Raw genomic sequence first — 138,329 nt, 5'->3', positions numbered from 1 at the left:
CTGATAAGACAGATTATGCTTCCTATTTTATAAACCAGAAGGACAGAAAGGGGAAGGGGGCTTTAACCCAGATCCTACAGCAGGAAACTGGATTAGTAGCAGTAACAGTAGTGATAACACTGACCTAGGTTTTGGTAAGCTCCAGATACGAGCCACTTCATACCTAATCCTCCCCAAACCATCTATTATCAGACCCACTGCTGATTAGAAAATGGAGGCACAGAGAGGTTAAGTCCAGGGTCAAGGGTCATACAGCCAGTTAAGTGGCTTTTTTAAAAAAATGTATTTTATTTATTTATTAGACAGAGAGAGACACAGTGAGAGAAGGAACACAAGCAGAGGGAATGGGAGAGGGAGAAGCAGGCTTCCCACCAAGCAGGGAGTCCGATGTAGGGCTCAATCCAAGGACCCTGGGATCACGACCTGAGATGCTTAACCACTGAGTCCTCCAGGCGCCCCAGTAAGTGGCTTTTAACAATTACACCATACACTCCCGGAAAGAACCCTAGATTGGGAATTAAAAGCCCCCTCAGCAGCCAGGGAAACTACATGGCTTAGGAATCTTATTCAGCTTCTCTGAGCCTTGGTTCCCCTCTGCACAAAAGGAGGAAGTCAGCCTAGACAATTTTTTTTTAATTCTTTTTTTTTTTTAAGATTTTATTTATTTATTTGACAGAGAGAGAGACACAGCAAGAGAGGGAACACAAGCAGGGTGGGTGGGAGAGGGAGAAGCAGCCTTCCCGCCGAGCAGGGAGCCTGACCTAGGGCTCGATCCCAGGACCCTGGGACCATAACCAGAGTGGAAGACAGCCGCTTAACTAACTGAGTCACCCAGGCGCCCCCTAGACGAGTTTTCCAGTTTGTTTCAGCTCTATGATTCTTTTTTTTTTTTTTTTTTAAGATTTTATTTATTTGACAGACAGAGATTACAAGTAGGCAGAGAGGCAGGCAGAGAGAGAGGAGGAAGCAGGCTCCCTGCCAAGCAGAGAGCCCGATGCGGGGCTCGATCCCAAGACCCTGGGATCATGACCTGAGCTGAAGGCAGTCAGCTCTATGATTCTACACCTGGAGAGAATATCAAATCCTAAGGAAACAGCAGTCTAAGATGATGCAATCTTTGTTCATTTACAGATTTCTCTGTCACCTAACCAGGCGCTTTTGTATCAAGACACTCAACACAGCTTCTCCTTTTTCGGAACAAAAAAATGAGAAAATGTGGGTCGGAGGAAGCACACTCCGGGAAAGTGAATTCCTTCACTCAAGGAGACAACAGTTAGGAGTGCTAAACACTTACCCATTTCGATCGTATTTCTTGAACACTGGGAAAGCCTCTAGAGGGTCTCCAAGCTGCGGAGGGAAAGAAAAGAGTAGCACAAACACGCACGGTGCAGTCACAGGCTCTCCCTGCAGCAAGACAGTGTGCAGAGCCACGCTGGGAGGCCTGGCCCTCGACCCAGGAGCAGCCGCCAGACAGCGCTCCATCTGCCTTGGCTCTGAAAGCACATGCAGGCAGGGTCTAGTAAGGAGGCCCAAGACAGTTAAGTCAGCTTCATTTCACAAGGTAAGGAGAGACTCTGCTAGCCTAACACGAATACTGGCCTATAGCTCACATGACCCCAAAACCGGAGGGCATGTGATCCACCTGCAAACTTCCCTTCTGTGGGGCTTGACCTCGTGATCCTAGATCAGGAGTTGCCTGCTCTACCAACTGAACCAGCCCGGTGCCCCATCCGCCCACATACTTTCTTTTTCTTTTTTCTGAAACGTTTTCTTTTTTCAGATTTTACTTATTTATTTTCAGAAGCCTGTGCACGTGTGCAGGCTCAGGGGGAGGGGCAGAGGAGGAGAGAATCTCAGATTCCATGCTGAGCGCAGAGCCCAGCACAGGGCTGGGTCTCGAGACCCTGAGATCATGACCTGAGCCAAGATCAAAAGTTGGACACTTACCTGGCTGAGCCGCCCAGGTGCCCCTTACCTGCGTACTTCTAAGAAGCCCCCAACTAACTCCACCGTGTCAAAAACCCAAAATGGCACAATCATGTCCCTGAACCACCTCTTTATAAATGTAGACTGCTTATGGGGTGGGCTAAAAAGGTAATAAAAGGGGCGCCTGGATGGCTCAGTAGGTTAAAGCCTCTGCCTTCGGCTCAGGTCATGATCCCAGGGTCCTGGGATTGAGCCCCGCATCAGGCTCCCGGCTCAGCAGGGAGTCTACTTCTCCCTCTCCTTCTGCCTGCCGTTTCCCCTGCTTATGCTCTCTGTGAAATAAATAAAATCTTTAAAAAATAAAAAAAGAGAGAAACAAAAAAATGGATATGGAATGGGAGCAGGAAGGATGGCCAGAGCCTCTTCAGTCCTGTTTGAAAGCCAAGCCTGCTCTTCGGGGGTCCGCCTGGGTGGTCCGCTTCACCACTCCTCCCTCCTGGACTCTGGCCCCTGAACCAGGCTGCTGCCCCTGCCCCCTGTGCCAGCACAGTTTTTGGTACTTCATAGTAAATAAATGTCTGAAGGAATGAATGAGAAAACTATACCATATGTTACCAGGGACGTTTCCTCTCCAAAATGCAAAATCCTAACAAAATTTTCTCCAGAGGGGCGCCCGGGTGGCTCAGTGGGTTAAAGCCTCTGCCTTCGGCTCAGATCATGGTCCCAGGGTCCTGGGCTCTCTGCTCAGCAGGAAGCCGGCTTCCCCCACTCTCTCTCTGCCTGCCTCTCGGCCTACTTGTGATCTCTCTCTGTCAAATAAATAAATAAAATCTTTAAAAAGAAATTTCTTTTTCTCCAGACCCTCTTCCACTGCTATGGAAGGAGACCCACAGAGAGAAGCAGCCACTTCTGTTTGTTTTTTTCTTTTTTTAAGTAGGCTGCCCTCCCAGGGTGGGGCCGGAACTCAAGACCCTGTGATGGAGCACCCCACGCTCCACGCTCCACCCACGGAGCCAGCCAGGCACCCCCAGCCACTTCATCTGAATTCCCATTTCCCTGCACACCTAGGCCAATCCCTGGCCCTCCCGGCAACTCTCAGGCTCGGCTCATTTTCCTCAGTCGGCCAGTAACAAAATTCTGCCACAGGGTGGCGCCAAAAGAAGTCAAATGAAAAACCAAGCTCAAGTTCTAGGAGGAAGGGACTTGGGAAGCAGGGGAGTCACCCTGTTGGCGGCGTCCACTTTGGCACAGACGGCATCCATGGCTGCTCGTTCCTCCAACCGCTTCTGCTTCTTCTCCTTCGCTTTGCTTGACTTCCTCTGCAACAGGGAAAAGCAAAGTTGGCTGGAAGGGCTGTGGCCAACCAAAGACTCTTCTTTCCCTTTGAGGAACCTTAGAGTCAGGCCCTGAGTCCACAGGCCTGTCCTCAGTGGCAGGAACTGCCAACCCTGGCTGCTGCACACTTGCTGGGATGGGGAAGACGCACATGTTTTCTCGTCGTGAGAGCTCGGGAGCCATCACCAGACTTCTCAGCTTCCGTGTCAGAAAGAGTACTGACCCTGGGGAAGCAGGGTCACTGTGAGGACCCGGTGAGAGCACATGACAGTACCTGCGTAGGGCCTGGCCCCCAGCAGGTGCCTAATAAATACGCACTCATCCACTCGCTCCTAAGGAAGGAACAACTAATTTTAGATACATTCAGGGCAGGTTTCAAGGAGGAGACGCCATCTGAGGTAGCCACTGACAGCTGTTCCTAAGGACAGGTTTATTCAAAGCCTTCTCAGTGTCTTCCAGCTTCAGAAGACAAAGATCTGGTCTGGGGGAGCCCCTCTGGGTGCCGGGTCCCCTTTTTAAGCTGAGACCAGAGCTCTCTGGCTTAAGGAGACAGAATGTTCCCCAGAAGCACTGTTCGGCCAAGGGCCCTAAGCAGCAGGCACCCTGCACACCCAATAACGACAAGGGCAGAGGGGGGCCTCAAGGGGTTCACCCGCGGAAAGAGGCCATGCTGATACATGGTCTGCAAGGCCATGGTGCAGGGCACACAGGCAGCGGGGGGCGTGGGGGAGGAGCAAAGGGAGCATGTCCTTGCACAGGGGCTCCAATGGCAAACCACCCTTAACCGCATATAGAGCAAATCCTATTTTATGGCTCCCATGGGGGGTCTCTCAGGCCTACAGATCCTGTCACCCTCCTGTAAAAAGCTAGTAACACAGGAGAAAGAGCCCATGCTCTGGAATCTGACAGACCTTACCCAGAGCCTCTTCCTGCTCTGCAGAGTGGTGTTCGGGCCCCAACCAGTCCTCCTCTGTGTCTGCTTCCCTCGTCTGCAGGAGGTGCATGAGGCTCATAAAACCTCCCTTGAGGTAGGAGGCCGGTGAGACTTACTCTGGCATCGCACACAACCAAGGAGAGTTCTCATTCTCGCTCCCTAGGAAGACCAGGGCAGCACGTGCCCCCAGAGTTGCTCACCCCCCCCCCAGCCCAAATTCCAAAGGCACCTGAAGGCACTGGCGGGATGGCTTTGCTTTTTGACGCACTTCACTTCCTCTTCTGACTCCACCTCTGTTTCCTGAGCTCATCGGAGAGAGGCTGTACTCCCTCCAAATGCACCTGAGCCCTGACGCTGGCACCGGCCAAGGGGAAGTGGAAAAGCCAGATGCTGGAAAAGTTTCTCGGGATAAATTCTACCCTCAGCTCTCTGGGAATGACACTGTCTAATTCTTATTTCCAGGGACCAGGGGGCGAGAGTCCAGACATAAAGAACTCATAGGGACTGCTCTTCTAGGGGTCAATTCATCCTACACCAGCTATTGTATGCTGCTGAGCCCCGGGCTCCCATCCCTTACCCCCTCAAGCAAGGAGCAGACAGAAGAGCACAGACTGTCTCCGTAAGGCTAGGAATGGAGGGGACAGAACCAGGCCCCCTCGACCACACACAGGCTTTAGAGCACCCATCTTTTCCTCCGGGGGTTTGAATTTCAAAACAACATCATGAAAGGCGCTCAGCTCGCAGAGTACTTCCGCAAACGTCTGCTTCGGTTCTCAGGGCAAAAACCAGCACCTCCATTCCCACGTGAGAAAACGGACGCTCAAAGGCATAGCGTTCCCCCAAGAACAAATGGCAGAGGGGGACTTATTCCCAGAGGTTGGGCCCCGGACCTAGTGTTTGTTCCACCAGCCCCGCTGTCTCCAGTGGGAAGGCCGACATCAATGTCAACAGACCCTTCCTCTCAGTCCTGCCCAGATGCAGTCCAGGCCTCCGCAGATGTTAAGGCAGCCACTCGGCAACTCACTTCTCATCACTTCAGGCTCAGCAACGGCTGACAACGCACCCTGCCAGCTCGGTGCTGCCCCAGGCCCTACCTCTGCTCTGAGGGAGGCAACGGAAACCCGAGACAGCCGACCTCCAGGAAGGAACATGAGCCCTGGCATCACTCGGGCCAGGCCAATGCTCCTCCTGCTGCCCCCGCATGACCTGTGAAAGCAAGTCCGTCTCCGGAAAAATGGGGACACGGATGCTGGCCTCACCGACTCCCTGAAAGGACAGGTCAGAAGTCACCTTAGGGTAGAGGCAACCCCCTCCCACCCTGCGCCCTAGTTCTCTCTCCACACAACACAGAGCTGAAAGATCAAAGGTGCTGGAAGGCGAGTGTGACTCCCGGGACCCAGAAAGCACTGAAACGTGGGTGCGCTCCACAGCATCTCATTTCTAAGCACAAGCAGTAAGTAATTCCTAAGCATAAGCAGCAGGAGGGCCGCCCCCAGGCCTCCAGGAGATTTACGGGCTCATTCATCCAAGGGAATGGGCCAGCCAGACAATCCTCAGTGTGAGGCTCAGGGCTGCCGTGGCCCGGGACGGCGGATGACAGAGACCCCTACGTGCCTAGCTGCCCGCGCACGGGGTATGTGGCAGGCCGTAGCAGCCCAGGGCAGACAGGCAGGGGCTCTCCCTCAAACCTAGCACACACTAGGAAAAGTGGTCTCCTGCTGTTCCAATTAGCTTTGCCCTGCCTCATGTAGGTAAAGCTATCCTGCGGGGACACAGGAAAATTCTCCTAATTAAAATGGGAAATAAGCACAGTGAACAGTAAAGCTCATTGTGGTTAAGTGTCTTTCCCAAGGGAGCTTTATATAATAAAAAGAGTGTGGGATTTTTGAGTCAAGAGACTTGGATTTGATTCTCAGCTCCTCCACTTAGAAGCTGTGTGACTTTGGGTGGGCAAGTTACTTAATCTCTTTTCATCAAGTCACTTAGTTTCTCTGGATCTCGATCTCATCAGTAAAAGGGACTAACAATGCCTTTACCTCACAGGACTGTTATGAGGACAAAATGATACAATGTACTAGATATAAAAAATAAGGACTTCTGGTTAGGAGGATCCACTAACATCACACACTCTGCTAATGCTTTAATAAACAGGTTTTATTTTAGCCTCTATAATAACAAGTTATGTGTGCCCACTTCTTTGATGAGAACTGAGGCACAGAGAGGTTAGAGAACTTTTCAGGTCACAGAGCCAGCGAACAGAATTCTCAGAGAGGTCTCTCCATGCCACCCTCTCCCTCCACTCACACCAGACGGTAACACTCCACGAGCCAGAGGTCACACCGGCTTCATTAGCCAATGCACACCCAGTCAGTGCTCAGCAAACAGCAGGTACTAAGTCCATACCTGTTGAATGGCTCAGCCAACATTCAAATCCAGGTCCGAACCCTAACATCCAAGCTTCTTCCACGACATCAACTGCACGTGTGCAGCACGCGTTCTAAAGTGTGACGCAGGTGTTTTCACCTGCAGCCGGGAAAACCCTCCCCCTGAGAGCTCTCTCGAAGCAGTATCTCCACATGCAGTCAGGACTGCCAGGTCTCACAGAGACACTCAAAACCAAAACGCGCACAGATGGGGGCAGGAGGCACCTTTCAGACAAGAGATTTGGCATCTCTTAGATTTCAGTGTCAAGCCTTCACCCCCCAAAGTATCCAGGATCCAGAAAAAAACAAAACAAAAAAAAAAAAACCCTCCTTTTTTGGGGAAGGGAGCCAGAGATCTACATTCCAATTCCTAAAAAGACAACATGTCTGTGGCAGCGAGGGTGAAGGAACTTTGAAGAGAAGGGTGACCCAGCTGAGGTCTCTTAGCCTGAGGTCGGCTGTCTAGTGGAGCAGGGCCCTCCCCCTCGATGGCACCTGCCACAAACACCGACCTTCCTGACACGGAGGTGGGGAGTCCACTGCCCCCACCCAGGAGGAAGGCGGATCATGACAGGGTTCCAGCACTGTTCCAGGGAGGAAGATTCAAGTCTCTCTTTTTTTGCAATGAGTTTTACGCCAGAAGAGACTAGGCAGGGGCCGTTCTGAGAAACACATCTGGGGAGTATGAGGAACAGGAGGAAAAGGAAGCAAGGGTCGCAGCATCGCTGAGTCTTGCTCTTTCAACTCAACCAACAAAGGAAGTGCTGAGCCAGAATGGCATGTTCTGCTTCTTGTCTGCTGCCCCGTCTGCAGTGGCTGATGCTGGGTAGACACCGAATGATCCCAGGGACACAGATTTTTTACCTCATTTCAACAAGAGCTGGGGTTTGGGACCTTTCACCAAAACCTGGGTTAAATACGCCTTGATTTTCTACACACGAACTACACTGTACCCCAAATTCCTTGCTGAAACAAGACGACATGGATTACCTGAAGTGCTTGGACATGGATCAGAACTACTGTTTTGGCCTAACAAGTTGACTTGTTCAGTCAATTATCACCCGAGAGAAAATCTAGGTTAACAACAGTAGGGACAAAGTAATGGGTTAAAAATAGCACAGATCTACTTTAGATAACTCCAATAAAGGTTGAGAATACAAGCAGAAACAACAGCCACGATTTCACGCATCCACTATCTCACTTAATCCTCTCTTCTCTGAGGGGGGCGGGTATCATCATCCAGTTTACATAGAGGAGGAAATTCAAATTCAGAAAGGCCACATCACAGGCACAGTATCACGCTGCTAGCCAGGAAGATGGGGCTGGAACGGAGGCATCTCTGGGTCCCAAGTCAGGACTCCTTAAAGGTGGTAAAAAGTCCAGGTAAAAACTATACAGTACCAGGGAGCACCGGTTCCCTTCTCAGGAGAGTGACTGATACTACTCTAACTGGAACTTAGGAAGGTGAGTTCACAGAAGTATTTGAATAATTTCTGCCCAGCCCTCTATCGGCTCATGCCAGAGAAGGGCGCACCTCCAGGCTGCCACACACAGAACAGGTGGTCACTATTCTTCTGGGTCTGGAGCCATCAGTGCCCCTCCCCACCCCCCATCAATTCCTTCCCTGCTCATCTTCTGCACAGCTTCCCCCTGCAAAGCCACCTGCAGCACTTAAGAGTACTAACGACCCAAGGAATAATCAAAACCACTCTGTTGCATCTGGGAGGACTAGAGAGCAGGCCTCCGTTGGAGGGGAAGAGGGCGTTTTAGGAGCAGGAGGATCCTGGTGGAGAGGTTTGGAAAGGGTGTAGGGAACCCCGCTTCACCGAGTATCGGGGTTGCGGGAAGCACAGCCAGTGGCTGAGGGCTGGGGAGGCCCGAGGCAGGGTCTGGCCCCTGCTCACTGTCTGTGTGACCTTGGCTGGGTGCCTCTTCTCTGGGCCTCAGTTCCCTGCAAGCCAGGGGCGGCCTAGGAGGTGGAAAGACGCGAAGCCGGTGACAGCCAGGTGATGGGTGACCCCTGGGGGCGAGGGGTATCCCAGGGTCCGCCCGGGGGTTAGGGGGTGGTCAAGAAGATAACAGGTCAGTCAGAAAGGTTGGTGGGGGGCGCGACGCGAGGGGCGGGGGACACCCAAGGGGGTGGGGCCCGGAGAAGGGGGCTCCCCAAGGGATCTCCGGGCTGCGCCGGGTGTGGGGATGCTAAGAATGTGGGAGTCGGGTCATGTGGGGGTTGGGGGTCACGTGAGGCCGGAGGGGGTCGGGGTCACGTGAGAGGGGGGTCAAGGAACAATGGGGGCGCAGGGGGACGAACGGAACGGGGAGCGCTGCCGGCCCTCGCGTCTCCTTTCCCTGCCTCACTCACCCCCATGGCGGCAGCGGCGACCCTCAGCTCCTCCTTCCCACACTTGCCGGTAGGGAGGCGGCAACGGCAGCGACGGCGTCGGCGACACCAGAGCGGCGGCGGGCCCCGCACCGCGCATGCGCCTCGCGGGCTCTCCTGCGCGCCCTGGCGGGCACCGCGCCGGCGCAGAGCGGGGGAGGGCGCGAGCGGGGGAAGCGCGCAGGTGGAGAGCCGGGGAGGCGGGCCGAGGGTCTCGCACCCGAAAGAGGCGGGAGGCGCGGGGAAGCGTCGCGCTAGGAATGACGTAGTGCCCGGGCCCGCCCCCTCGTCTCCCGGCTGTGTCTGTAGCTATGGCAACGGCCGCGCCTGGCCGGTAGAAGCGCGCGGGCTGGCGGCTGGGTGTGTGGCTTCGCTAACCCCTGCGCTCCTCGCCTCCGCGGCGGGCGGACCGCCAGCGAAGCAGCCACCCTCGCACAGGACCAAACGCGTCCTGACCTCGGACGCCCCAGCCCCTCCTGCAAACCCTCGGGCACCGGGGGAGCTCTTTGAAAACGTTCCCACCCTCTAGATCTTGAACTCTTGAAATTCCTTTTCTAACCGGAGTCCCGTTATTCATTCATCCGTCTTCTAACTATTCATTCACCCTCCGCCCGTTGGCTCTGAGTCTCAGCGAACATTTACCAGCGTCTACGCTGTGCTGAGCCCGGGGGCCACAGAGAGGAGCAGTCCAAAACTTCACTGTTTAGAGGGGAAACAGGCGTGTAACAACTATTTAATGGAGAGGGGTTGGTGCTGTGGCAATGAGACCTCAGGCGTGCAGTCCTTCCCAGCAGGCCAGTGTGACTCCTTGTATCCCAGTCCCGCGGGGAGCTGTGTGCCCTCTACACAACCCTGCGCCCTACCCTAGGATCGATCTCCAGGGTTGGAGCCAGTCTCCTGAGAGCTCCCCGGGTAAGGTCATATTTGGGAAAGTGAGACAACCGCGGCCCAAGACTTAAGCTTCACAGACTTTGTCCGGCTCTGCTCATGATCTCATCTTCAGTGCCCAGCGCAGTGGTGGCCCCCAAACGGGTACTCAAGCAATATTTATTTTATTTTTTTATTTTTATTTTTTTTAAGATTTTATTTATTTATTTGACAGACAGAGATCACAAGTAGGCAGAGAGGCAGGCAGAGAGAGAGAGAGAGAGGAGGAAGCAGGCTCCCTGCTGAGCAGAGAGCCCGATGTGGGGCTCAATCCCAGGACCCTGAGATCATGACCTGAGCCGAAGGCAGAGGCTTAACCCACTGAGCCACCCAGGCGCCCCTCAAGCAATATTTATCGGGTGCTCACCGTAGGCTAGGCACTGACCCCGCAGCGAAGAAAACAACCATAGCGAACAGAAAAGGTACTGCCTCGCAGAGCTTGTACGCTAAAAGGAGGAGGAAGATAATAAACTAAATAAGCAGGTAAAATATGTGATAAGGTAGATGATATCAGTCCTATGGAGGAAAATAAAGCAGGGAAAGGGGAAAGGAAAGGTCAGGATTTAGTGCTTTATTATTTTTTTTTTAAGATTTTATTTATTTGACAGAGATCACAAGTAGGCAGAGGCAGGCAGAGAGAGAGAAGCAGGCTCCCCGCCGAGCAGAGAGCCGGATGCGAGGCTTGATTCCAGGACCCTGGGATCATGACCTGAGCTGAAGTCAGAGACTTTAACCCACTGAGTCTCCCAGGCGCCCCAGGACTTAGTGCTTTAACTAGGATACTCAAGAAGGCAAACATGAGGTAACATTTGTATCAAGATCTGGAGGAGGGAGGGGAGCCAGTCATGGATACCTGAGGGCGTTCCAGGCTGGGGGGGAACAGCCAGTGCAAAACCCCCAAGCAGGAATATGATTGGAATGTTTGAGGAACTGCAAGAAGTTAAGTACCGTGTGGCCAGAGCAGAGCGAGCCAGTGGGAGGTAAGTAGGAGGTAAAATCTGACAGGTAGAGAGAGGATCATTTACAGCGCTTGTACATTTTGTTTTGTTTTTTAAGTAAGCTCTGCCTGCCCCCCACCAACACACATGGGGCTTGAACTCACAACCCTGAGATCAAAGTCACATGCTGTACTGACTGAGCCGGCCAGGTGCCCTAGGGCTTAGAGGTTTTGAAAGACTTTGGGATTAAAATGGGCTGGGACACCACTGGAGGGTCTGAGTGGAGGGGCCATGGAGTGGCTTTTGTGCTCATGGGACCAGCTGGCTGCTGAGTTGGGAAGAGAGTGTAAGGGGAGGGTCACAGGAGGACCTATGCAGAGGCCACTGGTCCTGTCAAGGTGAGAGCAATGAAGCTTGTAGCAGGTGGACAGCAGTGGACATGGGAGAAGCAGTCAGGGCCTGGTGTGTATTGAAGGCAGCCAGATGCCGGACTGGATCCCGGGACCCTGGGATCAAGACCTGAGCCAAAGGCAGATGCTTTACCGGCTGAGCCACTCAGACGGCCCTTTTGAGTTTTTTAGCTTGTGCGATGGGAAGGGTGGAGAGATCTCAACAGAGACACAGGCAACTTTGGAAGGAGCAAGATGAGGGCGGGTCTGGGGAAGATCAGGAACTGCGTTTTGACCATGTCAGGTTTGAGATGTCAGATTTGAGATGTCTTTTGTACGTTCTCATAGAGACTTGGAGTGATCAGGTCCAGGCAGGAGACACACATTTCCCCGCAGCCAGCGTGTGATGGTAGTTCAAGCTGGATGAGACTATGGAGAAATGTAGGTAGACTGGAATGAATGAATGTTTTAGCCTGCACCCTGTTCCTTGGTCAGAAAATCTGCTTGCTTGGAGTGCCTGGCTGACTCTCTGAGAAGCACGTGACTCTTGATCTCAGGGTCATGAGTTCCATCCCTACCTTGGATGTAGAGATTACTAAAAATAAAAGTAGAAAGAAAGATGAAAGAGAGAAAGACGGGGCCTGGGTGGCTCAGTGGGTTAAGCCTCTGCATGGGGCGCTCTGCTCGGCAGGGATCCTGCTTCCCCCTCTCTCTCTCTGCCTGCCTCTCTGTCTACTTGTGATCTCTCTCTGTCAAATAAATAAAATCTTTAAAAAGAGAGAGAGAGAAAGACAGAAGGAAGGAAGGAAAGAGGAAGAGAGAGAGGGAGGGAAGGGAGGCCTGCTTGCCACCACTCTGGAGACCAGAAGAGGGAGCTAAGGGAGGGAGGAGGGTAGAAAAGGTGGGAAGAGGGGACCTGTGAACTTGCCCTTGAAGGAGGAGGCAAGGAGATTCCAGGGGAGGGAACAGTATTTGCAGAGCCAGGGAAGCATGAAGGAGTGGGCAAGGGTGTTTACAGAGGGAGGAGGGGCAAGGTGGGAATCAGGTACAACCCCCACCCCAGAGCAGTCCCCACCCTGTTTCAACTTCCCTTGTCTCCTTACCCACTTTTGTTTCGGGGAACAGATACCTGCCATCATGACTGCCTTGTGCCCTGTCTCTTCTCTTCTCCTTCCTCTTGAGTCCACCCTCCTCCAGGCTCCTGGAATTTGCTGGACACCTGACAAAGCCTGGGAGGTGAGCCCAGCAGTCCCCTGGGGAGGTGACATCACCTGGGCCCCTGAGAGGCCTGAGAAAGTCCAATGCCCTATCCCTGCCCTACATCAGTATCCTTCCCTGCTGATTAGGGGCTTTTCTCTCCTTGGGGCTTCCCTGGTCTCCTGGGGTGGAGGACTGAGCCTGCTTTGGGGTCAGACCAGCCTGGGTTTAAAATCTCTCTCTCTCAGCTACAGAGAAGGTTTGTGACTTTAGGCAAAGTACTTCAAGAATCAGAGACTCAGTTTTCTTATTTCTAGAGTGAGACTACCTACAGCAATCATTTTCCTCCCAATCTCATCTTCCAGGCAGGTTGGGAGAATCTCAGGAGCTTAAATGAGATGGGATGTGGGAAGGCACCGGGCATGGCCTGAGGCAGGAAAGGAATTCCCTCCCAAGGTACAAAAGTTCATCTCCCCACCCCATTCCACCCCTTCCTGCCTCCCCTCCCTGACAAACCTCTGCCCCTTTAGACCAGGATGTCTACGCTGCCTCATAAACCACTCCCGGGCAGCAACTCCCACCCCCACCCCCACCCCGCCTCCTCTCACACCCCTGGGTACAGGGCCACTGTCTGCTCCTCTCTCCCAGGCCCGGTACCCCTCCCTCCTGCTTCCTGGACCCTTCTTCCAACAGCTCCTCCCAGGACAGCCCCTCCCCCAAACACTGTGCTTTGCCCTCCCCTTGCCCCACAGCCCTTAACTGCTCCCCACTAGTCTTTCATCCGTTTGCCCAGTGGAGGCCTGGAGGCTGCTTAGCTTCTGGGGAACAGGCCTGGGAGACGACACCACAGCACAGCTGGGGCGAGGCCGACTTTATATCGTGCCATCCCCCAGCAGAGGGGAGTCCCAGGATTTCCCAAAAAGAATCTGAATGTGCCCCCACCCACCCCTTCCCACCCCCTGGGGAGCTGAACCTCCTCCTCCATGGCCTCCTCCCTTCAGGGTCCCTCCCTTCCCTCATCCTTTCCCTCCTGAAGCCCCTTCAGATGCTGCCCGCGGTTTGCCAATGGACACGCCTCCGTCCTTACCTTTCCGGACCTCCTTGCAGGATCTGACCTGTTCCTCACGCTTTCCTCCAAACACCGTTCTTTCCTTGGTCTTTGTGATACCCCGCAGGCCCCTGTTTCTAAAATGCACACCTGATCAGGCCAGTGAGGCATTCTGAGGTCCCAGCCTCTGTTAGGATTTCGGGGTGGGGGTGGGGGGTGCTGCATGCTTGGCCCCTGCACACCTGCCCGGGGGTCCCCCTCTCCTTGCCAAGACTCTGGCCTGGCTGTTCCCTTCACCAGAAACCCTCTTCGGTCCTCACCCCTAGGGTCCCAGCCTGGATACCAGAACCCTTTTCTCACTCTCACTGACATAGCCTGGGCCCGCTTTCTTGGGGGTTTCCCCATGCCTGTTCTCCTTCTCACAGCACCGAGGCCCCTCACTGTCACCAGCTCCCCCATAAGACCGTGGGCTTCCTGTAACTGGGGGCTGTGCCTCCCTCTTCCACCACTGTCATGGTTGCCAACACCATTCAAGGAATAAACTTCAACTCACTCTCTGAGATACAGATTTCCCTGGGTGTCTTGTGTTTTTTGTTTTCTCCTCTCCCTCTGGGTGTCCCGTATTTTTGTACACTAAATTTGGCAACCCTAACTGCCGTACCCCTGGTGCCCAGCTCAGCGTCTGACGTGGCTTTCGTGCTCGGTAAATGTTAGCTGAAGGAATCATGGTGGCAGTGATGGTGGGGGCACGGGTGTTGTGGGGCACAAAGGAAAGGCAGCAGGCTCCCTAGAGGTGACACCTGAGTCCTGGCCGATGGCGCCAGGAGGTCATGGCCTCAACCAGCCCCTCTCAGAGGTGCCTCCTATAATGGGCTTGAATAGTGCCCCAGAAGATATGTTTTTTTTAAAGATTTTATTTATTGGGGCGCCTGGGTGGCTCAGTGGGTTAAGCTGCTGCCTTCGGCTCAGGTCATGATCTCAGGGTCCTGGGATCGAGTCCCACGTCCGGCTCTCTGCTCAGCGGGGAGCCTGCTTCCCTCTCTCTCTCTCTGCCTGCCTCTCTGTCTGCTTGTGATCTCTCTCTGTCAAATAAATAAAAATTAAAAAAAAAAGATTTTATTTATTAGAGAGAGAGGACACGAGAAGGGGGAGGGGCAGAGGGAGAAGCCGGCTCCCCACTGAGCAGGGAGTCCAATGCATGGCTCTATCCCAGGACCCTGGGATCATGACCTGAGCCAAAGGCAGATGCTCAACGACTGAGCCACCCAGGCTCCCAAATGGTAGGTACCTTATATGAGAAAAGAGAGAGAGATTGAGGTTTGAGACACACGCAGGGAAGGTGGCCGTATGAGGACAGACAGGCAGAGACTGTAGGGATGCAGCTAGCAGCCGAGGAAAGAGAGGATTTCCAGGAGCCTTCATGGGACGGATGCTCCCTGAGAGGCTCTAAAAGGAATCAACCCTCCCAACACCTTGTCTTTGGACTTCTGGCCTCCAGAGCTGTGAGAAGTTGACTTGGTATTGTTCTAAGCCACCCAGTGTGGGGTACTTGGCTAGGATGGTCCTGGGAAACTAATATGCTCTTTGGGCTCCATCTTTCCTGAGCTCCCTCTGTCAGACTTTTCATGACTCTTGTCCCCAGAATCCTCTACGGGACCAGAGCTCTTGTCCTGCCCATGACAGCCCGCTAGCAAAATGGCCCCAGTGACCCTTACCTCCTGGCCTTTGTGCCCTTAACCAGTTCCCTCCCACATTAACTCGGGCTGACTTCTGTAATAATAAAATACTGTAGAAGTGATGGGTGGGGTTTCCAAGATCTGGAGACCAAACTTCTGCCTGAGGCGCTGGGATTGGTCCCTTGGGGGCAGAAGGGGTGGGGGGCGGAGAGCGGATGGGGTGGGAAGCCAGAAGCACAAGCAGCACCATGGAGAAGTCCCTATGGGGGAGAACTGAGGTTTTGCACCAACAGCTGACCCCAACTTGCTAACCAAGTGAGTGAGCACATTGGAAGAGGGTCGTCCCACACCAGCCAAGAGTTCAGATGACTGAAGCCCCAGCCAACATCTCCCACGGGAGACCCCACAGCAGAATTGCCCAACTTCACTGCAGAGATTCTGACCCACAGAAGTGGCCGTCTTCATGTTCACATGGCATTCTCCCTATATGGCTTTCTGCGTCCAGATGTCCCCTTCTTACAAGGACATCAGTCATATTGAACCAAGACTCACCCTAATGACCACACTTTAATTTGGTTGCCTCTGTAAAGACCCTGTCTCCAAATAAGGTCGCATTCTGAGGTCCTAGGGATTAGGACTTCCACACATGAATTTTGGGGAAGGACAATTCAGCCTCTAACAACACCCCAGGACCCTGTATTTAGGATCAAGGTCTTTCTACCCCTAATTCACTCTGTTTCCTTCTCTCTGCCTCACCCCCTCCCATTTTGTGCTCAGGACAGACATTACTAATCCCTCTTGGCCCTGTTTCTGCTGAGGCAAAGTGTGGACACAGAGTCCCCTCATCAGCCATCACCAGGCAGCCTGCCCACCAATGCAGACTTGGCGGAGGAGGAGACAATGGCCAGTAAACTCATGTTGAATGAATGACTGGATACCTCTAACTATAAGAGTTCATAAGCCACTGCTTGTCTGCCTGTTCTGGGTTATCTGTCCCTGCAGGCTCACCATTGGGCCCCACGAGCCTGCTTTCCATCAGGAGCCATAGCTCTCTTTTGTGGTTCTCATCTTAGGAAAGATGGGTACCTGGGAGCCATGACTTCAGGTCCAGAGTCCATGTCTGCCGGGAAAGAAACTCCGCTCCCCCCCTTCCTTTTGTTTGGAGATCAGCCAGAGTACCAACACAATTGGTCTAATCTAGCCATTGGAATCCTTTGCCAGGGACTGGTTTAAGAATGAACCTGCTCGGGGTGCCTGGGTGGTTCAGTGGGTTAAAGCCTCTGCCTTCGGCTCAGGTCGTGATCCCAGGGTCCTGGGATCAAGCCCCGCTTCCAGCTTCCTGCTCAGTGGGGAGCCTGCTTCCTCCTCTCTCTCTCTCTACCTGCCTACTTGTGATCTCTGTCCGTCAAATAAATAAATTAAAATCTTAAAAAAAAAATGGACCTGCTCAGGGATCCTTGGAAAAGGTTTTTCTCCCTGATAAAGAAAGAGGCCAAGGAGGAAACCCTGGTCCTGTGACCCTCCCCTCCTACTCTGGAAACTGTCCTCCCAGGGTGTGATGCCCGGAGCAACTGCAGCTGCCTAGTGATCATGAGGGGAACCTGATGCATGGAAGAGGCAGAGCTGAGGGATGGAAGCCCTGGGGCTTGGTGACCATGAAGCTCTGTTAGTGGTAACCACTGACCTCCACACCACCAGGAAAAGGCTATTTCCCCTTTACAAGAGAAACCGGCAAATGCATCTTAACTGAAAGGATGTGGACACGGGGATATGAAAACAGGCCTCTGTCATCTGCTGGCTTGAGGTCAGTTCCAGCTCTGGCACTTTCAAGTTGTGTGATCTAAGGCAGGACATCTTTGGAAGCCTCAGGTTCTCACCTATAAAATGAAGATTTCTAGGGGCACCTGGGTGGCTCAGTCAGTTGGGAGTCTGCTTTGGCTCAGGTCATGATCCCAGGGTCTAGGGATGGAGCCCCACATTGGGGGTCCTTGCTTAGTGGGGGGCCTGCTTCTTTCTCTCCCTCTGAAACTTCCCCTGTTGGGCTCTCTTTCTGTCAAATAAAATCTTAAAAAAAAAAAAAGATTCCTAGAATACCTACCTCGTGGGGCTACTGTGGAGGTGCTATGGTGGAGGACATTAAAAAAAACCAGGTAAGGCATTTTGCACACAGTGGTTGATGCTTATAAACATTCATTTGTTTATTTGCCAATTTATTCAACCAATAGTTATCAGACCCTCTACTATGCACTTGTATTAATCTAGGATCTGGGCACGTGGCTGTGAACAAATAATTGGTCATCAAATAAGTTGGCTGTTACATGATTATACGAAGTTGGCTCTTGGGGCACCTGGGTGGCTCAGTTGGTGAAGCAACAGCCTTCGGCTCAGGTCATGATCCCAAGGTCAGGTGATCGAGCCCCACATTGGGCTCCCTGCTCAGTGGGGAGCCTACTTCTCCCTCTGCCTCTGCCTCTCCCCCTGCTTGTGTGCTCCTGCCCTCTCTCTGTCAAATATATAAATAAAATCTTAAAAAAAAAAAAAAAAAGAGGGATGCCTGAGTGGCTCAGTTGGTGGGGCGGCTGCCTTCGGCTCAGGTCATGGTCCCAGCATCCTGGGATCGAGTCCCACATCGGGATCCTTGTTTAGCGGGAAGCCTGCTTCTCCCTCTGCCTCTGCCTGCCACTCTGTCTGCCTGTGCTCACTCTCTCCGACAAAAAAAAAAAAAAAAAAAAAAAAAAAGAAGAAGAAGAAGAAGTTGGATCTTGCTCCTACTGTTTTGTAAGTCTTTGCCTTACCTAAGGAGCTCCCAACATGGCAGTGTGAATCCGGGGAGATTTGGCAGAAGTGATTTCCCAGAACCTCTGGAATGAGAGGGGCTGGGGCAGTCAGAAGGGCTTCCCTTTGCTCAAAGTGAGAATTGGCCAACAAGGAAAAGGAGAGCAGTGTTCCAGGTATGAGGAATGACACATATGAAGACTCCAAAGGAATTGCAGGTTGTTGGGGTGCCTGGGTGGCTCAGTGGGTTAAGCCTCTGCCTTCGGCTCGGGTCATGGTCTCCGGGTCTTGGGATCGAGCCCCGCATCGGGCTCTCTGCTCAGCAGGGAGCCTGCTTCCCCGTCTCTCTCTGCCTGCCTCTCTGCCTACTTGTGATCTCTCTGTCTGTCAAATAAATAAATAAAATCTTAAAAAAAAAAAAAGCATAATTCCAGTGGGATGGTGTTGACAGATGTGCTGCTTCAGAGGCTATGGTTGCAAGTGACAGAAAACTGAAATCAACAAGGCTCCATCAAGGGAATGTATTGGCTCATATGACTAAAACTTCAGGGGATCAGTGGCTTCAGGTGAGTTGATCCGGCAGCTCAACGATGCCACTGAGAAATCAGTTTTCCCCCCCACTCTCTTCATGGTGACATCCACAGTGTTGGCTTTCCTTGATGATCAAAGATGCCAGCCAGCACTCCTGGCTCAGCTCCCTGGCCTTCGTTCCATATTTGCAACGTGCTAATTGGGTAGCTAGTACTCTTTCTCAACCAATCATGCTGTCCAGGGCCTTGGGAAAGGCTGACATTGGGGTTCAATGGCACCATACGGATCCTCAGAAGAGAAAGGCAAAGTGCGAATGGATGTCAGCAGGTCAGACTTTCCGTTTTTTAAGGTTTTATTTGTAAGTAATCTCTATTCCCAACGTGGGACTCGAACTTAAAACCCTGAGATCAAGAGTTGCAGGCTCCACCGACTGAGCCAGCCAGGCACCCCAGGAGGTCAGATTTTGAAGGAGATAGGTCATGATCAGGAGCTAGAACTTCAGCCAAGGGTAACAAGAAGTGGGGGACTGACTTGATCAGATTGGATTTGAGAAAGATCACCTTGGCTGATGAATAAAGAATAGATTAGAAGGGAGCAGGAGAGGAGGCAAGGAGGCCAGCTGGGAGGCTGGCTCAGTGATGGGATGTGGGGACAGCAGAGGGGGAGGGGATTGACAGAAATTGGAGACTGATGGACTTGGAAGTGAAGCAGAGAGAGGTGTGCAGGGCAATGTTTCTGTCTCTACTTTGGGTAAGGATGGGAAGGGGAAGTGGGAGGGGGACAGGAATGCAAATGGTTGGTCAAAAGGCTGAGGTCTGTTTTGGACAGGATGAGCACGAGGTCCCTGAGATAACCGCCGACAGATATCCAGAAGGCAGTCGGTTGGATATGGCGGTCCAGAGCCTGGGAAGAGGGTCTGAGCTAGAGGTGGAGGCTGGAAAGTCCACAGCCTGGGAGTTAAGGATGTGGACTGGATCTGAAGCATCAATGGTGAACATCAGGAGGTAGGCAGGAGGGGAGACTGGGGCGGTGGGGGAGCAGGGGACTCACATCTGGAGTGGGACGGCCCCTCTCTGTCCAGTCCTGCTCAGACAAGGAGGGAGACCGTGCCTGCCAAAAGTCCTTTGCATTTAGAGAAAACAGCCACTGGTGACCTTGGCAAGAAAATTCTCTGCGGAGTGGCAGAGGGTGAATCCGCACTGCAGTGGGTTGGGGAGTGAGTGGGAGGTGAAGACAAGGATAAAGGGTGTGAACAACTCTTTTAAGACGCCCAGCTTGAGAGAGAGAGAGAGAAGGAGAAGGCAGCAGTAGCTTAGCTGAAAGGGACAGCCGGTGGATGGTGAACATGAGACCGAGGGGTGCGTGTGTGTTGGTGTGCTGGTGTGTGTGTGGGGGGTTACCTGCGGGCCCATCAGTGGAGGGGAGACCCAGGAGCCTGGGAGTGAGTTGGCCTTGAAGAGAGAAGATGCAGGTATATCTGGGAGAGGAAAGAGCTGAAGCTCTGGGTATTCGGGCAGGCTTTGGAGGGGGCTCCTTCCAGTGGCCTCAATTCGTTCTGGAAGTGGGAGGCGAGGTCGTGTGCTAAGAGCCATGCAGCAGATGGGGCAGTCGGGGAGGAGTGAGAGGGGGCAGGAAGGGTGCTGGCTGCCGGGTCAGGAGCCCTGCACGTGCCCGGTGGGAGCCGACTTGCTCTCGAGAGCCAGCGGTCCCAAGGGAGGGGCCGGGCGTAGGGCATGCAAATAGGTGGGCTGGACCAGCATTTCCAGGGCAGATGGGGCACCTTGGGGCACCAGGTGGGGCTCAGCAGATGGTGAGCAGACCTGCTTGGCTGGATCAGAAACAGGCTAGAGGGGCGCCTGGGTGGTTCAGTGGGTTAAAGCCTCTGCCTTCGGCTCAGGTCATGATCCCACGGTCCTGGGATCGAGCCCCACATCAGGCTTTCTGCTCGGCAGGGAGCCTGCTTCCCTTCCTCTCTCTCTCGTTGCCTACTTGTGATCTTTGCCTACTTGTGATCTTTGTAAAAAAAAAACAAAAACAAACAAACAAAAAAACCCCCACAGGCTAGAAGGCCCTTGAGTCCTGGGCTGAGAGAGAAGTTCCAACTTTGCCTGGAAGGCAAATGGGACCCATGGAAGGTTATTGAGCAGGAGTGGGCCATGATACAATCAGTACTGAAGAATCTGTATGCAGAGGGGTGCCTGGCTACCTCATTTGGAAGAAGATGGGACTCTTGATCTCGGGATTGTGGGTTCCAGCCCTCTAGATTGGGCATAGGGATTACTTAAAAAAAAAAAAAAGAATCCGGGGGCACTGGCTGGCTCAGTTGCTAGAGCGTGTGACTCTTGACCTTGGGGATGTGGGTTTGAGCAGTTAAGAATCCCACTCTTGATTTCGGCTCGGGTCATGATCTTGGGGTTGTGAGATCGGGCCCCGTGTTGGGCTCCGTTCTGGGTATGGAGCCTACTCAGGATTCTCTCTCTCCCTGTACTTCCCACCCCACCCCACTCACTCTAAAATAAATAAATAAATAAAAAAATAAATAAAAATGAATTTAAAATCTTAAAAATAAAATCCGTATCCAGCTGTGTGTGCATGATGAATTAGAGAGATCGGACTGAAGGCGGGAACGTGAAGTGGTTGGTGGATGGTTCTGAAGGGTGTCAGGTGTCAGAGGTCACAGAGGAAGAGTTTTTAGCGCTAGAGGTCAGACCCAGGAACCCTGGGGGGGCAATGGCCTTCAGGCAGTCCACAGAGCATGGGCCCCTTCAGAGAGCAGAGAGGGGATTTCCAGTCCTGCTTGTGGGTGCTCCAGAGGACCCTTAATTTCAAGGGAAACCAGCACTGATAGAGTTCTAATTACAGTCCATCCGAGATGATGTGGGACCTCCCAATAATATGGTATCAGCATTATCGTTCTCTGAGAGAGGGACACACTGAGGCTCAGAGAGGCCAAGTGTCTCCCCTCAGGCCACACAGCAAGCAAGAAGCAGAGCCAGGACTCACCCCAGATCTGCAGTCAGTAGCCCACACTGCTCCTGCACTTTCCCTGTTCCTTTTTTTTTTTTTTTTAAGATTTTATTTATTCATTTGAAACAGAGATTCAGAGACAGAGAGAGAGAGAGAGCATGAGCGGGGAGGGGGGGCAGGCAGAGGGAGAGGGAGAAGCAGACCAATGTGGAACTTGGTCCCAGGACCCCAGGATCATGACCTGAGCCCAAGGCAGACGCTTCACCATCTGAGCCCCCAGCTGCCCCACTTTCCCTGTTCTTGTCTCCTCTGCCATTTCTCTAAGGGTTCCTGCCCCACCTGACTGTGTTCTGGGAGATTCTGGTGGCCCTGGGCCAAGGAGCCTTGCTGGGGATTGGATCTAAAGCTCAGTAACTCTAAATGGCCCAGCGTGAGGGTAGGGAGACCTAGATCCCATACACTTAGCCCAAGAGAATGGGCCCCTTGGGGCACCAGGCTCAGTCTCCCTGGGAGGTCATTTGTGGCCAGGCTATGGCAGGACCCCTCGGTCCGCGCTGTCACCGCCAGAGGGCGCCGGCTGTCATCCAGGTGAGGGCAAGGGGAGGCCCCTTTCCTGGCTTCCGGAGAAAGGGAGCTGGCTCCTGGGTCTGGAAGCACTCCCCCCCCCCCCCCCCCCCACCCCACCCCTGGCAGGGTCCAGGGAGCTCCTGTCGCCTTCTGTGTCTTCTTCTGTGTCTCTCGGAATGAAGGTCTTGCTGACCCTTCCTCCCCAGTTCCTGCTTTGCCCAGGGAGTCAGATTTCCTCAGCGTGGGTGTCAGGAAGCCTGGGGTCTCCTTGCTGACCTCCTGTCTCCTGCTCTGCCCTCCCCCAGCACCACTCCAGATGGTTCGAGGGCCTCACCTCCCTCCTCTTGCGGCCAAAGCGCAGAGGCAGTGCCAAGCACCGGATCGTCACCTCTGTCACCTTCTCTCAGCTCTTCACAGCCCCGGGAGAGAGTGTGGGCTAGTGCGGGGGACCCTGAGCTGGACCCAGACAAGGGGAGGACAGCGCCCTGGGCCCCAGGGGGCTTGGAGAGCCGGAGGAATGGGATTCCTATCTGGGCAGGATTGAGGGGTGGGCGTCCTGGGGGGAGCTCCCCCCCCCCCCGCTGCTTTCATGCAGGAGGCCGTCCTTTCCATTTCCCCAACTCCATCTCCCCGCCCCAGGCCTCCAGTCCAGGGAGGCACCTCCCCAGGTCCCCCCAGCGGCCCAGCCAGGTTTCACCTTAGATTCGGCCAACCTCCCTCCCCCACCCCAGGGCCCGCCCGCCTGCCTTCCTCCTTCCCCGAGCTTAGCCCCTTGGCTGTGGCTACCGAGGGCCTGGCTGGGGTCCCAGGCACCACACCACAGCGGCCAGCCTTGCTGGGCCAGAGCTCGGGACAGTCCCAGTCTGTCTGGCAGGGCTGCGGGTTCAGGATTGGCTGGAGCTGCCCCCGCCTTTGGGAGGAGGGAGACGCGAGGGGAGGCCCGGTAGCTCTCTCAAGGTCACCCTGCTTTTCTCTCCCAGCATCCCTGTTCAACATTTGTCCCTCCTGTCTCACCTTGCCGAGAGAGGAGGCAAGATGCCCCACGGGCAGAGGACAGAGGAGCCCAGGGAAGAGGACGCTTGGGGGGGTGGGCTTCTGGCACTTATTCCTTCTGCAAATATTGAGTGCCTACTGTATGCGAGGCGCTGAGGACACAGGGAACACAGTGGACACAATCCCTGCCCACAGCCCAGCAGGGAGACAGACAGGAAATAAACAATCACACAAATAATGTAAACTCATGTCCCTTAGCAGTGCAGCAGAAGCCCCAAGCTGGGATTCGGTCTGGCTTCCCTGGGGATCTCAGGGGTGAGGGGTCTTATCTGGCCTAGGAGAGGAAGGCAGGCCTCAGACAGGGTGGGTGGCTTTTTGGAGGCCCGTGGGGTGCGGTGGGCATGCTCCCCCCCCCACCCCGCCCAGGGCTGAGCAAAGCCTCAGTTTCCTCCACCGGGAAATGCAGGAAATAAAGGTGCCCCGATCACGGGTTTGCTGCAAGGCGATGGGCTGCGTCCTGGCCTACAGCCCTCAAAAAGAAGGCACTGTCATCCTCCCCGAAGAAGGGTGAGTGGGAGCTCACCAGTGAAGATGGCGGGGAGGTGATTCCCAGAGACCAGCGGCTCTCACAAAGCTCAGAGGTGGCCTCAGGGAGGTGAGGGACCCCAGTTCCAGGACCGCGCTACCGAGCTTTGCTGGCCCCTCCGCCGCCTAAGGCTGGAGGAGAGGAGGGGCTGGTCCCTGGGCTGCCTCTCCGTCTCTCCCCTCCCACACCCCCATGTTCCTGGCCACGTGGCACCTCTGCGCCCTGGGCCTGGGCTGGGGGAAGATGATTCCTGACCTGGATGCTGGGGGAGCCAGGAAAAAGTGGGTGGGATTTGGGGTTCCCCTGAGATCAGGTCTTATGGAGGAGCGGCTCCCCCCGCCCCTCATCCCACAGCCCCCCGGGCGGCAGGGAGGGGGTGCTGTCTCTTTAAGAGCCTTCAGGCTGCTGGGAGCAGATGGCCAGGCCGGCCGGGGCCCCTTGTCCTTTGTGTGGCTTTGCACAAAAGAGGGGGCCAGCTGGGGAGGGGGCAGAGGCAGCAGGTGGGAGGGTGGGGCCTTGCCCCTCCCCCTCTTAACTCCCTGCCATTGCCCCTGGGAGGGGGCTGTTCCTTAGGAATAAGCCTCCTCTCTGGACGCCTTGGCCCCCACAGTTGCCCCCAAACTCCTCGGATACCTCTCCCTTGTCCTGTCCCACCTCCTGGGCAGAAGCTTCATTGCACCAGGGCCTAGGGACTACCCCCACCCCCACCAACTCCAGGGAATAAGCCTCCCCTCCTTGCCCCTAACCTCCAGAGCAGAATCTTTCTGGGGCCCTGAGCTCCAGGCTCTAGGGAGAAGTGGGAGCAGAAAGAGATTTTTAAGGGGGGCCAGGGTGGAGGGGAGGGTGGGGGGAGAGGGGGACTTGAGATGGGGGGATGCCAGTGACTGGGGGTACCTGGGGTAGCCCTAGAGGAGGAATGAGGCCAAAATAAGTATGATGCTGAGGCCTGGGGGTGAGGTCTGGGCCCTGTACCCTAGCTAGTTATTAGCCCAGAAGGAAGGCAAAGGTGGGAGGACAGGGGTCCAACTGAGGCCCTGCCTAACTGGAGGCCCCGGCGTGGGCAAGACGGAAGACTCCATCATATGGAAGAGGGCTGCCACAGGAAGGGCTGCTGGCCAGCCAGGAGGGGGTTGGAGGTGCAGGGCACCAGGAGGTGGCACCTTGCCACTCAGGAGGGGTCAGGCTGGGAGCCTCTTTTCATCTTGGAGCAGACCCCCTGAGGTCAGACCTGCCCTTGGCCCATTTATTCTCCTTTGTCCAGACCTCCTTCCCCACCCTGGGGCTTGGTGCCCAATCCATGATTTAAGAGGAGGAAAAAGGCTCCCTAGGTCTGGACCGAGGTGTGGCGGGCTACGTGGCCGCGGGCTGGGTGGCCCCATGTGGCCCGACAGCGCCGCAGCCGGGTGGGGTGGTGCTTGACTTGCCTGGACGCCTCCCGGGAGCCCCCAGGACCAGGCGGCCCCAGCCGGGTCGTGGCCCGACCGCAGGACCCCGGCCGGCTGGCCGCATGCAGCGGGTGGGGGCGGGGATCCCTGGCTGGGCCCCGGGTTGCTTCTAAATTTAGGAATCTGATTACAGAGTGGCCGAGAAAGGGAAGGGAGAGGAGGGTGCTAGCGCAGGATCGGCTCGGTCTGGGCACAGCGGGGTGTGCCCGGTGGAGGTGTGTCTAGGAATCTAGGGCTCCGGGTGGGAGGGGCGACAGGCGGGGGCTTCGGCCTGTGTGAGCTGCAGCACGTGCCCTGGGCGGCAGGGACCGGCACCGGCGCAGCTCGCAGGCTCCGAGCCGCCGCCGGTGTGTGCGCTGGCTCTTTGTGTGCCTGGCAGGGTGGCTGGGTCTGGCTTTGAAAGTCTCTGCCCACCCCCTCCCCCATCTCCGTCTGTGCCGCTCTACCCGCTTCCCGGTCTGTCACTCTGCCCGCGCTGGTCCTGGGGGAGGGGGATGCTGCTCCCAGCTGGGGTGACAGTGAACCCAGTGGGGAGGAGACCCGGCTCCTCCCACTCCCTGCGGTCCAGACCTTCCCCTACACCTCCCACTCCCCAGTCCTCGGCCCCTTATGCCACTGTTTTGGGGTGCATTCTGCAGCAGTTAAAGGGAACTGAGGTGACCCCTGGGAACCCACAGATGCACCAGAAGCTAGGCTTGGGCCCAGTAGCTCTTGGAGGAATTCATTCCTCGCCTGTCCGGCCTCCCATCCGCTCTGGCCCCCAAGGGCGCAAGAGGGAGGGGGTCCCCCCTTGCGGAAGGGGGGGCGGGGAGTTCCTTGGCAGGAAGGGAAATGGAAGGAAAAGCTGGGCTCCACCCGGGCGGGCGGGCAGGCGGCCTCAGGGCCCCGGGGGCAGGCGGCAGTAACCCGAGCCCACTGGTGTGCGGGGCTGGTGTGCGCGTGGGTGGAGCTGACCCCCGGCTACTCCTGGGGAGCAGTCGGGGTCTCCCCCCAGGGGCAAGTCCGGGAGCCCCGGGGCCCCGCGGAGGGAAGCGCTCTCCACCCCGGCCCTGACCCCACCCACTGGAGGTCTAGCCCCGGCCCCCAGGCCCCGCCCCCCGGGCCCTCCCTCCCACCCCAGGGCCAGATGTTCAGCTGGCGGAGGCATCGGCTGGGGGAGGGGTGCTGAGGCCGCAGCCGGCACTACTTCCCTGCCAGCAGCTTCATTGTGTGCGCGAGGAGCGAGCGGCGGCGGAGAGCGGGCGGGCGAGCAGCAGCCCGAGCGCGGCGGGGAGAGCGAGCGCGCCGGGGAGGGTGCGAGGCGGCGCCCGCGGCTGCGCTCCGCCCGCCTCCCGGCAAGTCTGCCCAGCGCGGCGCGCCGTGCGCGCCGTCCCGCCGCCGCCGCCGCCACCGCCGGGACCCCGCCGCCTGCCGTCGCAGGCAGGGGTCTGGTCGGGACAGGGGTCCCCACCCGGGGACGGGGGCATCCCGGTGCAGCCGAGAGGCGTGCAGCCCGCGGGGGGCGCCACTTGCGCCGCAGCGCCCGCCCGCTCAACTGCGTGGGCGTGAGGGCGTTGGGGCCCCGGGGCGCCCCGAAGGCAGGGTGCCCCGACTTCTCCGGGGAAGCCCCAATCCCGTGGAGCGTCCGGAGCGAGCGCGCCCCAGCCGCACCGGACCTTGCGCTCATCCCCCGCGTACCCCACTTCTGCACAAACTTTTCTGACGCCCTCGCCCGTGGGGGTCGCGGAGAGCGCGGAGCTGTCCGCAGGGCTCCCGCCCCGCCGGACCCCGGCCACGCTGACCTACTGCCTCTCGTAGCCTCAGTGGCGACCTCTCCAGGCCGGGCCGGGCACGGCACTCGAGGCGAGCGCGGCAACCACCGCGGCTCTCCGAAGGCTCCCGCGCCCCCCGGGGCAGCTGGGCGGGGTAATGCCCTCGGTGATGGAGAAGCCGAGCGCGGGCTCCGGGATCCTGTCCCGCAGCCGGGCCAAGACGGCGCCCAACGGCGGACAGCCCCACTCGGAGGATGACAGCAGCGAGGAGGAGCACTCGCACGGTGAGCCCGGCGGCCTAGGGTTAAAGGTGCACCGGCACCGGGGACGCGAGTGGGGCGGGGGGAGAGTTGCCGACCACGGGCGTTTGCGACTCGTGGCTCCTGCCTCCTAGGACTGGAGCCTCTGGCTGGCTTCTTCCCCAAGCCCCGGGGTCTGCCGGCACGGGGAGTCTGGAGGCTGGGCCCCTAGCTGCTGAGGAGGCGGCCCTGCCCACCCCCGCCCTGCCCGCCCTGCCCGCCCTGCCCTGCCCTCCGTCTCTAAAGGACTCAGGCGGGCCTCCTTGGCGCAGTTTGGGCCCCTCATACCTTGCCACCTTACGGGGGACTGAGGTCTGGCTGGGGCAGGGGCTGGAAGGACACTTCCACACCGAGCTGTGAGGCTCATGTGAGGAGGAGCCTTGGCTTCCTGCACGGCTATGGTCCAGGTCTAGGGGCAGCAGACCCCCCTCCCCACCTCTCCACCCCCCGCCAGAACAAAGGGCTCTGCTTGGCCTGGGCTCTAAACTGGCCCCTTGTCCCCGCCACCACCCCGCCCCCCCCACCCCCTCCACTATGGGCTATGACTAGGCAGGGTCTCTCATCTTCCAGTTTCTTCTGTGACTGAGGGTAACTGAGGGGAAAGATCAGGGAAAAGTGAGCCTTTTAGAAGGTGAGGGCCCTGGGTGGTCAGGAAGGAGAGCCCCGGGCCAGCGCCCCCCACCCCCTCCCCACCACATCCTCCTGTCCTCCCCGCCTCCCTCCCTGGAGTCCTGACTGCCTCCCCCTGGCTCCACAGACAGCATGATCCGCGTTGGAACCAATTACCAGGCCGTAATTCCGGAGTGCAAGCCTGGTGAGTGGCAGGACAGGCTGCGAAGGGAGGGGAGCGGAGGGCCCATGGCTTGGCCCTGAGCCCCACCTGGGGGAGCCCTTGGCTGGTGCCCACTGGGAGGACAGGCAGGCAGGCAGGCGGGCGGGCGGGGGTAGCCCGTGGCATGGGCTTAGCTTTCCTGCTCTGCCTTCCTGTCTGGGTCTCTGCCCCTTCTTCCCTTCTGGGCCTCACCTCACAGGCCCCACTTCTCTGCCACCCTCTGGCCACGGGTCCAGACCAGCGCTGCTAGGCTGAGCCGAAGGTCTTCCCCTTTCTGGTCTTGTGTTTCAGAGAGCCCAGCCCGCTACAGTAACAAGGAGCTGAAGGGGATGTTGGTGTGGTCGCCCAACCACTGTGTGTCAGATGCCAAGCGTGAGTGGGCAGGATCCCAGTTCGGTCACATCCTTGGGAGCTGGGGGTTTGGGGTCATGCCAGTCAATGACTGGGCTGGAGGCTTAGGTATGTGGGTTCAGCCCCTGCCCTGGGGCTCAGGCTCGGGGGCCTAGCCCCTGGGGGCCTCCCTCCATCTGGGCAAGCAGGCTTGGGTCGGGAGTGGTAACCCCTTCTCCAATACCGGGCCCCTCCCATCCCTGCAGTTGACAAGTACATTGCGATGGCCAAGGAGAAGCATGGCTACAACATTGAGCAGGTGAGCCCTGGCCCTGTAGGTATCCAGGGTGGGGATGGGACAGTGCTGGGGGCAGCTGAGCTGAGTTGTTCCCTCTCCCGGGCCAGGCACTGGGCATGCTCTTGTGGCATAAGCACGATGTGGAGAAGTCGCTGGCTGACTTGGCCAACTTCACCCCGTTCCCTGACGAGTGGACCGTGGAGGACAAGGTGCTGTTTGAACAGGCCTTTGGCTTCCATGGCAAATGCTTCCAGCGGATCCAGCAGATGGTAAAGCCCCTTCACCCAAGCCAAGTGTTCCTTAGCCCTTCTGGTTCTGATGAGCCTGCCCCGGGTGGGCGGCACAGGGTCTGGGGTGGGCCCCAGCCTCTGGCATTGCCCTTCCAGCTCCCTGACAAGCTGATCCCCAGCCTGGTGAAGTATTACTACTCGTGGAAGAAGACCCGCAGCCGGACCAGCGTGATGGACAGACAGGCTCGGCGGCTGGGGGGCCGAAAGGACAAAGAAGACAGGTGGGGGTCTTGGGGGCCCCGGGGGAGCGCACCCTGACCTCTGGGGAGGGGGTGGTCCTGGCCTCTGCCTCACTCCCTTCCGGGCCCCTGTGTCAACAGTGATGAGCTTGAAGAGGGCCGGGGAGCCGTTAGTGAGGGAGAGCCGGATGCTGGAGACCCTAAGAGAGAGGTGAGGTCTGGGCCTGCCTACCCGCCTGCCCTGTCCCTGGGCTCCACACCACCCACCCCTCTCCTTTCCCTGGCAGCCTCTGCCCTCTCGGCCCCTGAATACTCGGCCAGGCCCCGGGAAGAAGGAGGCCCAGGGATCTCAGTACCGTCACCACCCGCTGCGAACCCGACGCCGCCCACCCAAGGGCATGTACCTGAGCCCCGAGGGCCTCACGGCTGTGTCAGGAAGCCCAGACCTTGCCAACCTCACTCTTAGAGGCCTTGACTCACAGCTCATCTCCCTCAAGCGCCAGGTGGGGGCCTAAGAGAGGAAGGGGCCGTGTGGAGGGGGTGGCGGGCAGCCCAGGGAGCTACAATTTTGGGGACAGCTGGGGTATAAGGGGTGAAGTCCAGATGCCCCGACTGCCTCTGCCCCATCCTCTAGGCTTTTGGGTAACTGGGTCTTCTTTTCTGGGCCTTTTGAAGAAACCCCTTTGGTCTGTAAGAGGGGGACAAACTGCATGGGGTGGGAGGGGTGAGCTGGGTGGTGGGTGGGTGGCCATGAGCCATGTTGGCGCAGTCCAGCCGTGGCCAGAGTTGGTCTTGGTGGCCTCTCTGGCAGGAGAGCTTGATGGGTCATTGCTCGGTCTTCTCAGGTACAAAGCATGAAGCAGACCAACAGCAGCCTCCGCCAAGCGCTGGAGGGGGGCATCGATCCACTGCGCCCCCCGGAGGTGAGGGGGCTTCAGGCCTGGGTACAGCAGGGGCTACTCCCGCGCTGCCCAGGGGAGCCGAAAGGGGAGCTCTGGGGGGGGCAGGGCCCTCTGTTTGCATAGTTTTGAGTCCAAAGGATAAATCCTCTGCTCTCCAGGCCAACACCAAGTTCAACTCTCGCTGGACCACCGATGAGCAGCTTTTGGCCGTACAAGGTGGGTTAGACTGGTGGGGGGGGGCGTTATGGAGAGCCCCAGGAATCTTTCCCCACCCTCCAAGGAGCTGGGGCAGAAGGGAAGGGAAGGTTCAGGGAAGGAAATATTTCTAACGGGGTGTTCACACTTGGCTGCCCTCTCGACCCTTGTAGCCATCCGGAGGTACGGCAAAGACTTCGGGGCTATTGCAGAGGTCATTGGAAACAAGACCCTGACCCAGGTGAAGACCTTCTTCGTGAGCTATCGGCGCCGCTTCAACCTGGAGGAGGTGCTGCAAGAATGGGAGGCCGAGCAGGATGGGGCCCCCGGAGCCCCAGTCCCAATGGAGGAGGCTAGGAGAGGGGCCCCCTTGCCGGCCCCAGCCCTCGAGGAAGACGATGAGGTGAGGGGCTGAGAGGAGAGAGGGTTGGAGCCGGCTGCGGTCTTAGGTGGGGGCGAGGCTGTGCTGGAGCCTGGTCTCCCTTCTCTCACCTCTCAGGTGCAGATCACCTCCGTCTCAACGTCTGTGCCCCGATCGCTGCCCACCGTGCCGCCTCCGCCGCCGCCGCCTCCCGCCTCGCTGTCCCAGCCACCGCCGCTGCTGAGGCCGCCTCTGCCCACGGCGCCCACCCTGCTCCGCCAGCCGCCCCCACTCCAGCAGGGCCGGTTCCTCCAGCCCCGCCTGGCCCCCAACCAGCCCCCACCACCTCTCATCCGCCCTGCTCTGGCTGCCTCCCGCCACGGTGCCCGGCCCGGCCCTCAGCCCCCACCCACCCTGATTGGAGCCCCCCTGGAGCCTCCAGCACCCTCACTCTGAGCCCTGAGGCCCTCTACCCACCAGAGGCTCCAGAACCCTGTTGCTGGCCATCCTTGGACACCTCTGGCTTCACTGAGGACGGAAGGGACTCGAGCTCTTGGGCAGGTCTTTCGAAGTCCCAGAGCTGCCAGTGGGCACAGTCTGGACCTGTGGGCTCTGCAGGATTCTGGCAGCGGAGTCTCTCGGCGCCCACCCCAGCCAGGGGCTGGGGCTCAGGGGCCTTCTGAGCTGGCCTGAGTGTCCTTGCTCTTCCTGGCTGGGGCTGGAATGGCTGCCTCCTAGTCTGCTGGGGCTTGGCCTTTGGGTCTGGCCCTTTGTGTAGAGGGGGTAGTGATCTTAGCTTGGGGGATGGGGGAGAGGACAGCCTTGGCTGTTCTTCCTCTTTCCTTTCTTTTAGCAATAAAGTCCGGGTGAGGTGGGGAGGGGGCTGGAGGGGGGAGGTGGGCAGAGAGCTTCCTTCGGGGCCTGAGTGTGGCAGACCTGGATGGGCAGCTCTCCTGTCTTCTGGAGTCTGCCGAGAAGTGCTGAGCTCTGAGGGTGCCCACTGGACCCGCGGCCTGAAAGCTTAGAGACAGGAGGGCTGGGAACATATGCAGACATGGGTTTATTTTTCAATGTTTTTAAAAAATAAATAAAATCTTCCACGTTCACAAGTGCTCTCTCTTCCTTCTGTGTGGAGGGCCCTGGGCTTTGCTTCCTGTCTGTGCCCTGAGGATGGGAGGGAGCAGCCACCCAGCACTGGCCTCCCCCAGGCCCCAGACAGGAATCCATTCTCTCCTGCAAGGCTGGCGGGCTGAGCCACATCTTGCCCAGGGGGACTGGGTCCCTGCCCGGCTGGGAGAAGAAACAGGAGGAGGCAGCTCAGATTCCAAACATTCTCTTTATTACGTGTTTGATCCAGAGGAGAAACTAAGTGCGGGTGTGGGAGGGTGGGTGGGGAGGGGCCACCTTGCCTGGGAGCCCCTCCATGGGCCACCACCCCCTCTGGGAGCCAAGCCATGCCCTCCCGGCCCCTCAGAGCACCCGGGCTGTTCCACTGGGCAGGAGGGGTGGGGAGGGAGGAGGAGAGAAAGGGAGGGAGGGACGGAAGGAGGGGGAGCCCTTGGTCGGAGCCTGAGCCCAGAGCCTGGAGCCCGGAGCCCGCAGCTGGGGCTTGGGGCAGGAGGGCTGAGGTTGGCTATGCCCCTTCCTGGGACCCTAAGGGCTTGACCTGCCACGGAGCCTGGGCTGGGAGGGGGGCGGTGGGTGATGAAAAGGAGTGGAGTCATCATAAATCAAAAAAAAAAATAAAAATAAAAATAAAATAAAAAATAAAACCCATCACAAAAAAATGTACAACTCAGGTGAGGGCAGGGGCAGCCTCTGTGCAGGACCCCCCTCCCCCAGTTTCTCAGGAACAGAAACAGCAGAGAAATAAATTAAGGGTTGCAGCGGCCGCCACCAGCCAAGCGCCCATAACCAGCCACTCCCACGCTGGCCGAGGAGGTTAGCAAGCTGGGAGTCACTAGGCGGATCTGTCCCCCCACCCCCGGGGGAGGGCAGAGGCTCCCGGCCCCCCCGCTGCCCTATCCAGCCTCCCACCAGGCGGCCGTGGAGGCCCTGGGCAGTGTCTCCTGAGAGGAGGGGCGACAGTGTCAGGAAGAAAAGGCAAGGCCGGGAGATGAGTGGTGAGGGGAGTCACTGCTAGGGAACTAGCTGGTGCCCAGATTAATGCCAATGAAGGGGGCAGGGGAGAGGAATGGCGAGGGGCTGTGCTTTCAGACAAAGGCTCTCCCATAACGGAGTGCCCAGCATCCCTGTTCCGGAGACTAGCAGCCCAGGCGGCCCCCTGGGGGCCGAGGAGCCTATCTGCCCTGCAGTCCCCTCCCCTCTCCCAGCGGCGGGGGGGTTGTCAGCCCCCCGCCTTCTGCCCAGGAGGGGTGGGAGAAGATGGCACAGACTTTTGAGGAGGGGAACAAAAGTCCCCACAGCAGCTTGTGGAAGGAAATGCCCAGCTCTGGGGAAGGAGGGGAGGAGGGTACAGTGTGTGGGGGGGCCGGAGCCCCGAGCCTCGCCTGCCAGCCCAGGGCAGCCGCCAGCACCCCCCCCCGACCCCCCCACCCCAGGGCTGCGCAGCGCCCCGCCCCTGGCCCCTGGCCCGGCCATCGAGGCCTCCAGCCCTGGGGCCTGAGGTCAGGGGAAGGCCACCTCTGGTGGTTTGCTCGGAGGGGAAGGGGAGAAGGAGAGGGGAGAAGCCCAAAGTGGGCCTGGCGGAGGGCCTGACCGGGAACTCCACCACTCTTGCCTGAGTGTCCCAGCCCTGAGCCGCCCTCCCGGGAAACCCCACAGATCCAGTCTCGACTGTCCCAATGGGGCAGGGAGGAAAGGTGGCCGCTGGGATTTTTTTTTTTTTCTTTTTTCTTTTTGGTAATAAAAAATTTCTTGGTTTAGGCGAAATACTCTGTGCAACCGCAGTACCGAGGGGGAGCCCTGCCCCCCCCACCCCTCCCTCCCCTTCCTTTGCCTCCTGTGGGGGAGAGGGGGGAAGGGGGACTTTCCGGGCAGGGGTCAATGTTGGGGGGAAAGGACCGTCTCCTGTCCCCCCCAAACATGGAAGAAAAAAACCAAGAAGGGCGGGAGGGGAGAAGTGCCAGCAGGGGGAGACGCGGCAATCCGCGTCCGCAGTCTGGCCCGGGTGGGTGGGAGCCGGGCCCCAGCAGCTCCGTCCGGCCGGCCCGCCTCCGGCGCCCCCCGCTCCCGGCAGCCCGTTAAAGCTTGAGCTCGTTGGCTATTTTGGAGGCAATGTTTTTGAAGGCCATGGAGGTGCCCGATATCCGCTTGAATCGGACCCCGTTGAGCGAGAGCCGCGGCAGTTTGCACACCTCCATCTCCCACTGCACGAAGTTCTCGTGGCCCGGCGCCCCGTGCATGCACAGCAGCATGTACTTCTCGTGCAGCTCGCTCTGGCAGCTGTTCGCGTCCAGCACCTTGCGGATCTCCCGCATCATCTCGTTGGGCTCCATGGAGCTGGTGGTCTTCATACTCCACGTGAAGCGCAGAGAGCGCGGCTTGGCCTCCCGGAACTCCTCCTTGTCCTTGTCATTGCCTCCGCCGCCCACCACGTGAGGTCTGCAGAGAGGCCAGAGGCCGGGGGTAAGGGCATGGCCCGGGGCACCCCACCCACGGGAGAGCCACCCTGGCAGCCGGCCCCCCCACGGAGACCAGAGAGGAGAGCGGGAGGGTGGCCCGGAGGCGACAGTGCCGTGGGAGGGAGCATCAGACCTGGTGGCGGGGGGAAGCAGAGGGAGGGCGAGAGGGGTGGGCAGTTCTGTGACCTCCGTCTCTCAGCGAAGGCAGAGAAGGGGAGAAGCCAGGCCCTGGCCGGGGAGGGGAGGGGAGGGGAGGGCGACAGTTCCATGCTTTTCTCTGATGAGCGGGGGGTCAGGGAGGAAGGGAGAGCACGTGCTCAACAGCCCTGAGCGGTTCACAGACGGGACAGAAAGCAGCGGCTGAGGTACGGAAAGGAGAGCGGGTCGATGGGCAGGAATCTGTAGCCCCAACCGCCCAGCCTAGGGCTCCTGCTTCCAAAGGCACCGGAGCTGAGAAGGGCCCACACCTACTGCAGCTGGGGCACGGGGCTTCTCTGAGGAAAGGGAGGCCCCGAGACGGTGGGGACAGGGCAGAGCCACCAGAGGAGCTGGGGGGCAGAGGAGGAGGAGAGGTGCGGGAGGCTCGTGGCAAGCCCGGTGGCCTGGGCGGGGCTGCTGCTGGCTCCAGCCCTCTCACCTGAGCGTCTCCACTCGGTCTTTGCTTTCAGGTTCATTCAGGTTCCTCAAAAAACAGAGCGAGGGAGAGTTTAGTGCTGGGACCTCTCGCTCCTTCCACCGCCGCAGACCCAGGTGAGGGTGGGTCTGGCGAGGGGCCACCGGTCGGTGAGCGGAACCCTAGCTCTGAGGCCACTTGCCCGCCACCTGGCAGGCCACCACGGCCCTGCAGCACCTCACATCGGCAGCCAGACTGTCCCTTTGCAGCAGGGCCTGTCCCTCCCCACGCTCCCAGAGATGTGTGCCGGGGAGGCGGAGCCTCTGGTCCTGGGGAGGAGGGGGTGCGGGTATGCAGGCGTGCTTGGAGCACACAGCACACAGCCATGGCATGAGGCCGCTTCCTCGCCAGCCCATGGCCAGGGCCTCGTGGATGGGTCTTCTTCGACACCAGTACCCGGGGGCCCTAGGGCCTCCGTCCTCTCGAGGGGGAGGGGCTGGGCTGGGGGGTGCGTGGTGTGTGTGGGGGTCAGAAGGAAGCCTCTCTCAGGAGGCTCAAAGGGCTGAGGGCTGGAACCGTGAGCAAGCCTGGGGGCGGGTGCCTGGAGATGGGGTGGGGGAGAAGAGACCCGAGGCCGTCCGTGGACAAGCCCGCCTCCCCCATTCTTTTAGAACTCCCCCTGCCTGCCAGGCTGCCAGGCCATCTGCTTGTACGGAAGGGAGGACAGAGGGCAGGGCAGGGCCAGCACCTTGGGAGGGTGGGTGGGGAAGAGGTCTGGCCCCGCTGAGCGGCTTCTCCAGCTCCTGGCTGGAAGATGGGTGCCGGGAGCCGGGAAATTGGGGGCTGCAGAGGAGGGCAGGGACGTGAGGATGAGAGAGAGCAGCAGCAGCACATGGAAAAGGAACACGAAGACACAACAGACACACGAATGCACACAAGCGCGCTGCGAGCAGGGAGCCCGGGCTGTGCAGGGGAAGGAGCCTGCTGCTCTCCCCAGCCCCACCTGGTCCCTGCCCTGTGGGTGGAGGCGCCCGGCGGGGCAGGCCCCCACCAGGGCCCGTGAGTCAACAGCCAGCCATGCAGGGAAGAGCTGGGTGGGGAGCAGTGGGTGGGAAGGGGAAAGCCTAGGGACCCTGGCTTGGCCATTAGACAGTTGGGTCACCGACGTGTCTGCCAGGGGTCCTAGCCCCAGCACAGAGCTGGGGCTGACAGCCTTGGGGAAACAGTGCTCCCAACCCGGCCCTTGGTCTTCAGCTTGGTATTCGGCCCACCCAGGCTTCCAGAGAGGGTGAGGAAAAGGCCAGAGGTGGCAGAGCCAGGTTCTGGCCTAAGAAGGGAGATGCCTGAGCTGGGGTGAGGGGGATCTCCCACTGTTTTGCCAGGGCTAGGAGGTAGACGGCCCCAGCCCTAGAACATCCCGGCCCCTGGCTCTCTGGAGGCCACAGTCCCTATCCAGAGAACATGCGCCCAGAGAAGCGGCGTGGCTTGACTCGTCCAGATCCTGAGGGAGGCAGGAGGTGTGCTGGGTGGGGGCGGGGCCGGCCTGGTTCTGCAGGAGCTGCCAGAAGGGGGTGCTGTGCCCACTCCTGAAGCAAAGGCTCCTGAGGGCCTGGAAGCATCAGACTGAAAAGCCTTGGGACCCCGGCGTCCCTGTAGCACCTCCAAAGTCCTGCTGTCCCTAGGACAGGGGCGAGCTCACACGGCCCTGAAGTGTTCAGGGGACCAGAGAAGGGAAAGACCCAAAGACCCAGAAGGAGAGCCCGTCCCAGATGCACTTGCAACCCTCCTGGAGCTCCTTCACAGAGCATGCACAGACGGGGGAAGGGCCAGGGAAGGAACCCAGTGCTACGACCAAAACCCAAACCTGGGGTGGGGGCGAGGAGACAATCTTAAAGGGAGAATTCCCTGAGAAGGTCCCCTGTGACTCAGGACAGGCACCTCATTTTCAAAGTCACCTGCCCTGAGTGGCCGCCCAGTCAGAGGCAGTCTTCATCCCTTTAAGATGGCAGAGAGAGGGCCACACAGACGTGGTTAGCAGATGGAGGCGGGAGCAAGAGCCAGAAAAGGGGAGTTAATGACGGAGGCAGGACACAGGACACAGACACACACACACACACACACACAGCGGGCTGAACGCCTACCTTCTGGCAAACCTGAAAGACAGATTTCTAAAAAAACAAACAAAAAAAGACAAAATAAAAAAAGAAATAAAAAAAAAAAACCAACAAGACAGTATGTGGATAAGCAGGTGGGGAGTGGGCTTTACAGGTTCGAGGGTCACCCCACGTGGAAGAGCCGCTCAGCGAGACTAGAGTCCTAGACGCCCCGCCCCGCAGCCCTGCGCTCTGGGACCGGAGAGGCCATGGCTCTGGCTCTCGGCGACCCCGTCGGAGCGAAGAGCAGCGGGAAGGGCGGTGAGCCTGCTGCTGCTTCCCGAGCTCCGCCGAGGTGGGGACACAGGGAGCACCCTCCAGGCGCGATGGCTTGGGTGCATCCTAAGAATCAAAGCTGTCTCTTCGGGGTGGCTGGGGCCCAGGTGTGAGAAACCTCATGAAGAGAAGCCCCACCCTGCTCGCCACCTCGGAAAGCGTCAACCCACGGCGCTGCGAGGGAAGAAGCCAGCCTGGCCCCCAGCGGCTACTTCATTTATGACAGGCCTTCATCCTGGTGGAGCCCTGGGGAGGAGGACGCGGCTGACGCCGAGGGAGCGACCGCAGCTGGACCTAACCAACCGGGTCGGGGGAAAGGAGGTCAGAGGGGGCGAGCCAGAGGACCAGGAAAAACTCTCCTTGCCGGCCCAGCCTGGCTCAGGCCTCATGACTTTGCAGCTGCGTCACCAAATATAAGTTTCCATGGGAACCCAGGAGAGAAGAGGGGGGGCTTTTATTTTAGCATCTGAGTTCACACTCTCCTAGAGAGGAGGCGGCATTGGCCATCTGCTCTCGGGGCCAGAGAACGAGGGCTGTGTACAGGAGCTAGGGAGAGCCTGGGAGGGACAGACAGGTCTCGGATCGTGAGATGCTGACAAGCACCCAATTCCTTAGGCTTCCCAAGGCCTCTTCCAACCCCAAGACCCAAGCCTCGTGTCGGCAGTCCCCACCCCCACTCCCAGGCAGGTAGGAGGGCCTGGCCTTATTCTCTCTGCCACCCTAAGCGCCTCCCCACCCCCACTCACCTGCGTACAAACTTGGAAGTGAATTTGCTGAAGATGCTCCCCGAGGCCCCCCGCCGGCCCTGGCTATTGCCAGAGGGAGAGGCTGGGGTCACACCGTAGGGCAAATTCTGCTGGTCCCGCACCTGCCGGAGCTGTCCAGCGTGGAAGGTGCTTCGACTGGACACACCCCGGGGGAAATTAGTTCGGTCTGGGGCTCCACCACTGCTGCTGATGTTGTGGGCGGAGGGGGAGGCGACAGGGACACGCTGGGGGGCTGTGCTGTGGGAAAAGAGGTGGGGGCGGAAGAGAGGTGTCAGGGCACAAGCACGCCATTACCACCGAGCACCTGCAGCGCCCCGGGCTGGGAAAGGGGAAGGGGATGCTAGGGCAGAGGCAGCCATCACGGAGGACACAGAAGGAAAGGGGTGTGACCACCGAGGACACCGGCAAGGAGGACATCTAGGCGGAGGTGGAAGGAGATGGTTTGGGGGAGGGAGGGAGGCAACGGAGGATACGTGTGTGGAGAGCAGTACAGGCCGGAGAGAAGTGGCTCCTTGGGAGCTAGGCACACTGGAACCTCAAGGGGACAATGCTGACCAACCCTCAAGGATTGAGTCCCTTTGGTGCGGACTGTCCCTGGGGTCCTAAGGAAGTCCAGGAAGGCTCAGAACAAAAAGGCTTCCTTCTGGAGCCTCGGGACGGCTTCTTGCATATCTGTTCTGAGAGGGAGAACTGGAGGAAAAGAGGGGCATTAAGCTATTTTTTTGTTCTACTTCCTGACTGTAGGGGACAGAGCCATTTCTTGTGGCTAAGATGCCAAGAGCAGAGCAGCACCCTGGGGCCGGGCTGGGGGCGGGGGGGGGCGGGATTTGTGGGGCGCAGGGGGTGGGGCAGGCTGAGGGCACCCGCCGCGCCAGCTGCCCCAGCACACTTGCCTGGGCCGCGGCACCTCACAGTTACTGTCCGTGGGGGGCAGCCCAGTGGCCTTGTTGGGGTGCACGGAGGCCGACATGGATTTCTGGTGCTGGCGGGGCCGGGCCGCAGAGACCGCGGCGGAAGCAGAAGCCGTGGAGGCCCGGGACCCTGGCATGGTTAGGCTAGGAGACAAAAGCAGCGAAGAGGCCTGGGTTAGGGGTGGGTGGGAGGGGGGCAGGAGGTTAAGGTTAGGAAGCAAGGGCAGGGCAGAACCGTTGGGGGTGAGGGGTGGGGAGCGAGCTCCGGCAGGTGCAAGTCAGGTCAGGTCAGGTCCGGGGAGCAGCAATGGGACTCCAGTCAGAGCGGAGGAAGGCTGGGCTGGGAAGTGGAGGGCGGGTGAGGAAAGTGAGGCAGGCCAAAACCTGGGGGAGGAAACCAAAAGTGCAGGAAAGCCGACAGGAGGTACTGCCTCCGGGTTGCGCTGGTCTCCTAGGAATTCTAAGAACAAGGATGTTTTGCCGACAGAAAGAGCAGGGTGTTGCTAAGGGGAATTTTCATTAAGCTCAGAAAAGGAGGAGCCAGGAAGGCAACACACCAAGAGATGCTGGTGGTCAAGGCTAAGGGGGGGATCTGTTTGGCTAGGCCCAGCCAGGGTCACCCTCAACACGTACACCCTTCAGGTGGGCAGCTCGGGGTTCTGCTCTGAGCTGGGGACCCCCAAGCAAAGCCTCAGGCGCTGACGCTGAGAGGAACACGGCTGCCATGCCCCTGGCTGCAGTCAGGAACCAAGAAGGCAGGGGCGCCCCGCGGGCTCAGTCAGAAAGGGTGTGACTCTTGACCTCGGGTCGTGAGTTTGAGCCCCACACTGGGTGTGGACATTGCGTAGGTAAGTAAGTAAACAACAACAACAACAACAACAAAAAGAAAGAAAGAAAGAAAGAAAGAAAGAAAGAAAGAAAGAAATTAAGAAAAGAAAAGAAAAGAAAAGAAAAGAAAAGAAAAGAAAAGAAAAGAAAAGATAAGATGAGAAAGAGCCACAAAGTAGCCGAGATGACCATGGAGTCTCCCTTGGTCTGCCCACTGCAAGAAGCAGTCCCAGGAACACAGAGGAGAGGACACGGTGGCAGGGGTGGGGGGTGGGGGGAAGAGCAGGGGGAGGTGCTGGTGTGTGGACAAGCTGGACTGGACAGAGCCAGGACGGAACTCCAGAGAGCAGGGAGGGGAGGGCAGGGCTGCCGACGGACGTCACTGCTGTGAGAGAGGGCTCAGGGGCAGCGCGGTGGGCAGGGCCTGGGCCGGCTCACCTGTCTTTGCCGTTCTGGATGGAGGCCTGCCCAAGGCTGGCCCTCTCCAAAAGCGGGGAATTCCTGCTTCGATTTGTGCTGGTGGAGAGGACGCTGTTCTGTGGGAATAAAGGGCAGAGCTGTATCACAGAAAACCAAAGTGCTCTTCTGTTCACAGAACTGGCTTCCCCTCCGCCTTCCAGCAGGAACAGACGGGTAGAGAAAATAAAGGATTCTGCTTTTCCTCTTGGGGGTAGGCTTTCCGCAGTAAGCAAAAGTGGCCTGGGAGGTAAGACCTGGTGGGTGGCCAGAGGGAGCTGCTGGGAGAGGGCAGACCCCACCGCAGGAAGGGAGTGGGGAAGGGAGCAGGGCTGGGTGGTGGCGGGCCCCGAGGGACGCTCACCGTGGAAGGGGTGGGGGTGGTCTTCTTCCTCTCCAGGCCGGGCAGGGGGCTGGCAGGCACTTTGGCTGTGCTGCTGGCCTTCCGCCCTGACTCCCGGTCTTCCTCAGGCCGCTTGTTCTCTGCGTTGTTGCTCTGCGTCTTCTTAGAGTAGGAATTAGACGTGGGAATGGCAGGACCAGCTGCTGGGCCAGAGGGGCGATGGGAACAGGTAAGGGCGAGGGGCCCACCGAGGGCCGCACATACGCACGCGCGGCGCTCTCTTAGTCTTGCCAGCAACTCGGCAAACCCCAGGTCCCAGAGGGCGAGGGAAGTTACGTGGCTCGGCCTAAGGCTAACAAGTGGCTGAACTGGGATTGAAATTCAGCGGCGTCACCCCAGCCCCCAGAACCTGTGCGCTTTCAGGAGAGGGGGGAGTCCCCACCTGCAAGTCCTCCGAAGCACTCACCCTGGTCACTGAAGCGCCGCTGCTTGGGGTTGGCCGAGACACTACGCTGTACCTTGTGGGAGGGGGAAGGGGCACTGCTGTTGGTCAGATCGGCCGAAGGCCGGGGCTTCAAGGTGATGGCGTCGCCCTCCAACTGCAAGCAGAGGCAAAGGGGCGCAGAAGTCATCGGAGATGCGTATAGACGGACCCAAGGACACACCACCCTGCCTGACACAAAGCCATCCCACACTCACATGAGATAGGCCCCTGCAGGACCCAGGTGTACCTGAACACTCCAGGAGACACGTACGCCCTGACACAGATCCTGACAGAGCCTAAGACCTCCCCTGCCCAACACCGGACCCCCCACCCCCATAGAGAGATAAGCCTGTGTGAAAGTGTGAACACACTTTCACACTCAGAGACCACACCCTCCTGCCCCTGGCTAGATACCTCCAGAGCAGGCTAAGGTGAGAACCGAGAGCCCAACACTACCAGGCGGAGAGCAGGGAGACTGGAGTGCATGTGGGGACACGCAGATGGTGAGCGAGACCCCACTCCCACACACACCCACGGACTCACACACAGGCATGGTTACCCAGACGGGCAGAAGAGCAAAGACGAGGCCTCCAGATGAAGAGACAGGAGGATGGACATACATGCACACAGATACACAAAGCCAGACAGAAGCACTAGGCAGAAGCAACACAAAGACTCAAGATTCCTATAAAAAAGGCACAGAGACCCACACATCCGAACACCCAGAGATGGACAGTTCCAGATGCAGAGGGACACAAACACATGGAAAAGAAAGATTTCTAAATCAACAAAGAACTGATCCTGGGGCGCCTGGGTGGCTCAGTCGGTTAAGCGTCTGCCTTTAGCTCAGATCATGATCCCCGTGTCCTGGGATCGAGTCCCATGTTGGGCTCCCTGCTCAGCGGGGAGCCTGCCTCTCCCTCTTCCTCTGCCCCTTCCTTCCCACACTCGTGCTTGCTCTCCCTCGCTCTCTCTCAAATAAAATCTTTAAAAACCCAACCATGCCAAACCAAAAAAGACAGAGAACTGATCCAGCCTTATCAACACAGACGGGGCCAGATCTACTCACCCACGCGGGAACCCAGGCCCAGGCCTAGACCCCACCAGCTTTCTTAGTCATTCTGTGACGGAAACCAGTGCAAGCAAAAGCCAGCGAGCCTTACCCACCAGTGCTGAGGCTTAAAGTTCGTCCGTAGAGAGCACACCTACTCAGAGAGGAGCTGCTGCCCTCCACGGCTGCCAGAAGCACGGGGGTGCTGGTGACAGCAGAGCTGGCCGGCAGGGGACAAAGCAGGGGACACACACCTCGGAGCTCTTGTAGCCCAGGAGCAGGTAGGTGGCCATCACCTCGTTGTACCTCTGGCCCACCAGCGAGTCCTGGATCTCCTCCCGCGTGTAACCCATGGACACCATCAATTCTGCAAGGGGGGACATACGGTTACGGCTGGTCCCAAGTCTGAGGGAGTTCAAGTTCACAGCTTGCAGAGCCTCACCTGTCCGCCGGGGGTCCTTGTAGTCAGGGAGCGGCTCCACGTAAGGCTTTAATTCATCATCTTCATGACCCACATTCATCCATCTATCTTTCATGATTTGCTGGGGAGCAAAAAAAAGGGTATGGACAGGGAGGAAGGGGACTGAGCTTGGAGGTGTCCCTGGGAACGTTCCCTGGACTTTCCAGCCAGCCGGGCTCCAGGCTGCTCACCTCTAAAGTGCCTCTCTTGCTGGGGTTGAGAATGAGAAATTTCTTAAGCAGGTTTTCACAGTCCGTGGACATGTAGAACGGAATGCGGTATTTTCCCCTCAGTACCCGCTCCCGTAGCTCCTGGGTAGGAGGCAATTTTATTTTATTATTTTTTAAGTAAGCTCTACGCCCAACGTGGAGCCTGAACTCACCACCCTGAGATCAAGAGTCGCCTGCTCTGCTGACTGAGCCAGCCAGGCGCCCCAGCAGGAGGGAAATTCAAATCACCCTAGGGCCCAGGGAAGAAAGCTAATATCCAGGCTCCTGAGAGCTGAAGACTGACCAGGCAGACATACCTGAGACACGGCAGGAGGCAGAGTCTGAACAAGGCAGCCCACTAGAGAGGCATTGGGGTCAAACACCCTGTGCCCATTAGCCTGACCAGCCCGAGGCCTGCCATCCCTGCGCCTTGGAGGAGTGAACGGACACACAATATATCCCATCCCTTGAGGAAAGAATGGAGGCCATGACACTGGGCACAGAAGGCCCCGCGTCCACTCCTACCTTTAGCAAGCCCTTCTCTGAAGCTCTGGCTTGGGGAAAATGTAGCGGCAGCAAGGGTGAGAGAGGTTAGGGGGTAAGATCAGAGGCTGAGAAGGGAAACGAGAGACAATAAAAATGATCTAAGCCCCGGGCACTCGGCTGTCTCAGTTGGCGCAGTGTGTGACTCCTGATCTCGGGGCTGTGAGTTTGAGCCCCTTGTTCGGTGTCGAGGTTACCCACAAATAAAATCTTACAAACAAACAAACAACTAAGTGTGCATTTCACTCCACCTTGAGGTTCTGTCCGTCAAAAGGCAGGGATCCGCTGACCAGTGTATACAGGATGACTCCCAGGCTCCACACATCTACCTCGGGTCCATCGTATTTTTTGCCCTGGAAGAGCTCTGGGGCAGCATACGGGGGACTGCCACAGAAGGTGTCTAGCTTGTTCCCAAAGGTGAATTCATTGCTGAAGCCGAAGTCTGCAATCTTGATGTTCATATCAGCATCCAAGAGCAGGTTTTCTGCCTGGGAGGTAAGATGGAAAATGTCAGGACCGAGCGGACCACAGTAAGCCAGGGACCCGGAAGGACCTGAGGGGGAAGGGAGCACAAACAGGAAGCCATCCTCAGTCTCAGGACTTTCTCCATCAACTCCAGGGCAGGCCCCCAGTCAGTGTGGGGAGGCTGGTCTGGAGGAGGGCAGCGAGGGCTGGAGGGACTCTGGGGGCTCCGCTGTGTCAGGCTCAGGTTAATCGCAGCCACGTCTGCCTGGACTCGGGCGGCCGAGGGCCTCCGAGGCATTCCACACTCGAGCATCTCAGGGAGAGAGCTGAGCGAGCACGCGCCCGCTGTGGGTCAGTCACCGTTCTGCCCTCGGTGAGCGGCCAGGCCGCCTGAAGGGCCAGCAGAGCCTGCCGCGCTCCCCGCGTGCCTGGCAGCCCTGGAAGGTGACATGCCCGGCGACGAGGGGGCAGCGGCCCTCTGTCTGCCCACCGGAATGAGATCTAAGGCCAGTCGTGAGGCCTGTGGCAGAAGCAGCCCAAGGGGCTTCCTCATTTTCTCCGAAAAATTAAAAGCTGGTGTTTCCTTGAACACGCAGGGCCTGATGGTTACATCCTTGCCGACCCCCGCTCCGACTCAAGAGACATGGGGGACAGGAGCGAGCCTTACCTTTAAGTCGCGGTGAACAATGAACTTCTGGTGGCAGTACTGCACAGCAGACACTATCTGAAAGGAAGGAAGGAGGGTCAGCGCAGCGGCACCCGAGGGCAGGCCACAGGGCTGGCCTGGGACCCGGGACCTAGTTCTGCGCTGCCACAGCGACAGGCAAAGCCCGAAGGACCCTCCACAGGCCACTCAAAGAGTGGCAACTCCTTCCTACATGCCGAAGCCCAAGGCACTGAGGCGCAGAGGTTGGGCGCAGAGGTCGGGCCCATACTCCGCAGTGGGAGCCGCACCCACCTGGCGGAATTTGGCTCGAGCCTCTTTTTCTTTCATCCTGCCATGGGCCACCAGGTAGTCAAACACCTCTCCTGCAAGACACAGGGTGGGGTCCAGGTCAGAGCTTACTGGGGCTGGGGGACGGGGATGGGTATGGAGGTGGGGGTTGTGTGCCCACAGGAAGGGGCAGTTCCACACCTACCTCCGCTGGCGTACTCCATGACAAGATATAGAGTTTTCTCAGTCTCGATCACTTCAAATAACTTAACTACGAAAGAAAAGGCCAAGTCACAAGTCAGAGAAGAAGCAAGGGACACACTCAGAGCCCCAACCTGAGCACAGGCAGCCTGGGACCAAAGCCCCCTCCCTTACCCCACGAGAGAAAGTTCCTCTCGCGGCAGCCACACTACTCAGAACAGCCCAGTGCGCCAGAGGCACAGCTGGATTTTGAGCTGGGCTTCCCCAGAGGCATTCGCAAAGACTCCAGAAAGCAGCATGCCCTCGGGGAGGAAGAGAGGCCGAGAAGCGGAGCTGTGCTGTGGGGGAAGGAAGGAGGGAAGGAGGACATCTTGTTCTCACCTATGTTGGGATGATTCAAAACCTTCATTATTCTTACTTCGCGGAATAGCTAGGAAAGAAAATACCAAGGGTCATGCTTGCTTAACTTGCTTCCCTTGGGTCCCCTCCAAACAGAGCCACTGCTAGGATTCTTCTCCCCAAAGAGAAAACAGGCAGAGAATAGAAAGAGGGCAGCTGTCCCGGTCACCCAGGCCTGTCCCTGGTGGCTGAGAAGTAGGGGAAGGAGAGCAGAAGCATCCGCAGGAGGAAAGCGGCGTTCCAGGGACTGGTAGCCTCGGGGTCAGCACCTGGATAGACTAGCCACGTGCCCTGTTGCAGTCTCCCCAAATCCAACCCCCAAACAGCAGACGGGTTTGGCCGGGCGCCTCTGGAGGAGGGAGTGTGAGCCCCTGTACATGAATATTCAGGGCCACGGCTGTCACTGAAGTTGTGACAAAACAGACTCCAGCGTGGTCTCTGTGTGTGTGTGGGGGGCTGGTTTCTGAAGGGGACCCCCTTCATCTTCTCGTTTATAGAAGTCAGAGGGCTCTGCACTAGTGGGCAGGCCCTTCTCTCCCAGGCCTCTGGGGCGGTGACAGAAGCCGCCGCTCCTATATATAGCCGATGCCAATTTTGATCAAACCCACCTCCGCACACTCACGCTCTCTTTGTGAAACAAAATCAGGGACTCCAAACCATGTATTTCCATAAAGAAAGATGACAGAAACGAACTCCATCCCCCCCTGCGGGGGCCAGAGGACTGGAGGTGGGGTTTTGGTTAACTTCCAGGCCTCACCATTTGCACAAAGAGCAGAACTAGTTGTTTATATTTTGTTTGGTTTGGTTTTTTTGCAGGGAGGAGAGGTCTGGAGACCTAATTCAGGATAGAGTTTATGGAATCAAATGAGCATGGTTTTTCCCCTTAATGAGATCTGAGAGCTTCTGTGAGGTGGAAAGGAAAAGGAGAAGAGACAGGTTTTCCAGTCTTTGGGAACTGGATTCTGAACCTGGCTCCCTTTTCTTGTTAGAGCCCAGGTTTCTCTTGCCTTCTATCCTGGTCCAGCAGCTGTCTTGGATGAAGAGGCAAAAAATCCTGGACACCACGTCAGGGGTGGTAAGCAGCAGTGAATTAACGCTGAAATGGGGCCAGTGGCAGTGGCCAGGGTCGCCCCCCTCCCATGCAGTACAGACCCCCCACCCCCACCCCGCCGGGGTCCTACTGGCCTGGAAGGGGCATTCTCCTGGGAGAACGGTAGAGTTTTCTGGGCTCGCTGAGAACCCTGGGGGATAGATTCTTCACTATTGTCCTCTTTACGGATCACTGCTGGGATCAAATTTAAACAGAGCGATTTGGCCAGCATCAGACTGGCCTTGGTAACAGTGTGTGTTAAAAGGCTTTTAAAATGGCTACATTTGTCTGGCATTGGTGCCTTCCAGCCGGCTGGTCAGGAAGAGGCAAGGAGAGAAAAGACATGGGAAATAAGACGGCCTGGCCGACTGTGGCAATGACCATATGACAGGCTGGCCTGCACCGGGGACCAAATGGCTCACACCAAGCTGGCTTCCATCCCGCACGGGCTGAGCCAACATGTCGAGGAGCCCTCTTTCCCTTCCTTCCGCAAAGCTCTAAGCAGGAAAGCCCTGCTGATGACAGTAGTGTTTCCTGTGAACCAAAGAACCTTGAGGGGATCCCAGGGCTAAGAGAAAACAGGAACCACTCTGGTTTTGGCTACCAGCATGTCAAGGCACCTGAACCTCCACCCTGCTAGTCCAAGAGTGCCTCTTCCCGATACCAGCCCCAGGCCCTTGTTCCAAGCTCCTAAATCCCACTGCAGCGGTCAGCATGAGCCTACGGCCTCTCCTAACTCAAATAACACAATGTGGTCGTGGAAAGAAAAATTCAGTCCTCCTCCTGATAGAACTAGGTGAATCAAGGTCAAGAAATCTGAGCCATGGTCAGGGGAGTATGAGGGCACCAGGAAATCCGACTGACTTGGATGGGGGCAGCCACCTCTTTGGGAGCCAGATGGGAGATCTCCTCCTTCCCCTAACTGCCAGAGCCCGGGATGAGGGGAGAGGGCAGAGAGTTTCCAGTTCGACATTAACCCGTCACTGGCAAGTGGTCCCATTTTGTGATCGAAGCCTCCTTGTGTCCCCACCAGTTCTTCGTAGCTTCCCAACCAGGGGTATGTGTGCCCACCTGAGCAGTTAGCTAAGACAGACCTCAGTTTCCCACTGTAAGTCAAGGAGGGAAGGAAAAGTTCAACCTCACCTAGCGAACATTACATGCAAATGACTTAGACTTTTAGCCAAGAGGAGCCTAGAAATGAGAAGGCAGATTGCGAGTACCTGTCCTTCACCTATACGGACTGTCCCAGGTTCGAAACTGTGGATTTAGTTTCTAAAACCCCTCGTCTTCTAGACTCACATCCTTAAAGTGTAGCTGGCACAAATCTGGTGGCAGGGCTCCCTGCCTCCTATCCCTGTACGTCTAGGTCTAGAGCCACTCCTCTGGGTCATTCCAGATCACCAAACCCATGTTTCTAGTAATGGCTACCAACCCAGGGCTGGCCATAGGCCAGAAGATAACAAGATGCAGGAAGTAGGTCAGATAGATAGGCCAAATGGTGGGGAAGGGCAGAAAGACTAAAGAGCCAGTGCCTGGGGCCAGGAAGCCCACCCAGAGGGGTCAAGGTGTGGATCTGATCAGAGCCCCACAGGTAGCCCCAGAGGTAGCCCCACGGAGCAGCAGGGACAGTGAAATGACCAGAAATTTTTAAATTAAGGATCCAAGGAGAGGCCCACCTGGGTTCAGTAGATCACTGACCCCTATAGAGAGGTTTAGAAAAGAAAAGAAGATGCCGTGTGCTTACCTTCTGGAGGCTGGAGGAGTTCAGTTGAGTCTTGTCAATGATCTTCACAGCTACCTGCAAAGGAGACAAAAGGCCCCGATTCCCTCTTTGAGCAGGCTGAAGCCAGGACTCAACTCTCCCTCCCTTTGCCTCCTCCCTCTCAGCACTTCCATTCAACCGGGATGGCATCTCCGCCTGGGGCAGTTGTCCCACCGCGCCCCGCGCCCCGGGAGCTCACCTCTTTCCCGGTCAGGATGTGCCGGGCCAGCTTCACCTTGGCGAAGTTGCCCTTGCCGATGGTCTTAAGAAGTCGGTAGTTGCCGATGTGGGGCTGCTCGTCAGCAGAGGCGGCTGAGTTGCGGCCCCGCAGCATGTTGGACTTACTGCTGGGCTTGGGGTCGAGGTGTCCCAGGGTGGGCTGCAGGGTGGAGACAGGCACACGTTCCCGGATCCCGCCCTCTCAGTGCCCGTACCCTTGCCCTTAGCTCTCCACAAAAAATGCCAGGGGGCTAGGAGGAAGGGGCAGACTGCAGGGGGCTGGCAGGCAGGCAGAGGATCAGAATGAGAAGGGGAAGGAGAGGAGAAATGAACCAGTCTTCACTCCAAGAGAACAGAGTGTCCGGTCCAGGGCCAGCGTCCTGCGGGCGCGGGAGCTCAGGACCTGTGCTGTCCCACCACCGCCGGCAATAACCCACCAGGCCCTGCGCCTCCTGCTGGCCGCCCTGCCGCCCGCTCACACCGGGGAAAGGGGGGCACGGCTAAGTCCCAGGAGCCCAACAATCAGGATGACTTCAAAGCCACTCATCGACACCCAACACTTCGCCTTTACTTTTACTATCTATCGCTTTACATTCATGAGTGGTCGATCCCGGTGAGAAGGGAGGCTCACGAGGGCAGGCGTCCGTCATTTATTCACTGACATCCCCGCACCTACACGATCGGAGCTACGGCCGATGCTCACGAAACCTGTGCCGTGAACAAACTGGGCGACAGGGTCTGAGCAAGGCGATCGTCTGCCCTCAGACAGGCTGTGGCTCGAACGAGGGTGTGACAACACAGAAAGAGCGGACGCGGCACTGAACAGCTGCCGAAACAGAACACAAAAAACTGTCCGACCCAGATGAAAACACACATTCCCACGAAGACCTGTGTGTTCCTGAGAGGGCTACACGGAGTGGCTATGCGAGCCGGCAGCGCCGCTCCTCGGGGCACACCTGAGAGAAATGGAGCGGACATCCGACTCGAGGTTCGGTCGCAACACCCCACGCTCGCCAGAGCCCCAGAGTAGAAGCCACGTGAGTGGCCATGAGTTGATAAATGGAGAAACACACTGTGGAAAAGCCACACAGCGGAATCGTCGTTGGCAATAAAATGCAGTGACAACCGGCTACGACAGGGAAGAATCTTGAAAACGGGACGCTACGTGAACAAAAGCTGGTCACAAAGGACCATATATTGTATGATTTCATTTATTTGAAATGTTCAGAACAGGCAAATCCACAGAGACAGATTAGTCTGGGGCTGAGGAGGGTGGGGATTTAGGGGTGACGACTAAGGGGTGTGGGGTTCCCTTCTGTGCTAACGAATGTTTCCTAATGAGCTGCTGGTTGTGGTGATGGCTATATCGTTCCGTGAATTTACTCAAAGCCCCTTAATCGCACACTTTAAACGGGTGAATTGGGGCGCCTGGGTGGCTCAGTGGGTTAACGCCTCTGCCTTCGGCTCAGGTCATGATCCCAGGGTCCTGGAATCGAGCCCCGTGTCAGGTTTTCTGCTCAGCCGAGAGCCTGCTTCCTCCTCTCTCTCTGCCTACTTGTGATCTCTGTCAAATAAATAAAATCTTAAAAAAAAAAGATAAACGGGTGAATTATATGGCATATGAATTATATTTGAATAAAAGTGTTAAAGAGTTTGGTCTAAGTCTCCTTTGGAGCCCGGCTTTACCTCTCCAAGGGAAATGATGCCCTGATGCCATCACTCCCACATACCAGGGCAAAGCGCTACCAGAGCCACATCCCAGAACCATCCGGAGCTACCCTGTTAACTTCAGGCACACAGTGTGCAGGAGAGCAGGGTGACCAGAAGAGTGTGAGACCAAGCTCTTCCTTTCCCGGCCCCTTTGGGCTGGGCTGTCATGAAGCCCTCCACAAGCGCGGAGGGGGTGGGGGGTTAAAGGACTTGCTACTGCACCCAAGGAACTGTCCAGGGTTCCTTGTGAGAAGCTTCCCTCCCTCACCATACGCTTTCCAGGCAGAAAAACAAGAACACAAAACAAATAGAGCCTGCTACGGATGTTTCCCTTTTCTTCCTTGTGTCAACGGAGGACCTTTCTTTCTCTTTGTGCAGTAGCTGCTGGCTGGTTTGGGATAAGCGGTCTGACTCAGAACCCAAAAGCTCACGGATTTAGGCATTCGAGGGAAAAAAAAAAAAAAAATCCCATGCATATGGTTGATTTTGAAGGAAGAGCTTCCTGACTTCTCAGCTGAGTCTTTTTCAACCTCTTCTCGCCCTTTAGGAAACGCGCTCTCTCTCCTGCAAGTCCTTACCAACCCTCCCAGGTCCACCTCGTCCCCAGGGCCTTTGCAGTCAGCTCGCCGCAGGCCACAGTTTTCTTGCCCTCTCTGCTTCAGACACCCTGTTGCTCACTTACCTCTGGTTGGTCCTCAGTGTTTGCTAGATCAGCAGATTTTCAAACACCTGCTTTTTCACCCTTCCCAAGCAACCCTCGCAGAGAAAGGCATTCCTAGGCCCTGCTAGTACCTGCACCCAACGGTAGCCTGAGTCCCTCCATCAGGGTCCCAAAGGCTGGGCCTCCATGGCCTACCTCTTCTCAGCCCCATCCTCCCAGCAAGTGCTGCGAGACTGCCCACCGTCCTACCTGGCCTGCCTCAGGGGCCATGAACAGGGGCCCCAGCTCTCATGAGAGGAAGATGGGTGGCAAAGTGTCCCTGGCAACCTCCAATTAACCCCTTAAGTTTCTTGTCATGCCCCCCTTTACTGAGGATATGAGCCAACGGCAGCAGGAGCTTGGCAGTCTCAAGTCCTCAAAATTGGTAATAGGAATTTAGTGCTGACTTGATGATTCAGGCCCTCTGCCCCTCTGAAGCTAAATCTGGGAATCCTACTGTCCTTCCCGACCTCTGCTCTGCCCCTCCCTCCTGGTGTTTCTGGCCCTTCGGGCTGGTCTGTCTGTGCAGCACAGCAGGACAGCACCGCCCGCAGGGCTCAGCACACACACGGGACCTCAGGCACATCAATAACCACAGAGAAGCTCTGCCATCCCCCTCCCTCCTCACAGGGGCAGAGGGGGGTGGCTGAGAGTGCAAACGCCAGAGACAAACTGCTAGCATCCAAATCCTAAATCTGCCAATGACTCCACACATGCTAACTTTATTCTTATCAACACCATCCTTAAGAGGGAGATGAGATTATTACAAAGAGGGCAGGAAACCATCCAAAAGAGGGCTGGTGCAGGGTGATCCCACACATCTGTGTCAGGAGATGGTCTGGTGGGGGCCAAGGAGCTCTGTCTGGCAGAACTAGGTTTGGGTCATGGCTTACTGCCATTAGTTCCCTCATCTGTAAAGTGGCAACAAAATGTTCCCTACCTTCACATCCAGTGAGAGAACACACGTTAAGATGCTGCACCCAGGGCTCAAGGGAGAGCAACCACTACTGCTATCATTTTTAGTTCCCAAATACTACCGTCTGCAAAGTCAAAAGGTCTCTGTCAACAAGACCTGCATCTCTGAGCGGAGCCCTCCTAGGCCCGTGGTCGCTCAGCGGAGGCCAAGACACCAAGGGATGCTCTGGCCCTCCCGGCCGGAGAGGGGTCTAGGCGGGGCTGCGGACGGCCTCCCCTCCGGGCCGCGTGGCTAGCCCGCACCAGCGCTTCTAGCCTCCACGGGAGGCGACCAGACAGGGCAGCTGTGAAGGCCTGGTTCCAAGCCGGGGATCCGGAAGAGGGAGAGAGAAGGCTGCGCTCTCCCAGGACCCAGGGAAGCAGGGAGCGCTGGCCCGGGCTCTTTGATCCCCTGCTCCCCAATTCACCCACTCCCCTTTCAGGACTGAAATCACCCAACTGTCAGGACTCAAAGACCAAAGCCCTCAGCTCTCCTCTCCCTCCTTTTCTCTTCTTCTCTGAGACAATTTTCCATAGCAGGGATGTATGCCAAGGTGAGGAGAGGCCAGGGAAGGAAGCAGAGGAAGGGAGTGGAGAAAGGAAAGAGTCTCCAGTAGGAAATGTTTCTAGGAGCACGGCCCCACACGAGGTGGCTGGCCTGAAGGCTGAAGGGGAGGTAAGGGTGCGGAGACCGTCCCTTCGGTCGTCCTGAAGAGGCCCCCTCCCTGGATCCAGATCTCACCACCAGGTGGGGGGCTGCGGACTGGCCGCCCTTCTGGGTGGAAGAAACAGGGTCTGGCTAAAGCCACACTCTTCCTTCTACGTCTGTCCTCCCTGCTCACAGTAAGGTAGGAACACCAGACATTCCCAAGGCCCTGGCCCACAGAACACCACCGCCAGGCCCTCAGAATCTGAAGAAGTCTGTTGCGAGTTGCCAGCGGGAGTCTCAGGCAGCCTTCAGAAAGAGCCCTGTGAGGCGGCATCTGGAACCGATGGCAGACCACACAGGTGACTTAGCAGGCCTGACTCAGAAGCAGGACATGAACAGCAGGGAGGTGGAATACAGGACCCGGGGAGGAAAGAAAGAACCTTCTATCTAGCAGGCCCTTCAACCTGGGAACTCCAAACTCAGCCTGAGGCGTGTTGCCAGATTCACCCGGAAGACAGCCTCCACCCCAGAGGCCCAGCGGTGACTCAGGTAGGCAGGGCCCCTTCCCTAACACTGGGGGCTCCTACCAACAGTTCTCGCCCAGCAAAGCTCACACTGTGGGGCTCTGCATTCAGGCCCGGCCTCAAGTGTCCTGAGACTTCCCCGGGGCTGGGAGGGGTGATAGGCAGGTACACCCGCCAGAGGGAAAGTAAATCCAGGCACTGTGGGGGAAAAAAGGGTCCCTTGGGCGCCAGCCCGGCACACCTGCCCCAGATCCCAGTCTCCCCTCACTGGAACACCGGAACACCCTCCCTGGGCCTCCACCTGTCACCTGCCCCCTCCTCTCAGTCGGGTGCGCCTGCTGACTCAACCTATGTGGCCTCTCCTCCTTTCCCAGCCAGTGCCTCTTTCCACGGATTTTCCTACCTGTGCTACCGCCTGGCTCCATTTAGCAATTCTTTAAAGATCCTGTGTCTGGGATGGGAGGGAGGAGAGAGGAAGGGGGCAATCCCACAGCAGAAAAGGGGAAAACATACCCGGCTGGAGAAAGGGACAAGGACTACCAGCAACTTCCATTCAGCAGAGCCCACAGCAGAACCTGTCAGGCAGCGAGGGCAAAGTACAGAGGCCGGGAAGAGCCAGGCCCAGGGCGGGGGCTGCCGGCTCTGCCAGCCACCCTTACTCAGCCGAAGCAGGCGACACCTTCCACCACCTCCTCAGTGAAAAACAGTGAAGCAGCCAGGCCCCAGCGGCTCCTGCCTGGGAACCTGGACTGTGTCGCAACCGAAACCACCACTAGCAGAGAGAGACCCGGCTTGGCAAGGAGAGCAACAGGGACGAAAAGCCCCGCCGCTTCCCGCAGGCCAGGGCCTGGTGGCCAGAAAATGCATGGAGTCCCAGGACAGGACACCGACACCCGGGAGCAAGGTGGGAGGAGAGGGGGCAGGCAGGCGACGGAGGGAAGGGAGACAGAGAGGGGGCGGGTTTAGATCAACTTCCTTCTCCCTCCCCCTCCCCCTCCCCGGAAGTGGGCTGCCCCACCCTCCCCAAGGTGCTTTGCTGGGTAACAGCTGGGAGAGGGTGAGGAGGCTCCCTCCAGTCAGGGCTGTCATAAAGTCCTTATCTCACCTGCAGCAGGTGGGACCTGGGTAGGGGCTCCCACTAGCCGGGAGGAGTATGTGTGAATCAGGCCGGCTGACCCGCAGAGCAGCCTTGCCAAAGCCCAGTAAACCACCCATGGGAGAACAAGACGGGGGTTAAGCAGAAACCAGTCATGCAACAGTGGCAGATGGACCTCCTGCTTCACGAAAAGCAGTGTTTAACTTAGAAAACTGCATATTCCACTTACATGCAAAATATTCTGGACATAATTTCAGGGAGTTCAGGGACCCTGTGAAGCCCCTTTAGATGTCGATGAGTTCTAGACTAAAAACCTTTGTCACTGACTGAATAAGACATTTAATCCTAAGTCTCACTCCAAAGATGGGGAACCAACCAACTGTCCCTAAGTCCCTTCCGGCCCCGATTCTGGGAGTCCATCCCTAGTTTCCTACCCAGCCTCTGACAAGTCCCCGCCAGCACACCCTCCAACAGCACTGCTTTAAGAACTCTGAGGGCCGGGGACAACAGGGATGCTGGTCTTCACACCTTCCTACTACAGAGCTCTCCTGTCTGGGCATCTGCTAACTTGGGGTGACTGGAGCCCTCCCTTGTCTGAGTTCTGCGTTCCGGTCACGCCTTCCTTCTGGCTCCCAGAACAACTTCGAATTCGTCCCATATCTCTAGGCTAGGACCTTTCCCACTAAGCAGCTCTTGAAAGATCTCCTGCCAGTAGGCCATAAAACCCCCTAGGGAAGGGCAAAGCCTCCTCTGTGCCCTCCGAGCACCTGAGCACAGATCCCAGAAGGACCATGCCACTCAGTGTTTGCCTTACACAGGAGCCCAGATCAACACATTCGACGTTCCTGACACTATCTTCTACTGCCACATACTCCCTATGTCCTCCACACCCACATGTTGCATCCTCACGTTAAAGATGAGAAATTAAAGCACAGAAGTTATGAGACTTGCCCAAGGTCCCACAGCCCCCCAGCACAGAGCTGGGACTGGAGCCCAGGCCTTTGGTGCCCAGGTCAGCACCCTGCTGTTCCTCACGGCCCTCTTTGCTGGTTTCCCCCAAAAGAAGTTAAGGAAGCGGAGAGGCGGGGGGGGGGGGGGGGGAGATACCCAGGGCAACAGGAATGCCAGTGTCCGGCTCAGACCAGTGCACAGGGCTGTTGCAAGGACATACCCATCGGGTCCCACAACACACCCTGCTCCTCTCACCCTTCTCCAAAGTGGGCCCCGATCTCAGTGCAAGAGCTTAGGGTTTATTCTGGACCCTGGGCTCAGTCTTGCCTGCGACCACCTGCCCCTTCACTCAGAGGTCAGAGTAGGATCAAACGGCTTTATTCTTCCAGTCCCTAGGGTTCTGCAATGCGACAGAGGACTGTTTCCTCAATCCTGTTGGTGGGAAGCAGTAAGGGGTTTTGTAAACTGAGGAAGTACCGAGCACTGACCTCAAACAGAGAGGCTGGGGAGAAATGGGTATGACTGAGCTGACAAGTCACGGGGCCGTGGCGAATGGCTAGTTCTTTAACCCCTCCTCCTTCACCGCATCCAGAAACCCTCTTTGCACCCTTTAATCCTGAGCAACTGTCAATCTCAACTGCCAAGAGTCAAGAAACCCGAGGGGAATTGTGGGTAGGAGAGATCTCATAAGGCTGCAGGAAGCACTGACCAGTGGAGAGGTCGGGTACCACTCCCCACCCCCAAAATTAACTGTGATGGCTCCGCCCAGGGGGAGCCTCACTTTCCCTTAACAGCCTGGTGCAGGAGGGAGGTGGGGCTGTGTCGGAGTGTCAGAGGGTTGCTCCCTCCTTCTAGCAGCGGCAGGTGTCCCCCCTGATGGAGGGGACCTGCAAAGCCAGCAAATGAAGCCCAAAGCCCAAAGCACGGTGGGTCACTGCCTGCTCGCTCTCTGAGCTGCAAGCCTCACCCTAGCACTGCAGCCTGAGCCCAGGGGGGAGCAGCCTGTAGGCCTCCAAGCAGCCACGGCAGGAGCGAGCACATGCCTGGGAGGACCAGCAGGCAAGAACCGAACTGAACGGACGCGGCACCTCCAGCTCGCACCAGGGCATGCATGGACGCCACGGTACAGTGCTCCTCCCCCAAATCTCCTGCCTTCGAAGCCACTGGAAATGCCGGGCTCTTCCTCAAACGGGGCGGATTCTACGGAGCAGCCAGAGCCTTGCCAGCTTCCAGTCCCACTTCGTCCCTGAGAATCCGCTCGCTGGGGTCTGGTCTCTATCTCAATCCCCAATTACTGTTGCTAATTCAGTAAACCTTTGTTGCGGGCCTACCTCCGGAGCCAGGGCTAGTTACAAAGTTCAGAGAGATCTGGTTCCTGCCTTCCAGAAACAGAGGAGGGAACTGAGTGTTACATTAGACTCACCGCCGTATCTCTGCTCACTTGGTAAGGGAGGCAGGATAGCATGACAGAGCTCTGGAGGCTGAGGGGCCTGGGGCGGCAGGCTTGCCTTTGCTCCTTACTAGTTCACTGAGCACGACCGAGATTCCTTGACTTTGTTAGATCCCCGTTTCCTCACTGAGGACATGTGGACAGCAGCTGTCCCCACTTCACAAGATCGGCACGAAGACAAAATGAAAAATGCACACCAGGGTGAACCGCAGGGCCCAGCGCGCGGTAAGTCTGGACGATGTTTCCTATGATCTTGCTTCTCTTTCGGATAGGAACCTGCTTCCCATCTCAAGGGGTCCTCTGAGCCCAGAAGAGCTATCATCTCTAAGAACTTGACCAAAAGCACCAGTGGAGTAAAGCTGGTATTGCTTCTGGAACATGGAGAAGTCCAATGTCCACCATGGCTGGGCTGTCAGGCAAAAAGGACCTTCTTTCCTAACCTAAAACCGCTCTCACCAAGAGAAGTGGGTGAATGAGAAGGTAGCCACGCCTCTGGCCTCTAAGTAGCCCAGAGGAGGAGGAAGGTGTGCCTGCTTTTCCTTTCCTCATGGGCTTCTTAACTCCTTCCTCCCAGAAGAGGCCCAAGAAACAGCCGACATACCAGTACCACACGGTGCCAAGGGCTGGGGGAAGCTCACACTGCCAGCCTCGCGCTCCACTCGGCGCCGCCCGTACCAGTGGGTTACTGTAACCATGGAGACCAACAAGTTCCTCCATATCACAGGAGAGAGTCCGCCTGCCAGCAGCCCAGGGCTCTGGGGGAGGCAGAAGGCAGCCTGCAGCAGAAAGGTTTGGCTCACTCCACAGAGGATTGTGGGGGGCTGATAGATGGGAGTCTAACCAGTGCAGCTGAGGTGCCTGGGCCTCCCTCTTCCCTCCTTTGTAGCTTACGTTTTTATTCAGCATTGTCTGGCTGTACATGGTGGAGCAAAGGGCTGGAGTCCCAGGTCTGCAGTGGGACCCTAGTTCCGCCACTCTGGCTGCCAGGGAGGAAACGGCTTGGAAGTGTGGTACGAAGAGTCACACAGACCCACATGCACTAAAAGCAAGGCTCCCGCTCTCATGTAACATCTTCTTTTAAGGGATCCAGGTCAGTAAACACTCTTATCCCTAGTTTATCCCAAATCCTTTTGTTCGAGGAATTATCCAGACACCTTCTGAGCAGAGTGCGATCTGTCCCTTCTCTGGCTCTCACGGCACCCTGTTACCCATTCATCTCTTCTGACCCTGTGTCGCCACACCTTAGCCTCGTCGAGCTCTGAGAGGTCAGATGCGGTGTCTTGCTCACCCTCATATGCCCTTAGTGCCTAACACTCAGTACCTGCACCTGGCTGGCCCGTGGTAAAATACTTGAGGAATAAAGATGATACAAGTTTTTGATCCTTACAGTCCCCCCACCCCTGGAAGGCAAGACAAGGGCAGAAGAAAGATCAAAACCTTTTGCCACAAGACCCCTTTCTCCTCTTTCAAGGTAGTTGTTGGTTCCCCGTGCGGCCTTCCCACAACACAGTGCTTTCGGGAGGGACCCAGGTCTGATTCACTGCCACAACAATGCCTCTACCGCAGAGCAGGGATCGGCAATCAGTACTGAATGCATAAATGGGTATGGAGGAATAAATAAGAAAACATGTAGGGTCATCTTAATGACAGTCTCTGGGCCCTGCATCAGTAACCCGCATCTCTGTCCTCTGCAGACACAGCTGAGCGGGCAGGAAGCCACAAGATCCCCTCGCCCAAGGAGGGAGAGCATCTAGAAAGCATTAGTTCCACGAACTAACTTCCTCAGGTGGTGACAAGGCCCTTGGTGCTCTCTATTGACACAATGCTGGTGGCAAATGTCATCAAGAGGTGGACTGGAGACAGACTGAGAACACAGGCACAGCCAGGGATTGGGGGGGGATCCACGCCCCACACTCCCGTCCCTGACCCCCCTCAAACAAGCCCAAGGCCCCTCCTTTCATCATGGCGGTGGGGGGCTCTGCACTTCCTGACGGCCAACCACCACTGGGCCCGACTTGAGGCGGCTCTCTGCCTCTTCACAGTCATCTCACACCTGCTTTGCTATCCAAAACCACTGTGTCTTGGTGGGACGGGCCATTCTAAGAGCTACTGATTTGGGGAAGTGACAGTGAATTACTTGTAGGAGACATTTATTCTCTGGCACACTGAGAGCTCGGCTTTCGTATTTCCTCCCTGAACCGATGTAATGACTGTAAGGCCCTGTCACCCCTGGAACACCAATAAATTCACCCATACACACCTTCCTCCTGTCCTGCTGCAAAAATTGGCACTCCCACCCTGCCCCCCAGCCTGCCTCCTGTTACAGAAAAGCAAAGGAACTAAAAACGGCAGCTGGGGAGCTCAGTTGACTCACCCAGCATAATCATCTCCTCCCAGAATCTCCCATCTTCTCCTGGGGTTTTTGCCAACACAAAGTAAAAAAGAAGCACGAGATCTTAAAAAAAAAAACAAAACACACACACACACACACACAAACCCCCCCCCCCCACAAAAAACCTCTCTCAGCGTTTATGCAACAGCCTCTCTACCTGAGTTCAGATTTAACCCCTTGTATTTGCCCCTTCCAAAGTGGTTTCCTTAGAGCGACTTCACGCCGAGGAGCAGCTCCAGCTCCAGGCTGGGAAACAGGCCTTCTGGGTCCTATCCAGTTCCAGCTCCGCACTGGAAGGTGCTGAATAAGACATGTGCCTCCTTCCACTGCACCTTCCTCTGGAAGTGGAAAAAAGACTGCCTCCCTAGTCCTCCAGCCTCAAAGAGGGTGCTGAAGGAGGAGAAGGAAATATCGGGAAAAACACTGGGACAGCACTTGCCTCAGGAGTCCCCACTGCCAGAGGCTGGAGCTCGAGCTGGGGAATAAGGAGGAGAAACCACCTAAGGTCATCACTGCCATGTCACCTCAGGATGGCCCCACCTGGTGGGGCTGCAGTGAGGCTGCTCCGCTTTCGTGACCATTAAAAATCCAAATGGCCGTGCTCGGCCTCAGCAAACCCCCAAGGGGCTGCTCCACTCACAGGTGGAAGCGTCCTCTTCCTCCTACAGCCTAAGCCGAGTGGGTGACAGCACCTGAGTGGTGGGACTGGTCGGGGAGGGGGCGTGGGGGCTGTTTCCAGCGCCTCCTGACAAAGAGCCCAATCAGCTAAAATTGAGAATTTGGTCTCCCCCATCCCTTAGAGCGATGGTGGGAGTGAGTATAGCTCTCAGATGACCTTTCTGGGTGTGAAGTGGTACCTCTGTATGTTTCTGTTTTTTGTTTTTTTTTTTAAAGTAGGGATGATTTTAAGATTTATTTATTTATTTATTTGACAGAGATCACAAATAGGCAGAGAGGCAGGCAGAGAGAGAGAGGAGGAAGCAGGCTCCCTGCCAAGCAGAGAGCCCAATGCGGGGCTTGATCCCAGAACCCTGGATCATGACCCGAACCAAAGGCAGAGGCTTTAACCCACTGAGCCACCCACGCGCCCCTGTATGTTTCTGTTTGTCTTTGTCATTTGGCATGCAGAAGGCCAACTTACTTTTGGTAAGAGATGCTAGGACTACAGACTAATGAGAACAATTAAAGCATATACAAATAGGCTGGGGGCACATTGGTCAAGAAATCCCCAACTTCCCGAGTTCCATTCGGAGAAGAACAAATGGTGACTGTCTCAGGTCAGCTCTCAAGGGCCCGCCATTGAACTTGAAGTGGTATGTCAACCATACCGAAGATTTAAACCACAGCCCAGAACGGGAAAGCTAACTCAAGAGTTCTGCCTTGGGTCCTAGGAACACGTCTTTGCTCCCTAAGCAGCACGGGTAGCAGTAACTGAGTCTCTACAGCCTTCCAACGTTCGTTGAGGGCTTAGAACAAAAGGACCTGAGTTGGGGGACAGGGCTTCAAAGCATTTGGGGTGTTCTGGTAGGAGGCAGGGTGTGAGAAGAAATGAACCCAGGCAGAGGTGAGAAATGAGGCTGGAGTTTCGAAAGGAATTATGAGTAGGTACTGCCTTCCAGGAAAGAAGGGCTAATCATGGAAGACCTCTCTGGCTTTCTCTCTTCCAGCTAGAGAGAGAAGAAAAGGGAGCCTGAGACTGTCCCCTGATGTATCAGGGGCATATGCTCCTTAGAATGGTCTCCCTGCTTGGCACCTGAAGCCTGGGATGTGCTTCCTATCTACCTCACTGGGCCCACTGTGGCCTCAACCCTGGACTGAGGATGGAGACTTGCTGGACCCTGTTACTAAGTGGCCACGACCTGGGCAGGTGCCTTTGCTAGCTGGCCAGATATTTGGAAGATGGCTCATTCGTTAGAAGTTAGGCGGGAAAGACTGGAAAGCTTCTCAGTGAGACTGTGCATATGTCAGCTTCTGCTTGTAGGCCTCAGTGTCCCCTAAAGCCAAACCCTGGTCATTTTCTGGTGGCAATGGCCACTCTACTCAGGGCATCCTAGTTGTTCATGCAGTTGACCTAGGGAGCAGAAGGGATGGTACATGAGAAGACAGCCATTATCCATTAGAAGTGCTTTCTTAACAAGCACTTTTAACAGTTAATTCATCTTTTCAAAGAAAGTCCTAGGAAGAAAGTCTTTTTTTTTTTTTTTTAAGATTTATTTATTTGAGAGAGCACAAGTGGGAGGAGCAGAGGGAGAGGCAATCTCAAGCAGGCTCCACACTGAGCGCAGAGCCCAACTAGGGGCTTGATCTCAGGACCCTGAGTCTCGACATGAGCCGAAACCAAGAGTCAGACACTCAACCGACTTAGCCACCCAGGTGTCCCTGTGAGTTGGAGTTTTCTGACCTCTGAAATGGACCTGGGAGCAGGGGTCTTTGGTACAGACTGGCTCAGTGCTGGTGGAAGCCCTCTGGAACGACAACACCGTCTGACAGGGGAGCTGGGGAAGGAGGGGGCCACTGTCAGGCACTGTTAAATGCACTATTATGCAGGCTGCAGACAGCAGAATGCTGGTTATTTTGAAGGAGGCAAGCAGCCTAGTCTCTAGCTCATCACCTCCGAATTCACCTAGAGAGTGCAAGGAGAAAGGGTGCCTACAGAGGCAAACAGACCCTCCCCAACACATCCCAAAGGGCAGCTCTAATTACCAACAGGCTTGGTGGCTTAAATATCTCAAGACTGAGAGGAAAAAAACCCACCCAGGATAACTCTGATCAGAAGAATCTAGCTGGGTCGCAGGAGGCCACTACTACCCATTGTACTGTTCTACCCAGTCCAAGCAACCACCACAAAAACCCCAGAGGCACAGAAGGAACTAAGATCCCTGAGGTGCATCTTTTCAAACTGGCCTGGGAGAGTTCCAGAGATGAAGACCAGGTTCTGCTCATCTCTTGGCACAGCTTGGACTTGGACTTGGGTTTCTGGTAGAGCCAGCAAAGGCTCCAGCACCTCAACTGTTTTATCCCTTCCAGAAAAGACCACTCTACCCTGCCCTAATTGAAAACATATTAAACCTACACATCCTACCCTAGGAAAATCCAGAGTGCACCCCACAGCTCCCATGATACACAACGTCGGCAATATTTTCTAGATACACGGACCTGGAAGCTTGCAAATCAACAGTCACAACGGGACATGTGCCTAGTCATTAAGAAACGGACACACACAGCTCACACACCGTGTGGCTAGAGTCCCTGGCGCGTCCTGAAGAGTACTGCCTCTTCAGTTGTGAGACAGGGAAGCCGGCGGCATGCGGGGAACGGGGGGTAGGGTGGTGATGGAAACTGAGCGGCACTCCGAGCTCCGGGGCGGCTCCGGCTCTGAGACTCAGCAGCCTTCCTCGGCAGCCGGGCTCCCGCCACCAGCTGTCCGTCACACAACACAACAAGATCACTGTTTGGGAAGATGGGATTTTTGGTGTTAGGTTTTGTATTCATGAACTAGCAGGCATCTGTCTCAGGGGCAGTTTCCCGAAACAGCTGCAGGTCCTGGGACCCGAAGCCAGGATTTGAGATAGAGGAGAAAGAGAAATGAGTCACCAGAAGTAGGAATTCAGGAAGAGTAAAAGCAGGAGGAATGAAACTGCTTTCCTTCTCGCCCCTGTCCCCCAGGAGCGGACTTTCCCCGCCTAGTCCCCACTAAGGAGTCACATATACCCACACTTAACAGCAGTCCCTGTTTATTCATGGGAGATATTCTCCAGGACCCCTTCAGCGGATGTCTGAAGCCACAGATGGTACCAAATCCCGTATACGGCTGACCCATAAGCAACACAGGTTTGAACTGTGGGATCCACTTATACATGGATTTTTTTCCATACAGAACAGTACTGTAAATGCATTTTCTCTTCCTTGTGACTTTCTTAGTAACATTTTCTTTTCTCCAGCTTATTTTAAGACTACAGTATATAACACACATAACATACAAAATCCGGGTTAATCAACTGTTCATGCGATCGGTAAGGTCAACAGCAGGCTACGGGTAGTTAAGTTTGGGGGAGTCAAAAGTTATACGCGGATTTTCAACTGTGTGGGGCTCGGCACCTTGAACCCCTATATTGTTGAGGATCGACTATATACTACGTATCTTCCTATAGATGCATACCAGTGACAAAGTCTGATTATAAATTAGGCACAGTAAGAGACTGACAACAAAAACTAATAATAAAATGGAACGGGGCGCCTGGGTGGCTCAGTGGGTTAAAGCCTCTGCCTTCGGCTCAGATCATGATCCCAGGGTCCTGGGATCGAGCCCCGCATCGGGCTCTCTGCTCAGCAGGGAGTCTGCTTCCTCCTCTCTCTCTCTGCCTACCTCTCTGCCTACTTGTGATCTCTGTCAAATAAATAAATAAAATATTTAAAAAATAATAATAAAATGGAACAATTTTAACAGTATACCGTAGTAAAAGCTATGTCAATGTGCTCTCTCAAAATATCTTCCTGTACTGTATTCCCCCTTCTCGTCAGGATGGGAGAGGACACCATGCCTGCGTGCTGAGATGAAGCGACGTGAGGGATGCAGCATCAGGCGACTACTGACCTTCCGACGCTATGTCAGAAAGAGGACATCTGCTTCTGGACTGCGGGTGACCGCAGAAAGTGACACTGGGTAAGAGGGGACCACGGTACCGTCCTTGGCAGACCCAGGCTTCCTCCTGGTGTCTCCACCTCTTCACCCTGACAGCTCTGCCACGTCAAGTGACCGTGGTATCTAAAACTGATGCTGGTTACCCCGTGAAGAGATAACCAGGGTCATGTGAGCTAGCCGGACACGTTCTGCTGCACTTGTTTATAGGCAAGAGGATTAAAACAACCTGTCAGGGGAGGGAAGGGGGCAAACCCTGTACACAGGGCAAGCACTGGCAACATGGCCCAGAGGCCTCCTGTCCAAGAAATCTTTTGCTCAAATATAAAGCAGAGATCTCCAAACACCAAACCAGCTAACTACACCAAATGCACTTATGATCCCGTGACCTTGAGGCACTGCTCATTCTTTAAATGTTCTTTGTATGAAAGGTTAATGTTAGGGTGTTTTTGGGGTGGGGGGAGATTAGGGGCAACACAGTCCCCCACGAAGAGCCCCAAACTAAATTCATACCCAAGCAAAGCCTTTCTGGCCCTCCAAGAAATGTCTAAGGTGTAGGGTCTACACAGGGAGGTTTACACAGGGTTTACGTAGGTTTATGTAGGGTTTACGTAGGGAGGGTCCGAGGGGGTCTTTGGATGAAGCAAGCACTCTGTTCTCAGAGGTCTACAGGCCAACCGGAAGTCAAACTACCCAAACAGAACTTCCTAAACCACTTCTTGCCTCCTCAAAGCCAGAACAGGGAGGCAATCAGGGACGGCTCAAGGACGGAGGGGCTCAGGTGGCAGGGAGTCTGGGGACCTGATGAGGATCATCCTCTCTAACCAGCAAGTCAAGCTGACAATGGCAGCACTGGTCACAAGACACAGGGAGGAGGAGAGGAGAGAGGTCAGCCCCGGAGTCCATGGCTCCAGGCAGCCTAAGCTCTTAAGAGCGAAGTTGCAGAGAAGCTGGCCCCTGGCTCTGTGAAATGAGATTCTCTCCCCCTTGTTCCACCACAAAGCCATTTGTCACAGCCCCTAAGTAACCAGCCCGCCCCTCTCTGCAAGCCTGGGCCACTCTGGTCCGCTCGCTGCCCCAGGCGCGTGAGCCTTGGCGGCAAGAAGGCGCTTCCACTTGGGTGTTCCCTGGCTGGCTGGAAAGGTGGGCCGAAGAGGGCAGGTCAAACACCTGCCGGCAACCTGCGCTCCCTCCCTCAATTTCCCCTTCTAGCAAAGGGGAGCAGCTACCACTTCCCTAACCCTCTACTCAGTCTAGCTGAGACCAGGGAAGATAGACCCCTACTATGAAAACAGAGGGTAGCAGTCCGGCTTAGGAACTAGAGAGCCTGGCTTAGGGAAAAGAGGGGTGCCACGCTGCAAGGGATTCCAAAAAAACCTCCCCAAACCACCCACCAAGCTCTTTCGAAGAGCAGGGCTGTTTGGGGGTGCCTCCACTTTCCCATGCCTCAGAGGGGGGCCTTGGGCAGACACACACCTGGCTGGGTCACCATCTCCTCTAAGGAGCCCTGGTCTCCCTGACAGCACGTGCGTCCACACCTGCCACACAGAACCAGCCCGAGACGGGAATGTGCTCTGGTGCGCACATACTCACACGTGCATTCATCTTCCTCCAGAGAGTTGCTGTCATGCGGGGCAGTGAGGCGGGCTGAGTCCCTGCTTGGAGCCTCTGAGCCGGTCACTCCAGTTTGCTTGGCAGTTTTGGGGGTGGGACGGGGCAGGAGGGAGGAAGGGGAGGAGGGGGATGGGGGGAGCAGGAGGAGGAGGAGGAGGAGGAAGGGAGATTATGATTCTCTATTTTCAAGCTCCGCCCCTAAAACCAGGGAGGGCAGCTGAGTTCCCGTTGCGGGCACGCTCCAATCTCTGGGCCCTACAGAGCCAACCAGCCGCAGAAGGAACTCTGGGGAACGCGCACATCAAACACACTGGGCGAAGGAGGGGAAACCAACACGGGTAGAAGTGAGCTGGTCCCCTGCCAAGAACTCTGAATGGTACTCCTATCAGAACTAGAACATAAGAGGAGGTGGGCAGGTTTATGGTCCCTGGGGAAAGGCAGGAGGGGAAACAGTAAAAGCCAGGCGAGCACAGGAACAAAACTCACTCCCTGGCAGGGGAGGGGACAGCCCAGCCATGTGCAGGGCAGCATCCGTACGCAGTCTGAACTGGAACACGGTCCCATGACGCCTTTTTTTTTTTTTTAAGAAGATTTTATTTATTTATTTGACAGAGATCACAAGTAGGCAGAGGCAGGCAGAGAGAGAGAGAGAGAAGGAAGCTGACTCCCTGCCGAGCCAAGAGCCCGATGTGGGACTCGATCCCAGGACCCCGAGATCATGACCTGAGCCGAAGGCAGCAGCTCAACCCACCGAGCCACCCAGGCGCCCCCATGACGCCTTTCTGAGGTGGACAGTCCATGCTCTAACCTTGGGTCACTCTTCACACGCTTTGGCAGCTGTGCCCTGAACCCTGAAGTCTGGAGTGTGGTCACCTCTCCAGCCTTGGAAGTTAAGGTCTGCCACTCAAGCAGATGAGGACAGGCCGGCAGGGGGACTCTCACTGCCTGTGTTGCGCAAGCGACTCTGTGACCAAGGGCAAAGCAGAAGCCACAGATGACGGCCCCTCCCATGGGGAGGAGAGAACGCCTCCTTTGCCAGAGCAGAGCCCAAGGCTGCCACAGAGAGGTGCTGTTGAGCGACAGAACTGTCTGTCCGGAGTGGCAGGAGGGACAGCCACCAGGTCCCTTCCTCTTTCTCACCCAATGCTACCAGCGGCTTCCACAGGCTGCATTTGAAAAGCCGGCCAGGACCTCAGGTGGCAGCAGTGGCCTGGGAGTCACTCCTCTACGAGAAGAGGGAAATCGGTTCTGAAGCGTCCTTAGCCAGCCCGCCCCAAAGCTAAAGCCACGGTCCCCTGACTGGGACGGTAGCCTCCGCTTCCTCTCCACCCAAACCAGCAGGTAAAAAACCAGTCCCGCCCCTCACTCTGCAACATGGGGTGGGGGGCACCGACAGTCACGTCAGCAGGGCGCTGGGCACTGGCAAGAGGAAGTGACGGCTTCACAGGCTCAGTGCTCCTCCAACGCATTTATGTATCTGTGTGCACGTGTGTACGTGTGTGTGTAAATGTCTATGTACAGATATATATGTATACATATCCATAAAATACCAACGCAATCCATAAAATGGATTTTCAGTCCAGACCCACATGGCTTCTGGATTCTTCCTTCAGCTGCATAATGAGCTGGCTGGTTCCCTTTCCCTGCCTGCAGTTCCAGCCTGGCCCCTGTCCCTTCCTAGAGTCTCACTCTGGGCTCCAGACAACTGTCTTCCAATGTAGAATGTTCTCTCTGACCTCCAGGCCTTTGCTACTGCCTCCCACTGCCTAGAACACTTCTCCTCCACCATTCACTCCCTTTCTCCTTCCTGGTCAGCCTCGGCTCAGACATCGCTTCCAGGAAGCTTTCCCTGCTCCATCCCTCTGACTTCACAAGGTCCCTGACACACATCACTTCAAGCCTCTTGAACAAGGACTTCGTGGCTTGCTGAAGGGCCTACTTCACAACCCTTGGTGGCTGCCTTGTTCAAGACTGAGAGCAGCCTGAGGGAAATTTCCAGAACTTGGGTCATCTCTGTGTCCTCAGTGCCTAGGTACAGTATCCAGCACCTAGCAGGCTCTCAAATGCCTTCCTAATTCATGAGGGAAAGTCAGGGTCAGGGTCTTCCTGCTTCTCCCAGAGTCTCCTCACCTGACAGCTCTCAGTACAACTCTGCCTCACGTGAGCCCTCCAACCAGGGTCAGGGCTAGAACGCTGGTGCCCGTTGCTCTCAATCCATTCCCCAAGGCCTTCTGGCACCTCTACGGATGGAGCGTCTGGCAGGATTTCAGAATGCATATCCGGTGTGTGGAGCTGGGGCCTGCTGCCCTTCCACTTGTCCTTTCCCAGCCTCCCTTCTGCCATGAGGTCTGTGGGTCAGCGCCTATGCAGGCCTCCTAAGCAGCAGGACTGCCTCTGAAGTGGAAGTGAGGCGGGATATGGTGCCAAGGTCCCTGAGAAAGAGTAATTCTAGACCTGGTCCCATTCAAACAAGTTCTATGACCTTGAGCAAGCCATTCACCTTCTTGGGCCCTGTGTCTCCCCACCTATAAAATGAAGGTCTGTCCTGTATGGGCATGAGGGTTTTCGGGGCCTCTGTGCGCATAAGCCTTCCGGGCTGCCCCTGAGACGGCAGCAGGAAGTGGGCATCGTCTGTACATCCTGAAGACCACATCCTGACCTTGGCTTACATAGGCTCAACCTGCCTGAAAGTCTGGTTCCACACATAATATGCCTTGGACACCAGGCTCACACATTGGAAAATCTCCTCTGCCAAAGGCTGGAAAAATTAAAGTTTACTCAGGTGACTACCCCAGACTTAGAAACATTACAACCCTGAACTCAGGGTGCCCTAGGGAAGGATCCTCTCCCTCCCTAGACTTCATTGAGGCACAATTTATAAGCTCCTCAAGCCTCCCAGCCTCTCTGCCTACCATGAGCATGGCTCTAAGGCACAAGGGACAGTTATGGGGACACAGAGTCTATTTCCAGCAGGCCCCAGGGCTCTGCACACTAAGCGTCAGCCACACCCAGGAGGTGCTCCTCAGCACATGGGAGTACTGGCACACCCCGTAACCAAGCCCACCGGCAGCAGGACTCCCCAGCAGCCTCGCTCCTTAGGGAGCTCCTGAGTCTGGAGCTGCCCACCTGACTGCCCTGGGCAGGTGACCCACGAGGACAGACTGGCTTGGCAGAGCCCCAAGCAGCAGTTTCAGTCTCCCTGCCCCGTGCCAGGGGAGGGGGGAAGGCGGGTCCCAGCAGACCAGTCCAACAGGTCCTTTTGCCACCACTCTAACACAGCTAGCGCCTTCTGCACCAGTTCAAAAGCAGGAGATTCAAAAGCCAGGTGGAGCATTCACACCCTGAGTCACAAGGACCAGGGAATCGAGAAGAAAGGAGAAAATGGTCATCCTCTCATTCCTGCCCACCCACAACAGTCCTGGAAAACATGGTCCCTGATCTCATAGTTCTTGGGTCAATTCAGAAAAGCAAGTCATCATCCCCCGAGATGCTCAAAGAAAAATCTGGGTTCTCATCATCACCAGGCACTGAGGTGGTGTGAAATTAGTTCTTCCTGTGCCATGCTCCTGAGCTTTTCGCCCACTATAAATAACTCGTTTCTGATACAGACCACATGATCTCGCCACCTCTGGACAAAATCCCCAACACTCAGTGTGCCTCTGTTCGCCCATCCGAGAGAGAGAAGGATGAGGCCAACCCAACCACAAGCAACAATGTAGCCAGAGATGCTGTGTGTCAGAGGCAAGAAGGGAACTCAGCAAAAGGAGGAGGGCTTGCTTTCTGGCTCCAGCCCCTACTTCAGGAAGCCAGACCAGGCTTCCTCAGCAGTGCGTGTTCTCCACCTAGGGTTTCCTCTCTGGGTTCTTAACAGAACCCAGTAACAACGTTAACCTTTCTCCTTACCCTCTCATCCTGAAAAAGTTGTCTCTTTACTCATCACTACACCTGTTAAAAGACACAAATTAAGACTTGTACGTCCAAAAACTGGATAGAGAGGTGTCTGATTTACAAATCAATATGGACACACTCCCTCAAGGCTGCCTATCAGTAAAGAATGCCTATTTCATAATTTTTCTGACTTTTTATTTCACGAATAATTGAGACATGCCCATGCATAAAGCACTCCAAAAGACTCCGGGGGAGGAAGGGATACAGAAAAGATAAAAACAGCCCAGACTTCAAAAGAGCTGATTATCTAGCAGGAGAGATAAATAAGCACAAATCACGCAGCCCAATGTGGGACCAAATTCAGGAACTAGAGTTAACAGTCCACTTATTCCCCCCAATTTACGTCGATGGCTTTTGTTCTTTTTCAGAAGAAACATCTGAAAGTCGCAGGTCCCACTTTTAGCTGGGACCACAGAGTTTTGCCAGGATCTGTATAAACCCTGGGCCTTCAGCGAATGGGAATGCCCGCCCACTGAGTCAACAGCGTTGATCGTGGATGACAGCCCGAGAGGAAGCCAATCCGGGGAGAACCACTGAAGAGCCCAGCCCTGAGCCTTCCTGGTCTCCTCCCCACCTGGAACCTAGGGACAGGCCTAACAGACAAGCAAAGATGGGAAAGAGCTTAAACACAAAGTCAGAACAGGTACTCAGGTCGCGGAAATGAAGTCAGAGTAAACAAAGAGAGCAAAACTTCTTGGGGAAGTTTGCAAGGGATTCTTAGCTCCGCATCTGGAACCCCCACCACAGTGCTGACCCTGCAGAGGAAGCCACATTTATATATTTTTCCTTTTATGTCCCAACTGTTGGTTGTCAAGCCCCATCTCCCCCTTTAACTCCCACTCAATCAGTGCCAGGGCTCAGGGCACACTGATCCCAGTTTTTAAACAGGACCCTTACCTATCGGGCTACCAGCAGTGGCAGAGCTCTTCTGGAAGGTAGTAGGGAGGAACAAATACTCGTTCCTGAAAGTACCTGGAAAGAAATAAAATTCCCTAGACAAACAGAGAAGATTCTATGCCCTTAAAAAAAAAAAAAGAAGAAAGAAAGAAAAAAGTCATTTCAGGACCTGGGGATAAAGATCAAGGCCCATGTTCTCTTCCACTGTGGAGGAAAACAATTCTGAAGCCAGTTCTAACTTAAAAATGGGAAAAGCTGGTAAGAGGCTTGGTCCAAATCACCTCAAAAGAAAATCACTTCCTGAAATTAAAATTAAAATTAAAAAAAAAAAAAAAAGGTGAGGGGGAGTGGGAATTGGGTTTGTTTAAAACCTTTCCTATACAGTAGGTAGGTAGCAGATTAGCTACCCAAGACCCTTCTGGAACGGTTTACTGGGAAAAGGGTTATAAGGCGGGCATCCTGGAGGCAAAGCCGGGAGCTCAGCACCTACACACGTATTACTGAGAAAATCCTCACACCACCGTCAGGACTACGGGGTGCCGCCGGGGTCTGACGTGTGTCACTGGGGTGGGTTAAGAGCACAGGTCTGGCAGCTTGCCCTGGCGGCTGTTTCACAAGCAGTTTCTGTGGTTTCAAGAAAGGCAGGGTGTTTGCTTTTAAACACTATCTTAAAAATACACTTCAGAATAGAGTTCAGCCATTCCAAGACAGGAGGCAACGAACAGCAAACCAAATAAAGGAATCTGGTTCTACCAGACAGAGAGGGAGCACACAGAGCGGCAGGGAGGGAAAGGACACATTCACCGCGCGCACCAGGACGGCAGGGGAGCCGACGTAGTGCATGCCGCCAAGCTAGGAAAGGAGGACACTGAAGACAGGAGATTCCCCCCCTACTCAGCTCTTCAGCCCTCCAAAATAAACTTACCTGGCTCAAATCTATTTGTGTATTTAGAAACAAAATAAAGCAAAACCACCCCAACAGTTCGGCATCAATGCAAAGGACTGTGGTCTAATCAATTAGCAGCCACACCTCTCCGCCAGCGCCATGTGGTAATTAAGGTAGAGATTCTGCTCCCTGGGAATACAAGTATAGAAGGGCCGAACCCCTATGGGCCTAACCCATTACGACAGCCTTTTTATTAACAAGAAAACACTGCCATGCACTCTCCGAGGAAGCGGCGGCCTGCGTCACTAAAAGACACTTGCGTGCGAACAGGGGCTACCTCCGCTAGGAGGTAAAAGTGAGCTGGAGGTGGGTGTAGGGAGGAGCGACCCCTCTCCAGGCGGCCCACAGGCTGTGCTTCTCCAGGTAACCTACCTGGACCTTGGTTTCACCCGGTAACAAAAAGACGGGTTCTACAGTAATTTAGAAATGGCACATAACCGTGATCTCGGAAAAGCGAAATCGGGTTTGAACGCCAAGTACGACTCTTCCTCTGCAAGGGCAACGAGAGGGGCACAGGGGAGTAAATGAGGCTTGAAATAAGGACAGCAGCTCACGGCTTCACTCTCGCTCCATGCTGGCATCTGACAATAGCCTTACAATTTTAGAACTTTGCTAATAAAACTCCAAATGCCGAACGGGATCAAGGAAAGGGCACTATTGCGCAGGTAAGACAAGCAAGTAAATCCAATCATAAACTCCTAAACTCAAGTTAATTAAAATTCCATAGAGGGGCACAGAACAATGAGTCTAAGACACAACAGCAGAGGTCTGGGAGAGCCGTAAGCATGGCTGTGGGGGGCTGGCTTCGGGAGAGAGCGGGGAACCAAAAGAAAGACTGAACAAAAGCAAACAGGAAGTAGTGGCACATAAAACAAGCAACGGGAGAGAGAGGCCCAGCAGGAAGGCCAGAGCTCAGCTCCCAGGACTGAGCTGGCAAGAACCGAATGCACACAGTGGCCTGGCACTACCAGCTGCGGTGCTCAGCGCCCTTGGCAGTCACGGCCAAAAGCAAGCAGCTCTGGGCCTCTGTGTAAGTGGCACGTAGAGGGTTGTAAAGGGAGAACGTTATTTTTGTGATAAAACATACAGTTAAGATCCACACACAAAAGCGTTTTTTTTTTCCTTTTGGGGGGGAAGGGAGGTGTGGGGGAGTGCCTACAAAAAGAGTTCTAGAACCCCAACAATTCACGGGCACTACAGGGTAGGACAGTCAAATCTAGGAATCTAAGCGGTCCCATGCTATGAGGTACTTACTGCTGGTTACCAATTTTAGGTCTTGGGACTTTGGCTTTTTTGAAATGGTCCTTGAAAATCCAGAAGATGAGAAGACACAGAGAGGACAATCAGAAGCCAGGATTAAATAACAAAGTTTTAAATAAAAGTTTCCCGTAGCTCTTATACAGAGCGGTCAAGACCACAGAGGTAAGCCCAGAGAGCCGCATCTCACCCTTGGGCCACAAAGAACAGAAACAATCTGGGGCCGAGGAGGCCATGACCACTCAGAAGCCAACCTGGGAGACAGGTTTTACTCCCCACGGACTAGAAGCAAATCCTAAGGGATCTACCTACCTCCTACTGCATGGGCACAACTGAAGCAGAACCAAAGGGTTCACCACAGTCAAGAAAGTTTTGCTCTGACACCGACACACACTGGACCGCTCAGGTTTGTAACCTTAAGCAAGCTACTCAACATTTCTGGACCTCTCGTTTCCTCATCTGTAAAACAGGAGGACCTACCGTCTCACAAAGATTAAATGAGTTAATCAATGTAAGACAGGTAAACAAGTGTCTGGGACAGGCTAAGTGTTCAATCAGTATTGGCTATTATGATGTTTATAGCTAAAGCCAGTGGCCTCAGCGCAAACTATGCCCTGTGAGCGAGGATGGGCAGGGGTAGTCAACCCCTCAAGCCCTCAACTGGTTGGTCCCTTCTAGAGCTCCCTAACCACATGGAAAAGTAATGTACTAGAGGGCCATCCAGGAGGCACTGTTACTGAGTCTGGCTTAGCTAACAGAATGAACAAATCTCCTTTGATAGCAAAAGTCTATCTTCCGTACCGACCAGCGGCGGAAGAGAGAGAGAAAAGCACATCAAATTCAATTCTGGAATTGAAGTGAAAGCCACATGTGAATCTGAAAAGAAGTAAGCTTTGTGTAAAAAGCAGAGGATTATGGGACTGCTGAGTGATGGGAAATGGAGCTATAATCCTACAAGTCCATATGTAGACTCAAACTGATGTAAGTTGAGCACTTGATTAAACAGCTTTTTAGTGAGCCGATGAGAAGTAATTCTGAGCAAATGGGATGAATTTTAAAAGATCTGCTTCAAGCTGGTACAAGTGACTATTAGAGGAGACCCCAAGGTCTGCTCCTAGCTGCCCTAAGGGAAGCCTTCCAAAGTCAGGGGGGTCATGGGAATTGGAGAATGAGTACGAGCCAAAGAACAAGGTGGAGAATGCTAAAATACTTCCGAAACTTTGTTATCTACCGCTATTTTACCTATCCATTAAAGACTCATCAAGCAAAGATAGTTCACACCGTTACCAAATCTGCTTACCTCTTACGGTAGAAAATAAAGCGTTTCTCCATCAAGTGTGGGATTTGGTGGGCATGTTTCATTCAGAAACAGGGCCACCAAAGAGTTAAGCATGTTAGAAATAGGAACAAAGTGTGTGGGCTCCGCTGGGGCCGTAGTGAGCGACTGGAGCCCACTGGCCTTCAGCTATTGTGGGCACCAAGGTTCTTCAAGGATAGAAGCTAAGCAAGCTTTGCAGTTTTCAAATTTGGAATTGACCAATAGCCAACGCAGAAGCTTAAAAAAAAATCTGTCATGATGAAATCCAAGTAAGCCAAATGATCCTTTTAACGGGGAGGGGGGAAAGGCCAATGCTCCGTATTAGGAGGAGGAAAAGAGCCAACTTTGGTCAAAGTCCCTCGGGTCACTAAGAACCAGCTTCCTCAGCTAGAATGACTGCAAACCCAGGCAGCAAGGACCTTCCAGCAGCCCAGCCAGCACTCAGGGAATTGCAAAACAAAGGCTCAGTGTGAGGTCATATCAAGTAGTCAACCAATGGAGGACAGGGACGATCAACCCCGTGCTTGTCTACAAAAGATATTCTCACACTTCTGTCTAGAAACCCTTTACACTCTCTTTACACTCTTAATTACCAAGGACCTCAAAGAGCTTTTGTTTATGTGGGTTATAACAACTGTATTATAATTAAAACTGAGAAGATGCTACACTATTGATTCATTTAAAATATTACTAAGCTCACTACAACTACATGTCCCAATAATTAGATTTTCTAACATAAACTCAAGACATGTCATCAGAGTAAAACCCGCGTTCACATTTTTTTTTAAAGATTTACGTATTTATTTGAGAGCGTGCACGCACACAAGGGTGTGGCGGGGGAGGGGCAGAGGGAGGAGGAGAGACTCTCAAGGAGGCTCCCTGCTGAGTAGGTGGGGCTCAATCTCCTGAGATCAGGAACTGAGCCAAACCGGGAGACTCAGGCAACTGAGCCACCCAGGCACCTCGGGAGTTAACTTTTAAAATGGAATTAAAGAGCACCTGGGAGGCTCAGTGGGTTAAAGCCTCTGCCTTGGCTCAGGTCATGATCTCAGGGTCCTAGGATCGAGCCCCGCATCCGGCTCTCTGCTTGGTGGGGAGCCTGCCTCCCCCTCTCTCTGCCTGCCTCTCTGCCTAGTTGTGATTTCTGTTAATAAATAAATTAAAATCTTAAAAAAATAAAATAAAATGGAATTAAAGCTACAACATGGGGCACCTGGGTGGCTCAGTGGGTTAAAGCCTCTGCCTTCGGCTCAGGTCATGATTCCAGGGTCCTGGGATCGAGCCCCACATAGGGCGCTCTGCTCAGCAGGGAGCCTGCTTCCTCCTCTCTCTCTCTCTCTCTGCCTGCCTCTCTGCCTACTTGTGATCTCTGTCTGTCAAATAAATAAAATCTTAAAAAAAAAAAAAAGCTACAACATTCATGAACCTTGAAAACATTATGCTAAGTGTAAGGAGCCAGACTCAAAAAGACAAATACTGTATGATTCCACTTACATGAGGTCCCTAGAGTAGTCAAATTCAGAGAGTAAAACAGAGGTTGCGAGAGGCTGGAGGAGGGAAGGGTGAGAGTTCTTGTTTAATTGATACAGAATTTCTGTTTGAGATGACAAAAAATTTCTCGAAATGATAAAGACAGTTACATAACACTGTGGATGTACTTAATGCCACTCGACTTAAAAAATGATTAAAATGTGAATTTTATGTGTGTTTCACCACGACGAAAAAATGGAATTAGAACATAAGGCCCTGAGAAAATTTCAGGTTACCATAATTGGGGAACATTCTAGAAACTAACCAGCATTTTTCGAAATGGTCAATGTCATAAAAGACCTGGCAAGACTAAGAAATGGTCACAGATCTGAGTGGACTACGGAGACATAATTAAAACACAATGTGGGATCCTGGAGTGGGTCCTAGGACAGAAAAAGCACATCAGTGGAAAAACTGATGAAATCTGAACAAGTTCTGTACTGTGGTTAATAGTATTACACCAAGGTTAATTCTGTTTTGATACACGTTCTGTGGTTATCTAAGATGTTAACACAAGGGGACGCAGAGTGAAGAATGTATAGGAAGTCTCTGGGTTAGTTTTGCAACTTTTCTAAATTAAGATTATCTCAAAATTTAAAAATAAAAATTACCGGTTTAAAAAAACCTCACAAGGCCAATGCTCTGTATCTGAAGAAGAAAAAGAGCCAACTTTGGTCAAAGTCCTGGATCAGGTTGCTGAGAACCAGTTTCCTCAGCTAGAGTGACAGCAAACCAAGCCGGCAAGTGCCTCTTTGAGGCACAGCCAGGACTAAACAGGGGCTAGGAATTGCAAAATGGTTTTTTATGAAATTACCAAGAAACTGACCAACCAAAGCCAGGGAGAATTAATCCAAGTTTTGTCTACATCTGTGCTTCTTACACTTTTTGGTTTCAGAAATTCTTTGCAACTATTAAAAATAATGGGAGTCCCCCAAAAGTTTTTGTTTATATGGACTATATCTATTAATAGTTACTATATTAGAAATAAAAAAGACTTAAATATGTATCCATCCATTTAAAAGAACATAATACTTAATCATAATCACTGCATGGAAACATGAGTTACTTTAAAAAAACCCCAATTATTTATTTATTTGAGAGAGAGAGAGAGCGCACGCGCATGCACAGACAGAGAGGAAGAGAAAGGATCTCAAGCCGACTCTGCATTGAGCATGGAGGCCGATGTGGGGCTTGATCTCACAACCCTGAGATCATAACCTGAGCTGAAACCAAAAGTCAGAAGCTTAACCAACTGAGGCACCCAGGCGCCCCTTGAGTTACTTATTTTAATGAAAAACAAAGCAAAACAAAACAAAACAACAACAAAAAAAAAAAAACAAGAGAAAAAAACCATCCAAAAAAACCTGTATTTGCCAAACCACAATTTCACACATACCAAAGGAAGTCCTCCCCATGAACTTATCTCATAATTCAATCAAAACACAATACCAGACAAAAACTCCAGAAACCCCACACTAAAAAACTAGGGGGAAAAAATGAGGAAAACTTAAAAAAGAATAATGAGAAAGGGAAAATGGGGAAAAGAAAAACCTTTAAGGAAAAAGAGGGAGGGGGAATAAACCAACAAGCCACAGATAAAACAACGAAAAACCTTAAGGGGCCAATGCTGTCCGTATTATAAGGAGGAAATAAGTTAGCTTGGGTCAAAGTCTCTGGGGCCCAGACAGGATGATATAGCAGCAGGAACTGTAAACAAGGGCTCCTTATGAAGTCATCGCAAGTAACCAACCCAAGACAGACAATCAGCTCAAGTTTTATCTACAAACAAAGGTTTTTTTCACGTTTTGATCTCCAGAACTCTCTATACTCTTAATTACTGAGGACTGCAGAAATATTTTGTTTATGGGGGTTACAGCTATCGATAGCTACCTTGTTAGAAACTGAAATGGTAACTTAAAAAATATTTTCATTAATTCACTCAAAACACTAAGCCCACTAGATGTTTATATGGAAAACCTACATTTTTGTGTTTTCTAAAACAAAATTAAATTCATGGCAAAGATTGCATTGTTTCACATTGTCGTACATCTCTTTAATGTCTGGCTTAATGGACGAGAGCCGACTTCTTATATCTGCTTCTGTATTCAATGTGCTTCGATCTGTTGTTCTGGTTTTAAGATATAGAGAGAATCTCCTTTCATACAGACCTGTAGTTGGAAAACGATGTTTAACAGCCTTTCAAATACTGAGAATTTATCTTCTTCGACACCAGACCAAAACTCAAAAGCAGTAGTTTGTAAAAGCTAGTTGCGATGTGCAATCTGAAAATTTATCAATGAATTTTTTGTGTCCTTTTATGTTAAAATCCACTGGTCATCTTGTACTTTTTGAGTGGCTCTTTTACCTACTGACAATCTGGGAAATATTCCTTCGTTGAATTATAAAGAATTTCCAAATACTGACATTTCATACGGTATCGAAAAATCACATTCCATTCATTTTACCACTGATCTCATCAAAGAGCTCTTTGACAAACACAAGTTTTTGAAAAGTCTCATTTTCGCCTGAAAGCTTGGATGTTATCACTGGCAACGGTGACAGACTCACTCCGTTTAACGTCAAGAAAATGTCCACTAAACACTCAAGTATGAATAACTAGAGTTTATCCACCAGTTGTTCTTTCAAGTAAAAACGATGATCCATGCAGCTGGTTCAGCTCCAACACACTAGTGCATTTTCTTGGGACAGTCACTGTACCACGCTATCCAGCAGCTAGGCTCCAAGGACACTTGGCATTTCATCACTCAAAATATTAAAGAGACTTCTATTAGAGGATTGAGATTTAATAAAAATTAGTAATTTTAAGTGCTTCATCTAAGACATTCTTAAGTAAAAATGGCTTTTTTTTTTTTTTTTTTTAAACGATAAGCGCAGAGCAGGAAAGAAGTCCCCAACTACCACCACTAGTAGAATCCGGTGCCACTTACTGCCTTGATTCACGCTATGACGCCAGCAATTTTCTGTCACTGCTTCTGCACCAATCGTGCAAATGGAAATAAAGTTGTTCAAGCATGAACCGTGAAAGTCAAGAGTGTTATTCAGCCCCTTGCATATTTTATCACTACTTGCGTTCGCTGCTGAGCGTTCACATAAAACAAAATTCTCTGAGGCGTAGTTGGTGTGGACACAGGTTGAGCCATATCTGTAAATCTGTACATTGGTAAGGCAAAAGCACAATTCTGCAAACAAGATATGAACTCCGTCTTCATAGCTAGATCCTTAATTCGACGAGTCACAGTAACACATGAAGTGCCCCTGCCCTGGATTTTTACTGACTTTTCAGCCAGTGGGCAGTCAGCAATGCCCGCTGCTCAAGACTTTATTAGTCTCTCGGCTACTGGGCAGGCTTTTCCAGCCAAAGCGATGTCAAAAACTTATCCGGTAAGAAAAATGATTTTTTCCATTTCTAGGCTGGAAAGCTGGAGCAAATTCTGGCTTTTAAAGAGCTCATGGTGTGTATACTTAAAATACTCAAATTCCTTTTTCTTTAAGCTTTGAATGATTGGTCTTGACACGATGTTGCAACTTAACCGGCACTGTAATACTACACAGACGTGTTCTGTTGCGTAAGACCTGATAAAGTACATTGTTAACATCTATACTGCTGAGAAGACAGCTTTCTTTATAATATCATCTCCTTTAATAACTTTTCATTTCTTATTTACAATCCTGTCTAGGTTCTTCAGATTCCTCCAATTCACTTGTTGATGTGTCCGTTTCAGTACAGAGAGACTGCAAATCTTCTAATCTCCCTTTTTAAAAGCCAACAATCCATCCTTAAATATAAGAGAAATAGGATAAATTTTCCTGTTTTAATACTCTAGCCTTTCCCCCGAAGCTTTTACAAGTAAGTTTTGCAAGTTGTACTTACTTCTTGTTGTTTCCTCGAAGGTGCCAGGAAAATGCTGGCATTTCAAAATAATGATTTATAGGACAATAATGAGGTTTACAGGGATTACAGCAGGCACAACTGAAGACAGCTGGTAATAGTAGAAGTACTAAGAACAAACTGAATTCATCACTGGAAACTTTCATATTTATACCTTAAAGGACTACCTTAAACGTTCCAGAAAACACGAGAATACAGAAGCACACATTTCATTAATCAGAGTGATGATGTCAGCACACATCATTCAGCCTCTGGAAAACTCCACTGTACACCAACAGAACGAGAGTGAAAAAAGGCAAATACTGCATTAATGTTGGGATGAAACGCATTTTGATTTCACGTACCACCAAATGGGTCTTAGGGAGCCCCACGGTCCTCAAATCACACCTCAGGGGCCACATTCAATATTGCATTACCAGAATTAAAAACTCTCTCCTCAGATCTCTTTCAGGACAGGGTCCAATGTTGTAGCATTCCGGGCAGGCCACGGGAAAACAGCCGAGAACTAACTTAGACCCGGTCACCAGGGAAACTGGGATGCCGCCCCTAATACGTTGTCAGATTGCCAAGCCCGGCTTTACTAAAGAAGGTGGCTCCAGAGACATAAAAAGAAAATGTTTTCTAAAGCAGCAAATCCTTAACTTTATAGAAATCAGACGAGTAGGAGAAAGGACTGGGTGGTTCTGGGATTCTATACATGAAGGAGCTCTCAGACTATCAGAATTCCTCTCCTGAGCCAGGCCACAAAAGAGGCATAGAAACAGGTCAGGCAGAGTGGGCCATGGAGATGAAAACCCGAGGTGGACAGTGATAATGAAGCAACAGAGTTCAAAGAAACCAAACAGAAAAAAAAAAAAAAAAAAAAAGGAAGTGAGAGAAGTCAGCAGAGGGGTCAAAAGGAAGACAAAAATACAGTGAAAGAAATATTCCCTGATGAGCTCTGAGGCGACACTGTTACCTTTCTCCTTGGCAGTTGCAATGTGAGAAAAGGAAGCAACTTACTTGCTGTTCTGGCCAGGCATTCAGGCTCTAGAAGCTCGAGAGATGAAGATAAACAAGGAACCGACTGAGACCAAAATCTCAGCCCAAGATTCAAAGTCCGCAAACTCCTAGGAGAAGCCGCTGAGTAATGGCCGAGACCCTTCCAGGCCTCACGAAGGGGAGGCTCTCTTCTCACTTCAGAGAACCCAGCAGAGATAACAAGGACCTGCCCCTGAAGGCCCCCTTGCTAGTGAAAAAGGAACCTAAAATCATTAGCTGCTAAGTTCCCATGTGGTCTTTAAAAGAAACAGGGAGCTTTCGCCTGTTCCCAAAGGGTAAATACTGCACTTGAAGAAAGGAACGTGAAAGAAATCCCCTGGCCTCGCTCAGCGGGCCTCTTGTAATGCCCGGATCCCAACACTCAGAAAAACCCATGTTCTGGTGACTTTGGACTTGGCCTTCCAGGCACTGATGAGGCTGTACATACACCACCACCACCACCACCACCACTCACAACACCGAAATATGGGCAAGCAGAAGGTAACGTTTTGGGGTGTTTCTTTTTTTTTTTTTTTAAATTGATAAAATCACCCAATACTGATATCCTGTAAAAAAAAGTCATCTCCATTTTTTAAAGTGATCTCAATAGTATCTAAACCTCTCCAACAGCATTTCTATTCAGATAGGGGGTTGGCTCAAAAATAAAAAACAAGGGGCACCTGGGTGACACAGTGGGTTAAGCCTCTGCCTTAGGCTCAGGTCATGATCTCAGGGTCCTGGGATCCAGCCCTGCATCGGGCTCTCTGATCAGTGGGGAGTCTGCTTCCCCACCCCCCGCCCCTGCCTGCCCCTCTGCATACTTGTGATCTCTCTCTATGTCAAATAAATAAATAAAATCTTAAACACACACACACACACACACACACACAAAACACCCACAAAAATCAAAACAAAAAAGACCAAAAAAACCCTAAAATAAGCAAATTTTTAAAAGATTTTACTCATTTGAGAGACAGAGTTGGAGAACACAAGCAGGGGGAGATGCAGAGGGAGAGAGAGAAGCAGGCTCCCCGCTGAGCAAAAAGCCTGATGGTGGCAGACCCCATGACCCTGGGATCATGACCTGAACCAAAAGTAGATGCTCAACCAAGCCACCCAGGTGACCAAAACAAACAAATTAAAAAAAAAAAAAAAATGCTGGAAACAGCTCCTAAGGGACCCTAATGACTAAAAGAAACCAAGATTCTTTTAATCAATTCAGAGAAATTCCAACATACACTAACCCGGAGCTGTGTGGTGCTCAGAAAAACCCACTGAGTTGCTTCACTAGAACGGTGATGACAATGATTACGATGTCCTGCCAGCCATTATTCTAAGTGCCTTATATTCACCACCCCTTTTAATGCTCCCAGTAACTATACACCTACAAGATAGGTACTATCATTACCCCGTTTTTACAGATGAGCAGACAGGCCTGGAGCAATTAAGTAAGCCCGAGGTCATAGTAGAGACTGACCAAGACTCCAGTCCAGGGTATGGAATTTGGAGAACCTGCTGTAATCACAACGCACCACTTATGGGAAGTCTCCAAGTGCTGGGATCTCGTTGCAACTCTGCCATAAGCTCAACTCAATTAGAATGCTATTGCTAGACCAAGCAGGCCTAAGGGGCCCCACTTCCTGTGACTAGAGAACCAGTAATTCAAAGTCTTGTGGGCAAAAACAAAGCAACAAGCCACAAGTGCATCCAACACACATGCAAAGTCACTCAGATGATGCCCATCTGTGGTGGGGAGGCGGGGAGGTGACGGGGCGGGGGTAGGGGAAGGCCGGCAGAACCTCGGATCTGAAGAAGGTAGAGGAAAAGGGCCACCCTCCATACAGGGTATCCGTAACCAAAACAAAACCTTCACCGAAATGGTGCTCAGGAGAAGCAATGAGTACATCATTGTAGTATCGACAGGAGCAGCCCGCCCCCAAGGGCAAGGGCAGGAACGATGTTTGCAGGTGGTTTCACTCATTAATCAGCGAACTTTCAGATGCGGGAGTTTTCCGTTTAGTGGGGGACTGGGAAAACAATCCTGCTGTATTAGTAGCGCTGATGGGCACAGATGCCTTAGAATCCCGTCTTTTCCCGGAGGAAGACTTCCCGGCCGCCGTTCAGGAAGTGCCAGCACACGGTGACTGATGACTCCCACCTTTCACAGGTACAGGCCGGCCACGGGCTCGCTGTCCCCACGGCTGAGTACCTGCTGAACTGCCAAAGACCAAAAAGTTTTCTCTCCTTTTTCTTCCCCAACAGGCAGACAGACAGATAGTCCCATCACATCAAGCCGAAAGGTGCGGGGGTGGGGGGGTGTCTTACTGGATTTAGCGAGCAGATCACAACAGCCAGGAGTCAGTTCCCATCCCAAACCAAAAACCCAGTGCCTTCTCCCGGGCCAGGCTGGAGCCTTCTGCCAAGCCATGACCAGCGGTGGGAAGGGGGGCGGGGGGCCAAGAACAGAAATAGTATCTTAGAGTGTCCGGTGAAAGGTGTGTAAGACAAGGTTGCCCTGAGCATCCCTGGCTGTAGAGAGAGCCTGCTCGTGTAGAGACACCCGGCTCAGAGACCCGTTCAGTATTGGGAGAGGATGGGGATGTTTACAGATCTCATCCAAACTCATATATCAATGAGCAGAGCCCCCGAGGAGGCAGACCTTTCTATTGCCAACTTCCCAAAGAGCACACAAGAAAATAGGCCGAGGCTGCTCAAAACCAGCTTGACTGGTTCTACAGAGAAGCCTCAGGTCTGCTCCGCCTTCCTTATGTTAAAAAGAAAAAGGTGGCTGGGAGCCAATCATTGAACACACCCCTCCTTTTCTCCTCTCCCCCTACCCCCACTTCCTCTCCCCTCCTATCTGCTGTCCCTCCGGACTCAAGCAGCCATCAATACAGTGTCTACCTTGCCCTCACCTACCAAACCTGTGCCTACCTGGCTTCATAAGCCTAACACTAACCGTCTGAGGAGCAAAAGGAAATGCATTTGTTTCTGCCCTCATTTTCTACTGGTAAATGTAGGGATACATGGAAGTAGGGAGAAAGAGTGTCTAGGGACCAGGAAACTTCAAACCCTCTAGCAAAAGCAGACAGAGAGGTGAAGGGATCTGGCTTATTTCTAGCCCCTAAAGTCCCGAGCAGGGCTAGTAGGCAAGAGAAAGAACTGGGATCCCTCTTTCTTTCTTTCTTTTTTTTTTTTTTTAATAAAGATTTTATTTATTTGAGAGAGAGATCACAGGTAGGCAGAGAGGCAGGCAGAGACAGAGGGGGAAGCAGGCTCCCTGCTGAGCAGAGAGCCCGATGTGGACTCGATCCCAGGACCCTGAGATCATGACCCGAGCCGAAGGCAGGCACTTAACCCACTGAGCCACCCAGGCGCCGCTGGGATCCCTCTTTCAGTGGAGGATCAGTGGAAACCAAGAGGCCAGGTTCTCTCCTGGTGTGGTCTCAGAATCAGATGCACCCTGACAGCCCAAAAGACAGCAATGGCACTTAGCGGCGGCCAACACCAAAAGGGCTGTGGTGGGATGGCGACATTCTGCTCCAAGAGCTAGAGCTTTCAGAGTTAACGTCGGGAGAGATGGCCTCTTCCCATGCCAGAAGTGGAAATGGGTGGTTTCCTCCCCCACAAAGTTTGTAAAGGCTTACTCTTCCCTCTGCTGAGACAGAAGGGGAAAATGCACAGATAACACTGCAGTGACTCACTCGTGTTTGATGAAGGCTGTGAGAAAGCCTGGAGAATCCAAGCTAGAAGTGCAAAAAGGTACAAATGCTGGCATCTCCCATCAAGAGAAGGAAACCCAGCCACCTATCTGGTTTGTCACTTTGCTGAACTTCCGCTGGAGGAGGAAGCCTAGGTTTCAAACTCCACCCACCCTTTCCCCATCACTCTCGGTTTCTGCTTTGCTAGGCAAGTGGCAAACCTGGCAGCACCACCGGCTCTGACAGAATCAAACCCTTTCTCCATCTCCTCTCACGGAGGCGGCCCTGGAGCCAGTCTACAGCTTAACCAGGCAGCGGGGGGGGGCTGGGGCGGGACCTGCTTACTGCAGGAAAGCCTCATCAGGCAGTCTTGGAGAAGGAAGGACAACCACCCTCCCTGCCCTTTCCATCTGCTGAGGTTACTTCATCCCGATCCATTAATAGGCTTCAAAGTGCTGCTGGGGGGAGGTGGGGTGGTGGAGAGTCCATTTAGCAGAGTTACCATGGGGCCAAAGGTGGCGCCCAGCCCCCACCCCGCTTGTCGATAATGGGCCGCAAAGTCTGAGGCTTGGCTGCACTCTAGGCATAAAATATTCATTCCAGTCGACATAATACATATGTAGGAAAGTCATGGACGCTCCTGGGAGAAGAGAAAGGCCAGCCAGGTGGCTAAGTGCGCAATGGGAAAGAGTTCATGGAGGAATGGGTTAGTCCTGGTCAAATGCCCACCGAGAACTGGGTTTTTCTGTCCAAAGGGGAAAGTGTACAGTTGGAGAAGTTTTTGCCTTCCAAGAGCTCTAACCATGCAAACCTCTCGGGCATATTCTCAATTTTTTCCCATCTCACTGGCACCAGCTAAGACACTGACAGTGAAAAGAATCTTAGGCCCAATCTCTGGTCACCATCTGAAAGGTGCAGCCATTCCCTGTGCAAACTTGATGTTAATCTAAAGCAGGCCAAGTTTCAATGACTCTCTTGTATCCATCTGTTTAGCTACTTCTCAAAGTCCACAGATTAGAGAAATTATTACAATTCACTCGGTGGTTACCTTTACTGGGTTCAAAGATTATGGTACGGTGAGCAGCTCTTCGAGCTCCCAACTCCTACAGCCCTTGCTCTTACAAGGCCTCATTCTAATTTCTAGGGCCATGCAGGAAGTGAGAATGTCATCCACCCACACCTCTGACCAGATGGTAGCGCCACTAAGGAGCCCTTGGCCAGAGTCAGAGGGCAGAAGTCAGAGTCTGCACCCGGAGCACAGTGCCGCACAGCCCCCAGGACACGTCAGGGAAATGAGAGCCAACCCAGCTCTCTGCTAGAGTCGACGCTAAAACCGAATTATTCAATGCAATGTTCAGCCAGAATCAACACTGGCATCCGAGGGATGTGTGTCTGGAGTGGCTCAGTTGTTCTTTACAGGATTCTTTGAGTTAGGTTTGCTCGCTTCAGCCAGACTTCCACACTCCTCTTTCTAGAACCACCCAAAAGAATAAACACCACCGCTCGCTCCCCAGCAGAATGACAGCGGCCCCCTCCCTTGCCCACTGCGGCCGAAGCGGGGCTGGTAGTGAAAGGTTCCTGCTTTCTGTCAGAAGGCCTCCCTCCTGGTTCCTGAGGCCCAGGGGTGGGGCAGGTCTGAAGCCAGCAGGCCCTCTACCAGGTGTAGCTACCGGAAGCTCTGGCCAGCAGCAGGAGAACTCTGGAAGCTGGACCCCCCCACACTGGCCCATGACTGCTGCCCCGGCTGGAAGACAAACAGTCATCTTGCTGATTGCTTTCACCACAGCCAAGCCTCCGGGCCAGCAGAGCCATTTGGAAAAGAAGTGGACAGAAGGCTCTGCTCGCAGACTGAGAATCAAAACTACCAGCCCCAGGTCACAACCCTCCTTCTGCAAATGAAAGAAGAGTTTATGGCTGAGAGAAAGCACATCTGCAACCAGGTGTCAAAAAACCATCTCGGCGACGACGGGGCTTGACTTTCTTTTATCTCCCACTTTCCCTGCGAGAAGCAGAGTCGACAGCAAAGAGGCACTCTCCCTGCAACACAAGGTTTATTTTTATGCTTCCACATTTTCTCTGTGTGTGTGTGTGTGTGTGTGATGTGTGTTTAATTCAGATGTGATCAAAGAGCTCCTGGAAACAGCTACTCATCAGCCCCATGTTTTAATAAAGAAAAGGGGAGAGGAAGAGCAAAAAGGGGTGGGAGCTTGAAGACAACCAGGAGAGTCTGTTTACCTACTTCCTGGTGAAACCAGTGTAAGTAATTTAAACCTAAATACAGCGATAGAGCATCTTTGTGGGGAAGCAATCAGCCCAGCCAAATTCCTCGCTTTTTACTTTACAACATTATGGCTTACTGCAACGACTGAACTTCCGGGACCGGAATCACAACAGGACCAGAGGCTTTCTTGCTTTTTACCTGGTGGCACCATCTACTCTAAAGGAGGCCAATGCTTCTGGCATCCCTGGCCTCATGACCAGGAGGGCTGCTACTTGTCTTTTTCCTTGTTTTGAAAAATATAGGCATCTGCCTGGGGTAGGTGTATCCAAGCTTTTCCAAAGGCTGTGCTTTTACTGGGACGAGACTTAACGTCAAGTAGACAGCATCATCGGCCACCTTGAGAACGCCAGGAGAAGCGGTGAAGCGGCTGGGGGAACCTTAGTCCATAAAGTGCAAACGGGATGAGTAATTAGTAAATTTGGAACAGGATGACAAAGTGCAGCCACTGCTCCAGACTCCGTCATCAAAGAGCAGCCTGCATTCCCAAATGGTTCCCCCGATTACTGCACTCACAAAATCAATGGGGGTGCACCGACTTCCTACTACGCGCTCAGCAGTCTGCGAGCCATGTAGGGAAGAGAGGAAATCAATGCACACATCATAAGAAAAAGACCATGGCGAGAATACATTTACATTTAGTAAACAGCACAAAGAAACCACATTGAGGCAGTCTGTACTCTACTTTGCTGAACACAGTGCCGCCCCACAGCCTCGGCCAGAGAGCAGGCACGGCACCGCCACTCCCCACATGCCTGAGGGTGTCAGTCAGTCACTTGGCCTCCTCCTACCAGCTCGTAATCAACAGTCTGGGAAAGTTCTCCGGTTTAGCAGGGTTTACCTGCTAAGACAAAGGTGGTGATAGGAAAAGGAATGGAACAGGCCACCTCAGGAGGGCCTAGAAAAAGCGGTTCTCAGCAAGGAGACTAACAGCTGGCAAACGAGGGCGAGGCTGGGAGACACAGACCACACTCCGGTTTCCAAAGACCTCAGTCCCATGCACAGCCAGTTGCAAAACCCAGTGATGAAACAGAAATCCACCGGGCCTCCCTCTCAACTCGTTTCACCCCCAGAAGCAATGAGTCCATCAGCAACAAAAGGGTCAACCGGTGCAGAGAAAAACTCGGGCCAGAACTCCTCCTGAGTTCCTTACTGCCCAGGTGACAGATCGAGGGAGGGGGGACACAAGAGAAAAACGCAGGAAAGCGCAACGAGGGCAGATTTTCCAGGGAAGGATGTGAACACGCAAGAAAATAGAACAACACTCTACCGAGCTACGGAGAAAGAGCGTAACAAGAGGAAAACATAAAGGATGTCGTAAGGGAGAGGATGCAGAAAGGCAGCTGCAGCCCCAGGGGAGAAGAGCTCCTTTTTCAAGTCAAGTTTTTCTGGGCCTAGTAAAGTTCTCCACCGACAAGGGTGAGAAGGAGGCAGGGGACTCTCCCCAGAGCAGTTAGCAGTCAGCAAGGGATGGGGTGAAAGAAAGGGGAGGAGTGGAAAGTGGATGCCTCTGAGCTCACAGGTGAGGTGACACAGAAAACACTAAAGCTTGGGTGACAGATGATAGCAGTGATTGCCAGGACGGGGGCGGGCCGGGGGGGGGGCACGGGGGGGGGGCAGCGTAGCTCAAGAAACTAGTATACTGAGTGCCTGCCCCGGGAGTTACAAACACAAGCCAATCAGAAGGGACGGGACGGGGGCATGTGTGGGGCCAAGAAATATGATGTGAAGAAGGCAAGAGACTAATCCGGAGATGAAAGGCAACGCTGGGTAAAAGGTAGAGCAAGGAAGACCGGGTGAGGGTAGAGAAACCGGAAGGCGTCAAGCAAGGAAGAAGAAACTGAAAAGTGACAGAACCAGGAGTGAAGACACAGGAAGGCATCATGGTTTGGTGGCAGTGTGAGAAGGCAGAAGGGCAAGGATGGTGAGGGAGCGTGGCCAGGGAAAGGACTCAGCAACAGGTTGTACTGGCAGAGTGGGGCTGAGAGAATGCTGTCCCTCGGCAGGGAGCGTCCAGGGAGCAGGTCGGTAAAGCGCTGGGGGAGAAAACAGGAAGCCCGGAGACTTAAAGCAAACCTGGGGGAACAGAACCCGAGGGATCCAGGCTCTGAAGGGAACCCTCGGACTGGAACCCCAAAGACAACCTGTGGGAAAACTATGCGCATGACAGCAGTCTGGGAAACACGGAAGCAACAAATGCCAGCGCGAGGCACCAGGGAGCTCCTGGAGAAAAGAAGGGAAAGTGATGAGCAAAGAGTAGGCGAACCATTTGGAAAGGTGATGAGGGTGGAGCTGGTGGGTGCAAGCATGAGGGAGAGCACAATTTGGAGAAGGAAGGGGGGGAAGGCTGGGGAACTGGAAGAGGACAGGGATCGAGAACACTCCGGGGCAGGGACCCTGAGGGTGATAAGCAGGGACTGGGAGAACCGGTGCGGGAGGAGGAGAAGCAAGACTAGAGAGATGGAGGAAGGGGTGGACGACGATCTGGGGCAAATCGCGGGGTGCTCTTCGAGAGCGGGAGGGTGGCGGCTTTAAGCGTGGGTGGAGGAAGACCAGAAAGGCCCCTGAGAGAAAAAGGGAAGAGAAGGGAAAGCTAGGGAGGTAACACGGAAGAGCGCAGGAGGGCGGTGAGGGGAGGGGGGGTCAGCAGAAAAGAGCAAGTGTGCAGCTTGGAGTCAGGACGAGGTGGGTCCCAGGACAGGACTCAGAGGGGGATGTGCGAGGCCGAGAGCCAGATGACAGGGCAGCCGAGGCTTGCAGGGTGGCAGCAGGGACACGAGGAGAGCAGAGGAGGGAGGAGGCTCTGCAAGGTGCAGGGGCCCAGCCAGAGAATTCGGGGAGCCCTCGGGGCTCCTTACCTGCTCCGTGTCCCTCTCGTTCAGCGTGGGTAGGGGGGTCCGGGCGCTGGACATGGCGCCGGTATCTCAGGGGAGGGAACCGAGAAGCTTGGAGGAAGGGAGGGAAGGGAAGGCGCGGAGCCCGGCCGGGCGGGGCTTCTCACAGCAGGGGCACCCGCCGCATGGGCCCCGGCCGGGGGTGCGGGGAGGCCGGGCAGCCGCTCACGCCAGCCCGGGGATGCGCCGCTCGGGCTAGGCCGCGCCGGCTCCGAGCGGCTCCGGACCGCACCCCCCCGACCCCCGGCTGGGCTGTGCCGCCTTTCGGCCGGGCCGCGCCGCTCCGCCTACTCTCTGCCGCCGCAGCCGGCCGCCTGCCTCGCTCCTCCCCTGCCCTCAGCGGCACTGCTCCGCGCCCGGCACACAGGCAGCCGCCGCCGGACCTGCTGCTCCCAACATGGCCGCCACCACCGCCGGCCCTCGGCTCTTTCCGCCGGCAGCAGCCGGAAACATCCGAAGCGGCGAGGAACGGGAGGGGGGCGCGCCTCCTCCTCTCGGCCGCGGGCTACGGGTGAATTCCGGAAACACCCGAAGAAGGTAACCCCCGGGGACGCGCGCGCCGCCTCGATTCCGAAGCCCAAGCTTCGGCTCTGTTTACGGAAACCCACGAAGCCACTCGGGAGACTCCAGCCACGCCCATAGGCCTTTCCCCGCCCACTTCAGGCAGGCTCGCTGCGGTTTCCGGAAACACCCGAAGTGGCGCCGCGTGCAGCGAGCCGACCACGCCCCCGTCCCGCCCCGCAGCTCACGGCAGTCGTCGGCCATTTCCGGCAACACCCGAGGCCCTGCGAACCCCGAGTTCCCTCGGGTAGTGCCCAGAGCCTGACTCTTCGTTTCTTTCCGTCAGTTTCCGGGCCTTTTCAAACCTCCAACCCGGAGCGCGGATCACCTGCGCACGTTATTATTTGACTAAATAGAAAATAAGGCTGTTAGCATCCCAACGATTGGCATCCTTTGGTTCTAAAGCAACTTCCCTGTCTGCGTGTCTGCTCATCAGTCTGCCAGTCCCTCATAAAATCCGTCTCCTTTATCATCCAGCCTATCAACATGTGTGTCACTTGTCAAGTGCAGCGTTATGACCTACCTAGCAGTCTTCACCTGCCATCGTCTATCTGGGCTTCTGTTTATCCATACACCCCACATCTAGTCCGCAGTGTCCCCTAAGGTCCGGGACGGGCACCAGGTCAGCGTCCTTGTCTCCCCCAGCCCATCATTCCAGCCCCAGCTTGGTGGAATGAAAAATACGACGTGATCTTGGAAAGATTACATAACATCTCTGAGTTCAGGCTTCTTGACGTCCTTACATTAAGAGAATTCATGCCTTTGTTTCAGGGATGACATTCCAAATAATGTCTTTGAATTCCACTTACCTCTTTTTTAAAACTGTTCAAAATAGCAAAAACGACATTGCACTATGGTAATACTGAGTCACGCCGGTTACCTTTTAAAATACCCCTGTAAGGTAAGGCAGAGGAGACAATCGCATCTTAATTCATTTTTCATTTATCCCTTCTAAGACCAGAAAACTCACAAAAAAAGAAACTGGTTGAAAATGAGGATTCCTCAGGATGGAGAAGTTCCCTTCCTTTCCTGGACTTCAGTTTCATCAATAAAGTGAGGTCTCCTATCTTTTGAGAGCCCCCACCTCCAACAGGAAGTTCACTCTTCACTTCCCCCTAGTCTGTCTCACCAGGGCAAGGCAGTAGGATGGTTTCATTCCTCCAGCTCTGAGCTGCCCCCCACCCATTGTACCCTGGACCTGTGGGAACTTGCCCCACCCCCACCCCAGGGCTCAACAGCAGTTTAAGGTGGCCAGAAGCCAGAGTCCCCACAGGAGCCCGAGACCAGGCTCAAGCAGCAAGTCCCCAAAGGTACAGGGGGAGAGAGGTCCCAGGAATTATGGGGAAAGGTGCTAGATGGACCTCTGACACTTGACTTTCAACTCCCATCTTGAGCAGAGCCCTTGGCCAAGTCACGCGGAGAAATAGGCAGCTGGACAGATGCAACAAACAGCATATGGAGTACTTTCTAAGGCAACAGGTGCCACCTACGGTGCTCCAGGACACCTCCTCATGGACCATTCTGGGTCCAGTCAGGCGCCCCGTCATTGAGGAAGAAGGAGCACAGAAGGAGGTGTGAGGGAAAAAGAGGAAGAGGTGAGGCGGGAGGATAGTCCAATACCCCCCACCCCAAATTCATCGGGAAAATCCACGAGAATCATCTGCCCTCTGGTGGCCAAAGGGAGACACACCGCTGATTCCTGTGCCCCATACCACTCCCAGGCTTGGGTCTGGAAAGTAGGGAAAAGGGGGAAAGGGTTTCAAGACCAAAGGAGGGTGCCCTGGGGTCTTTCTGGCCATGTTCTTGTCTAAGCAAACTCTACCTCCTCCATGCTTCTAACTCACTCCAGTTCTCACCCCTGCCTTCTGTCTCTGAGCGCCCACCCCTACTTCACCCATCCCCTCCTCTTCCTCACAAGGCTGCCCAACTGGTCTCCGTGCCCAGACTCCCTCCAAGCTAATCCCACCAGATGTGCCAGAATAATTTGCCTAAAATCCAGCTCCAATGACATCTCTGCCCTACTGGAAGGCTCTCACCAGCTCCCATGTGAGATTGGCAGAGCTGGCTTCCTGGGCCTGGAAACCACGCGGTCCCACAGACTGCTACTCTTAGAAGGGCCTTGAGTTTGATTTAATACTCTGCTGTCACCCTCTTGAAATTTTACCAAGGGGGCCCTGCATTTCCATTTTGCACTGGGCCCCACAAATTTGGGAGCCGGTCCCGGTGGCAAGAAATGTGTTAGCTTGCATTCAAAGCTTTGCACAGTCTAGCCTCAACTTAACCTTGCTTGGTATCACTGGTTGACACCCCCTGCAAGTTCCTGCCCGGCCACCAAGCTCTCTCACGGTGTTCTGTGCCACCGTGGGCTCCCAGATGGACTTCAAGATTCAATTCAAATGTCACTTTCTCAAATCCCCTAACTTATCTAGTTCCCCTCAAAGATTAGTTATTGCCACACAGCTACCCCTCTTCAATCTGCAAACTCATCCATTCACGAATCTCTATGGCACCCCTACTATGTTCCAGACATTGTTCTAGGTTCCTCAAGTAGGTCAATGAACAAAATAGACAAAGATCTCTGCCCTTAGGGAATTTAAATCTCAATTACAGGAAGACAGACACCAAGCATAACAGTAAGGATTAAGGGCTATGGGAAATAAAAATGGTCAGCTAAGGATGATCAGGATTGCAGGGGTGAGTGGGGAGAGTATGAGTTGCGTTATTAAAGTCGTCAATGTTGGCCTCCCCCAGAAGGTGACACTAGACACTTACAAGAGGTGAGGGAGTGAGTATCTGTGGGTATCTGGGGGAAGAGAATTCTAGGCAGAAGGGAAGGCCAGTGCAAAGGCCCTGAGGCAAGAGAACAAGAAGGCCACTGGGACTGGAGTAGAGAGGGAGTGCATAGTAGGAGAAGAGAGCAGAAAGACGTCATGGAGTCTGGCCTGGTGGACCAAGCTCTGGCTTTTCCTTGGCATGGATGCGGAGCTGCTGCGGGGACATGATCAGACCATCTGCTGAGTCGAGAAGAGGGTAAAGCAGAAGGGCAGGTGCAGAAGAAGCCTGGAGACCAAGAAGGAGACTTTTAGGATAATTCAGGGATGAGTTAACAGTGGCTTGGAGAGGAACAGCAGCAGTGGACGGAAGTGAGAAGTGGTTGGCTTTGGGATGTATCTGGAAGGTAGGGTTGTTGGGATTTCTGGATGGATTGGCTTAGGGGGTGTGTGAGAGAGGAATTAAGGGTACTTCCAAGTTTTCTAACCTGACCAAAACAAAACAAACACAAAAAAAGACATCTACCACAGGCCTCAGACCAGGTAGAAACCGACCAACAGGACCAGGGTTCCAGAGAAGTCATGAAGCCCTCTGGAATCAGGGAAGGCAGGGGTTGTGGGATTCCCAGCCCCAGTGGGCACAAAGGGGTTAGGGTAGCGCTCCCACTGGGCAGTGGGTCAGTGGACAGTGAGGAAAGAAGTCAAGGGGAGGGAGGGGTGCTCAAATGGAAGACATCCTTGTTCTCATTGCTCTGAAATAAGACCCTTCATCTTTCTCCTCCCAAACACCGGAGCCAGAGCACACTCATTCCCGGCAGGCCACTCTCCGCGCTGGGAGGCAGGGACCAGAATTACTCTCTGCTCAAGAGTCCAATGTCTGCGGTGAGGCAAGACCCATGGATGCCCTCTGACTCGTCACAGACACTCCCATCTTGCAGAGCATTATCCTATTTTTCTTGGTGTCTCTAAATTTCCATCATGCATTTTATCACCACGCCCAGACGCTACACTGAAGTCGGAGCATTTCAGAGATGTTGGAGTGTGAGAACCAAATGCCCATCTGAGCACTCCTGGACTAGAATGTTCGTTATCAGTGCCCCTGCCCAACCGCCCCCAGGGCTGGCCCTACCCTTCGCATTCCCCTTTCTTTCTTGGTTTTGCTAACACGCATTGAGAGCTGGGTACCCTGTGGACGCTATCTCAGTCAGGATGAGCAGGAGGCAGGGTTATTTCCCCCAGCTTATTCATAAGGAAGTCAAAGGGTAGAGAAGCTCACTTTCCCTGTTGCGGAACTGTTGTGGGACTAGAGGAGTCAAGTTCAGGTGTCCTCGCCAGAGGGGCTTCTTAGTACTTCTGTCATCTTAGGCAAGCCTCCTAATCTCTCTCTACCTTAATTTTCCCATCTTTTCAATGGGGAGAATAAAAGTACCTACTTCATGAGGTTGATGGGTGAGGATATGAGTTAGTATAGGAAACGTGCTTAGACAGAGCCCAGTGGACGGCCGACGCATTGTGTGGGATGCTGTTATTATAAGGCATCATCTAACCAGCCTCCCTGAGTCTCCTTTTAATTCTCTCTGCCGTAACCTCCCCACTTCCCTGGAGAACAACACGGGACTAGAAGTAAGAGAGCCCATTCTGGTTGCAGCTCTGTTGCTAATGGATCACGTGAGCCATTAGGCAACTCCCTTCCCCCTTTGAGGTCTCAGGCTCCTTGTCTGTATGGTGAGGGGGAGCTGGACTGGCTGCTGTCTATGGGGTCATCTATAATGGTATCATCTGAATGTCTGTGCCCCCCCCCACCCCAATCAGGATTCCTATGTTGTAATCCTAACCGCCAAGGTGATGGTGATGGCCTTGGGAGGTGATGAGGTTGTGAGGTTTGAGCATGACCTACTGGGCAGAATGGGGTTGGTGCCCTCCTAAAAGGGGCCCCACAGCCCTCCCCAGTCCCTTCCTCCAAGTGAGGACATAGCAAGAAGACTGCCTTCTGTGAGCCGGGAAGCAGGCTCTGAATCTGCCAGCGCCTTGATCTTGGACTTCCAGCTTCCAGAACGGTGAGTAATGGATTTGCTGTTTATAAGGCATGCATCTATGGTATTTTGTTACCACAGCTCGAGGTCTATGACAGTCTCCAAAACCCAAACCCAGCAACCATATCCCTCTCACCCTTCCTCAGCCACGGCCGGGAACCGCCACGCCTGGGGAGGAGGGGATGGTGTCCCTGTCAGCCTTGCTCGGTGTGGTCCCACTGAGATGGGATGACCAGTGTGAACCACCCTGGGGGAAGGGTGGGAGGGGAAGGGACATCAGGCAGAGAACCCACCTTCGGAGTCTGCTCTCCTGGGAGGAGGTACCCTTTAAACCAAGCCCTGCTCCCACACTGGGTCACTGTCCCTGGGCAGCATTATACTGCCACTGTCGCTGTCACTGAAAAGGCTGGGCATGCTGGATGGGGAGCTCAGCGGCCACGTTGGCAGAGGTCCCGGGAGAAGCCAAGGAGAAAATGGCAGTGGGCGGTTTTTCACAGGGCTCAGAGGGAGCATGGGACCTGGAGGGAGTAGCATGGAAGGCTTCTCAGGGGAGGTGACCCTGAGTCTGACTCCAGGGATAAGCAAGCTCTGCAAGGAAGGACTGGCAGAAATCAGAGCAGCCTGGGGCGACATGAAGAAGATGGGTCCTTAAGGAGTTCCCATCTCAGGAGGATGTCCGATGGGCCTTGGACTTGCCGACTTGGAGCTGGCAGAGGGAGTTGGTACCAGCTGGTGTCCAGCGCTCTAATTGGCTTCCTGGAGGAGGCGGGTAGCAGGCTGAGCCAGACTCATCCGTGTGCCGAGATGATTTCCCCTAGCATCCACGGCTGCAGAGTCACAGCCAGAGCCATCACACAGGGTGTCTGTAGTCGAAATTCCCGCTTTCCTTCCCTGCCGCCCTCCCTGGGGAGAAGAGCCCGAGCTCCAAGGAGAGCAGGGACATTCTGTGGTTCCTGGGAATGTACTTGGCGCCTCCTGCGGGGCCTGGATGTAGCAGGCATCTGTGAACCCCTCGGGAATGAAAGCCACAGAGCTTCGGCTCGCCTTGTCCCCCTCTGCCCAGAATGCCCTTTCTCCATTGAACTGCATGGCTCCCTACTTAAATGTCCCCTCCCGAGGAAGGCTTCCGAACATGTCAAATGGTGTTATAGGGGTGCATTCCGAACAGAGCCAAATTCCGAATGGAGGAAATTCTGCTCACAGACCAACCCACCATATTCTTAAACAAGAAAAAAGAAACAAGACCAAAAAAAAAAAAAAAAAAAGGAAAAAAAGGCTGTCACAGGTTGAAATACAATGTATGGACCTGACTTAGCGTCTGATTCAAACAGATCAGCTGTGAAAAGAGGCTCGTGGAAGACTTCAGGAGAGGGGCTGCACACCTGTGTGAGCGTAGTTAGCCGCTGCCCATGCAGATACGATCAGATGGCAGATGTCATGGCATGAGTATTTTTACCGCAGTTAGAAAATTAAAAACAAAGAGACGTTCATGGACCTATTGGGAAATATGAACACTGACTGGATATTAGATGTCATTAAGGGAGTATTAATTTTGTTCAAGGATTTTATTTATTCATCTGAGAGATGGCACAAATGAGGGGAGGGGCAGAGAGAGGAGGGAGAAGCAGGCTTCCTGCTGAGCAGGGAGCCCAATGAGGGACTCAAACCCAGGACCCTGAGATGCTGACCTGAGCCAAAGGCAGATGCTTAACCCACTGAGCACCCTGGGCGCCCCGGGATTATGAGTTTTTAAAAGAAGATTTATATATTTATTTTAGAGAGAGAAAGAGAGAGAGATTGGGGGGGAGGGGCAGAGAGAGAGGGAGAGAGAAAATCTCCAGCAGACTGGCCGCTGAGCATGGAGTTTGACGGACTTGGGGCTCAGTCCTAGGACCCTGAGATCATGACCTGAGCTGAAATCAAGAGTTGGATGCTCAACCAACTGAGCCTCCCAGATGCCCCGTTTTTTTTTGTTTGTTTGTTTTTGTTTTTGTTTTAATGTAGGCTCCATGCCCAGTGTGGGGCTTGAACTCATGACCCATGTTCTACTGACAGAGCCAGTCAGGTGATTATTAATTTTTATTTATTAATTTTTATTTAATTTTAAGGGATTATTAATTTTTACTTAATTTTAATTTTAATTAATTTATTTAAAAATTTATTTAAAAACTTTTTTTACTTATTTATGACAGAGAGAGTGAGACAGGTAACACTGGCATGCAGGAGCTGGAGAGGGAGAAGCAGGCTCCCCACCGACCAGGGAGCCCGATGTGGGGCCTGATCCCAGGACTTTGGGATCATGACCTGAGCTGAAGGCAGATGCTCAAAGACTGAGCCACCAGGCGCTCCTTTATGGTTTTTTTTTACTATTTTTTTTAAGATTTATTTATTTATTTGACAGACAGAGATCACAAGTAGGCAGAGAGGCAGGCAGAGAGAGATGGGGAAGCAGACTCTCCACTGAGCAAAGAGCCGGATGCAGGGCTCGATCCCAAGACCCTGTGATCATGACCTGAGCTGAAGGCAGAGGCTTAACCCACTGAGCCACCCAGGTGCCCCCCCGCCCTTTTTTTTTTAAAGATTTTATTTATTTGACAGACAGAGATCACAAGTAGGCAGAGAGGCAGGCAGAGAGAGAGGAAGGGAAACAGGCTCCCCACTGAGCAGAGCCCGACACGGGGCTTGATCCCAGGATCCCGGGATCATGACCTGAGCCGAAGGCAGAGGCTTTAACCCACTGAGCCAACCAGGCGCCCTCCTTTTTTTTTTTTTTTTAATATTTTATGTATTTGCCAGAGAGAGCGAGAGAGTGTGAAAGTACAAGCGGGGGAGTGGCAGACTCACTGCTGAGCAGGGATCCCGATGTGGGACTCAATCTCAGGACCTTAGGATCATGACCTGAGCCGAAGGCAGACGCTGAATGACTGAGTCACCCAGGCATCCTGGGATAATTAATTTTTAAAGTGTGATATTGATGTGTTTCACTGAAGATTGCCTCTCAGAGATACAAGCAAACCTATTTACAGATGAAATGACAACCTGTCTGGGATTTGCTTTAAAATAATCCAGAAGGGAGGGTGTCTGGGTGGCATTTCCTGGAAGGCATTTTCTGGAAAAGGGACAAGGGAGGAGCAGGACTCGCTCCTCCTCAGAGCCCTCAGCTTGGTGCCCAGACACTGTCACCTGGGACGCTGAGATGAGCACCCTTCTGCGTCTGCTTGAAGGCCCTTCAGTTGGCACTGCCAGCTGCAAGGTAGGATCGCAGCAGGTGCTAGGCCTGGGGGGAGGGCGGTGCTGTGGACATCAGCATGGCGAGGGCACTGGACACCCCCGTCTGAATGCAGAAGAGGTGTTGAGCGGTCGTCATCGTGAATGACCTTCCCCACTGCCACCTGATGCCATTCCTGCCTCTTACCCTCACCAACCGACCGCAGGTCCCCAGGCTCTCAGGGGAAGAGGTCTCAGTCCTCCTGAAGCCGAAACAGGCCATGCAGCTCAGGACGAGAGCCCAGGGGTCAGACAGATCCAGGTTCGGCCTGGCTCTGCTCCTTTGCCAGCTCTGGAATGGCGGGCAAGTCCCCTCATTTGTCCTGCTGGGCCCGACCCCTCACCTGTGTAATGGGCCCAGTGTGAGGGTGACCCACAGTGGAGACAGGCCGGTGTCCTGTCTGTGCTCAGTTCTTAGCTTGCTGCCTGCCCCCAGGGGCCTTCAGTCCTGTCTGTGGAATCCGAGCCCTGCAGGGTGCTCGCCCAGCCCCTGGGGCTCCTGCCTCCTCGGGCCGCCCAGATGTGGGGTCTTTGGAGACCAAAGGCGCTGACAGGGCTGCTAGGGAGACGGGAAGTCCTGTGCCGCTGCCTCCTGTCAAGGCTGCTGCCGTGCCTGCCAGCAGACCAGATCCACTGAGTGGGTGGCCCAGGAAGGTCAGCTGATGCCTCCTTTGGGGGACGCAGAGAGGCGGTCCCATCACAGATGCTCTCCCACTCCAGCTCCCCATCCTTCTACCACACTTCGGGGGTGTGAGGGCTCTTCGGTCTCACCAGCTACCCAGCTGTAAGCGGGCAGTGGGGGGCGATGGCCAGATCTGCGGCGGGGGAGAGGGAGGGAGGTTGGACTGCGGGAGCTTCGGAGGCTGGACCGGACTGGCGAAGCAGCTGGGGTGCCCCGCAGGGCCCAGCCAGTGTCTTCTCTTCCCATCCACACCCTCACACACACCAGTTTCTCTTCGAGGAGGGAAGAGGCTGCTTCCTCTTTTGTCTTGGACCAGTTTGAGCTATACAGCTCTTACGGGTATCCAGAAAGATCACCCCATCCTGGACCCCAAGAAGGGCAGCTGGGAAGAGCAGGAGGCAGCCCGTTTCAGAGAGCAAACGGGACTAGAGACAAGGGTGTCAGGAACTGGGGACAGTGGCACCTTCGTCCCTGACCCCTTCACTCAATGTCATGATGGGGCTCAGCATCACACCTGGAGAAAGTTGCCACCAGCAGCTCCTGGGCACTGACCGCGCTCAAGGCTTCCTTGTTGTCTGGGCAGAGCCGCAGCAGCATCTGGCCTGGGGTTGGGGGAGATGGCGAGGGCGGGGGGGGGGGGGACACACTCTTCTCCCCACCACTCCCTGGAAACCCAGAGATGCCCACTGGGAGCTCCCAGCCCCACACACTCACAGTCCCTACGGTCCTGGCCGAGGCTGGGCAGACCCTCGGCAACCAAGAAGCGGGGATGAAGTCACCGGACAGTCGTGCCACTCGCAGCCACTGCGGCAGCGACCCCTGTGCGGGGAGCCATGTGCACTTTGGGGGCCGGGCGCACAGGAAGATACATCAAGAGGGCACTTGACAAACATTTATTGAGCACCTACGATGTGCCAGGCCCCAAGCAGGCTCCTAGGAAAACAAGGTCAACGCTGCCTGCTCCTTGCGAGAAAGGAGCTCACAGTCTAGTGGGCTGGCCATCGATCACATGAACAGCAGCGAAGGGGCATTGGACGTCACGATTTTACAGAGCACTTGAGACATTTTCTCAATTGTCAACACCCCACGCGACACAGCCACAGTGAGTTAAAAGCACATTGGCATCAGTGTAAACACAGTTACACGATTGCAAGGACGGAAAGACATCACCTGCGATGACTCACATTTGTTATTTCAAAGCCCAATGGGCAGCATTAGTTACTAGTTATTCCTTCCTGTTAGTGGGACGGAAGTTCTACCCATTTGCAGAAACGGGTGGAGACACAGGGGAGCTGCGGGGCCCACCTGTCACACACTGGGTAAGCCACCCCACACACGACGTCTACTGCCTGTTCTCCACCAGCCACGCCCATGCCTTTTAATCCCCACTAGGGCCCCACATCCTCTTGCTCCTTCTCCCAAGCTGGTCAGATGGGGAGACGGGACCACGTCCCAGGAAGCAAACCCACGGAGATCGCCCACACCTGGCCCACACCAGCTCAGAGAAGCACACAGCACGGTGTAGTGGGCTCATACCCAGATACTCCTGGAGTTAAAGAGGAGCTTTCTGGTTAATCTCAAAACCTGGCTGGGTCAGTGTGGTGGGCTCCCTTCTCCCCGGATGCACAGAATTTATCAGGAGACGTGAAGTCGCCCAGAGCAGGGACCGGACTACCCCAATGCTCCAAGTGCCTCTGGATTCTAAATGCGACAGTGGGGTCTGGGGTCTGACAGGGAGCTCCCCGTTCCCTTCTCACAATGAGAGAGAAACAAAATCCCACAGAGATCTGGGCTGTGACACTGGTTTAGAGGGTAAGGGGTCTGGTGAAGAAACCCAAAGTGGGCCACCTCTCGGTCCAGGGAACGGGGCAAAGGAGGGCATCTAATGAAGCCAAGGAGAGGGCGGCTTGGAACAGGGTGCCAGGTGCCCACCTCCTCATCCGGGGGCCAGGAACGGGAGGCAGGCCACCCCCTGCAGGCTGGCCACAAACATTTCAGCTTAGAAGGGTCAGCAACTAGGGTGGGCATGGCGTCCCCCCACAACGGTCTCTCTTGCACAGAGATGTAACAAGGGAGTCAGAAGGTCCAAAATGTTAAAGAAGAGGTGTTTGTGACCCCATTTCAAGGCCATGGGGAAGGGCCGAGGTGTCGCCCTGTGACTGGCACTGACTGGGCCCCGGTCCTCCAGCCAATGATGCCCTGCCGCCTGGCCCTGGTCTGCCTTCCCACCCCTGAAAGTCGCTGCGGGAGACTAGATATCCTGTTAGCAAATCCCTTCCCCCAATGATGGCCCAGACGGAACGCTCTTAATAAAAAAAAATAATTTATTGTCAACAAAGGAGATATATACAACAGGAAAATAGGTGAAAAGGAGGGAGTGAGTGAACAAAATCCCCAGGTGGGCTGCTCGGGCCTCCTGCAGGGATGGAGCGGGAAGAGGTAATGGAGGCCTCCTGGTTTAGGAGCCTGAACAGGTGGGGGAGGAGAGGCGTCCCCCGAGGTAGTGGGACTCAGTTCAAACCCCATCGTGACCACCTCTTGTGTAAGGCACTGTGCCAAGGGAGAATGGTGGGGGGTTAAGAGGGGGAAAGGAGGGGGGACAGAGAGGTCAGGGTCAGCGAAAGGGTGGGGGTAGGTGTTCTCCACAGGCCCAATGCCGTACCGCACGACAGCCCTGAGGCCGGCCTTGCCCATTTCAGGGCCTGGCCTTGCGCCTTGCCAGGGGTAGACACCTTCCATTGCCCCCAAGTAGCAGTAAATGCTGCCCCCCCGCCCCGTCCTCTCCTCCATCCTGCCTTGGCACCTGGTTTAAGTCTCTCCATCAGGTGGCCAAGCTGGGCAGCTCTGAGTGATAAGCCAAAGGGGGACCCTGCCTCCTCCCTCCCTCCCTCCCCGGGAAAGCGAGAGCCTACACACCACCCCCTGCCTCTGGCTGGCCCCCCACAGTGGTGCTGGAGTCTGACAGAACCGCCGGCCAGTTTGGGGTGTCACCTGCTCCCACACTCTTGGCGCCTTGTGGGTGCTTGGACCAGTCTTGCAGGAGGCTGACTGCCGGGGGCTCCTCCATCCGTACACGGATAACCTGCAGATCCAGTGTCCCACGGAGCCCCGGAGGGGGAGCTGGCCAGGGATGGGAGCAGAGAGCAGAAGTCAGGGCCCTCCGGACCCCCACTGCAAGGATGCCCCCCAAAGTCCTCTGCAAACTGCACCTCCACTCCCAGGCCTTCACTTCCACAGTCCAGGGCCTGGTATGAGGGGGGCCCAAGGCAGGAATACGCTCTCCTGGTTCATCTGAGGACCATGACCAACCAGAAGATGAGGTCACAGGCTCTCAGGCTAAGTCAGACACAGCCCGTGGGCTTCCTCCCCGACTTACTTTGGTGCACGGATGCTCAGTGTGTCTACTCGCCTTGGCTCCTCCCTTCAGCTCACTCTGCTTCATCTAAAACTTCCTGGGTGCCCTAGCCTGAGGGCTTCTGCTCTGTGTGGGCACGGGGTGGGTGTGGGGAACCCCCCACCCGAGTAAGATGCAGCTGTGCCCGCCATGGGGCTCACGGACAGATCCGGAGGCTAGGGCGAGAGCCCCGCATGGCCTGCCCTGGGTTAGCATCCCAGTTCTGCTCCGAGAGCTTCCCTGGGCTCTTCCCTCCCATCAGGACCCACGCCACGGGGATCAGACGTCTGCCTCAGCAGTGCGGAGCAGCTGCTCTGAAAAGGCAAAACTGGGCCTTAGAGGAGAGAGCAGACTCCCCATGGCTTTCAAGCAGCCACAAAAAATGTCCCCCACCACACGGGCACGTGCTGAAGTACTTCACATCGAAAAGCAAAACCGAACACGGCGACTGCGACTGTCGGGATGTCTGTTTTGAGAAGGATCCACTTGTGGCATTTGGCCTACACTGTCTTTAGAGACGCGGTCTAACAGATGGCTGGGAAACTGGGCACAGCTTTGCTCTACAGTTTGCTGACATTCCAAACTCCGTACCAGAGGCCATCGCCAAATTCTGCTCTGTATCTGGGTAAGTCGGTCTGTGTCTGACAACTCAAAGCTCCGTGAGGACAGGCTGGATCCCAAGTTTAACAGCAAGTCAGTGGGCACCCAGCCTGTGCCCAGCACGGCTCGGACCACTGGGGGGCCAGCAGCGCAGGGAGCAGACCACGTGGCCCTCCTGGAACTTCTGATCCCGCGGCGGGAGCGATACAATCAATGAACGCTAGATGCGATGTGCTCCGTTCGGACGGAAAAAGGGAAGCAAGATACACCAGGGAAGGGGACAGGCTAGGGTGGAGGGCCTCGTGGAGCGGGTAGGTGAGCAAAGATGTACAGAGAGAGTCCGCTACGCGGGTGGCCAGGGGAACAGCATTCCAGCCAGAAGGAAGGGTGAGCACGAATGCCCTGGGGGCCGCCTGCCTGCCGTTGTAGGAACAGCAGGCCTGTGCCTGTGCAGAGCAGGCGGGCTGGCTTAGGAGAGTCGGGATCCTGCGGTGAGCATCCCTGGTCGCCATGGACTCTGGCTTTTTATCGGGAGTGTGACAGCAACAGCAGGGACAGCATCTAACTCGGTTTGCACTGGGGACCCTGGCTACCGTAGGAGAGGAGACCAGAGTGGGCAAAGACCAGAAGCTGGGAGACCAGGGAGGAGGCCGTTAAGGAACCAGGCAAGAGATGGCTTGGACCAGGGTGGCCACAGCGGAGGGGGGTGACAGAGGAGGGTGAATTCGGAACCGATTTTGGAGGTGGAGCTAACACAATTTGCAAAGGGCTTGATGGAAACAGGAAGAGGATGATTCTGAGGGTTTAGCCTGAGCAAAGTGAGAAATGGAAAAGGGCAGAGGAGGCTGGGGAGGACGAGAGAGGCTGGGGGCGGGAGGTGGAGGGGGAGATTCGGTTTGGATAAGGCAGTTCCATCGATCTTCTGGACAACCACAGGCATGTCACCAGGGAAATCTGGGCGGGAGCTGGGAACACATGAACTTGGACTGGGTCCCTCTGGGAGTGAGGAAGGCCCTGCCCCAAGGTTGAGGCAGCCAATCCGTCACTTAACCACTCACTCACCGAACACGTAAGCAGCACCTGGACCCCATGCCAGGCTCTGGGGAGATCACAGGAAATGAAACAGATACATGTCCTGACCTGAAGCTACTTACACTCAAGAAAGAGGAGGAGAGAATCATCAGATCTGACTTGGGGAGCCGCGTGTGAAAGGACAGGCTGGGGAGACAGAACATCCGGTGAAGCTGGAGGGGGATCCGGCCAGTGGTCTGGGGAACCCCAAGATCAGAGCAGATCTGGGAAGGAGGGAGGGACGGTATCATGATTACGGTCACACTGGGGAAAGGCAAGCACTGAGAAGTGACCTCTGGATTTTCATTTTAGGCAAGTCATTGGTGACCTTGCCAAAAAAAGCAATTTTAGCATGAGATGGGAGGATGGGAATAGGACGGAAGTGGCTCCCAGAGAGAGGAGGGCCAGTTAGTGTGGAAAATGCTCCCCAGCCTCGCTGAAAAGGTTTGGGAACAAATGAAACAGTGGCTAGGGAGGGATGAGGGGTCAAGAAGGGAGAAATCACAGCTTTGCATAAGTTGCTGGGTGAGATCTGAAGGAGAGGGAAACACGGACTGTGGACAAAGAGGAGAGAGGGAGGGACAGAGCGGCCAACAGGGAGGGGATGGGCTCTAGCCAGGCATTGGGGGCCCGGGCTTCCCCAGCTGCAGCTTAGCCCCAGCAGCAGAGAGAAGGCTTGGAGGCTGGAGGGGGATGGGTACAGGTGGAAACACAGGCTGCCACTTACTAGGTGAGGGGCCCTGAGACAAGTGCCGTATCTCTTCGAGGCTATGTCGTCTTCTCCAAAATGGAAATCCTTACACTGTGTAACATGGTTGTGGGGATTTAAGGAGACGATGACAAGATGTTAATAGAGTTCAGCATGTGCGAAGAGTTCACGGACTTGGGGACTGCTCAAAGCAACGGAATTACATACTGGTTCTTTCTGGTAGCATGGAGGGCAGAGCTGAGAGTGGTGGGGAGGGGAGCATCAGGACAGTGAGGCCTGACGTGGGTTGGCCCTTTCAGAAAGCAGGCACGATCCGAGCCCCACGGCCGTGAAAGAGTAGGCCAGGAGGACTTATCAGTCCGGGACAAGCTGAGCCCCCTTAGCACTCCAAACCCAGGGCTGGCCCCCTCCGTGCTGGGGGCCCAAGCCCCTCTGCTTCTCCAGCTCCCGTCCCGTCCCCCATACTTGTGCGTGTATGCGTACAAGCACAAACCTTCTCCAGAGGATGGGCCTGGGTGCTTTTCTCTTGTTAAGTCTTGTTTCTGATCAGCAACTCTGAAAATGTCACTGCCACATGACAAGCGAGGGCAGCCACTATCCACCCTTCTTTCAGTAAATCTTTACGGAGGGCTTTCTTTGTGCCAGGCCCCACATCGGGTGCTGAGGATCCAACAGTCAACAAAACAAAGACCCTGTCCTTTGTGAAGCTCACACAGGCTCACACTCATGAGCACAGGCATGCACGCACACGCACACCTTTTCCCTTGGTCCAGCCTGGAAGCATACTGAGCCTGGTCGAGGCGTCCTAAGAGCCAGCTCTCTAGGTCTTACACAGACACTAGCAAGTCTAAGAGGCTCTTTTTCCTCATCATTTGTGAGTGGGGTCCTCAAGCCTCACCCTTCTCTCCTGGCTTGAACGCCTCCCCACCCTCACCCTGCAAGGCCCGTGGAAAGTTCCAGAAAGTCTTCTCTGCTTCACATTCCTATCCATCAGCTCAGCTGACCACACCACAGTGACCTTTCCCAACTTCTAAATCCTTGACTTTCAAGCTTTTTTAAAGTGACAGAATCTTTACTCAAAATCTTCCAAGAACTTCAATTCATAAAACAACTCAACGTGAAGACATTCTGGTTGAAGCCTCACATGGTTTCGAGAAATCTGTCCGAGCTCTGCGATCCTGAAACAGTCTGTGACCTCCACTCTGGGGCCTTTGCTCTGCACAGAACTATGGTGGCTGCGTCCCTACCTCTGACCTGTACCCCCAAAGAAACAGTTTCTTGGGGACAAAGACACTCTGTCCTCACTCATGTCATCTTCCAGAGTGCTTGCCTCAGGGCTGAGCTGCTGTGGGTTCCCTAGATCCTGCCACCCACCAAGAAAAACCCTCTCATGTCAATCAGATGGGGGAACCCAACGGCTTCAGACTCCACCCACACACCCCAAAGGAACCTGTGACCTTGGGGACTCCCTTCTCAGCTACTCACCACTCCAGGGAGGTGGAATTTGGGCACAGGGTATCCCGGGACTCAAAATGAAGGCTCCCTTTCGAGAATGAAATCAGAAGACCCATTAAACAGTGGGAACGGCGAGCCATTTAGAGCAGGGCTCCACCGCAGAGAATGAGGAGGCTCGGGGAACGCTCAAGTCCCAGCAGAGTGCACAGTCTCGGGGAGGCAGGACTGGAATGTGGCTCAAGCTGAAACTTGAGACAGTTAAAACCATGACCTATGTGAATGCCTGACGCCTGCCTCAAGACGAGGAAAAGCGGAGCCTGGTTTGGTAAAATATAATTGAGTGAGGGGTGCCTGGTGGCTCGGTCATTTAGTGTCTGCCTTCGGTTTGGGTCGTGATCCCGGGGTCCTGGGATAGAGCCCTGAGCCAGGCTCCCTGCTCAGCGGGAAGCCTGCTTCTCCTTCTCCCACTCCCCCTGCTGGTGTTCCCTCCCTCGCTGTCTCTCTCTCTCTGTCAAATAAATAAAATCTTAAAAAAAAAAAATACATTAAGCAAAAGTGCGCGTGCGCATAACATGCACACCCTGAGCTTTGCAGAAGGTCTCGAGGATACAAACTGGACTGTTAACAGCTCACAGCTGGGGAGTGGGGAGGGGAGGGCAGGGGGAGAGGCACATCTGCTTTTCTCTTTATGCAAAAAGCCCACCTTCTCTGAGAGCCCTGCTCTGGGGAGCCCCCGTCTTCTCTCGCGCTATCTTTCCCTGGGCTCTAACTCCAGATGCACATTTCAGACAGGCCCGGACAAGGTGCTGTGGGTCACTCGGTCACTCCTTCAAGAGCCATTTCCCGAGCCCAAGATGCCTGCCCCAGAGAGCTGAAGAAACCAGGCTCAGCCTCTGCCCTCCCAGAAAGCATTCTGGTCTAAACTGAATTCTGCCACGGCTTCACTCTGTGACTTTTGCCTAAAAATGTCCACGGCCTCATCCCCAGGATCTGTGACTGCGGTATGTCACACGGCAAGGAAGAATTAAGGCTACACGTGGAATTAATGTTGCTGATTAATCAGCCAACTTTAAACTGAATAGATGGTTCTGGATGATCTGGGCGGGATCCACGTACTCCCCAGTCCCAGTGGGGAAGAGGGAGGCAGAAGATCAGGCCGAACCTCAGAAGGACTCTCCTGGCGGCCACGGGCTTTGAAGACGGAAGGAGACCGAAAGCCAAGGACTGCACACACCTTCTAAGAAGCTGGCAGGACGGGCGCCTGGATGGCTCAGTTAGTTAAGCATCTGCCTTCGGCTCAGGTCATGCTCCCAGGGTCCTGGGATCGAGTCCCACATTGGGCTCCCTGCTCAGTGGGAAGCCTGCTTCTCCCTTTCCCTCTGCCTGACGCTTCCCCCTGCTTCTGCTCTGTCTCTGCCAAACAAAGTCTTTGCCCCCCGAGCCTCCAGAAAGGAACACGACCCTGCCGACACCCAGTTCTTAACTTAGTGAGGCCCGTTCCTGACCTCTGGAACTGAAAAGGAATAAAGCACGTTCTCATAAACCACGAGTAGGTTGTTACAGCGGCCACAGGAAACGAATACGAGGACCAAGGGAAGGAGGAACCAGCTCTGAGACTCAGCCTTCCCACTTCCATCTCCCCTGTGGAAAACAGACTTTCCTAAGGGCCTGATGAACCACGTATAGAAGTTTCTGGAAATCGGTTACACATGATACAAGCGCTTACTGCTATCATTAGACAAGTCACTGGACTGCTCTCTGCGCGGAGGTGCGTGTTGAGTTCCACATGGGTCCGTTCAGGGCCTTGCTCCAACAGGGTGAGCGGAGCACCACAGGCCCCGGGGGGGAGCAGCCTTAAGTGTGGTGTTGGGTGTCTGGCCTGGGGGAGCACTGGCCTAGCCCAACCTGACGATCACTTCCAGGACACTCCCAAGGAGCTAGTTCAGCTTTCTGGCCAGTCCTGTCATTCCAGTCTGCCTGTCCTTGGCCCGGTCCCTCAGGAGACCCGAGTGCTGACCACCTCGACACCCAGGGCCCTGCTACAGAGCGGTCTCGAGGAGGCCCGAGCCCCAGGACGCAGCCTGCCTGACCCTCCCCTGTCATCCCCTCTCGGGAGCTCACCTGGAGAGGGGCTTTCCGGCTGGGGAAGGCCTCCTTCTGCAGCTCTCCCCTCTTTGGGTGAGTCCTTGCTGTCTGAGGCCCTGAGCTGGGTGTGGGAGAAGAGCTGGAGGACGAAGCCCGGTGGGAAGCTGCCGTCGGTGAAGTGTCGGACCTCAGTGGGGGCTGCGAAAGTCTCTGTGGGTGAGTCGGGGGATGGGGGGTCTGGAAGGAGAGACAGGAAGGAACTGTGAGTCCGGGAGGTGGAGCGGTCTATCCTCACTGAAGCCAGAATCCAAAGGCCTAGACCATCTCCCTCCCCTGCTTGGCTCTTCCTCTTGGAGCGCTGCGGCCAGAGCCTATGTCCACACCTGCACGGGGCCCTCCTCTCACCTGGGTCGGGGTCCGGGTCCAGGTCCAAGTTTTTGGTCATGGGTCTGCCTCTTTTCTTTCTGACCGGCTCTTCCCCAGGGGGCTCCTTCCATCTCTGACCACGGGGCTTCCTACTTCCTGGCTCTGAGACAGGGGCGGCTGCAGAACGAGAAGACCCCAGACCTTTTAAAGGGTCCACACCTGAGCCCCGCAGCCGCTCTCCGCAGAGAACGCAGGTGCGTGCTCCCTCTCCCCGGCTCAGCCTGAAGGGCTTCCCCAAGACTGACCAGGAAGCTCGAGGGGGCGGAGGCCCCTGGGCCGGCTCCTTTTCGGGAGACACGGGTTTTCCTCGGAGTCGAGGAGAACGACGATCTCTGCCGGCATCCTGGCAGGGTCTGGCTCGGAGTCCGGGTCAGCTTCGACATCCTGGCCTGAGTCTGGACAGGGGGCACGCCCAGTAAGCTCCAAATGCTCTGCGGGGCCAACTCCCCCCCCACCCCCGCCAACCCCACGGTTCCAACTACCTGAGGTTGGTGAAGAAGGCTGCTCGGCTCTGACGTCCTGCAAAAGGGCCACTCCCTCACTCCAGGCCTCCAGGATGTTGCTTTTCTCCGAAAGGCTCAGGTCCAGGGTGTGAGGGTGCTGCTCCAGGATGTGTGTGCGCGCCGTGTCCGCCGAGGGGGCCCGGATCTCCGCCCCACACACCATGCACAGTGCCCGCCCACTGCCTCCTGGGCTGTTTCCCACCAGGAACTCCTGCTCCCAAGACACCTGCTGCTTGGGCTCCTCACAGCCTTCGCCACTTGCCTCCAGCAGGCTGGGCCTGGGCGGGGGCGTCTTCTCCTGCGGGGCCACTGCAGAGGGAGATGTGCAGGAGGCGTTAGCAGGAAAGGTACCTGTGGCCTAGAAGACCTACAACATGGTTCCCCAAACTTGGTGGAGTCTGGGGGGCGGAGGGAGGAACATTCCCACCCGAAGTCTTTCTCTCCCTTCCCCTGCTGCCCATGACACTGACCTTAACCTTATTAAAGACCATAACCTTATAAAACTTGCCCTGGGTGCCTCTGCATCCCGCTCTCTCCCTGCCTCTCTGCTCGCCGTCTGGGCTCCGACCACAGGTCCCTGGGCTTTTCCAACAGGCTGTTCTTGCAGGTCTTCAGCCTTGACACATCTGTCCAGACCACCCTGATGAGTCCGACGATTTCCTTTACTCCTGGGAAGCCTTCCTGACCTCCCACCCCTGGTGGCGGATTAGATCTACACCTGACATCCAGGCCGCACTGTGTCCTTTCTTGAGAACAAGAATGGTCCGTCTGATCTATTGTTCCTACAGGGCCTGGTACACAGGAGATGCACGGTGGGCCTTCTGTCCTCGAATGACGGGGCATGCCAGCTTCTCCACTCGGTCAGGCCCCTTCAATAGGCCACCACACCCCGTCAGAACCCCTTTCCCATCTCCCAGAGCATGCACAGGTGTAATCTTGCGCCCAAGGGTCTGCCTGGCATCTGCTTTGTGCGCATGGACCACAAGCTCGACAAAGAAGGCAGGCTGAGACCCACGTCAGCCTGTCTCTACGATTTCTCACGGCCACACCTTTTTCTCACCTGAGAAGATGGGATGAAATAAAATATGGGCGATCCTAACGCCTAGGGACTGTACAGGGAGGTGGCATTTGAAGTGGGTCTGAGAACTGGCCAGGATTCAGAAGATCCAGGTCCAAGGTTGGGCCGTACCCATCTCCCACATGACTGGGAACCTTGACCTCTTGGTTGCCATTGGGCTCTCTTTCCCACCATTCCTCCAAAACAGCTCTTGCCAAGGTCACCAATGCTAAACCCGGTGGTTAGTTCTTAAACTTCATCATTTGACTCATCACTTCTTCCAGCTTGATTTCTGTCCCTCAGCTTCCAGGCACCACCTCCTGTTGGTTCATCTCTTACTTCCCTGGGGCTCTCTTGGGGTCACGCATGCTGGCTCCTCTCCTCCCTTCCCAAGGCTCTCTCACTTCTTTCAGGGCATAGCTGAAGAACCATCCTCTCGAGACGGCCTTCTCGGCCCCCATGCAGGAAGCTGGGCACCCCATCACCCAACCCCCCCGCCATGTCGTCCCTAGCCCACACTGCCACCAGGTCTAACATGGTGTCACTTATGCAGTGTCTTCCCGCTGTATGACTTTTGATTGTCAACACCTGGACCCCCAGACTCTAGAACAGTGCCTGGCAGGTGGTGGCATGCAGAAAATCTCTGATGAGGGACTGACTGACTGCATCTCCAACCTGTAGTCGCCGGAGAGTGCTCTGTATCTCCTGTCTTGGACCCCTTCTGTCTACCTCCCTGCTCTGACAGTCTCTTCCCATTGCCTGCCTGCTGATGACTTCCTTATTTGTACCTCCGGCCAGACTCAAGGCATCTAAACGCACGTGTCTGATGCCTATCTGGCCATACCACTTGAATGTGTCACAGGCCTACATCTTAGCCTTCCTGTCTTTGCACATGGGAGGCCCGTCCTTCTCGGTGCTCAGGCCAAAGACTTTGAATTCGTCCTTTCTCCTCTTAACCCAAATCTTTCAAAAAGCTTCTGCTTTAAGACATGTGTACTTGCTATCCTCTCTGCCTAAAGTGCTTTCCCTCCCTCCCACTGTCCGCAAGGTTCATTCCCTCATGTCCTTTGGGTCTGTGCTCAAGATTCACATTAGAGAAGCCTTTCCCGACTGCTTGATTATTCCAAATAAAACACCCCCATTCTCTTTTCTCCTCCCTTTGCTCTGGTGTTCTCTGAACCACTTATGGGCACCTGACACCCTATGCATTTAATTATGTTTGTCTTGGGTCATTCATTTATATATTCCAGAAGGGGTGTTTCTTTCATATCTGCTCATAGTCATTAGCGTGCCCAGTCTTAAACTGCCTGGCTTACAGTAGGTGCCTAATAAAGACCTACTGAATGAATTAACTTCTCTGGACTTCTATTTCCTCATACCTGACAGTGGGGAACAGGGCCTCTCTTGCAGGGTTGTTGAGAGGATGAACTGAGACAGCTTGGCCTCCAGCCCTCAGTAAACACTAGCACAAGCAGGGAAAGAACCTCTGGTGGATGGCAAGCTCTGCGATAAAGGGTAGCTGCCTTTATTTCCCTGACTTGTTTTATAACCCTCCAGAATCCAAAAAAGGACGAGAGAGGCGGTGGGGGGGAGACAGCATGTGATGCTGAGGTTAAATAAATGGTCTTGCTCTCAACCTCTGTGGTGAACAATCCCCCCTACGGGAAGAGGTATTTGAGAATAAAAACTATATTTGCATTTCCATGAACATTTTTTGGGCATTTTCATGAGTATTAAGTTTCCGACTAAGATGGCCCTTTGTTTTCTAATGGTCTGCAAGATCCTGCGGACTAGAGAAATTGGTAAAGGGGGAGGGGAAATCAAGGGCTCCCAGGTTGCTCCTCGAATCCCTTCCCAAGGCCAATCTCCTTCCTGCGTGGCAGAGGGTACCCCTAGCAAGCGCTTCTCTTCCGAAACTGAGTGTGCTCTGTGCTATCCCATTCACCCCTGAAGCGCTTGAATCTGACACCTGTGGCTTACGCAAGTGGAAGGCCCGGGATGCAAGGGGAGTTGGGGGACAGGAAAGCTTTCTGCGTAGAGGGCCTGAAAATCCTCCTCTTGGCGGGCGGCATCCTCGGATCTCTCCGGACACCAGGCTGCGCGCCCGGCCTCGGCCCTGAAGGCCTTGCTGCCCCTCGGCCTAAAACACAGCCTGGCCCCTGCGCCGGCCTCTGGCTCCGCGGGGCGGGAGACCGCGGCCGCCGGTGTGGGGCCCGGGAGTGGGGGCGCTCGGGCACCGGAAGATCCGGAGCGCGCGGGGTGTGGATCGAAGGCTCCAGACCCCGGACGGGGGCGGGAGAGAGGGAATTCGGGGAGGCCCCAGATTCCAAACCCTGGAGGGGGCGGAGCGAGAGCGCGCCCGGGCCCCAGGCCGGAGGGGGAGGGGGCGCCCGGGTCCCAGGCCGGAGGGGGAGGGGGAGCCGGAGCCCCCCGACTGCGGAGGGGGAGGGGGCGCCCGGGCCCGGACCGTGACGCGGAAGTGGGGTCCCCTTCCATCCTCACCTCTGAGCATCGGCTCAGGCCGCGGAATTACGGCCACCACCATGGCCTCCTCCTCGTCCTCCCCTTCCTCGCATTTGAGCGTCACCTCGAAGCAGTCGAGCGCGGCCCCCTCGGCCTTCAGGGCCATGGTGCGGCCGGTGTGTGTGTGCGCGGGGGATATCGCGGTGACCGGACGCCGGAGGCCGGGCGCGCAGCCAGGGGCCGGCTCCCGCCCCGCGCCGCCCCCTCCCCGCCGCCCGCCGCTCACCGCCCGGCCTGCGACGGGCGCGTCCGGGCCTCCCCGAGACCGAGCGCGTCGGGACCCCGGGCGGGGAGGGCTCAATCCGGGGCCCCAGGCCCCCGCCGCTCCCTTTTATGGAGGCTCATTGTCGGCGCCCTCCCGGACGGCCCGCCGCGGGCCCGCCCCCGACCCCGCGCGGCCAATCGCGCGTGGCCCCGCCCCGGGCACGCGGCTCCGTTAGCCGCCCGGGGACCCGCAGGGCGGCGGGGAGGGCCGCGGGCTCCCAGGCGGCCTGCGGCGCGGAGGCGGGCGTTGCCGGCGGGTGGAGAGGACCCCGGACCCCGCGGGCTGGGGGGCGTCGTCCCTCGAGCTGCGGATCGGGCCCGTTGGCGGGCGTCGAGAGCGCTGCCAGGTGCCCTGGGGTTTTGTTGGGGGTCGCCTTTGCGTTCCCCAAACGAGCCTTCAGCCGCCAGAAGATGCCCCGGGCGGGAAAGGATCCGGCGGGGCAGCGAGAAGGGCCTTGGCGTGGGAATGGGGGAGACGGAATTCCTTCTGAATTTTGCCAGCTCTGTGACCTTGGGCACGTTATCTGTTTTCTTAGACGACCTCTTCCTTTCTCAGAAGACATTGTGGATGCTTCTGGACAAGGGGATGCGGAAGATGGAAGAGCCAAGTGTTGTGTGGGCACACGCAAACCACCCCCGATGGTTTTGATTTCCATATATTAAAACGTGAGTCTAGAGATTGTGCACCTCCCCAGGGGCACACAAATTCTTGAGAGCCCCAAGACCGGAGTCCAGTTGCCATGACACTGCTTCGCCACCATCCCACTCAGGTTGAGCTTTTACTTCTGTGACACAGAATGGGCATCCCCCCTCTGCTACAGAAGCTCTCCTGAGATGTCGGTTGAGAAAATGTCTGACACTGGAAATCCATCTTAAAATGCTACCATATCAGACCAGACACAGGAGTAATTCAGAATAACGTATGTAGTGGGTTGGGGGCTGGAGAGCAGATGGGAACTAATTTATCTGCATTACCGTGGGTCTTTAAGTGAATAATTTTGTTACTTTCAAGTGTACCCCGTACTTTTAAAGGTTTTACAAATAAAGGTATTACCAAGCCGTTTTCAATCATTTCTATCTCTCGATCACCTGGTAAGCTGTGCAGGAATCCCTTCCTTGAACTTCTGCTCTCCTCTCTACTGTCTTGCATGGGTCCAGATCCTCAGGCTCCCAGGACTGGGGCCATCAGGTGTGGGTTTGGCCCATGGGAGCCAGTGGCAGGAGACTGGAAGATAGCAGGAAGGATAAAGCCAGTGTGTTTCTTCTCTTTCTCTTGTTTGCTCGGGCTTGGGCAGGTCTCTAGCAGGAGATAAAACTCCTCTGTGGTCCCAACGTCTGGGGGATGATCCTCACTTCCAGGCTATGTTAATTCCATCTCCTCCATTTGTCCCTCCAGTTTAGGAGTGGTGGGGAGTGCCCTGTGTTTCCCTCTCTGTCCCCTGTTGGGGACTACTCAGCCCTTCCATCACCCTTGTCACCAGCGTCATGAACACCCTGCATTAAATTCTTTGTTTTACATACCTAGAATGGTTCCTCTTACCCCGTTGGACTCTAAGTGATACACCCAATATTATACCAGGCAGTTTGTCCTCACAAGTCTTATGTGGTAGACTGTATTGTTCCCATTTTCCAGAATAGGAAGTTGAAGCTTAAAGGGGTAAACTACTTGCCCAAGGTAATACACCAAGAATCCTATTTCATCAAATCTAAGATGACCATTTTTTCTACATTTTAACATCTTTGGAATGGGGATGCTTTCTATACTGGACATCACTACGAAGTTTTAGGAATACCAAGAACGTTTAAGATTACCCCTCTGATATTCAGACCGTGATGTTACCAGCAGAAATAAATCCCGTTCAGAATGAGACATCGGTGAGGCCCCTTGGCGACCGCAAAGTTGACTTTCAGTAGTTGCTTTCTTACCGTAGATAACTCCAGCCCTGTTTGTGTCCTCCTGCCTCCTAGATGAACTAGTTAGGACTATATATAACCCAGTCTTTAAGTTGCCCCTGCTTTTTGACAGCTTTCAATTCAGAACTGGTCCCACACTTTCCTAATCCCTCTACGGAACCGCGGAATGCAAACCCGTATTTAAAGAGACTTATATGAGGGTTTCCCTAGGGTACATTCTCCTTTACAGAAGCAAATTAAATAAACCTAACCTTTTTTGACAACAGCTGTGTCCCTGGTGGTCTTCGGTCAGAGGGCTTTGACAACCTTAGCCAATTTATTTTGCATTCATTTTTATGTATATGAAGAGTGATATATAGGAATAGACATTTTTCCAAAAAAGACATCCAGATGTCCAAAAGACACGTGAAGGTGCTAAGCATCCCTCATCATCCGGGAAATACAAATCAAAACCATGATGAGATAGCACTTCATACCTGTCAGAATGGCTAAAATTAACAACACAGGAAACAACAGATGTTGGTGAGGATGTAGAGAAAGGGGAAACCTCTTGCATTGTTGGTGGGAATGCAAAATGGTGCAGCCACTCTGGAAAGCAGGAGGTTCCTCAAAAAGTTAAAAATAGAACTACCGTGGGACCCAGCAACTGCAATTCTAGGTATTTGCCAAAGGGTATAAAAATTGATTCAATGGGGCACACACACTCCAATGTTTATAACGGCATTGTCAACAATAGTCAAATTACGTAGAGTCCAAATGTCCATTGACTGATGAATGGATAAAAAAGATCTGCAGGGCACCTGGGTGGCTCAGTGGGTTAAAGCCTCTGCCTTCGGCTCAGGTCATGATCCCAGAGTCCTGGGATCAAGCCCTGCATCGGGCTCCCTGCTCAGCAGGAAGCCTGCCTTCTCCTCTCTCTCTGCCAGCCTCTCTGCCTACTTGTGATCTCTCTTGCTCTGTCAAATAAATAAATAAAATCTTAAAAAAAAAAAAGAGGATGGATGTGTGGCTTTGTTTCTAACTTGCTTGTCATTTTGTAGTGATCTTCAGCAAAAGCCATAATAAATATCTGTCCATGCTCTTTGGCTCAGTAATTCGATTGCCAACTGGGCACCTGGGGGGCTCAGTCAGTTAAGTGTCTGACTCTTGATCTCAGCTTAGGTTTTGATCTCAGGGTCATGAGTTCAAGCCCTGGATTGGGCTCCCAGTGTAGAACCTGATGAAAAGGAAAAAAAAAAAAAAAAAGAGTTACCCTGAAGTCATCTGAAGTCATCCAAAAGGAGAAGAATAATGACCCAACATGGATATCAGAACAGTGTTTGCCGCTTGAACTACTCATTCCCTGAAACTTAGTATACTTTCACTCCTAGGTGCTGGGTGAAGTGTTACTCAGTTCTTGCACGTAGTCAGATGTCCCCTTCTCTTGGCTCTTGACTCAGTTGGGACAGCTATCCTAGGACCCTGGGCATAGCACACTCTGATGATTTGTTTGCGTGTCCCAGTCCCCTGTGGTCTCCGGGCTCCTAGAGGGCAGGTCCATTTTTTCTGTCCATCTTTCTAGTTCCAGCATTGGCTCAGGGGCTGGGCTGTTAGCACAGGCTTGGTCCCTGCACTTCAGGGCTCTCATTGCAAAAAATGTCAACTCAGCGTAGCTCAGGCAAAATGGGGGATTTGTTGACTTGTGGATTTCAAGGAAGCACTGAACGCCCAGGGACCCAGGCAGACTCTGGGAATAACGGGACCCAAGACACAAATGCCACGAAAACATTCTTTTCATCTGTGGTCTCTGCCTCTTTCTGCATAGAAGCCTTATTTTCTCCATGTCGGTGGGCTTTTCCCACGTAGCAGGCAATGTGGCCGTTCCTTCCCTAGACTAGCTTCTAGCTCTGTATACTTTGAACATTGTTTCTCCTCCACTGCCCGTGAGTATGAAGCCCAGCTTCCGGGGCTGGGCTCTGTATGACACACTCGTATCACCAAGTGACGTCTGGCCCTGCGCTTTGGTGCCAGAAAATGAGCCGAAACAGCTTAGTGGGCAGCAGGAGAATTTGGAAACCATTCCTACTGAGGACAACTATCGATCCCTGTATCTGAGAAATGGCTCCAAACAATGTAAATTTACATAAACTGCTCCACATAAAACTACATAATCTACATAAAACTATGTAAACTGCTCTTACTGAACCGCTTAATTACTACCGAACTCAACAGCTGGAAAATGCCAGCACCTGGCCCACCTCCGCTCCATAGGAAGGGAAGAATGGTGGAAAAGAAGGCAAAACCAAAAAAACAATCAAAAGCCCCAGCCAATCAATGCCATAAGAATTTCTGGGATGAATGAATGTAACAGTAAAAAACTAGCACTAACCCTAGCGTCTAACAGGACCTGGCTGACAAATGATGGTGTGTTAGCACCAAAAAGAATATACAGATTGTAACAACACGGGAAAGCATTTATGAAATACAGTTAAGTGTACAAACCCACAAACAAGTATGTGATGCTTATGCCGAAGCAAAAAAAATTGAATAACATTGATACAGATCGGAAGTAAACATGAGAAATGGAAATAAATGTGTCATGATAACTGAATTATTGGTGAAAAATGTTTATGACCATAAACATTTACACATTACACATTAGTACCATAAGAATCATAGGAACATTAGAAATAATGATCTAGGATGGCTGAGTGGCTCAGTCAGTTAAGTGTCTGGCTTTGGATCTCAGTTCAGGTCATGATTTCACACAGGGTCATGGGATCAAGCCCCAGGTTGGGCTCTGTCCTGGGCACGGAGCCTGCTTAAGAGTCTCTCTCTCTGCCCCTCTCCACCCCTGGTCGCTTGCTCTCTCTTGCTCTCAAAAATTTTTTGAAAAATGATCTATTAGGGTACTTGGGTGGCTCAGTGGGTTAAGCCTCTGCATTCGGCTCAGGTCATGATCTCAGTGTCCTGGGATGGAGGCCCGCATCGTTCCTCCTCTCTCTCTCTCTGCCTTTCTCTCTGCCTACTTGTGATCTCTGTCAAATAAATAAAATCTTAAAAAAAAAAGATCTATTAAAAAAATATTTCATTTATTTAACAGAGAGAAAGAGGGAACACAAGTAGGGGGAGTGGGAGAGGGAGAAGCAGACTTCCTGCTGAGCAGGGAGCCAGATATGGGGCCCGATCCCAGGGTCTTGGGATCATGACCTGAGCTGAAGGCAGGTGCTTAATGACCCAGCCCCCCAGGCGCCTGGTGATTTCTTTCTTTGTTTTTGTATAGAATGGTATTCTTGAAATTTTAACTGACAATAGAGATTACAAAACAGTATGTATGTCATGATCCTGATTATGTTAAATACAGCATCAGTGTGATTAATTTATATGTAAGAAATTATATAAGAATGAACATGAAGGGGCGCCTGGGTGACTCAGTGGGTTAAGCCTCTGCCTTCGGTTCAGGTCAAGATCTCAGGGTCCTGGGATGGAGCCCGAGCCCTGAATTGGGCTCTCTGCTCAGCAGGGAGCCTGCTTCCCTTCCTCTCTCTCTGCCTGCCTCTCTGCCTACTTGTGATCTCTGTATGTCAAATAAATAAACAAAATCTTAAAAAAAAAAAAGAATGAACATGAAGCTATTAACATTGTCTAACCCTGAATGGTGGGATTCTGGCTAATTTTTACATTTTTCATTTTACAGTTTTACAAGTTTTCTGTATTGTCTGATATTTTTACTTTTATAATCATAATTTTAAGTAATTTCTATTAAAGAAAAAATGATCCCCATGCCACAGACATTAGACAAATGTCTCATAAAGCAGGAATGGCAAGTATGTGGCCCAGTAGCTGTGGTAGATTGGCTTGTTTTCAACTATTCCACTCCCCCTGTAATAAGATTACACGTCCAGCCCCATTACCTTGAGAATTTTCAGTGCCTCTTACTAGGCATTGAATATTTTCCCATCCCACTGACTTTGGGCTAGGCAGTGTGACTTGTCTTGGCGGATAGAGCGTGAGCAGCGTTGAAGTAAGCTGTATCTTGGATGAGGCTTTATGGATATTTACATGGTGTGGCTTGGCCTCTCATTATGCTGTACACCATGACAAGAGCTTGCCCCGGGGTGACGCAGGTCCTTCAGCCTGGGTCCGTGCATGGTAGACACCCAAGTCCCCCTGAGCCCAGCTGGCCTACAAGAGGCACAGTCCACCCACAGATGGGTAAGCAAGAAATAAACGTTTTTCTCCCTACACAGCATGGTTACAACAAGCCTATAGTCCAGGCCCTCTGTTCTCTCCCCAACCTCCTTGTTCTTCTTCTTCTTATTTTTTTTCCAAAGATTTTATTTATTTATTTGACAGAAAGAGATCACAAGTAGGCAGAGAGGCAGGCAGAGAGAGAGGGGAAAGCAAGCTCCCCGCTGAGCAGAAAGCCTGATGCGGGGCTCGATCCCAGGACCCCGGGATCATGACCTGAGCTGAAGGCAGAGGCTTTAACCCACTGAGCCACCCAGGCACCCCTAATTTTTTAATGTTATATGGCTGCCAGTGGCGTGAGGGGGACAAACCCTCCTGGTTGGCCCAAGTGACAGAGAGATTTCCTGGGACATGGGGCTTTCAGGTTATTTATTTATTTTTTAAAAAGATTTATTTAATAGAGAAGCCACTCCTGGGCCCGATCCCAGGATCGCAGGTTCATGATCTGAGCCGAAATCAAGAGTCCCTCGCTCAACTGACTGAGCCACCTACGTGTCCTGCAATAAAGTTATTTTTTTTTTAAAGATTTTATTCATTTATTTGACAGAGAGAGACAGCGAGAGGGAACACAAGCAGGGGGAGTGGGAGAGGGAGAAGCAGGCTCCCCACCAAGCAGTGAGCCCGATGCGGGGCTTGATCCCAGAACCCTGGGATCATGACCTGAGTGGAAGGCAGACACTTACCGACTGAGCCACCCAAGTGCCCCCAATTTTTTTAAGTAGACTCCATGCCCAAAGTGAGGCTTGAACTCACACCCCTGAGATCAAGAATCACATGCTCTACCCAACTGAGCCATCCAGGCACCCCTCAATAAAGCTATTTTTTAATAACCTGAAAGGCAAGGGCGCCTAAGTGGCTCAGTCTGCTGAGTAACAGACTGCTGATTTTGGCTGGGGCCATGGTCTGGGGGTAGGGATGTCAAATGCCACCCGCCCCCGACATGGGGATCCATGCTGGGCATGAGTTCTGCTTAAAAGTCTCTTTCTCCTTCTGCCTCTCCCAACTTCTCTCTCAAAAGGCAATAAATAAATAACAACAGCTTTATTGAGATTGAATTTATATTCCATACAATTCACTCATCTAAAGCATCCAGTTCCTTGTGCAATCCACATCACTACAATGTGATTTTGGAACATTTTCTTTCCTCCTAAAGGAAACCCCGTACCCATTAGCAGTCCCAACTCATTTTCCCCAGCGCCACTCCCATCCTCTAGCAACTGCTTCCCCGTCTACTTTCTGTCTCTATACATTTGCATATTCTGGGCATTTCATATAAATGGAATCATACAATATGGCCTTTTGTAATTGGCTTTTAATGACCATAATACCTCCCAAGTTCACTCTTGCAACATGTATTGGTACTTCATTTCCTTTTATTGCTGGACGATATTCAATTGTACGCACACACCACATTTTATTTATCCATTCATCAGCGATGGACATTCGGGTCGTTTCCATCTTTTGGTTATTGTGAATAGCGCTGCTGTGAACATATATGTACAAGTCTTTGTCTGGACACCTGTCTTTGGTTCTTCAGGGTGTATACCTAGGAGTGGAACTGCTGGGTCACTGCCTACTTCTATGTTCAGCTTTTTGAGGAATTGCCAACATGGTCTTCCACAGCGGCTGCGTCCCGCGTTGCTAGCAGCAATGCAAGAGGGACCCAGCTTCTCCATAACCTTGCCCACCCTGGTCATTGCCCATTGTTTCTATTAGAGCTGTCCTGCTAGAGGCTCAGGGGTCTATCAATCACACAGCTGATTCCACGAATCCTCTTGTAATGGATTGGACTTAATGGAATTTTCCTGAGACTTCCGGAAGCTCACTTTCCAGGAGCTCTCTCTGTGCGCTACTTCAAATCTTCTCAACCGTGTCTCTTTTTCCGTTTTTTTTTTAATTTATTTTTATTTAAAAAATTTATTATTATTATCATTACTATTTTTTCTTTTTCAAGTTCTCTGCGGGCTTTGCCAACTTTGTGTAGGTACAACCCCATGGCCCCTCTTCCACACCTTGTAGCTTTCACACTTTGTACCTTCCACTTTTTGTTCTGGGGTTTCTCCCGACAGCTCAGCACAGGGAGCCTGTGGGAACGTACTCAGCACTAACACACGTGCATCCTAAAAGTGAGTGGCCTGTGGAGCTGTCGTGAACCAATAGGGACCAGGGTTAACCAATGAATGAATGTGTTTCCCCAAAGGGTACCAAAAGGCAGTTTGAAGGATGCTGAACAGGTATAAATAACGGCTTCTACTCTCTCTCCAAAACCAGAATCTATAGAAGGATTCCAGGAATCTATATTTATAACAAGCCCTAGAGGTGATTCCTACGCATGCTAAAAAATTTGCAAAACACTGAATTAGGCTGTTTTCAGAAGGAATTTACATTATAAAAGGAGCAATGATTATAATTCTGACTCCCCTGCACATTCCCTGGTGTCACGCAGAAAAGCACCAGAGGACTTGAGGCTTCTTTCCATCTTCATCCTCATGGATGCTTCTCTTCTGACTGCTTTCTGGTTCTCAGGTTCACCCTGCATGTGAACGTGAACTTCCTTCTTAGCCTCTAAATAAGACAACTCTTCTCTTCCTAAGGACGACTCCACCCCTTTCCACAGGAGGAGATTTTGCTTCTGTGTTCCTTCCTGCATCCTGTTGTCTAGAGTGGGTCCTGGGCTTTAGCTGGAAGGTCACTGATGTTCACTTCCTGCCGGGCCAGCAAGCTCTGGGTGATGAATGGCCTCTAGCACCCAGAGTAAAGATGAACGAGGTGAACCCACCAATTTTAACTCAGTGGAAAGCGTCAAAGCTGCAAAGCCTGCTGATTCCCTTATTAGGTTTCTTCTTAAGTAAGCACATCTTTTACGCCCCACCCCCAAAGTTTCTGGAAACAGTAAGTGTAAAAATATATCTAAAAAGTCATCTTCTTGCCCATTTGCACAGCTCTCAACTTACCTTTTCAGATACTATTCCTTCCTGCACTGCCTGGGTCTTGGTGTTATAAATCCATAATACTTTTTAATGGCCGATTGGTTTACTACCCAGGGGGTGATGCCAACACTCATTAAAGTCTTTTGATTTAGGGTCTACCTCAGATAAAGTTGATAGTGGTGGGATTTGGGATTTGAGGACCAGTATAACGGAGCGGATCTGGCTTTGGTCTGGGCCAGAGGGATGGACTCTGAAATTTCTGTTAATAGGGACCATGTTTTTCTCCTGCTTAAAACCCCTCCCTGGTTCCCAGCTACTCCAGGATAAAGTCCAGACTTATTAGCCTTACATTCCAATCCTACATGATCTGACCCCTGCTTGTTTCCTGTCTCACTTAGGCCTCTCCCACTGCAGATGACAGAAACCAAAGGCCAAACAAAAAATACTGGCCTATGGATCAGAAAGCCTGACTTCAGACATGGCTGGATTCAGGAGCACGCAGGATAGTTTCAGGAATGTCCTTTCTCTCCAACTCCAGGCTCGGTCTTCTGCAGTGGGTTTGTTTTCAGGCAAAATCTAGTATATGGCGGCAAAAACGAACACTGTAGCTGATGTGAAGAACAAAGGCAGAAGAAAAAATAAACGAACTTCTTAAAACTCATAGCCGTTGATAAGTACTTGAGACAGGCAGAGTGACCTTCCTCAAGGAACTTAGCTGCCTAGGGGTGCCTGGGTGGCTCAGCCAGTTAAGCGTTCCACTCTTTTTTTTTTTTTTTTTAAAGATTTTATTTATTTATTTGTCAGAGAAAGAGAGAGAGAGAGCATGCATGAGCACAAGCAGGGAGAGGGGCAGGCAGTGGGAGAAGCAGGCAAGCACCCCAATGCGGGACTAGAATCCAGGACCCTGGGATCATGACCTGAGCCGAGGGTAGATGCTTAAATGACTGAGCCACCCAGGTGTCCCAAGCGCTTGATCCTTGATATCAGGGGCCTGAGTTCAGTCCCCACATGGGGCTCTATACCAGGTGTGGAGCCTACTTAAGGACAAAAGGAGTTCAGCTGCCTCAATATTAACACTTTGCTAGAGGCAAAAGGCAACCTTAGCTTGACATTAAGTCAACTTCTAGGATCCTGTAAAAAACCCTTTGGAAACTTTCTTTACCTTTACACTACCCCAACCCCCCAATATACACATTAGCGATCATCACCACCCTCTAAACATATGTCCCACTGATATACATCTGTAGGGTCTCATGACTGAGGTTTTACTAGGCAGTAGTACATGACCTTTTCCTAACAACAGCTAGCCCTTCAAATCCTGGAAACCTGGAAAGCTTGCTTCCAAATTCTTTGAGGCTTATGCTATCCCTAACTCCCTCCCAACTTGAAAGTATATAATCAGTGACTCCTCACAACGCCAGGGCTGCTCTTCCTGCCTCCCGCTGCTGTCCCCGTGCTTTAATGAAAACCACCCTTTTTGCATCAAAGATGTTTCAAGAATTCTTTCTTGACAGTTCGTTTCAGACCCTAACATTTCACATCAATAGCCATCTCAAGTTTACAATCTGGGATTTTATTAAGCTCAACAGAGAGTAAATGCATCTTGTCCAGGAAATTCCAGAAAAGTTCAGAGGATACCTCCTAAGAATGAGACTTGGTCATATGCCCATCCTTGAAACATCACTGTGACTTTTGTTGTTCCCTCCTGATGCTGGAGGGTGGGGTCATCCTGTCTGAACTACTTTTTTGGGAGTGATGTATGGGAGTTTCCAAAGTGTGTATGGTGTGGCATTACCATAGAAGAGCGATGTGGCATACACCACCACCTGCTTATGAAATAGTTACATCCTTCTTTTTCCTTGCTAATAGAGTCCAAATTCTTTTCAGCAGCAATGTGCTGAGAGAAGGAAAGCCTTATGCTCAGCCTCAGGTGGAGTGTAATTGGTCTAACCCAAGCACAGAATCCCATTTCCTTTGGTTTCTGGTTTATGGGTCTGCATGTGATGGGGCTCTAGCCAATAGATTCTAAAGAACAGTCTGCTGGAGGGCTCTTGGAAGAGTTTTCCTCTCTAAGAAAAGGATATTGTCATGTGGGCATGGGAAACTTGAAAGCTGTGGCAGCCATCTTGGAACCATTAAGAAGAAACAGAGATCCCCAGAAAAGCTAATCCGCCAATCCGCCTTCGTTGAGAAACTGAATTATCCAACCTTAGTGCTCCCTTTAAGACTTTCTTTTAAAGGAAAAAAAAAAAACTGTGCTAAAATATACAGAACATTAAATTCACCATCTTAACCACTTTAAAGCCTATAATTTGGTGGTATTTGGAACATTCACAATGTATGAAACCATCAGCACAATCTAGTTCCAGAATATTTTCATCACCCCAAAAGGAAACCCTTGTACCCATCAAGCAATCACTCCCAATTCTCCTTGCCCCAGCCTCTGGCAACCACTGCTCTATTTTCGGTCTAACTACATCTGCCTATTCTGAATATTTCATATGAATGGAATCATACCATACATGGCCTTTTCTGGCTGGCTTCTCTCATTCAGCATGATGTTTTCAAGACTCATCCATGTTGTAGCATATCTACGATTACTTCTTCCTTCGTTTCTTTCTTTCTTTACTTTTGTTTATTTATTATTTATTTATTTATTTAATTAATTTATTTTTTTTTAAGATTTTATTTATTTATTTGACAGACAGAGATCACAAGTAGACAGAGAGGCAGGCAGAGAGAGAGAGGGAAGCAGGCTCCCTGATGAGCAGAGAGCCTGATGCGGGACTCGATTCCAGGACCCTGAGATCATGACCTGAGCCGAAGGCAGCGGCTTAACCCACTGAGCCACCCAGGCGCCCTATTTATTTATTTTTAAGTAGGATCCACACCCAGGGAGGAGCCCAAAGTGGAGCCCAATGTGGGGCATGAACTCACGACCCTGAGATCAAGACCTGAGCCTAGCTCAAGAGCCGGGCTCTTAACTGACTGAGCCACCCAGGCACCCCAGTACTTCATTCTTTTTTTAAGACTGAACAATTTTACATTGTGTGGACTTACCCCACTTTATTTATCTATTCATCAGTGACGGACTTTTAGGTTCTTTCCACCTTTTGGCTATCATGAATAGTGCTTCTGTGAACATTCATATACAAATTTTTGTTTGAACGTTTTCACTTCTGAGGATATGCCTAGGAGTGGAATCGTCACGTGATGTGGTACTACCGTATTTAATTATTGAGCAATTGACAAACTGTTTTCCAAAGTGGCCGCGCCATTCTGTATTCCCATCAGCATTGTAGGAGGGTTCTAATTTCTCTACGTCCCCACCAACACTTGGCTCTTTTCTGCTTTTATGATTACAGCCATTCTTGTGGGTATGAAAAAGTTCATTATGGTTTTGGTTTTTACTTAAACTATGGTCTTAATTTAATTTAATTTTAATTTATTTTTATTTTGTTTATATTTTAAAGCCCAGCATGGAGCCCAATTTGGGGCTTGAACTCACAACTCTGAGATCAAGACCTGAGCTGAGATCAAGAGTTGGACACTCAACTGACTGAGCCACACAGGCGCCCCTAAAGATTTACAGTAATCTCTACGCCCAGTGTGGGGCTTGAACTTGCACCCCTGAGATCAAGAGTCTCAAGTTCTACTGACTGAGCTAGCCAGGTGGCCCATGCTCATTTTTTATTTATTCTTATTACTTTTCTTAATTTTAAAAAGATTTTATTTGGGCATTGAATGCTCTTGGCCACCTTGTCAAAAATCCACTGGCCTGGATACATGTTCCTTCTGTACTCTCAGTTCTATTCTATTGATCTGTCCTTCCATATGCCAGTACCATACTGTTTTGGTTATGATCATTTTATATTAAGTTTTGAAATCAGAAAGTGTGAGCTCTACAACTTTGTTCTTTTTCCATATTGATTTGGTTATTTGAAGCCCCTTGAGATGCCACATGAATCTTAGGGTGCATGTAAGTGTCTGTGGTTAGACTCCTGATGTTGAGTGTGACCCACTTCCCTTCTCTTCTGCTGCAGTCACAGTAGGTATGTCAGCAGGTGTCCTAGGAGTGGCCCGGCTGCCGTAGCCCTCACCAGGAACCAGAAGGAAGCAGGCAAAGCAGTAAGTCCAAGGAATTGTCCTGAGAGCAACCATTTACTGTGGAGAAATCTTGCTTAGCCAGCTGGTATGGAATTCAGTTTATTGATTTCACTCTGTTTTGTGGTCACTTAGGCTTATTTTAAGGGAGCTATATAAAAGCACAGAAAGATTTTATTTAGGGAAATGCAATGTAATGTGGATTCTACATTAGTTGGGTTCTGTTATGAACTGAATGTGTCCCCCTCCAGAAATTCATGTTGAAGCCCTAACTCCCAACGTAAGGGACTTGGGCTTGATGCCTTTGAGAGGAAATTAGGATTAGATGAGGTGAGGATGGGGGGCGCCTGGGTGGCTCAGTGGGTTAAGCCTCTGCTTTCAGCTCAGGTCATGATCTCAGGGTCGTGGGATCGAGCCCCGCATCAGGCTCTTGCTCAGCAGGGAGACTGCTTCCCCCCTCTCTCTGCCTGCCTCTCTGCCTACTTGTGATCACTCTCTCTCTCTCTCAAATAAATAAATAAAACCTTTAAGAAAAAAAGATGAGGTGAGGATGGGACCCCTAGGATGGGATCTTGTCCTTTAAGAAGAATAAGAAAAACAAGAATTCTCTTCCCCCCACCTATTTCCAAAAGCACAGTGAGAAGGCTGCTGTCTGCAAGCCAGGAAAAGGGTCTTCACCCAGGAACTATATCAGCTGATACCTTGATCTTGGATTTCCAGCCTCCAGAACAGTGAGAAGGTAAATTTCTGTTGTTTAAGCCTCCCAGTCTGTGGCATTTTTGTATGGTAGCTCTAGCTGACTAAGATACCCATGATTTCCAGGGCAATAATTCTAATATTTTTCCTTTTAGGATGAGATTTTCATTTAATTTAATTTTTAAAATTGATTACATGGGGCACCTGGGTGGCTCAGTGGGTTAGGCCTCTGCCTTCGGCTCAGGTCGTGGTCCTGGGGTCCTGGGATCGAGCCCCGTGTCGGGCTCTCTGCTCAGCAGGGAGCCTGCTTCCCTTCCTCTCTCTCTGCCTGCCTCTCTGCCTACCTGTGATCTGTGTCTGTCAAATAAATAAATAAAAATCTTTAAAATTGATTACATATGATGTGAAGCATGTTTTCATGTGTTTATTTGCCATATATACATCTTCTTTGGTGTCTGTTTAAGTCTTTGGCCCTACTATGGACTGGATGTTTGTGTCCCCTCAAAATTCATATGTAGAGGGGCACCTGGGTGGCTCAGTGGGTTAAGCCTCTGCCTTCGGCTCAGGTCATGATCTCAGGGTCCTGGGATCGAGCCCCGCTTCGGGTTCTCTGCTCGGCAGTGAGCCTGCTTCCCCCTCTCTCTGCCTGCCTCTCTGTCTACTTGTGCTCTCTCTCTCTCTCTCTGTCAAATAAATAAATAAATAAAATCTTTAAAAAAAAAATTCATATGTAGAGATCCTAATCCCTAACGTGATGGCATTAGAAGGTGGGGCCTTTGGGATATGCTTAAATCATAAGAACAGAGCCCTCCTGAATGGGATTAGTGCCTTCATAAAAGAGACCTGAGAGCCCCCTAACCCCTTCCACCACAGTGAGATGTCTCTTGATGAACTGGGAATCAAACCCTTACCAGAACCTGACCACGCTTGCACCTTGACCTTAGACATCCATTGTTTATAAACCACCTAATCTATTGTATTCCATTATAGCAGCCCAAATGGACTAAGAGCCATATTTTAATCAGGTTGTTCTCTTATTGTTGAATTTTAAGAATTCTTTATCTATGTTGGGTAACAGTCCTTTATTAAGTATGTATTTTGCAAATATTTTTTCACAGTTTGTGGCTTGTCTTGTCTGTGTCTTGTCTCTTGAAATTTCTTTCACAGAGAAGAAATTTTTAGTTTTTTAAAAAGATTTTCTTTTATTTTTTAAAGTAATCTCTACACCCAGTGAGAACATTTTAATTTTAATGACGTCCAGCTTTTCAATTCTTTCTTTCATGATTTGTGCTTTTGATGATATATCTAAAAAGTCATTGCCAAACTGAAGGCCATCTAGATTTTCTCCTATGTTATCTTCTAGGAGTTGTATAGTTTTGCATTTTAAGGTCTGTGGTCTGTGATCCATTTTGAGTTAATTTTTGTCAAGAGCATAAGATCTGTGTCTAGATTTATTTTTTGTTATGTGGATGTCCTGTTGTTCCAGCACCATTTATTGATAAGACTATCTTCTATCCATTGTATTGCCTTCGCATCTTTGTCAAAGATGAATTGATTACATTTATGTGGGTCTTTTTCTGGACTCTATTTTATTCTATTCATCTAATTGTCTACTTTTCCACCAATACTACACTGTCTTGATTAGTGTGTAGTAAGTCTTTTTTTATTTTTTATTTTTTTAAAAGATTTTATTGATTTGTCAGAGAGAGAGAGAGCACAAGCAGAAGTAGCAGCAGGCAGAGGGAGAGGCAGGCTCCCTGCTGAGCAAGGAGCCCGATGTGGGATTCGATCATGAACTGAGCCGAAGGCAGATGCTTAACCTACTGAGCCACCCAGGCTTCCTAGTGTGTAGTAAGTCTTGAAGTTGGGGAGTGTCAGTCCTCTAACTTCGTTCTCCTTCAATATTATGTTGGCTATTCTGGGTATACTGCCTCCCCATATAAACTTTAGAATTAGTTTGTTGGTATGCATAAAGTAACTTGCTGAGATTTTGACTACGATAGCATTGAATCTATACATCAAGTTGGGTAAAAACTAACATCTTGAAAATATTAATTCTTCCTATCCATGAAGATGGACTACCTTTCCATTTATTTATTTCTTTGATATCTTCCATCAGTTTATAGTTCTCCTCCTACAGATTTTTCAATTATTTTATTGTGGTAAAACACATATAACTTAAAATTTACCTATCATCTTTATCATCTTATTTTTTTAAGAAAGATTTTGTTTATTTGACACACAGAGAGAGACAGCAAGAGAGGGAACACAAGTGGGGGAGTTGGAGAGGGAGAAGTGCTTCCCGCTGAGCAGGGAGCCCCATGTGGGGCTCGATCCCAGAACCCTGGGATCATGACCTGAGCTGAAGGCAGATGCTTAACAACTGAGCCACCAGGCATCCCTCTTTTTTCTTTTTTTTTTTTTAAAGATTTTATTTATTTATTTATTTTAGAGAGAGAGAATGAGAGAGAGAGAAAGAGAGCATGAGAGAAGGAAGGTCAGAGGGAGAAGCAGAACTCCCTGCTAAGCAGGGAGCCCAATGCAGGACTCAATTCCAGGACAACAGGATCATGACCTGAGCCAAAGGCATTTGCTTAATCAACTGAGCCACCCAGGCACCCCATCTTATTTTTTTCATCTTAAATATTCTACGTGTAAAGTTCAGTGATATTAAATACATTCTTCATAATGTCATGTAACCATCAACACCATTCATTGCTATAACCCTTTTCACCTTATAAAACTGAAACTCCATACCTATTAAACAATAACTCTTTATTTCCCCATCCCCCTACTCCTTGGAAACCACCATTCTACTTTCTCTTATAAATTTTTGTTTGAGGAAGTCTTTATTTCTCCTTCACTTTTTTTTTTAAGATTTTATTTATTTATTTGACAGACAAAGATCACGAGTAGGCAGAGAGGCAGGCAGAGAGAGAGAGAAGGAAGCAGGCTCCCTGCCAAGCAGGGAGCCCAATGCGGGGCTCGATCCCAGGACCCTGGGACCACAACCTGAGGTGAAGACAGAGGCTTTAACCCACTGAGCCACCCAGGTGCCCCTCTCCTTCACTTTTGAAGGATAATTTCACAGGGTACAGAATTCTAGGTTGGTTGTTTTTTTTTCTGTCAATGCTTTAAATATCTCATTCTACTCTCTTCTCTTACTTGTATGGTTTCTGAGCAGTTGGATGTGATTCTTTTTTATTTATTTATTAAAAAAAAGATTTTATTTATTTATTTGACAGAGAGAGAGGTCACAAGTAGGTGGAGAGGCAGGCAGAAAGAGGAGGAAGCAGGATCCCCGCTGAGCAGAGATCCCGATGCGGGGCTCGATCTCAGGACCCTGAGATCATGACATGAGCCGAAGGCAGAGGCTTAACTCACCTAGCCATCCAGGCACCCCAGTACTTCCTTCTTAATAGGAGTCTGTTCCCTTTGCATGTGCTAGAATTCCTGGAATGATCTTCCCCACCTGCATTTACCTGAGCCCCTCCTGCCCTGCTTTAGATCTCCGCATTACTCTGACTTTCTCAGGTGGCTCTTTTTCTGACCACCTAATCTCATTGCTGGACCCAGTTTTTCAGAGCTCAGCAAATTTCTCCTTGAGTACAATCCACAGAGACCTTCCCTACTGCTCCCAAGACCTTGGAAGAGTCCACAGGCATCTCTTCTATGCCTCCCCTGGAATCCTGTCAGAACTGCCTGCAACTCCTGAGATCTTTCCTTTCTTGAACAATCTTGCTATTCTGCTTCTATTAACCCAAGCCTCCAAACCCAGTGGGTTGCTAGTTCTCCCACAGCAGCGAGAACAAAAAACAATACACCCTCTCCCCCCTGAAAAAATGTTTTTAAAACCAGTTTGAGTTGGGTTTTCTGTCATTTACCACAAAAGTGTTCTGACTCATACTAACAGTTAGGATTAATGAGGCATTAGGCAACCACTGGAATGCTCTGTGTTGGGTGACAGGTTATAGAAAAGGGACAGAAGAATCCCACACGGCCAGTTTTGACACATTTAAAGATGGACAGGAATGAAAGACTTGCTAGTTAATCTCTCCTTGCTCTTCTACATTTCTGCTTATGGCCAAATCAAGAAGTTGGACTGTTGTGGGATTTGTCCTAAGTAGTCTGGAGAAGCAATGGGAAGACTAAAATCCTCAAATGTTTATGCCAGGTCAGGAAGAGTAGGACACTGGGGCCATTTTGGAGACATCCCTGCAACCAGGAGCAGGGGACTCAGCAGCAGGCCAGCATCTGAGGCTGGTTCTGAGGACCTTCAGTGAATTAAACATGGCAGCTGTTAGATGGAAGTGGCTCTATGGGCGTGACGCCTGCCTGAGCAAACCTAAACCTGAGACTGTAAGTCTCTCAAGGTTATGAAAGCAAAACCTAAGAACCACCACTCACAATAGCCAACAGGATGGAAGCAATAGCTGATCAATAATTTCCTCACTTTGCTTCCAACTTTTCCCCATAAATAAAGTTTCTCCAAGCTCCCCCTGATAGAGTGCTTCTAACTCATGTGGAGAACAAAGCTAAGAGAAATACAGAAAAAAATTAAACTTCCTTACAACTGACAGCCAGTTGGCAAGTACCTGGGGCAGGCAGAGTGACCTAGTGAACTTCCTCCAGGAACTCAACTGCTTCCATGTTAACACTTGGCTGAAGTGGAAAGGCAACCTTAGCCCAACCTCCAGGATCCTTGAAGCCTCCTTTAACATATGAAAATCCCTTTGGAAAAGTCCTTCATCTCTACACCCCCCCACCACGATCCATGTTAGCAATCATGCTCTAAGCATGTGGGCCACTGATCTCCATCTGAAGTGTCTCATGACTAAGGTTTTATTAGACAGTAGTAAATGACCCCTCAAGGTCCTACACACCTTAGAGATTTACACTCTCCCTAATCCCCTCCCAACTTGCAAGTCACTCCTCACAACCCTGGAGCAGTTCTTCCTCCCCACAGGTCCTGTCCCTATGGTTTAATAAAATCACCCCCCCCCTTTTTTTTGGCATCGAAGACATCTCAAGAATTCTTGCTCAACCATTTGCTCCCCGACCCCAGTGTTTCACATCATTACCACCTTCACTTCAACACTACCCAATTCAAATTGATTTTTGCTCAAATGAACACCTAAAACTGTAATATGCCTCAGTTTATGGGTTCATAGTTCTGGTCAGCGGGGGAGAGGAAGGAGACCCCCAAAGGCCCAGGAGCAGCAAGCAGCCAGCCGCCAACTCTCACAGGGCCATGGAGCTCTTTGCTTTCTCACTGCCCCTGGAGTTGGTGGGTCCCTCTCTGATTCAACCTCCTTGGGTTTTTGCGTTTAAAAGATCTCTCTGAATTTCCTCATGTTTCTTTCTCCAGACTGGGTCCAGGATCAGCTAATGTAAAAACACCTGGACTGAGTCCAGGATCAGACGAGGTCCAACTTAGAAACTAGACTGAGCCCAAGGTCAGACAGGGTCTGACTTAAGTTGGACTGGGTCCAGGGCAAAGCCTCGGGGAACAAGGGAAAAAAAAAAAAAGAAAAAAATACATTCCTCTGAATCCAAACAACCTGGGACCTCCTCCATCTAGGACCTATATCTCCATCTAGCTACCTATAGGTATAAAAATTATGGCCCCAGAACCTGCGTTTTTTGAACCAGTGGGCTAACCTTACTAAAGATAATCTGAAAATTCCTCTAGAAAGAAAGTATCCCAAATTTTTCCAAAACAACAGAATGCATATTTTATTGATATGAAGAAGCTTCTAAGAAACTAGGTGAATAAGGGCTCCTGGGTGGCTCAGTCAGTTAAGTGGCTGCCTTCAGCTCAGATCATGATCTCAGGGTCCTGGGATCGAGCCTCACATCAGGCTCTCTGCTCAGTAGGGAGTTTGCTTGTCCGTCCCCCTCTATCTCTTCCCTCCCTATGCTCACACCCTCTCTCTCTCAAATAAATAAATAAATAAAATCTTTTTTAAAAAGCTAAGTGAATAAAAAATTGCCTCTTTAAAAGATTCTTTACAAAAGGAAAATGAAAACCTTATGCAACAAGTTGATAGTCAATCTATAAGGCACACTGACTAACTTGTCTGATTGCCCCTTCCCTTACTCCCTCTCCAAATATTCTGAACTTATGAATCCCTTTACTCAATTGCCTTTTCATTCAGAAGATGACCTAGAGTACTTTTTATACATCTTTTTTAAGGTTTTATTTATTTATTTGATTGAGATAGACAGAAAGCTTGTTCAAGAGAGAGCACAAGCCAGGGGGAAGTGTAGAGGGAGAGGGAAAAGCAGACTCCCCACTGAGCAGGGAGCCCGACATGGCTGGACCCTGAGACCATGACCTGAGCCAAAGGCAGATGCTTAACTGACTGAACCACCCAGGTGCCCCTACCTACTTATTTTGGAAGTAAACTCTACCCTTAATATGGGATTCAAACTCATGACCCCAAGATCATGACCTTATATGACTACCAGCTGAGTTAGCCAGGTGCCCCAGGAATTTAGAATTTAATTGGAACTTATGTCTGGTGCTCCCAGATCTCTTCCAATTTATTAATACGACATTAGGACCCAGTATCACCCAAAAATGGATGGCTGAAGCCAAATGGGAAGATACTGAGAGCAATATTAAAGACCCACATACTACTTGCTCTGCCAAGGATGGGCCAAAAGGTACTAGAAAAATAGCCCAAGACCTATCTGAGAGGACTTCCTCAAAACACTGACTGGTCTACCATCCCATCTTGCAAACAAAGGAAAGATGAGCCAGGCTCACACTATAAGACAAGACTGGAAACACTTTTGGCGAAACGCTCTTGGCTTTATGACACCCAGGCACAGAAAAGTGTCCTGACTTCCTTTTTCGTTAGCAGGCTCGGGTCCAAACTAGGTAGCCTGACAAAGGAACAGAAGCTAGGCTAGAAAGCCATCCCCCTTGCTGAGCATTTTGAAAAAAATGCAAAGCCAGGTACAATGCAAAAGCCAATACACTTATGGCATAGAGGACATACAACAGACCTAGAGCTCCTCCAGACAGGAATACTGCACCCCGGAATGCTGGCCTGTGTTGTAAATGACCAGGGGCATGGGAACCAAAGGAATGCCCCCTGGTAAACCCATCTTTCCTTTTTTTCCTTCCTTTCTTTCTTTTTTTTTTTTTTAAAGATCTTTATGGTGGAGAAGTAGGAGACTGAGATATCTCTCATTAGGTCCCAGGAGTTCAGCTAGATAGTTATCAAACCATTCCAAACACCTACAAACTCAACAGGAGATAGAAGAGAGGAAGAGAAGCAATTCTAGCAACAGAAAATCGACCACTTCCCTGAAGGTATGATGAGCAGAGAAGTGAATTCGAAGCAAAGGGAAGATAGACTGCGGGGGGAGGGGCCGGCTCCCGGCAAGCAGTGGAGCAGCGGAGCACAAAATCCAGACTTTTAGAAGTCTACTCCACTGAAGGACATCACTCCAGAGCTAAGCAGGAGGTGGAGCCCTCGCAGGGACAGTGTGGTCTCAGGTCCCTCGGGGTCACAGAAGGATTGAAGGTGTCTGAGTGTGGCAGAGTTCGCAGGTATTGGAGCAGGGAAGCTGCTACAGAAACAGAGCTGAGGAGTACGCTCTCAGCTCGGGGTTACCTTAGGCCATGATCCGTGGCACAGTTGGGCCACTATTCTTCAAGCAAGGATCCCACAAGCGACAGATCTGGGGAGACTCACCTTCAGGGAGAGTGGCGCGGGAGTGCGTGGCAGGAATCTGCTGGGTTTGGAGACTCCAAACGGGGCCATGTGCCAGAGACAGAAACGCTTGGTCATAGGCGGGTGAGCTTGGAGTGTGGCCAGAGACCAGGGACATGGGAGGGATTGAACGCTTTTCTCCAAGGGCGCACTGAGGAGCAGGGCCCGAGCTCTCCGCTCCTTTGGGCCAGAGATTGGGAGGCCGCCATTTTCATTCCCATCCTCCAAAGCTGTACGGAAAGCGCTCAGGAAACAAAAGATCCAAGAGCGAACCTGAGCAGATTACTCAGCCTGGCGCCTGGCAAGGGCGGTGCAATTCCGCCTCAAGCAAAGACATCTGAGAATCAAGGCAACAGGCCCTTCCCCAGAAGATCAGCAAGAACATCCAACCAAAACAGAGTTGACCGATCGATGAGAACCAAGGAACTTCAGAGCTAGGGGAAAGCAACACATGGCATTCATGGCTTTTCCCCCATGATCCTTTAGTCTTTCAAAGTTATATTTTTTTAATTTTTTTTTCTTATTCTGTTTTAAAATTTTTTCTTTTTCATATTTTAACTTTTTTTTTTTTTTGAGAAAGCAGTTTAAGAAGTTTGTTTATTGGGGTGCCTGGGTGGCTCAGTGTGTTAAAGCCTCTGCCTTCGGCTCAGGTCGTGATCCCAGGGTCCTGGGATGGAGCCCCGCATCGGGCTCTCTGCTCAGCGGGGAGTCTGCTTCCTCCTCTCTCTCTCTCTCTCTGCCTGCCTCTCCGCCTACTTGTGATCTCTATCTGTCAAACAAATAAATAAAACCTTAAAAAAAAAGAAGTTTGTTTATTGTCAAAACAAATAAGAGATACAAGCATAACTGAAGACACAAATAAATTAATTGTTCTGATCATTTTAGACTCCAGGGCTTCTCTATGGGAAGGTTGGCTCAGCTCCTTATGTAGACATGATAGAATCCAAAACAAAAAACGGCGGGGGGCGGGGGGCACCTGGGTGGCTCAGTGGGTTAAGCCTCTGCCTTTGGCTCAGGTCATGATCTCAGGGTCCTGGGATCCAGCCCAGCATAGGGCTCTCGGCTCAGCAGGGAGTCTGCTTCCCACGCCCGCCTGCCTCTCTGCCTACTTGTGATCTTTGTCTGTCAAATAAATAAATAAAATCTTAAAAAAAAAACAGTGGGAATTTGAGACTGGATTTAAGACAATGACTGAACACATACATGGTGAGGAGAAATAAAGTGGCTTCCTTAGTTCTTTTCCTCTGCAACTTATTTATAAAAGTATGTAGTTCTTTCTTGGGGGCAATGATTTCATACAGAAAAATTAAAAATTCTTGCACTTCGCGAAAAAAAAAAAAGTTTTATGCCTGGCCTGAACAAGAAAATTAAAATAGAAAAAAAAATCAAAATAGGATGACACTAGTTTCACGTGAACCTCAAGACTACCATCTAAACATAGGTATCACCTTGCGCATACCTGAAAAAAGTTTAACATCCATTTATCTATACCAAACCAGTAGCCTGAATTTTCTCCCTTAGGGAGTTTTCAATCAAATTGGAGGTAAATTAATTTCATTTTAAAAGTGCAAAATAGGAGGGGCGCCTGGGTGGCTCAGTGGGCTAAACCCTTTGCCTTCGGCTCAGGTCCTGAGATCCAGCCCTGCATCGGGCTCTCTGTTCAGCGGAGAGCCTGCTTCCCTTCCTCTCTCTCTGCCTGCCTCTCTGCCTACTTGTGATCTCTGTCTGTCAAATAAATAAATAAATAAATAAAATCTTTAAAAGTGCAAAATAGGATAAGCAAGACTAGTGTTTGTTCTGAGACACAGAAAAGCGAAGCATCCCTCCAACAGCACTGGCCAGAAGTGCTTTGGTAAGAAGTGGCTGCAGGACAAAGTGACCTGGAAGGCTACCAAACACAAGAATGCTCCGGTTTCAGCCCAGGAAGTGGGTGGGTGGGGGGACCCTGCTGCCCTGGCTGCCAAACAGATCTCAGACCCCCCAGTTGACAAGCCTGGAGCACAGTCAAGAGGATCAAAATCTCAACTAGTTCGGGCACACCTCTACTCCGTGGCTAGGTCACGCACATGTTTACAGTGGTAAAGAAGTCAAGAAGCCTCAGTTCCCGAACAACAGGAATATTATTTATCTAGTAAGCAATCATCAAAGTTCTCGTCTAAGGTAAATGATACAAAAATGACTAATGAGGTCCCCCATACGTCATCACCAGGATTATTTAACTTTAAACCATACAAAATGGTTTCTTTCACACATACACAAGGACAAACTTTGCACTAACATTTCTCAAAAACCAAGTATATCTCCAGCTCTACCTTCAGTTTAAGAGGTTTTAAAAGCAAAAGTGGGTTAAAGCCTCTGCCTTTGGCTCAGGTCATGATCCCAGGGTCCTGGAATCGAGCCCCGCATCCAGCGCTCTGCTCAGCAGGGAACCTGCTTTCCCCTCTCTCTCTGCCTGCCTCTGCCTACTTGTGATCTCTCTCTGTCAAATAAATAAACAAAATCTTTAAAAAACAAACAAACAAAAAAACCTCTCCTATGTCAAAGCCAAGGTAAAAGGGGAGTTCGGTACAAGATACCCTCTATCCAGAGTCCCTGGAATACAAAGAGCTCTAGAAGACAGTGGGTGTGAGCACATTTAAGTCACGGGGTTTGAGATTATGGGTCCGCAGCAGTGGTTTCTTCCCTTTCATCAATAGGATGTCCATCTTGGGTGGCTTGAAGGTTGCTGGATCTTTGACCATTTGGATGGCCTGGACATGGATCAGTTCCATTGGAGAAGGCTTCTGGGCTCCTCTCTAAGTCTGGATGGCAAAACCTCCTGAATCAGACTTCTGGAGGGATCTTGGTCCAAAAAGGCTGCATTTATCCACCAAGTTTTTGTCCTTGTCCCCACTTGCAGAATCCATGGTGCCAGGATTTAGGCCAGGTAAGGCTGTGGAAGGACCAGAAGTGAACCAGCCTCTGGACTTGTGCTTAGGGGAAGAGTGGGGGCTGCTGCTTGGGGTGGAGTGGCCCGAGGCTGGCTGCTTCTCTTCTCTCAATATCCCTCTACTCTATAGCTTTAGTTTGTGGAGCACTTCTGTCACTTGAAGGTACTTGGTCTCCTCAGAGGTAAGGCTATTTTAACTTTTAACTATTTTATCTTATCAATACCCTTTAAAAATATTTTAAAATTTCATTGTTATAGTCATATTTTATCCCTTCATTGTATTTAACCTTATTATTTGTATATATATAGGTGTTTTTTTTTTTCTTTAAAATTTTGGGATACAATTTCTTCTAATAGATCAAAATATACCCTAAACCTAGCACATGGCTTTGTTCTAGTCTCCAGAAGAGCATCCTTCTAAAGAATGAATGGGTCAACCAGGAAATTAAAGAAGAATTGAAAAAATTCATGGAAACAAATGAAAATATACATATATGAGTTTCTCTTTCTTTAAAATTTTGGAAGGTAGTTTCTTTTAACAGACCAAAATACACAAGAGAAAATCCTGAAAACAGCTCGGGACAAGAGGTCTGTAACATACAACGGTAGAAATATTAGATTGGCAGCAGACTTATCCACAGAGACCTAGGAGGCCAGAAAGGACTGGCATGACATATTCAGAGCAATAAACGAGAAAAATATGCAGCCAAGAATACCATATACAGCTAGGCTGTCTTTGAAAATAGAAGGAGAGATAAAAAGCTTCCAGGACAAACAAAAACTAAAAGAATTTGCAAACACCAAACCAGCCTACAGGGAATATTGAAAGGGGTCCTCTAAGCAAAGAGAGAGCCTAAAAGTCACAGACCAGAAAGGAATGAAGACAATCTACAGTAACAGTCACCTTACAGGCAATACAATGGCACTAAATTCATATCTCTCAATAGTTATCCTGAATGTAAATGGGCTAAATACCCCAATCAAAAGATGCAGGTATCAGAATGGATAAAAAACCAAGACCCATCAATATACTGTCTACAAGAAACTCATTTTAGACCCAAAGACACCTCCAGATTTAGAGTGAGGGGATGGAAAACAATTTACCATGCTAACAGGCATCAAAAGAAAGCTGGAGTGGTAATGCTTATATCAGATAAATTAGATTTTAAGCCAAAGACCATACTAAGACACGAGGAAGGACACTATATCATACTTAAAGGGTCTGTCCAACAAGAAGATCTAACAATTTTAAATATCTATGCCCTTAATATGGGAGCAACCAGTTATATAAACCAATTAATAAAAAATCAAAGAAACACATTGACAATAATACAATAATAGTAGGGGACTTTAACACCCCCCCCTCACTCAAATGGACAGATCATCCAAGCAAAAGATAAACAAGGAAAAAAAGGCTTTAAATGACACACTGGACCAGATGGACATCACAGATATATTTAGAACATTCCATCCCAAAGCAACAGAATACACATTCTTCTCTAGTGTACATGGAACATTCTCCAGAATAGATCACATCCTGGTCACAAATCAGGTCTCAACTGGTACCAAAAGATTGGGATCATTCCCTGCATATTTTCAGACCACAATGCTCTGAAGCTAGAACTCAACCACAAGAGGAAAATTGGAAAGAACTCAAATACATGGAGACTAAAGAGCATCCTTCTAAAGAATGAATGGGTCAACCAGGAAATTAAAGAAGAATTGAAAAAATTCATGGAAACAAATGAAAATGAAAACACAACTGTTCAAAATCTTTGGGACAGCAAAGGCGGTCCTG

General features: G+C 52.8%; 5 protein-coding genes, 1 non-coding gene and 1 pseudogene across 18 annotated transcripts in view; 2 read left to right on the top strand and 5 right to left on the bottom strand.

Annotated features, from left to right (window-relative positions):
* Positions 1–9,083, bottom strand: part of NAA40 (N-alpha-acetyltransferase 40, NatD catalytic subunit) — a 13,397-nt gene extending 4,314 nt beyond the window's left edge. Inside the window, exons 1-3 of the mRNA XM_032879326.1 lie at positions 8,981–9,083; positions 3,150–3,245; positions 1,295–1,347 (exon numbers count right to left, since the gene is read on the bottom strand). Of these exons, the coding sequence (XP_032735217.1) occupies positions 1,295–1,347; positions 3,150–3,245; positions 8,981–8,986 (155 nt within the window). The 5' untranslated portion in view covers positions 8,987–9,083. The remainder of the gene's footprint in view (positions 1–1,294; positions 1,348–3,149; positions 3,246–8,980) is intronic.
* Positions 9,084–26,439: 17,356 nt separating this feature from the next.
* On the top strand, positions 26,440–31,580 carry RCOR2 (REST corepressor 2). 2 transcript variants are annotated; one of them, XM_032879322.1, is made up of 12 exons: positions 26,458–27,072; positions 27,845–27,901; positions 28,211–28,291; positions 28,516–28,568; positions 28,655–28,816; positions 28,934–29,058; positions 29,158–29,227; positions 29,304–29,519; positions 29,862–29,939; positions 30,077–30,134; positions 30,287–30,516; positions 30,613–31,038. In XM_032879322.1, the coding sequence occupies exons 1-12, from the start codon at positions 26,946–26,948 to the stop codon at positions 30,928–30,930; spliced, it is 1,575 nt and encodes a 524-aa protein (XP_032735213.1). In that variant the 5' UTR covers positions 26,458–26,945; the 3' UTR covers positions 30,931–31,038. The 2 variants fall into 2 exon arrangements, with proteins under 2 accessions (XP_032735214.1, XP_032735213.1); XM_032879323.1 differs by lacking the exon at positions 30,287–30,516 and having other exon boundaries at positions 26,440–27,072; positions 30,613–31,580.
* A 211-nt stretch (positions 31,581–31,791) lies between these two features.
* Positions 31,792–89,029, bottom strand: MARK2 (microtubule affinity regulating kinase 2). Of its 9 annotated transcripts, none has more exons than XM_032879313.1 (20): positions 88,565–89,028; positions 64,881–64,977; positions 48,203–48,382; positions 47,986–48,039; positions 45,134–45,182; positions 44,757–44,822; positions 44,576–44,646; positions 44,285–44,341; positions 43,404–43,640; positions 42,592–42,711; positions 42,383–42,482; positions 42,195–42,307; positions 40,872–41,004; positions 40,427–40,605; positions 40,045–40,142; positions 38,761–38,922; positions 37,847–38,104; positions 36,813–36,839; positions 34,696–34,740; positions 33,678–34,038 (listed from the first exon to the last, which is right to left on the bottom strand). In XM_032879313.1, the coding sequence occupies exons 2-20, from the start codon at positions 64,914–64,916 to the stop codon at positions 33,678–33,680; spliced, it is 2,346 nt and encodes a 781-aa protein (XP_032735204.1). In that variant the 5' UTR covers positions 64,917–64,977; positions 88,565–89,028. The 9 variants fall into 9 exon arrangements, with proteins under 9 accessions (XP_032735203.1, XP_032735207.1, XP_032735204.1 ...); XM_032879320.1 differs by lacking the exon at positions 64,881–64,977 and adding an exon at positions 35,420–35,514 and having other exon boundaries at positions 33,959–34,038; positions 88,565–89,029; XM_032879312.1 differs by lacking the exon at positions 64,881–64,977 and having other exon boundaries at positions 31,792–34,038.
* Positions 55,914–57,452, top strand: LOC116880333. Its single transcript, XM_032879325.1, has 4 exons — positions 55,914–56,250; positions 56,368–56,481; positions 56,831–57,045; positions 57,143–57,452. Exons 1-4 carry the CDS (start codon positions 55,914–55,916, stop codon positions 57,335–57,337), a joined length of 861 nt encoding a protein of 286 aa, XP_032735216.1. The 3' UTR covers positions 57,338–57,452.
* Positions 89,030–100,220: 11,191 nt separating the features above from the next.
* SPINDOC (spindlin interactor and repressor of chromatin binding) lies at positions 100,221–112,034 on the bottom strand. Of its 4 annotated transcripts, XM_032879309.1 has the most exons (7): positions 111,717–112,034; positions 108,137–108,466; positions 107,900–108,049; positions 107,634–107,771; positions 107,265–107,465; positions 105,174–105,231; positions 100,221–101,034 (listed from the first exon to the last, which is right to left on the bottom strand). In XM_032879309.1, the coding sequence occupies exons 1-7, from the start codon at positions 111,841–111,843 to the stop codon at positions 100,902–100,904; spliced, it is 1,137 nt and encodes a 378-aa protein (XP_032735200.1). In that variant the 5' UTR covers positions 111,844–112,034; the 3' UTR covers positions 100,221–100,901. The 4 variants fall into 4 exon arrangements, with proteins under 4 accessions (XP_032735200.1, XP_032735199.1, XP_032735202.1 ...); XM_032879308.1 differs by lacking the exon at positions 105,174–105,231 and having other exon boundaries at positions 111,717–112,031; XM_032879311.1 differs by lacking the exons at positions 100,221–101,034; positions 105,174–105,231 and adding an exon at positions 102,199–103,781 and having other exon boundaries at positions 111,717–112,029.
* Positions 112,035–118,873: 6,839 nt separating this feature from the next.
* Positions 118,874–118,947, bottom strand: TRNAK-CUU. Its single transcript has one exon. It is a non-coding gene; the product is annotated as a tRNA-Lys (tRNA).
* A 17,168-nt stretch (positions 118,948–136,115) lies between these two features.
* The window catches only part of LOC116880599, a 10,529-nt pseudogene continuing 8,315 nt past the window's right edge, over positions 136,116–138,329 (bottom strand).

Source organism: Lontra canadensis, unplaced genomic scaffold (genome assembly GCF_010015895.1).
Source record: "Lontra canadensis isolate GAN:19392208 unplaced genomic scaffold, GSC_riverotter_1.0 scaffold66, whole genome shotgun sequence".
NCBI classification, from domain to species: domain Eukaryota; kingdom Metazoa; phylum Chordata; class Mammalia; order Carnivora; family Mustelidae; genus Lontra; species Lontra canadensis.
The sequence above is the reverse complement of the archived record's forward strand: the minus strand, read 5'-3'. Positions and strand labels throughout refer to the sequence as shown.

Coding starts and splice junctions, on each gene's coding strand:
- RCOR2 (XM_032879322.1), top strand. CDS start 26,946: ATGCCCTCGGTGATGGAGAAGCCGAGCGCGGGCTCCGGGATCCTGTCC. Junction 28,817..28,933: donor TCCAGCGGATCCAGCAGATG/GTAAAGCCCCTT, acceptor TTGCCCTTCCAG/CTCCCTGACAAGCTGATCCC. Junction 29,228..29,303: donor CTGGAGACCCTAAGAGAGAG/GTGAGGTCTGGG, acceptor TTTCCCTGGCAG/CCTCTGCCCTCTCGGCCCCT.
- LOC116880333 (XM_032879325.1), top strand. CDS start 55,914: ATGCATGGACGCCACGGTACAGTGCTCCTCCCCCAAATCTCCTGCCTT. Junction 56,251..56,367: donor GCCGTATCTCTGCTCACTTG/GTAAGGGAGGCA, acceptor TGACTTTGTTAG/ATCCCCGTTTCCTCACTGAG. Junction 56,482..56,830: donor ACCGCAGGGCCCAGCGCGCG/GTAAGTCTGGAC, acceptor CCTTCCTCCCAG/AAGAGGCCCAAGAAACAGCC.
- MARK2 (XM_032879312.1), bottom strand. CDS start 88,618: ATGTCCAGCGCCCGGACCCCCCTACCCACGCTGAACGAGAGGGACACG. Junction 44,823..45,133: donor TTTGAATCATCCCAACATAG/GTGAGAACAAGA, acceptor TTTCTTTCGTAG/TTAAGTTATTTGAAGTGATC. Junction 36,840..37,846: donor ACTTCCAAGTTTGTACGCAG/GTGAGTGGGGGT, acceptor TTGTTTTTTTAG/AAATCTGTCTTTCAGGTTTG.
- SPINDOC (XM_032879308.1), bottom strand. CDS start 111,843: ATGGCCCTGAAGGCCGAGGGGGCCGCGCTCGACTGCTTCGAGGTGACG. Junction 108,467..111,716: donor GCCTGAGCCGATGCTCAGAG/GTGAGGATGGAA, acceptor CTCCCTCTGCAG/TGGCCCCGCAGGAGAAGACG. Junction 101,035..107,264: donor GCCGGAAAGCCCCTCTCCAG/GTGAGCTCCCGA, acceptor ATCCCTGGCCAG/CTCCCCCTCCGGGGCTCCGT.